A 111,813-nucleotide genomic window follows, 5' to 3' on the forward strand; every position below is an offset into this window, starting at 1 on the left:
GAAAGCTAAATTAAAACCAATAGAATATGATTAACTAAAGTTTTTCACTCAAATTGATTGAAAATATGAGAACATTGACAGCAATGGTACCACACTTAACATTGAAACCTAAATTGAAATAAATAGGATATGATTAAGTAGGGTTTTTTACTCAAATTGATTCAGAATATGAGAACATTCAAAGCAATCACAGCAAAATCAACATTGAAACTTAAATTGAAAGGAAGAGAACATGATTAATTGGGGTTTTTCATTTAATTTCAGTAAGAATCTGAGAACATTAATAGCAATGGTAGCCAAATCAACATTGAATCCTAAATTAAAAGTAAGAGAAGATGATTAATTAGGGTTTTTCACTCAAATTCAATATGAATCTGAAAACATTAACAGCAGTGGTACTAAAATCAACATTGAAAACTAAATTGAAAGTAAGAGAAAATGATTAACTAGGATTTTTCACTCAAATTCACTAAGAATCTGAGAATATTAACAGTAATCGCACCAAAATCAACATTGAAACTTAAATAGAAAGCAAGAGAACATGATTAACTAAAGTTTTTCACTCAAATTCACTAAGAATCTGAGAATATTAACAGTAATCGCACCAAAATCAACATTGAAACTTAAATAGAAAGCAAGAGAACATGATTAACTAGGGTTTGTAACTCAAATTCACTAAGAATTAGAGAATATTTACAACAATCGCACTAAAATCAACAATGAAACCTAAATAGAAAGCAAGGGAACATGATTAACTAGGGTTTTTCACTCAAATTCACTACGAATCTGAGAATATTCACAGCAATCGTACCAAAATCAACAATGAAACCTAAACTGAAAGAATAAGAACATGATTTTTGTGGCATTACAATGAATGCTCTCAGATTCACAAACAAAAACAAAAACAAAAGTTTCGAACTCAACATTCAAGCTGAAATGGAAATCAAAAACAAAAGGTTCAAAAATGAAAGTTTCGAACTCAACATTCAAGCTGAAATGGAAATCAAAAACAAAAGTTTTGAAAATGAAAGATTTCGCAAAAACTAGGGTTTAAGATACTTGAATCTTACTTGTTTTCACCATTTTTGGTTGTTCGGATGTTTGTGAATGTTTGATGATTTAGTTTGTTTTTGTGAAATCTGAGACGAGATTGATGAAGGAAGACGAAATGTGAGGCGAAATTAATGAAGGTGAGAATGAAATCTGCAAGGGTGAGAAATGGCGGGATGAACTGTGAATGAAATCGTGAATCTGTGATTTTTGTTTTGTGTTTTGATTTGGTAAGGGTAGTTTTGTCATTTCAATGGATTATGGGACTTACTGGTTAAAAGTTTTTGAACTAAGACTTAATGTACCATTATTTGCTAAAACGAGACTTACCTGTAAATCACCCTATTTATTAAATTAATATTTATGAGTAGTCTCTAAAATACTAATGTTTGCCTTTTTAATTAAAGGGAGATTTATGTGTAGGTCCTAATCGATGATATTATATGCACTAATTAATATATTAACTAGTATACCAACATTAGTTATGATATTATTATTGATCACACTCATTAATCACATTATAAATAACAAAAACCTTTTAAATTATGTCACATCATTAATTAGTATACTAATTAGTGCATATAGTATTATTCAGTCCTAATAGGTGAATTTATTATTCAATAAGTAATGTTAGGAATTATGAAAAAAAATATTATGAAAATGATCATGAAAGATTCTTCACCGTTAGATTACACATACAAGAAAATATCACACACTAATCAAATTATGAAAAATCTTCATAAAGTATTTCATAATATTCTTGTTGGGAAAAACTACTCACATTACATAATTTCACATTGCATATCGCAAAATTATGAGATGAACAAAACAAACCTTCAATCCCAAGAAAAATAACATGCTGAATAAAATACAGATAAAATATAAAATGGTTAAAGGAAGCAAACCGAAGCCTGTGTGATACCACAGTCTCCTTAAAATAGATTCGTTGCCTCACCGTTGGGTGCTGGAGGTACGCCGGCATCTACTTTCCAGGATACGACGGTTTTTACCAGCTACAACAGAAGCACCTTTTGATTAGCTTAGCGAATGGACAACGGCAGCACTCTCTCTCAGGAAGAAAATTATAGGAGAAGTAGACTGACAGTGTATGGATGTCAAGGAAAAATTCTATATCTCTTTTCAAGGAATAGGGCCTCCTTTTATACACCATGGGGGAGAGGGGAGGAGCCTCTAGCCATCAAGGCTGGCAACTAATGCTAGCAAAACTGCCCAATCAATTTTGTAAAACTGATGAGCCTTAAATGTGTGAGTTATATACGCATTTATGAGGCAATTTCTTATTCAACCATTTTTCTCCAACAATCCCCCACATGAATAAAAATTGACCGAATACAGCAAACGCTCAACGTTTATCAACAAAGACTTGGAAAGAGAGAGAGCACATAGACTAACCCCGCATCAGAAAAGGTAGCTGTTGGCCTTGAACTTTTCGTAGTGAAAGCCTATCGGATTTACTGGCTGACCAGTGAACGTGATGTCTTGAACTATTCTGCCGTTTATGTAAACCGAGACAATAGACCTCACACAGGAGTTAGTCCAACCATTGTTCTTGTTCTCACTGGTGTGTCCGGTATGGCCCTGGAACACTAGCCTGGTTCTGTGAGTATTTTTAAAGAATTCGGCCTTGGCAATTCTTAAAGAAGTGGCCCCACTTCGCACTCACATAGGTGACCTAGATACGGTATTTCATTATACCACATCACTAAGGTCATTAAAAGCATTAGCTTAACCTTCCACCCCCACAGAGCATCACTGTATAAAGGAATGGGCAAGAGGATTTACCTCTTCAGTGACTCACCCGTTACACGAAGTTAGGTTGTCCCTTTGAACCTAGATCTTGGGATCTCCAGTCAACTAGGTTGGGTTTTCCGTTCCGATAACCTTTACTAAAGGCCTTAACCCCATTCCTCTTGACGACTTTTCTACTAACTCTTGAGTTAACCCTTTGGTTAGCGGATCCGCAATGTTGTCCTTAGACTTGACATAGTCTAGAGAGACAACTCCATTTGAGAGTAGTTGTCTATGGAATTATGTCTACGACGGATATGTCTAGACTTTCCATTATACATATTACTCTGTGCTCGACCAATCGCTGATTGGCTATCGCAATGAATACTGATAGCTGGTACAGGTTTCGGCCAACGTGGAATATCCTCAACAAACTAGCGAAGCCATTCAGCTTCTTCAGTTGCTTTATCTAAAGCAATAAACTCAGATTCCATCGTTGATTATACGTTTGCTTGGCAGATTTCCAAGACACGACTACCCCTCCGAGGGTAAACACATAACTACTAGTGGATTTGGAATCTTTTATATCATATCCAATTTGCGTCACTATACCCTTCTAGTACCGCTGGGTATCTGGTATAATGCAGCCCATAATCCAAGGTGTAACGGATATACCCCAACACATGCATAATGCCCTTCCAATGAGTAGCATTAGGATTACTCGTGTATCTACTCAGCCTACTAACAGCATAGGCGATATCCGGCCTTGTACAACTCATCAGATACATCAAACTCCCAATGACCCTAGAATATTCTAGTTGAGAGACACTCTCACCATTATTCTTGGTCAAATATAGACTTAAGTCTACCGGTGTCCTAAACATACTTGTATCTGACTTTCTAAATTTCTCAAGTATCTTATTAACATAATGAGCTTGAGAAAGTACAATACCACCAAATGTTCTGGTGATCTTAACACCCAAAACGACATCTGCAAGGCCCATATCCTTCATGTCAAACTTAGAGTTTAACAATCTTTTGGTAGCTTTAATCATTTCATCATTGCTACCAACAATGAGTATGTCATCAACGTATAGACACAAAATGACATAACCTTTGTCAGTGTCTTTAACATATATGCACTTATCACACTCATTGATTCGAAACCCATTTGACAACATAGCATTGTCAAACTTCTCATGCCATTGTTTGGGAGTTTGCTTCAAACCATACAATGACTTGACAAGCTTACAGACTTTCTTACTTTTTCCTGGAGCTGAAAACCCCTCGGGTTGCTCCATGTAGATTTCTTCATCTAAATCTCCATTTAAGAAAGTTATTTTTACATCCATCTGATGTATTTCTAAACCACATAAAGCTGCTATTGCAATCACCATGCGAATGGATGTAATCCTTGTCATAGGTGAATACGTATCAAAGTAATCCGGGCCTTCTCGCTGTCTGTATCCTTTGATAACTAGTCGAGCTTTATATTTGTCAATTGACCCATCCACTTTCATCTTTCTTCGAAAGATCCACTTACTTCCCAAGGCCTTACTGCCTAGGGGTAAATCAACCAACTCCCAAGTATGGTTCTGTAAGATGGAGTCAATCTCACTCTTAATTGCTTCTTTCCATAAAGGACTTTCAGGTGAAGTCACAGCTTCATGGAACGTTCGAGGTTCTCCCTCTAACATATAAGACAAGAAGTCTGGACCAAAAGACTTTGTGGTTCTAGCCCTTTTGCTCCTTCTTGGCTCATCTACTTCATCAGCTTGATCATCTACTTGATTAGTTATTTGATCAGCTGTTTGATCATCCATGTGATCATCTATGTGATCGTCTTCGTGATCATCTATTTCTTTCATGGAACTCAGAGCCCTGTCTTGGGGACGACACGGAAATACATCTTCAAAGAAAGATGCACTTCTAGATTCCATGATAGTATTCTTGTGTATATCTGAAATATCAGACTTGTGCACAAGAAATCTATATGCACTACTATTTTGTGCATAACCAATGAAAATACAGTCCATGGTTTTCGGACCTATCCTAACCTGCTTGGGTGTAGGTACCGCCACTTTTGCAAGACACCCCCACATTCGTAGGTATTTATATGAAGGCTTGTGACCTTTCTACAACTCATATGGAGTCTTGTCCACTTTCTTCCGTGGTATTCTATTAAGAATATAATTCGCGGAGAGAATTGCCTCCCCCCATAAGTTCTGTGGCAACCCAGAACTTATCAACATTGCATTCATCATCTCTTTCAGCGTCCTGTTCTTCCGCTCAGCAACACCATTTGACTGAGGCGAATAAGGCGCTGTGGTTTGGTGAATAATCCCAAATTGAGCACAAGTCTCGATAAACAGGGATTCATACTCACCACCACGATCACTTCTCAATGCCTTGATTTTCCGGCTTAATTGATTCTCAACTTCATTCTTAAAAAGAATAAATTTATCAATAGCCTCGTCTTTGCTTTTAAGCAAATACACATAATAGTATTTAGTGCAATCATCAACAAAAGTGATGAAGTACTTGTTGCCACCACGTGATTGTACAACTTTCAAGTCACACACATCACTATGCACTAAACCCAAAGGCTGGGTACTTCTTTCAATAGAATGAAAAGAAGACCTTGTCAATTTTGCTTCTACACAAGTTTCACACTTGTGTTGTGGATTAATCTTGAAAGATAGTATGTGATTTAACTTGATTAATCTACGTAAAGAGTCAAAATTTACATGACCCAATCTACCATGCCATAAATTAGGGGACTCAAGCATATAAGCAGAAGAATAAGCTTTCTTATTAATCTTAGGGATAAGTGTCATTACATTCAATTTAAACATACCACCTGATATATATCCCTTCTCCACATAGACCCCGCCCTTGGTCAACACGACTTTGTCTGATTCAAACACCATGCGGAAGCCATGCTTGCTTAGCAGAGTCCCCAAGACAAGGTTCTTACGAATGTCCGGCACAAAAAGGACATCGTTCAAAGTCAGTTCTTTTCCTGAAGTCATCTTCAGGATCACCTTGCCTTTACCCTCAACAGCTGAGGTTGCAGAGTTTCCCATAAACAACTTCTCCCCGTTTGAAATCGGTTCGAAAGTTGTGAACATTCTCTTCTCTGCACAAATATGGCGAGTGGCCCCAGTGTCCACCCACCACTCCCTCGGGTTTGACCCCACCATGTTCACTTCTGACACGACGGCTGACAGATGCATGTCATCCACATCGTGTGACAATTCCTCCATTTCAGCCATATGTGCCCGGTTTTTGTGTTGGGGAGGGTTTTTCCTGTAGGGCTTCTTCTTCAGACAATCAACTGCCCGATGCCCGTCACTTCCACAGTTGAAGCATTTGTCATCGAACCTAAAAGTAGGCTCCTTTGGCTTGTAGGCTGGCCTTTTGGAGATTCCTCCTCTAGCCCCCAACTTTGAGCTTTTGCCTGTCAGTGGTTTTTTCTTCGCCCCCGATGACTCGCCATGCTCAACCATGTTGGCTTTGACAGTGGAGGTACTCCCTCCTTTCTTCCTGTTGTCCTCTTCAATCCGGAGCCTGACAACGAGCTCTTCGACTGTCATCTCCTTTCGTTTGTGCTTCAAGTAGTTCTTGAAGTCTTTCCAGCCGTTAGGCAGCTTCTCAATCAAAGCAGCTACCTGGAATGACTCACTTAGGACCATCCCTTCTGCATGTATCTCGTGCAGAATCACTTGGAACTCTTGGACTTGACTCAAGACAGTTTTAGAGTCCACCATCTTGAAGTCCAGGAACCGGCCGACGATAAATTTCTTTACCCCCGCATCCTCGGTCTTGTACTTTTTGTCCAAGGCATCCCACAACTCCTTAGCCGATTTCTTGGCATAAAACACGTTGAAAAGCGAATACGCCAAGCCGTTCAGAATGTAATTCCGGCATAAGAAGTCTGCTTGTTTCCAAGCGTCCAGAGCCACGAGCTTTTGTTTATCTTGCTCATTCTCCTCTACGGCTGGTACATCTTCACTCAGAAACCTCGCAAGGCTTAGAGTAGTCAAATAAAACAGCATCTTCTGCTGCCATCTCTTGAAATTCACTCCCGTGAACTTCTCCAGGTGCTCGTGATGATTGAGCAGTCCTCCCGGAACAGCCAGAGTAACAACAGGAGGATTGACCACAGAGGTCACAGCAGGGGTTGGCAAGCCAGTCGCCCCGGGGTTCGGATCCCCACCAACATTAGCAGCAGCAACATCAGAGACAGTTGCCATTTCTGAAAAATTACAGTAGAATTTTCACTATTTTGTATTTCCAGAAATCAAACTTAACACTAGAAAATCCCACAATTGGAAATTTAATTCAAAACTAGTCTCACCACGCAACCTAGAATCGAACATGGTCAGGAAAGTTTCCAGGAAGACTGGAGGGGTCACATCGGTCCCACTTAAAACCCAGTTAACCTTAGACAAAACTTTCAAGAGCATGTTGACTTCTAGTCCATGGGAAACAACTTTAAGAATTAAATTTTTCAATGGATGAATTAGGTTAAACACACCAAGTTCCAAACTGTACAAGCAATTACAACAAAATTGCTACAATAATTACAGGCAAATAAAACGGGCTTTACATATTGGTGAATAACCACAAATGAACACTCAAGCAAACAATTGCTTCAAATATTTAGTCCAAATTAATCCTTTTTCCCATTTCCATAGGTATTCCTACAATAAAGAGTTAGCAGCAAAATACAACAAAACCTCCCTCAGCTTTTCTTTGCTTTTGGCAAAGTAGTGATTGAAGGGGAGGGTACTAGCAAACAAACTAATAAATAACTGTAAGTAAAGATTAAAACCAACCCTTAAGTTACACATCTAGAATTTAAACTAAAAAAAAACTGTAAAAAATTAATTACATAATAAATATGTAATTAACTATATAAGTTACAGACCTAAATTAAATATAATTAAACCATATATATTTTAAATTGGTAAAGGTTACATATGAACTTATGTTACACTAAACATGTTATAGCGATCCCGGTTTTACCCTTGTTGTACAGTGATCCGGACATGTGTCTGTGGATGATAGTAATTGATTATTGTCTTGTTTACATCTGTTACTACTTTGTATATTGAGTTATAGGATGTGTTGGGCAGGTTTGTTACAGGTTGGTTGTGTTTGGGAGCCTAGTGCTGCTGCCCAGATTTTTGGACCTTCGCTTGAGCGAAGAGTTGGTCGCTCGAGCGAGAGTTGAGTTCGTGTCTGGTGGATCGAGCCAGAGTGGCTTCGCTCGAGCGAGCGATTGCGTCTGGTTCTGGACCTGAGAGCTGCATTTCTTGGCTCGAGCGAGTTTTCTTCGCTCGAGCGGTCTGGTTTGTTCTTCGCTCGAGCGAGAAGTCTGTCGCTCGAGCGTGCTTCTGGTTGCAGACCTGAGGGTTTGAGTTGTTCGCTCGAGCGAGCATTCTTTCGCTGGAGCGCACTTCTAACTTTTCGGCTCGAGCAAGAACTTCTTGGCTCGAGCGAGAGTTTTCTGTGTCTGGTCGCTCGAGCGAGCGTGTTTTATATCAGCGGTCAGTAGCGTTTTTGAACATCAGTTTTTCACTTTCTTTTTCTTTCAAACCCTAGATCCGAGACTCTCTCTCTCTAAACCTACACTCTCTCTAAGATTTGATCTCCCTAGAGTGTGAATCTAGCCTAGGGCCTTTGTTAAAAAGATAGAGGGCGTTGAGAGCTTCGACTTAATCTGAAAAAAGTTTGGATTTGGAGCACGTTGATCTTCGAGTCTTCATCTCCTTTTTGGCTCAAACTTCGAGGTAGGGATATCCTACTCCTCTCTATGGATTTTGTCTTTAAATTTTAGTATTTTGAGATGTTGGGGTTGATCTGGTAATTTGGTGAAAGTTTGGGGCTTTTGTGTTATTTTACAAAAGTTGGGGTTTTATTCATAATAAACCTAGATGCATGTTTGGCATAGAGAAATGGAATAAATGTTGAATCATTGATGAAAATGGGACCTAAGGGTTGAAATGTTAATTATGGAAAATGACTTAATTACATTGTTTGATTAATTGGGATAATTAATTGTGAGAAATGAGGAAATGAAATGGAATTGTTGAGAGTGGGAATGTATGGGGTTAAAGGGTGTAGTTGAATTATTTGTCACTCACCGGAATGAAATGTTGATTGAATATCCATTGTGCATTTATTTTCTGTTTAGAGATAACTGCTTTGGGCTATCGGTGGAGGATAGTCGTGATTGTTGTAGACAATGCATGATGATTAGGCAAACGGAAACTAATCAATGGAATGTGTCATGGAATTTGACGGTTGATAGAATACATTAACTGTATGTATTGAGTGATTGTATATAGAACCAATGTGTTTGTATACGTTATGTGTAGAGGAGGAGATGGGGGATGTACTCCGCGGTTTAGGGGAAGATGGGGGATGTACCTCTAAACCGGATAGCGTTGGGAGGAGATAGGGGATGAACTCCGTAGATACAGCTCATATGCTTGTCTAGAGAAGTGAAAATAGAGCTCATATGCTTATCTTTGTGAAATGTGGATACAGCTTATATGCTTATCTGTGAATATGGGATATAGTTTTTTATACATATCTGTTGAAATGATGACGGAGCTAATATGCTTATCTGTTGAAAAAGGGAAAATGAAAAGTAACTTGGACTCATAAGTCGTATGACATAAAATGTGATTTATGTGGATGTATCAGTGTTGGCCATCTATCAATTGCTAATCTTTTAGTCATTGTTCATGGTTGGTTTAGTGTATTTCTACTGGGCTGTGGCTTACCCTATATGGGAATATCATTTTCAGGTACAGGTAGCATGCCACCTCCAAGGACCTAGCTTGGGAGGCTAGAGACGGACATACTTTTGTCGTTTTATTTTTGATGTATTACATATAAATTCAAGCCAAGGGCTTAACGTGTAAATGAGTTAGTACTCTTTTGTTATAACCAAGTGTTAACTTGGAAAGCTGTAAGCCCATAGGGCATTTGCTTTTGTTGTTAACATGTAATACTTTTTGTAATGAAACTCTGATAAATGGAAGAATGTGGAACTTTTACATATCAATGCATATCTTTATTGATGGGTTTAATGTTGTTATTTTGAGGGCGTTACACATGTAATTAATTGAGGCAAGTTACAAACATTTTATAACTCCTAAATACTTAAATCACATTACTAGGCAAGAATTGCAAATGACATGATTAACATGCAAATAATTCTAGAGAAATTAACATGAATTTAAATATAGGCAAGTTATAAACTTTACAACTCCACACCTAAATTAAAGATTAATAGGTACAAGTTACATGAAAATTTACTACCTAATAAACATGCTAGAAATATAAATTACACTAAAAATTAAACTCGAATGAACATGTAATTTATATTGTAAACTAGAAGCATGTAAATCTAGAAATACAAGGCATGAACCGGTACACCATAAATTAATAAATTAATTAGAAAATACAGTGAATTAACGTTGCACCAATGGAACTCTTCTTCGCTATTAATAACAGTGGCCTATTCCATGCCATGGGAAGACCAAACAGTAGCATGCACAAAATGGCAAAATCAAAAGCTTAACCCTGTGTACATGCATCTAATAAACCAATTAACTCGCTAGTACTACCAGTGGCCAATTACATGCAAAATTATTACACACACCTATGAATCTATTAATCTAATTCTATGATAAACGTCGAATCTATTTTAAGCTTGTTGGGAAAAACTACTCACATTACATAATTTCACATTGCATATCGCAAAATTATGAGATGAACAAAACAAACCTTCAATCCCAGGAAAAATAACATGCTGAATAAAATACAGATAAAATATAAAATGGTTAAAGGAAGCAAACCGAAACCTGTGTGATACCACAGTCTCCTTAAAATAGATTCGTCGCCTCACCGTTGGGTATTGGAGGTACGCCAGCGTCTACTTCCCAAGATACGACGGTTTTTACCAGCTATAACAGAAGCACCTTCTGATTAGCTTAGCGAACAGACAAGGGCAGCACTCTCTCTCAGGAAGAAAATTATAGGAGAAGTAGACTGACAGTGTATGAATGTCAAGGAAAAATTCTATATCTCTTTTCAAGGAATAGGGCCTCCTTTTATACACCATGGAGGAGAGGGGAGGAGCCTCTAGCCATCAAGGCTGGCAACTAATGCTAGCAAAACTGCTCAATCAATTTTGTAAAACTGATGAGCCTTAAATGTGTGAGTTATATACACATTTATAAGGTAATTTCTTATTCAACCATTTTTCTCCAACAATTTTTTCATGATCCCTAATATTATTCTTATTCAATAGATCCTATAATAATTAGTATTATTTTTCATTAAACACCATTAAAAAACGTCACTAATTGTTAATTTTTAACGACGGTTTAAAAATTTTCTCACAAAAAATATTATTAATTATAAGTTTTAGCAAAAGTTTAAAAAATCGTCACAAAAAAAATTTCACTAATTTTTAACTTTCAGCGACATTTGAAAAATTTGTCACAGAAAAATATCATTAATTATAAGTTTTAACAACAATTTATAAAAATCGTGATTAAAAAAAGTCACTAATTATCGATTTTTAGTGATATATGTAAAAAATCATCACAAAAATTATTTTTAGCGACGATTTTATTAAGATTTATTTTTAATATGACTTGATAAGAATTAAATCTAACTATTAAAACCTATTGATAATTTATTCTTAATTAAACTCTTCATAAGGAGAGTTGAATCAATAATTTCCCCAATAGATTAGGAAAGTTATGACAGTCATCTTGAATTTTAAATTTGTGGACACATTTGTAGAAAGGAGATAAAAGAAAGGAGAAAATATAAAGTATTTTATATATATATATATAACAAATTTAAATTTTAAAAACAAATATAAATATAATTTTTTTTTTCAAATAACAGGTGGCAATTTAAAAAAAAAATGTACTGTTTCGGTCAATCGGGAGACGTTGAAGAGGATATCCGGACGGACGACCGGGTAGACTCAAAAATTTAAAAACTCTACTATTACCAAACATATTTTCAAATATATTTTGAAATGTGATTTGAAATCTTATTTTAAAAAGTATAACCAAACAAATGATTGAAATATGAGAATGAAATCATGATTTGCAAGTGAAACCTGAAATCATGATTTGCAAGTGAAACCAGCCAGAGCCATAAATTTTTTGATAATTATTTTGAAGTCCCCACCTTTTTTTTTCTTTTTTTTTTCTTTTTTTTTTAAGAGAATATTATATGTAACACAGTTTGGTAAGGTGGAGATGTTGGACTTTGTGTTCATTTATGGCTGATTGAACTTTGTCAATAAAAATCCCATTTATTAAATATTAATGTTCCACTTAATGAAAGAATATAACTGCAGACTTAAAATAAAGGTCGTTCACCAAAAAAAAAAAATAAAGCTCAGCCGAACAGCTAATGGACTTGTTAGAGAACATAGAATAGAAAATTGTGGGAAATATTTTCTCACTCAAGGCATGAGGGAATGTCTTTCCCTTCCATCTTCCTCTTTAATAATTAAAGTTGGCAGGGAAAAAGAATAATGATTATATTTATATATTATACTTTACTTAAGATTCGTTTGAAATATAGATTAATTTTTTTGACTTTTTAGCCTGAGTTAAAAGTTTTATTTGAAATGAATTTTTTAATTTTTTAAACTTTTATAAGAGAAAAAAATAAAATAATTATTGTTTGAATATGACATTTCTTTAGAGTCTACTAATGATTGTTTATTAAGTGTTATTAAAATAAAAAATAAATACAAAAATTCGTTTAAAAAATTACACCTTTAATTTCTAAAATATGTGATAAAAATCATTAGCGTAAAAACTCACTTTAAAAAAATATTTATAAACTAAAAATATGTAATTTTTATCATTTTGATATTCAAAAATATACATTTTCTTCTAATTTTAACTACGTCTATTGGCTTATGAATTGTTTGAGAACTTGGTTTGGGGTTAAAATAGTTATAAAAAATAAAATAGGCTATTTTAACCACAACAAACAAAACATCACATCCAACCTATAATCATTACACTCTTCTCTCACAAAAAAAATCAAAAAAGCCAAAAAGTTCTTCCTAAACTAAGTTTTTTAACCCAGGCTAAAATAGTTAAAAAAATCAAAAAACTAAAAAGCCAAGTCACTTCCTGTACGGGGAGCAAATATTCCAGCGTGCCCGTATTCCTTTCTTCCGGGCTCCGTCGATATCCGATCACCTGCGAGCAAATAACGGTGAGCTACCCGGCGGTGTGTGGCCGGAAAAACCCTCCGACGGTCAAGTTAGCACACACCTTAGATGGAATAGAGAGAAGGGAGAGAGTGTTTGAGTGTAAGGATTTCTTACAGAGATGTTCGTGTATCGCGTATGGGGGGCGCAGACATGCCTATATACCTTCTGAGCCCCTTACCCACTCCCAGTCATCTCCTGACACGTGGCTCTGCTATCCCATCTGTCAGCATAGACCTTGCTGAACATCACCTAATCTCAACTGCCTGACTTCACAGCTGGAGCTCGGCAGCCTAGCTGCTCTACCACGGCCATGCCATGCTTCATACCCATGCGCCTAACCAGACAAACACATGGAGGACCGGGCTAGGCGGCATCTCGGCAAAGCCTAGCCCGGGTACCTCCTTTGGTCGGCCTTCCTGCCGGTCAATCAACTACCTCGGCTGACCACGCCTTTCCGGGCGCCGGTCACTCGGTCTGTCTGGCTTCGACCATCCTCGGACCGAGCATCCTGGTCCGACCGGTCACTTCCTGGCCGAGCAGTTTCTGTTCGGTCCGGGGTGGCACACACTCAGTCCAAACTCTGCCCGGCCCAAATCTGTCCGGCCCAAATCTGTCCGGCACAACTCTGCCCGGCCCAAATCTGTCCGACACAACTCTGTCCGGCCCAAATCTGTCCCAAATCTGTCCGGCACAACTCTGCCCGGCCCAAATCTGTCCGGTATAACTCTGTCCGGCCCAAATCTGTCCGGCACAAAGTCCATATCATTAATCTCCCTCTCAATTGCCCCTTAATTCCGTCCGCTGAAGCGTGACTGGGATTACCTATCCTGATCGGGGTAATACTTCCTCGGTCCTCAATATGCAAGATGGTGACCGCGCTAAGAAAGCGAGCAAGGTCCGCTCCACGACTTCCTTCTTGGCGAGCAACATCAGCTCGGTCAAGGAACTTCCAAGGTCAGCGAGCAAGGTCCGCTCCGCGACTTGCTTCTTGGCGAGCAACATCAGCTCGGTCAAGGAACTTCCAAGGTCGGCGAGCAAGGTCCGCTCCGCGACTTGCTTCTTGGCGAGCAACAACAGCTCGGTCAAGGAACTTCCAAGGTCAGCGAGCAAGGTCCGCTCCGCGACTTGCTTCTTGGCGAGCAACATCAGCTCGGTCAAGGAACTCCGAGAAAGGCGAGCAAGGTCCGCTCCGCGACTTCCTTCTTGGCGAGCAAAAACAGCTCGGCAAGGAACTCCGAGGAAGGAGAGCAAGGTCCGCTCTGCGACTTCCTTCTTGGCGAGCAAAAACAGCTCGGCAAGGAACTTCCAAGGTCAGCGAGCAAGGTCCGCTCCGCGACTTGCTTCTTGGCGAGCAACAACAGCTCGGTCAAGGAACTTCCAAGGTCGGCGAGCTAGGTCCGCTCCGCGACTTCCTTCTTGGTGGACAAGATCAGCTCGGCCAAGGAACTCCAAAGAAGGCGAGCTAGGTCCGCTCCGCGACTTCCTTCTTGGCGGACAAGATCAGCTTGGCCAAGGAACTCCAAAGAATGGGAGCAAGGTCCGCTCCGCGACTTCCTTCTTGGCGGACAAGATCAGCTCGGCTAAGGAACTCCAAAGAATGGGAGCAAGGTCCGCTCCGCCACTTCTTTCCTGGCGGACAAGAACAGCTCGACTGGACCCTCGGAGTTGAGCAAATCATCAACTCACCAGCCGGAGTAAAACATCTCGGCTGGAACCTCGCAGTTGAGCAAATCATCAACTCTTCAGCCGGAGTAAAACATCTCAGCTGGAAATTCGCAGTTGAACAAATCATCAACTCTTCAGCCGGAGTAAATCATCTCGGCTGGAACCTCGCAGTTGAGCAAATCATCAACTCTTCAGCCGGAGTAAATCATCTCGGCTGGAACCTCGCAGTTGAGCAAATCATCAACTCTTCAGCCGGAGTAAATCATCTCGGCTGGAACCTCGCAGTTGAGCAAATCATCAACTCTTCAGCCGGAGTAAATCATCTCGGCTGGAACCTCGCAGTTGAACAAATCAGCAACTCTTCAGCCGGAGTAAAACATCTCGGCTGGAAATTCGCAGTTGAACAAATCATCAACTCTTCAGCCGGAGTAAATCATCTCGGCTGGAACCTCGCAGTTGAGCAAATCATCAACTCTTCAGCCGGAGTAAATCATCTCGGCTGGAACCTCGCAGTTGAACAAATCATCAACTCTTCAGCCGGAGTAAATCATCTCGGCTGGAACCTCGCAGTTGAGCAAATCATCAACTCTTCAGCCGGAGTAAAACATCTCGGCTGGAAATTCGCAGTTGAACAAATCATCAACTCTTCAGCCGGAGTAAATCATCTCGGCTGGAACCTCGCAGTTGAACAAATCATCAACTCTTCAGCCGGAGTAAATCATCTCGGCTGGAACCTCGCAGTTGAGCAAATCATCAACTCTTCAGCCAGAGTAAAACATCTCGGCTGGAAATTCGCAGTTGAACAAATCATCAACTCTTCAGCCGGAGTAAATCATCTCGGCTGGAACCTCGCAGTTGAGCAAATCATCAACTCTTCAGCCGGAGTAAATCATCTCGGCTGGAACCTCGCAGTTGAACAAATCATCAACTCTTCAGCCGGAGTAAATCATCTCGGCTGGAACCTCGCAGTTGAGCAAATCATCAACTCTTCAGCCGGAGTAAAACATCTCGGCTGGAACCTCGCAGTTGAGCAAATCATCAACTCTTCAGCCGGAGTAAAACATCTCAGCTGGAACAGAAGAGTAGGCCCCTTATCCACTATTATTTCGGACACAACAAAGCTCTTCAGCAAAAGTAATTCACTTCTATTACATTGACAAAAAGAGTATTTGCATTCAGAAGTGTAGGGGAAACAAGTCCCTCAAAAAATTACATAAGGCCGCATTCCATGGCCGGGGTACGCCTTTGCCATCCAAATCTTCTAAGTTGTATGCCCCCTTGCCCGGTTATCTTATAAGGCTCCTCCTAGTTTGCCCCTAGCTTGCCTTCACCCGGCACTAGTGCGTTGCCCATGACCTTCCTTAAAACCCAGTCGCCCACTTGCTCGTTGCCATCGAGGTTGTCTCCGCGGTGGACGTCGCCGCATCATCCTCTACTCGGATGTGCTCATTGATGCGCTGCATTAGGTGCCACATGGATGTCTGCTGGTTCATTGTAAGCGAATCCCTCAGCCTATGTCCGAGCGGGAGACCGCGCTTGTATTGCGTGATTGCAAGGTTGACCGGGCAATCCAAGATCTCGTTGAAGGTTTCCCAATACCTCGAGTTGTATGCCTTTAGTGTGTCGCTCGGTTCCATTTTGACACTAAGTAAATGATCGACTTCCTTTGGTGTTTTTGTGTTGGTTTTGAAGCGCGTCACAAAGGCTTCGGCCAACTGATGCCATCGTTGTATGCTCCCTTCCGGCAACCTCTCGAACCACTTCAAGCCCAGCTCGCCTAAACTTGACGGGAAGATCAGGCACATAAGTCCGTCATTTCGCCTATGTCCGGCCATAACTTGTCGGAAGTGGCTCACATGCAGGTAAGGATCGGTTTTCCCGTCGTAAAGCGCGAACTTTGGCTGGTGGAAGCCTGCCAGAAGCGGTGTAGTTTCTATTTCCAGGGAGAAAGGGGTGGCACTCAACCTGGCCAGATCTGAATCCACTAGGAGTGGCGCTGCTTGGCGGGGTGGAGGCATTCCGACCTCCTCGCTGGCGTGAACCCCGTAGGATAGCCGCTGGAACGCCGGTATCCTCTGAGCTTCGCGCCGACGAACCCGCTCCTTTAAGACCGCCCGCAAATCCTCTGAATGAGCGGAGTAAGAGTACCTCGAAGTCGTCACCGGACGTGAGGGCCGGTAGGTGCTGTCTTGCGCGCTAGACTTCTCTGCATGCACGTCGGAATCACCAACCTGGTAACTTCTGGTAATAGAAATGGATGGAATGCGTCGCTGACTCTGACCGCCTGAACGGCGGGATGGGGTGCGCTCACTGTGGTCACCCACTCTAGCTCCACCTTTCCCTTTGACATGCCGCTTCAGATCCTCCATCTCCGCCGCCATTCGCCGGATGACAGCGTCTTGGTCCCTCAACTTATTTTCCAGACGTCTGGCGTGTGAGTCTCTCCTCCGCCGGTGACCGTTTGGACTCCGTGAATGACCATGACTTCTTCCGCGCTTATCCCGCGCATCTCCCGACTGTCCGCCAGTGGGCGTTCCCAAGTCAGCCATTGGGTGGACAGCAGGAGGTCCCTCTCTCCTTCGGGTATACTCCGGGGTGGCTCCGTCGATGGCGGACAACGGAAACTCGTCGTTGTTCGCCATGGACGGCGATCAGATGAACCTGGAAGACAAGGTTTTGTCTGTCAAGCTTCCCACAGACGGCGCCAATTGTACGGGGAGCAAATATTCCGGCGTGCCCGTATTCATTTCTTCCGGGCTCCGTCAATATCCGATCACCTGCGAGCAAATAACGGTGAGCTACCCGGCGGTGTGTGGCCGGAAAAACCCTCCGACGGTCAAGTTAGCACACACCTTAGATGGAATAGAGAGAAGGGAGAGAGTGTTTGAGTGTAAGGATTTCTTACAGAGATGTTCGTGTATCGCGTATGGGGGGCGCAGACATGCCTATATACCTTCTGAGCCCCTTACCCACTCCCAGTCATCTCCTGACACGTGGCTCTGCTATCCCATCTGTCAGCATAGACCTTGCTGAACATCACCTAATCTCAACTGCCTGACTTCACAGCTGGAGCTCGGCAGCCTAGCTGCTCTACCACGGCCATGCCATGCTTCATACCCATGCGCCTAACCAGACAAACACATGGAGGACCGGGCTAGGCGGCATCCCGGCAAAGCCTAGCCCGGGTACCTCCTTTGGTCGGCCTTCCTGCCGGTCAATCAACTACCTCGGCTGACCACGCCTTTCCGGGCGCCGGTCACTCGGTCTGTCTAGCTTCGACCATCCTCGGACCGAGCATCCTGGTCCGACCGGTCACTTCCTGGCCGAGCAGTTTCTGTTCGGTCCGGGGTGGCACACGCTCAGTCCAAACTCTGCCCGGCCCAAATCTGTCCGGCACAACTCTGCCCGGCCCAAATCTGTCCGGCACAACTCTGTCCGGCCCAAATCTGTCCGACACAACTCTGCCCGGCCCAAATCTGTCCGGCACAAAGTCCATATCATTAATCTCCCTCTCACTTCCCAAACGACACCTTAGTTAGGTTAGGAGGGCACATCAAAATACATTTACACATTGAGACTAATAAATTGATATAATTTAAATATCAAAAATTAAAATAACACAAATTGTATATTTGAGAACTAAAAATGTAATCACATTTTTCATATTTCAAAATATTTTTACACGTATAATGTGTGTTTCACCACTCATATTTATAATTAGGACAAATTATATATACCTCCCTCGAGATTTAGTTAAATTACAGATACTCCCTAAGGTTTTGGAAATTATAGATACCCCTGAGGTTTATATTTTCATAAAAAATTGCTCCCTGAGGTTTATATTTTCATAACAATTTGCTCCCTAATTTGTTATGCAAATAGTACCTTCAGAGGGGGTATCTGTAATTTCTAAAACCTCAATGGGGTATCTGTAATTTTGTTAAACCTCGAGGGGGTATATGTAATTTTCCCTTATAATTAATATAGCAATGACATATTAAGTGATAAATAAAATATAATAAGAAATATAATCATAAATTATCATTGAAAATTTGAAATTTGGGGGAAAAAATACATATCTTTGAATAATTCTAAGCCTCCGTTTGGAAAGTGGGTTGGTTTTTTAATTTTTTAGCTTTTTTGGCTATTTTAGTCTGAGTTAAAAAGTTTAGTTTGGGAAGGACTTTTTGACTTTTTTTACTTTTTTTGTGAGAAAAGAGTGTAATGACTATGGGTTGAATGTGATGCTTTGTTTGTTGTGGCTAAAATAGCCTATTTTATCTTTTGTAAGCTATTTTAGCCCTAAAAACACTTGCCAAAAAAGGATTGCAATTACTGCAAATGGTATAAAAAAATAAAAGAATAAACAAAGAAAAATATATATTTTAATATAAAAGTGATCATAACATTATTTTTAGCCACAATAAAAGAATAATTAAAGAAATTTAAAAATATTTAAATAAAAATTAAAATATTTGCAAAATAAAATAAAATATTTAAAATAAAAATTATATATTTAAAATAAAAAATAAAATTTTCTTAAAAAATACAACTCAAAACTCTTTTTGAAAATTATTTTCAAATTTCAATTTTTTTTTTTCAAAACTCATAATCAAATAAATTTTTTCTTTTCAAAACATAATTTACAATTTTACACTTAAATCACAACTACATATTGAAATCATAATTCAAAAATTAAACTTACCGTTTGGGAAGAGCTAAAGTAGATTTTTTTGACTATTTTAGTCACAAAAGACAAAATAGGTTATTTTAGCCACAAAAAATAAAATATTACATCCAACCGATAATCATTACACTCTTCTCTCACAAAAAAATTAAAGAAATCAAAAAGTCAAAAAGCTCTTCCCAAATCAAGCTTTTTAACCAAGGCTAAAATAGCTAAAAAAATCAAAAAGTCAACCCACTTCCCAAACCAACCCTAAACGGAGCCTTGATTTTTTATTATATATTTTTTTTCTAAAAATTAATTACACATGAAACTAATGGTGAGAGAGAGGGTTTTTAATTTAATTAATAAATAAAGGAATAATCCAATATTGAGGGGTTGTTTGAAAAGTGTTAGATTAATATATTTTTTGATTTTTTATAAAAAAAATATGAAATATAAATTAAGCTTGAAGTAATGTGACAAAATAGTGATATAATTCAAATAAAATAATTATAACTCAAATAAAATAATATATTAAAATAATATGTGTTATTTTAACACGGGTCAAACAAGCACTAAAGGTTAAAGCAATTATTAAAAAAAAAAAAAAAAAAGAGAAAAGCGTATGTATTTGTTGGTGAATTATAAAATTGTTAGGAGAGTACAGCTGGCGTTGACAGAAAGTGGGGTTGATAGTAGATGCAGAAGAGGACGCGCAAACACCGTCGTCCATTCGTTGTTTTGGGGGTGAACTGTGATTGGGGCCCACTTCCAACGCCTACGCGCACGTTAGTCAGGTCGGCGCGCTCGCTCACTTTCCTGCCTAACGTCGTTCTGCTCCTCACGTCCTACCAAACAAATCAAATTCCAAAGGATAAATTACAATAAACCCCCCAAACTATGAATCATTTGCACTTTTAAGCTTTGTCTCTAAATTAATCATTTGCACTTTTAAACCTTATCTCAAAATTTTTAAAAAACTCCACAAATAGTCACTTCGAATTATTATCCTTTTACCCCGTAACATTTTTCGTTAGAATGTATAAAAGATAAGACACATTTATTGATTTTTTAATAGGATAATGTTTGGGGGCCCGAATCCGCTTGCCCCGAATGGCCCGAATGCCCAAAACGACGTCGTTTTGGGCATTCCGTTTTTTTTTTTTTTTTTTTTTTTTTCCTTTTTTCCGCCATTTTCAACCTCTGGTGCAGAGGAAGAGGGAGAGAAAGAGAGGGAGAGGGAGAGGGAGAGAAAGAGAGAGAGAGGTCGCGTCGCCTGCGCCGTGCGCCGATCGCGGCCGATCGCGTCGCCTCCGCCGATCGCGTCGCCTCCGCCGATCGCGTCGCCTGCTCCGATCGCGTCGGCCACCGTCGATCGCGTCTGCCTCGCCTCAGCCCCTCCTCCTCCATTTGTTAGGCCCCCTCCATTCCATCCTCCCCCTCCCCCTCCCCCTCCTTCCCTTCTTCGTCTTCCTCCTCCTTTCCCCTGCTGAAAAGAAAAAAAAAAAAAAAAAAATTAGAATTTTTTTTTTTGAGCCATTCGAGCCGCGCGCATTCGGGCTCTGTAGCATCACCGTTTTTAATATAATAATACTAATTATTAATTTTTTTAAGATAATAATATTTTTATCTGATAATTTTATTCATACTTTGTTTAACTTATCTTAGTGACAAAGTGCAAATTGAATCAATAGATTAGGATAATATTATCCTAAAAATTCATTAAATATGTCATTTGCTTTGCACATTATTTGATTTTCTATATATCCCTAATAAAATCCTAACAAAAATATCAACTGTAACGAAATTATATTTAAAGTGATTAGCAGTTAAGTTTTAAAGTTGAGAAACAAAATGAAAATTAATTATGATTTAAAGAGATTTATGATAATTTATCCAATTTGAAATTCCAAACAAATCAAACATGAAAAAACTTGTCGTTTTTAACCCTTACCGTCTCCGATTTGAAATGTTGTGGCGCATCTGGTTTGATTTTTAAAAATAATTTTTTAAATTTTATTTTTTTCTTTTCAAAAATGATTTTTGAATTTTTTATTTTTCATGTTTTGTTGCATTTAGTGAATTCTTTTGCATTTTAGTTAAATAAATTATTTTTTAGATAGGAGTACATTTAATCGAAATATACGTTAAAAAAAATCATTTTTTAGATGTATTTAATCTAAATATACAAATATTTGTAATTTTTTTAAAAAAAAGTCAACAAATATAAAAATCAATATTTTTTTTTTGTATTTACGATTTAGGGGATTTAATAAGTAAAAAAATAAATAATGACTAAAATACAAAAAATAAAAAAATACCAAAAATTAAAAAAAAAATACGAATTACAAAATTTATTTTTAAATACTCCAAAACCAAATAGAGTAATAAAAGATAATTGGGGTAAATTACAGATACACCCTTAAGGTTTGTTTAAAGTATAGATTGATCCCTATAATTTGAAAAAATATAAATATCCTATTGTCATAATTTTTTATTTAACATAATTAACTAAAAAAATGAAATTCATAATTATTCTTCTATACAATAATAAAATTACTTAAATTATTACTTGAAATATATTTCTAATATCATTAAAAATTATTAATTGATTTGATGATTTATTTATAAAATGAACGATTTGTTATGAAATTAAAAATTTCAGGAGGGATGTTTTCAGAATCACAGGAAACAATTCGTATTTTAATCAAATATAAAGGGATGTATTTATAATTTATCTAAAATAATTTCACAAATATAAATATAAAAATACTAAAAATGTTGGGTACTTTTGTCTCTCTCACTTGTAGTTGTTGCCTACTTATTATGGATTTTTTTTAGGGCAATTTGTTTTAAGGTCGCTGATATTAAGATTTTATAAGATAAATTTTATAATAGTTAAGGTTCCTTAACATTTTTACAGAGAAAATTTAATTCGGAAAAATTTTGCCCGACGTGGAAAAATTTTCTTTATGAAAATTGAAATTTCTCTAAATCATGGTTGAAATTTCTCTTAGTCGAATTTTTTCTATGATTAAAATTTCTCTAAATCAAGGTTGAAATTTCTCTTAATCAAACTTTTTCTATAAAAATATTGAAAGACTTTAACTAATAAAAAAATAGTTTTGACCTCTCATACTAGTTGAGAATATTTCACTAATTTTTTTATTTTTTTATTTATCTTTAAACTAGTGATGCACACACTCACCAAAGAGATAAAGAATAATGTATTGCATACTTGTAATATGAGGCTTCATCAACACTGAAATATTATTCACCTTGTTTGATTTCACTTTTTAAAAAATATTTTTTAGAAAAATTTTATTTTCTTATTTTTTATATTTTTTTATTTTTATTGAATGTTTTTAATATTTTAAATAATTTTTTTTTACTTTTTAGACACACCTAACATAAATACAACTAAAAAATAAAAAAATTATAAAAAAAAATCTTTTAAAAATTCACTAAATACCAAAAATACAAAAAAAAATACAAGAATTCAATACTTTTTTTGTATTTTTATGTATTTATTAATTTTTTTAAATATTTTTTCATAAATTTTTTACTTTTTAAATATATCTAAGTAAGGTGCATCTAAAAAAGTAAAAAAAATATTTAAAATTTAAAAAATATTCACTAAAAACAAAAAAATACAAAAACAAAAAAAGGAAATTTTCAAAAAATTTAATTTAGAAAACTCAAATCAAACACTAATTATTATTATTATTATTATTTTGGGCACTGTTTTCACTGCGAAAAAATTCGAGCAATACTTGAAAAGAGACTGATTCACTAAAAATAGAAATGATATATTCCTCTATATTGAAAACTCTAAAAGAGCACTAATGATGTGGAAAAAGGAAAAAATAAAAAATAAAAGAAACCAAAGTCAAAACATCACATCACATAAGACCTACACATTAATTAAAATTATTAGAACTCTTAATTTAGAGCTCTCAATTTTTTTCCACTAAAAATGCAGTGAATGATTGAAATCAAATCAAATTATAATAAGGTATACCTTTAAAATAAATCTCAATTTAGCATATTATGAGCGTGTTATTTTAATATTTTTTTTAATTTTTTTTAAAAGCTAAGTAAAAAAATATAAAAAATGATATGATAATTTGTAATAATTTTTTAATTTTTTTGACTAAAATATTTAATTTTCAAAAGAGGGCTATAATTGTTAATTCATTTTTTTTTACTTTATATTCTTAGGTTTTTTTTGTGCAAAAATTATAAATAAAAAAACAAAGTTTGATTTTTATAACAAAATAAATCTTAAATTTTTAATTTTATCAATTTAAATTTTGTTCTTTTAATTTGTTTTTAATATTGAATAATTTGTATATTTCTGTGAAGTAAAATTAATAAAAAATATATTTTAATCATTAAACTTAATCTAAATATACATAAAAAGTCTAAATAATTTTTTCTCGTTGAACTTAATAATTAAAATATATATTTTTAATTAATTTAATTAATAAAAATTGATAAATAATTTATATTAAAAAATTAATATTTTAATTGATAAAATTTGAAATTAAAATTTTATTTTATTATAAAAGTTATTTTTTCCAATATAAATTTTAATTTTTTTTTAGGGTCTTCTCTGGACTTCCAGCCGTCATTCACTAAAGGCAGCAATCTCTTCTTCTTACGCTGTATTAACGATAGACAGCTCAGTCAGGGTCTCTATTGTAGACCAATCAATTAGTGCGTCACTTTTATTCTAATTACGACGTTGCCCTCATTTCTCTTAGGAAAATATTTGCGATTGTAAAAAAATTCACACTTTTACCTACAATTTATTTATATATTATATAAGAAAAATAAAATTTTTAATGCGAAGATTTGTGAGGGTTTTAAAATCTTATTTCATAATTGTTAATTTTTGTGATTTTAATGATATTTAAAAATAATTTTATTGATTAACAATGTAATTATAGGTTAAAAAAATAAAAAAAATTATCTAAAATTTTGAATTATAAATTTCTAAAACCTCTCCTCTCATATTTCTCTCTTTCCTAAATTTCATCTCATGACATATACATTAAAAAAACATGAGTTGTAATAAAAAAAACTTAAAATTAAAATATATTCAGTTTAAGAAGTTCATGGACGGCAAAATAACTTCACATTGAAAAAAAAAATTATGCATTAAATTATTTTTAATTCATATATATAATTTAGGAGGTGTGCCTAGAAATACTATTTAAAAAAAAGGGGGGACAAAAGTGATTCTCTATTTAAAAAGACAAGTAAATTGAGTGGCAATTATGTGAATAACAAGTAAAACACGGCCATTTAATCATTCTCATCAACTATTTACATACACCAAGAGAGAGAGAAAGACAGAAAGATAGACTCCCACAGCACACTTCACATAGAGAGAGAAACTCAGAAACAACAAACCGAGAGAGAGAGAGGGAGAGTAAGATCACAAGTTGCTTCATCTTCATCTTCATCTTAACGTCTTCTCAAAGCTTCACAACAATGGCAACCACTTCATCTCTCTCCAACACCTTCACACTCTTCTTCATCATCATCACCTCTCTCATCATCATCCTCTCATCGTCACGCGCCGTCGCAGCGAGCGGGGACCTGATGGGGTGGGCAGCACCAACCGCGAGATCCGGATGCCGGGGAACCATCGCCGAGTGCCTCTCCACCGATGAGGAGTTCGATCTCGATTCCGAGGCCACCCGGCGCATCCTAGCCACCACCCGTTACATCAGCTACGGTGCGCTGCAGAGGAACACTGTTCCCTGCTCCCGACGTGGCGCCTCCTACTACAACTGCCGATCCGGTGCACAGGCCAATCCGTACTCCCGTGGGTGCAGTGCCATTACTCGCTGCAGGCGTTAGTTTTCCCCTCATCTTTCATTTCCAAAAATTCTAATTTTTCTTTTATTTTTTATTTTTTGTTTTTGGGATTGTTTGTTATACAATGGAAAAGAGGAAGATTGCTGATGTTTTTCTTTTGGCTATGATGAAAATATTGTTGTTATTAATTTTAATATTTTGTGTTGTCTCTGTATAAGATCATTCATTACGTTATTATTAATAATTCTTTGATCCTAATTTTCTGGGTTTCTGTTTGTTTGACAAGAAAACAACTTTTTCCATGTGGGTTTGTGTATAATTTTCTGGGTTTTTTTTATTTTTATTTTTTTGTGATAATAATTAATAAATTTATACACATATAGACTTGAAATTTGGAATGTAATAATTTTAATGTAGTCATATTTATTTAGATGAACAGTGTAATTTGTTAAAAAAAATTTGTTTTTATTTTTTATATATCTTTTCTTTTGTGTCCTTTCCAAGTTTCATATTTTCTGTAAATTTCTTCGAATTTTGAATTGTCTTTTATTTAAATCTTTCTTTCAATTTTAGCATCTAGGACCTCTTTCCTTTTCCCAATTCATGAAGGAAAAGGGGAACAAGATATAGAATGCGAAATGGAAGGAATAATTGAAAGGAAAGTGAACCCTTTTTTTTTTTTTTGGGGGGGGGGGGGGGGGGTGTGTTTAAAGAGATTTAGAAAAGAAAAAAAAATTGTGAAATTAAGAGATTTATTTTTACTCTTTTCTTTTTTAAATTTCTTCCAAAATTCTTAAATCAAGAACAGTCTTATGAATCTAAATTTGGGTCAATGTAAAATTGAGTGATCATCATAAATAATAATAATAATAAATGCATTGTAAACAGAATTGTTATTTACCGTTAAGATAGAATCACCATTCTATGAACAAATTACGGAATGACTCTTTCTTTTCATTTAACCTCATTTTAGACCCTATTTAAGAGTTTTTAACAAAGCCTCCGTTTGGGATGGGGGTTAGTTTTTTGGTTTTTTTTTTTTGATTATTTTAATCTGGGTTTGGAAAGTATTTTTTGATTTTTTTAATTTTTTTTTGTGAGAAAAGAGTATAATGATTATGGGTTGAATGTGATGTTTTGTTTATTGTTATTAAAATAATTTATTTTGTCTTTTGTGATCAGAATAGCCCCAAATCTCCCTGCGAAAGGAAGCCAAAATGTCCTTGATTTTATTTGAATTTTGAATTTGTGTGGAAATGAGGAAATGAATTTTTTTTCGTTTCCTTGTATTTCATTTACTTTATTTTGTTAATTTTTTTCTTTCCGCAAATACAGCCTAAATTACAAAGAGACAAAAATTGATGAAATCAGGCGGCATGTTTTACAAATTTAAAAGATATATATTTTATTTTCAATTTTTTGCAAAGTTGATGGCCTAGTTGTGTCCATTCATAGTGGAAAAACAAGGGAGCATATGTTTCTTTCCTTTCCATTCCCAGAAGGTGAGAAAATCATTATAGGAACATGAAGGGTGTAGAATCTGATCCCTCTCATCTCCACCACATGACTCATGATAAAGGAGTAATTACACTAGGCTCCTCAGCTATTAGTAAAATATTACTTAATTTTTTTATTTATAAATCTTAATATTTTAACTCCCTTAATTATGAAAATAGTACAATAAATCTCTTTTAGAGGTGGTGAAAGTGAAACAAATAACTGGTCAAGTTTTTTCAGTTTCGAATACCAATTCTTCTTGATTCTAAATTTAATTATTTTAATAATATAATTTCATATTTGATGTTAATCTTTATAGTTTTAATGTATTTATTCATATATTTAACTCTATCTTGTCCTGTTGATATTCTCTCAATTTTTTTTTTTTATTATTGACAAATATAAATGGATTGGGTAATTTTGCCATTACCTTTTAAATGGGGTTTAAAGGGAATGAAAGTGATAGAGATCAAAATATATGAATTTGTAAATAAAATAATATTCATAAATAATTAAAGAGTGTCGATAACTTATAATAAAATCACAATCACAATAGCTGGAAATTGGAATAAGATGTTGGTTTGGACCTTCCTTCATTCCTTTTCAATTTGAAAATGGCCGTGTGTCCTATTAGAGAGCTTTCACATGGGGTACGTGATTTGAGGCAATCGCCAAATGAATCTCACAAACACACAAGAAGATGTTATTAAGTTTGTTTGGGGTCCGAGCTGATTTTTTAATTATTTTAATTTGAGATTAAAAAGTTTTTTTGATTTTTTAATTTTTTAATTTTTGTAAGAAAAAAAATAAAATAATTATGAAATGAATATAATATTTTATTTTATTTAACTAAAATAATTTATTTTATTTTATATAATTATTTTAATACAAGTAAACGAACCCCTTGTCAATCATGCCCCCTCCATTTATTTCTTTTCATGGTAATGTTGGGTTGTCAATGGCCCACAACACTCCATTCACAAAATCAAATTCAAAAACGCAGAATGTGGGAAATTTTGCCAAAGAATATTAATGCAGTGTTTTGGAGGAAAGGGTTAAAAATTGATTCTTTTTAATTTTTAGACTTTTTTCTTTCAAAAAAAAAAGTAAATTAAAAGTTAAACTTTTAATCAACTTTTTAAAATAAGTCATAATCTACTTTTTCACTTGTCTAGAAAAGATCTTCATCATCTTCTCTTCTTTTCTAAAAATTGAAAAGGTTTTCACATCTACATATAGAGTTCATACTTGTCGGGCTAATGTACTGTCGTGGGATTTGAGATGGGTCTGGAGTTTATTCGTATGATTTGTATTATTTATATTAAAAAAATAGAGATATTGTTATTGTTGTATTTTTTTTAATGTGGATTGATATTGATTTTATTTTGATAATTTAAATGGTTTACAATGTAAAAATAAGGATACTATTGCATGTTGTGCTTCCCAATGGGGGCTCATACTTACCATATTTTGATGTTTCAAACAATTAATATTGTAGTGTTCGTCAAATAGAGTATCTATATAAAAAATCAAATTAATCGATATTAGTAATCACATGTTCATGGCCTAAAAAATAAATAATTTATTATCAATATCATACTTACTATTAATTTTTTTAAAAATAAATGTAATATTGTTATGTGCTTGCAAATGTCCAACGACGGGCAAGGATGACATTGCTATGCCTAGCATCGACCCCCATGAGGGCCATAGCAACATCTTGTGTGGCCTTTTGTCTTCGTATTATAGGGTTTGTCAAACATATCATCTATAAATAAATAAATAAAAGGTAAATTAGACGTACGTAATTCCATGATCAAGCCTTAACTGTTTTCTAAAAAATATCAAAATTATATCAACTGTTTATTTTTTTAAAATATAAATGTGATCTTGTTATATGGTTACAAAAATTACAAATATCCAATTAATCAATTTTTTAAATTTTTTTTTTTTATGAATAATCAACTCAATGAATCCTAACATAGATATGAGACGATATGGAATCTTAGTTTGAAAATTACAAATTAACAAGATTATTGAAAGACATTTTGTAGGTTGTGCTTCAATGAGGCTTTTAAGCCTTTGAGTCCAATGTGTTAGATTTGAAAGAGTTTAAAAAACATATGAGTTGGGTTGAAAAATAAAGTGGCTTGGATTGGTCAATACAAGCCCAAATGGTGTTAGCATAAACTAAGTTGGGCCTCACTGTGTGTAGCCAACTTCATGAGTTGTTTCCAGAGGCCCAAAGGTTTGGGTCTCTTTCTTATCACATTTTGCAATTACGGTGGGCCTAACCAAAGTAACTCAAGTCTATATGGTAAAATTTTGGGGGAGCTACGGGCCGGTCCTTTAAACCTGATTTAATTCCTATGAAATCCTGATCCAAAATAATTTAACACATCTTCTTATTTTATCCTTGATATTTAGCCCACACGTAGAAATTGCTCAACCGTTCTACACTCTCTTTCTCTCAATCGGCCACCGAAGACCACTTTCGACCTTTAACAATATTTTTTTTTTGGCCAATACCGCCATGCTGGAAACAAGAAAAAAAAAAGAGAAAAATATGAATGAAGAAAGTGAAGTAGGGGAATAATATTCAATGATAAATTTAGTCTTTATAATCACAAATCACAAATCAACATAAGATTTAAAGACATACTCAGTGATAAATTTATCACTATTAGACACATTCAGTGATAAATTTATCGCTGACTGTTTGTTAAAAAAATTACAAAAAGAAAATCTCATTATTATCATTACAAATTAGCACAAGATTCAAAGACATATTCAGCAATAATTTAGCAGTGATAAACACATCAATTAATAAATTTCTCACTAGTTGTTTGTTAAAAGATTACCAAAAAAAAAAAATCGCGTCATCATCGTCACAAATTAACACAAGATTCAAATAAATATATTAGTAATACATTTATTACTGATACAGCTGATTTGGTTTAAGAGATATAAAAAGAGAGAGAGGGAGTAAGGAAGAGAAGGGTGAGATCTGGATAATCAATGTTGCTTGTAGTCGTTTGAAGTTGATTTCACCGTAAAAACAACTAAGTCGATGTAAATCTAGGACGTTGGAGTGTAGATTAGAGATTGCATAGTGTAGATCGGCGATGACGGAGGTGATTAGTAAACAGTGGCAGTTGATCGAAGATGGTGAAGTATAGATTGGCGACGGTGGAGATGGTTGGTGAACAATGGTAATGGTAGTGGTAGTGGTCGGCGAAGGTGGTAGTGGTTACCGGTAGAGGTAGTGGTGGTTAGTGACGGACGATGATGGTGGTTGCGGGTGGATGGCTATGGCCATAGCTACAATGGTGGTATTTTCTAGAGAAAGAGAGAGATGAGAAAGAAGAAGAGTTTTGAAAAAATGATCAAGAGAGAAGTTAATACAAATTAAAAAAATTAATGAGTAATAAATATTATAATCAATTAAAGATTTAGAAAGTGTTTGGGATGATTTAAATAGGGATTTTTACCAGCTAGTAGTAGGGGTAAAATCAGGATAAAAAAATATAACAGGACTTCTTGGTGCATCAAATATAAACTTAGGACCTAATGGGTTATAGATTCAATTATTAGGAGCAGTTGGTAAAAATTCTTAAAATTTTAAGGTTATAAATAATACTAAAATTTTAAAATTTTGTTTATGTCTATGCAAAGGGTCTCACAACTTGAGCAACTTGGGAAATCATAATTCTATTGTTAATAATATATATAAATCATATATAATAAATATGATATATACGTGATCTTGAATATTTTTTCACTGTTGGATTAAATCATATTATAATGCAATAAATTTGATTGGTTATATTGATAACTCAAACCAAACCAAATTTCTTATTAAATTCCATCTTTATAATTTTTTGAGATATTTTTTCTTTTTATTTTCAAAAAGTGTAATACATTAGTTTAGAACAACCAAATATTCAATATTATTTTTTGTTTAATTTGGGCAACCAAGCAAATTTCAAAATCTTTGCGATAATTTTGGCTCAGGCTTGGATAAACATTTGAGTTAGAGGTAAGAGTTATATTTCGAAATGAACTTAGACAGACACTCAACTCAATTGAACCACCAATAGGGGGTTGGTTCAGTGGATAAGACCTTCGAATCCCTCGCTCAAGGCTTGGGTTCGAGTCTCCATAGCCCCTTGTTGGGGTTAAACATACTTTTTAGCATCTAGAGCACGCATCGAGTCTCCATAGCCCCTTGTTGGGGTTAAACATACTCTTTAACGCCTAGAGCACGCGGAGGGCCTAAGCTTCGGCATATTTCTTAACGCCTAGAGCACGCGGGGGGCCTAAGCTTCGGCCCCGACGTTGGTGCCGTGGGGTTCCCTGCAGATATGTTGTAGGTGCTAAGAGGCAATACTCCTTAGCGGATATGTTGTAATAGCCTATCTGCATATCCATTTTTTGAATCAAAAAAAAAAAAAAACTCAATTGAACCAACTTGAAATTGCAGCCCAATAATTATACAAGCAAGCATATGACAGTATTGCTCAAGACACAATTGGAGAGTGAATAAATGAGTGCATAAAAGCATATGAATTCGAAGGGTTGATTCCACCATAAGACAAAAAGTGAAGAGAATTCGAATACCATTATATATGGTATAATGTAATTTTAGCTTATTATGCCAACCATATGTGAAGAGCCACAAATGTCTTCATTGTAGTATATAACATGTTTTGTGAGTGTCCCAAATTCAATATGAATTATGGTTATTATTTGTTGGTTACTCGACTCCACAAATTTGGCCCGACTTAGTATTTGATTTTACTGTTCTACAATTATTTAAACCTTTCATATTTTGTGTAATTTTGGAGTTATCATATGATTTTGAGAGGTAGATAGACCACTGCTATTCTCTGCATTCATGTTAATTCTTCACTCATAAGCATTTTAAATTAAATCATATACTAATCTTTTATGTACCTGTGTGCTTATTAAGAGCTCGTTTGGCATTGGTTAATATAATCAATTTTTTTGTGTTAGGATTTTTTTTGCTTGCCTTTTTTAGTCTCGTTTGGTTTTTGTTTTTGAATTTTTTTGACTTTTGTAAGAAAAAAAATGTAAGGATTATGGGTAAAAATTAATATTTTGTCTTATTGATTTTTGTAGTCAATTTTGTCTTTTTGTGATTATTTAGCCCGAACATGTATGCCAAACTGGGGCTAAGTTGTTTATTATTTTTCAATTTCTAATTCCCTTACAACAAAATGGAAGGACATTTCATTGACTCTATAAATTGGGAAATTATTCAATAATTCTTGAACACCATGTGGCTATATTCCAAGCTAATAACCAATTATTTAGTTCCATGTTGTTCCCCTATCTCCAACATAAATCGTGGGCTCCTACCCCTTTCTACCAATCAAAACCTTATGGAGTATCACGTGTTTATACTTCGGGAACACTGAATAATCATCCCTATAAATCAGAACTCGTTTGGCATCAGCTAAACGGGGGCTTTTTGGCTAAAATAGTCACAAAAAGACAAAATAGACTTTTTAGTCCAATAAGACAAAATGTCACATTCAAACCATAATCATTTCATTTTTTTCTCATAAAAGTCAAAAACATATCCCAAACGAGACTTTTTAACCACAGGTTAAAAGGGTCTTTTAGGAAGTGAGTTATGATCCACTTCCTAGATTATAACCCACTTCGCTCTCTCACAAAAAGTTGATTATAATCAGTTTTTAATCAAAAAATTGATTATAACCATCTTTTCAAAATAGCCCAAAATAGCCAAAAACCCAACCCACATCCCAAACGAACCCTTAGTGAATTTTGGAATCGATAGAAATTACCTTGAGGGCTTTTGTTTCTTTTAAACAGAGTAGTTTACAATTTAAGTGGTTTAAATTTATTTTACAAATCAAAGTAAATTCTTTCAATTATTTTTTCAAACCAAAGTAAATTGTTGAATGGAAAATGATCTATAAATAATATTTTTATAGAATAATGATGTGGCAATAAATTATTTGAATTTATGAGTACAATGTTTGGGGGTATCATTTGATTCAAAGTCCCACGACACAAGCTCATATTGGGTTGGTCTAGTCCAAATAAGACTTGGGCCTAATGCTTGAAACTCATTCTGCTGGTTTACTTGTGCAATACGATCCACCCATCACTTCATTTTTGTGAGCTCGACAAGGGGCCCGTTTGGGAACAAATTAAAAAAAATTAAAAGTCAATTTTTAATTTATTTTAGGTCACATCAATTTTCATATAAAAAATTTTAAAAATTTAAAAAGTCAAAAAATTAATTTTTAACTAACTTCCCAAATCACCCCAAAATATATATAAATTTTAAAAATTAAAAAAGAAAATAAAAACTTATAGGAATGAGATGAGAGACAACTTACTAGTCCGCTCATGAGCTCGTTTGGCCACAGGCTTGGGTTTAAGATTTTTGGCCAACGAATCGATGTGTTAAAAAAATCAACCGAGCAAGTTTAAACATTATTGGGAGAGTTACGGGCCGTTTCTTTGGACCAGACTTAATTCCTAAGAAGTCTTGACCCAAAATAATTTAGTTCATCTTCCATTTTTACCCTTTACATTCAGTTTAGTAGTTTTATCCTAAATCCAAACACATCTTCTCTCTCTCTCTCTCTCTCTCTCTCTCTCTCTCCTATTTCTGTCATTGGCACACCATCTCCTCTTCCTCCTCTACCATATATGTCACTCGGCTCAACCACCATCTCCTTCTCCCTTGTTGCCATCACCGTTGTTCCTCCCCCATCATTCATTTGCTAGCTTCAACACCGCAATCCTCCATCATCGATCTACTATCTTCGACATTGTCGTTGCCACCATCTTCCTCTATCACCAATCTACCGTATTCGACATCGTCGTTGCCACCATCTTCCTCCATCACCAGTTTGGAATGCAAAGTATCCAATTAGTGCATTGAAAGGTGTTTTTGATCTTCTACAGATGTGACACTCCAAATATTTAATTAACACAACACTATTCAAAAAATTAAAAAAATAATAATAATAAATAAATAAATAAAATAATAACAATAAGGGTAATAATAATAATGATAACAAGAAAATAAATAAATATATATATAATTACATAGTTATACGTGCTAAGATATAATCTAATTTGTTAAAAACGCGATTAATATATTCTTTAGGGGCCAAAAACCACGCAATTACGGAATTATGACCCAAAAAAAGGGGGCAAAAAGGAGAATATAGTGAAAGGTGGCCAAGTTTGCTAGCAAATTAGGGGATTCACCTCCTCTCCAGCGCTTTACCGTCCGGCTTCCTCCAGCCATTCCATCAGATGGAGACGCGTGGCGACAACGGATCTGACGGGCGAAAATGGAGCCACGTTTGTGAAGCTCAAGAGACAAACAAAACGACGCCAAATTCTATCGTTTTGGCCAAATAGAGGTACGTAATGAAAAGTTTATTTTTTGTTTTTTTATTATTTTGAATTACATATCCAGATTCAGATCCCTTCTCCCGTATTTTTCATAAATTCAGAACCCAATCCCTTTTTCTTTCTCTCTCTTTCTCAGAACCCATTCCCCTATCCATGATTCAGTTTTTTTTTCCATTTATAATTGATCGACGGTGGAAGACTTTGACATCCTCGGACTCCATCATTTGAAAATCTTTATTTACCCAAACAATTGTAGACACCAAAGGTCAGATTTGTAGTATTTTATTTTTTGTTTTCTTTTTTCTTTTGTTCAAATCTATTCCAAGTGTGTGATGAAATGCCTCAATGAATCATGGGCTTGCAAACATGGGTGTAAATCATGGTGAAAATTTGGAAGTTAGATGCTCATTTATACATGTTTGCTAGTCTGTTTGAGAACCCACCTAAAATCTGGAAGCAATAGTTTTCATGCTCATTTATATATGCTCATTTATAAAAGCTATGTGATTATGAAACAAGCTGTTTGGTGGGTAGGCATTTCAATCTTTTTTTTTTTCTTTTTTTTTAAACTATCTGTTTACGTTTAATCTCTATGAAGATATCTGTGTGATTATGAAACAAATTATTTGGTGGGTAGGCATTTCAATAAAAAAAAAAAAATTTTGGTGTGTTATAACTCTCCACGCCATGATGAAAACTATGAAACAAGCTATTTGGTGGTAGGCATTTCAATAGGTTTATTTATTTTTTATTTTTATAAACCCTCTCCATTTAATCCCCATGATAAAAACCTGTGTGATTATGAAAATAGACTTGTTGAAATGTGTTGTAATTTTGAAAAATGTTGTTTGAATTGAAAATATGTGATTCTCTCTATACTTACATTTTGCATTACAAGTGTATGATAAAATGCCTCAATAAAATACTTTGTGATTTTGAAAAATGAATTATGTGTGATGAAATGCCTGTGGACTAGGAAACTTATTACTTATGGCTCTGTGAAATGCTTATGACTGAATATTAGAGTCCTCCATTTTCTATTTTCTTGGTTTCTTTTTCATTCTATAGGCAATTTGACATTATTAATAGAGAGAGATTCCCCATCATTTTGTGAGTCCTCCCTTTCTAAGTAGAGCATTAATTTACACATTGACATTGGTTTTTTTTTTTTTTGGTCTTAATAATGTACTAATTATTTGGTAAAATGCTACAATTAGGAATAACGTGTCAACGGCTTACACCTCCACTAGTTCGATGTTTGCCTTTTCGAAAATCGAAGTTGCAAATGTGGCCAAAAAACGTGCGAATAGCCTCTGTGATTACTTTGCATGTTTAGCGCCTGCTAGCCAACATGACAATGCATCAAATATCCAATGGAGGCCTAATAATATTCATAGGAAGAATGAAGATAGGGGGAGGAATGATTTTGAAAGAAACAAGGAAGCTTTGGACAAATTGGAGTGAAGGTTAGAGCAGCTTGAGGCAAACCAAGGAGTTATGAAATTGCTTTCAATGACAAGCATAGTGTGTATTGGTTTTAGCATGCTAATGGTGTTAATTTGTTTAATGTTCAAGTGAATGTTGTAAATTTATACATTTGGTTTTGGAATGGACAGATGGTTTTGTAGAATGGTTGACAAATGAATGAAAGAACCACTGTTATTAGTCATTATATGTGTGATTATATGTGTGTTTAGGTGATTGATGTGAAAATCCATATTTTAATGTGTGAATTACATGTTTATAACATTATATCTGTCGGTTATGAGAAAATCTGTTGAAATTACAACAGTTGGATTGAAAATTGAAGGCCTTAGAGGCGCGATAATTAGAAGTTGACTTTTCAGTTATGATTATCATGATTTTTAGGACATAATACGAAATTTTGTAAAAATTTAATTCGTAATGAATTAATTGACTTTATTGGCTAAATTCTTATTTAAGCTCACTTAAATTGATGGCTTTAGAGACGCAATAATCAGAAATTGACTTTATAGTTATGATTATCATGATTTTTAGGACATAATATGAAATTTTGTAAAAATTTGATTCGTAATGAATTAATTGGCTTTATTAGCTAAATTCTTATTTAAGCTCACTTAAATTCAAGGCCTTAGAGGTGCGACAACCAGAAATTGACTTTACAGTTATGATTATCATAATTTTTAGGACAAAATATGAAATTTTGTAAAATTTGATTCGTAATAAAATAATTAGCTTTATTGGCTAAATTCTTATTTAAACTCACTAAGATGCCTGGGATGAAATTATACAGAAATCTGGAAGCCATATAAACAACACATCAATACATTCACATTCTTAAAATCTGTAAGTTATATGCTCCCCAACACATCAACATATCAATCTGAAATCTGTAAGTTAGATGCTCCTTTGGAAGCCATATAAACAACACATCAATACATCCCCATTTCTTAAAATCTGTAAGTTAGATGCTCCTTTGGAAGCCATATAAACAACACATCAATACATCCTTGTAAACAACACATCCCTGTAAACAATCCCTATAAACAGTCTCATACCCATCTCATCAAATATGCTTATCAAGAATAATATCTACAAAATCAACTCTTGCAAGATATTCTTCATTGTCCCAAAAATAAAATTCCATACCCAAAAAAAATCACTTCTACGATTCAATGGACCATATAGCAATAGAAATATTCACAATCCAAATTTAATGTTCACAATAAACATTCCCAAATTTAATGTTAACAAAAAACTTTCACTTGCAACAATCTTCATCGGTCTCCAAGAATTTCTGGATATATTGGTGTAGGGGAATTCCGAATAATGTTTAGATCGGGAACCTATGAAGTAAAAAAACATAATCAGAATGAGTTCAAAGCATAGAATTTAAGGATATCCACCATAATTCATGTTACATACCTGATTGTAATGTGTGCTAGTTAGAGCATTGTGATAACTTAAGCAAAGTAGGTCCTTGAAGTAAGGCTCGAAAGTTGGCATATTAAGGCTCTCCATTCCATGTCCAAGACATTGAATTTGGTACTTTGGCTAATGGCTGCCTCATATGTGGGAGTATATTCGAAGATATATGTACATTCTAGAAATTGAAATTTCTTGAAAAGAACTTGAATAAATTTAAAAATGCAAATATAAGAACACAAAAAATTAAGTATTACCTGCATTGAAGTTGGTACTTGAACATATGGTGGCATCATATGTGGGAGCATATTTGAAGATTTTAAAGAATGTAAAGATCATATTGAAAATTTTAGATGAAACCAAGTAGCATAAATTGAAAATTTTAAAGAATGTAAAGATCATAAAATATATATATATATATATTAAATTATACCTGAATGCGTTGCTTTTTCTTTCTTGAAGTCTCCAATGCCTTTTCCAAGCTACTTTTAATCCGTCGCCTTCCACGAATGGGGTCAATCATTTTCTTCAGTCCCTTCGCTTACATGACATTTTCACTGCCCTCATTCATTCTCATTATAGAGCTAGCATCATTTAAGTTTAATGATCCATTGGTGATACGTATACGCAACTTATTTTGAACAAGTGTAAGCAATTTTTCCCTTCTTGAACACAATCTTCATATGTTTCTTCCAATTCAGATGCCTGGGATGAAATCATAGTAAAGAGGGAGCACAATGACTTGTATCTGCTACTCTGTTCCAACTTAGGGTTAGCTTGAATGTCACACCCTTTGTAATCTTGGACAATTTCAGCTCTTGCTAATTTGGTCCACCTTTTAAGGATATATTGGATTGGAATTTCCGTTATGATCATTTTATCTTTAAGAACCTTAATAACATGACTGCACAATATTCCTTCCATCTCAAACAACCTACAAGAACAAGACAAATTATCATCTTTGTCTTTCTTCACTTCATGCATTGTAGATTGTTGATATGCTTTGACAATATAAACCAAACAATTATCCTTGTGAACAAAATTTGCTACGTATAACTCAAGTGAACCCACATATTCATCTTGAAATTCTTCAAAGATAGTCTTTGTGTAAACTTCTCTTGCCTGAATCAACATTAGAACTTGGACTTTTATCCTGGGCAACTTGTATGACAATGCATACTCAGTTTCATATTCCTTATATCGCTTCTCATTAAGCACCCTTTCGAAATGAGTGAAAAATTGAATCAAATGGTAATTTGATCTCAAGTACTCTTTCAAATCAGCATTTAAGCTTTCACTAAGTTGTGTGCTCTTCATCCCTGCTGACCACGTCCACCTAACATATGCCCTAACCCATTTTTTCCTTAAATGGAAAATGCTTTGCAGCCATAAATTATCATGAACATCAAACTCATCTAACATAGTATTCTAAGCTGCAAAAAATTCCTCTTCATCCTCATACTCATCTATAAACTTTCCCAAAACACTTTTTACCCCACCAGGACCGCTAAAAATGCCACTCATATGTTTTACAGCATTTTGCATCATATGCCATGTGCATAGCCTATGATATGTGTTAGGCATCACATATGAAATAGCCTTAACCATTGCTGCATCCTGATTTGTGAAAATAGTTTTTGGATGTTTATTTGACATTGCCTCTAAAAAAGTTTTAAACAACCATATAAACGAATCGGTTGTTTCATCATACATCAATGCAGCTCTAAAAACAATGGTCTCTCGGTGGTTATTGAAGCCAACGAAAATAGCAAAAGGTCAGCTCTCTTTATTAATCTTGTATGTTGTGTCAAATGTTACAATATTCCCAAATTGACCGTAGTCAATTATCATTCTAGCATCTGCCCAAAAAATATTTGTTATTTGCTCTTCAGTATCCAACTGCACAGAATGAAAGAATGAAGGATTTTGTACTGTCTGATCTTGAAAATACTTCAATATGCTCCCTACTTCACCGAATTCCAACATTCTTTGTCTTTTTGTTCTTAAATCATTCTCTTGATCTTTTTTTAAAAACCCAACATATTCCCTTCCACCTGCCTCTCTACCCATTAACTCATAGGATGACCTAAAAGGTATCCCACAGTCATCTGCCAAATCTATTTCAATATATTGAGAGGTGGAAATTTTTCTTTGAGAATGAAGCATATGAGCACATGTACTTACTATAAGGGGATGGTTGTGTGTTTCTACAAAGTTGATAACTCTATACTTCCAAATTTGCCTGATTAATTTAATGCTCATCAAAGCACCACAACCGGTCCTTGTCTCCGCCCTAGGAATCCTTACAGCAAAATCTCTTTTATCAGATTTTCTAAGACCCTCTTTAGAACAAACAAATGTCATTGAAGTAATTTCACCGGCCTTACTTTTGTGAGCATATCCTTTTCTAATACTAAATCCAACTCTTCCTTCATAAGAATTATAAAATTCATAAGCTAATTGTTCAGAGTCAAATTCCATACCTAAAATGGATTTACATTGTGTATCATCCTCGCCATGAACATCTATTTGGGCAGCAATTGTTAAATCATCCATCTTCAATATATTCAATACCTAAAATGCAAAAAAGTAAACGTGATTTTTTATCTAAGAAATATGTGAAAGCAATACATGGCTTAATGTTCTTAAATGATATTGAGGCTCTGTTTTACACATTAATGTTCTGTTTCATACTATCTACAAAATCGATATTTTCTTTTTCTAAATATTTGATTTGTGGAAAAATGATTGTCTTCTCCTAAATCAATAGAAAAACTTTACAGAAGTGTCTAAAAGCCTAACCTTAATTGATATGACAAATCTATTTCTGCTTGAGAGTGAAAAAAATCTGTTAAGTGAAATATGAGCATCATATACGCACCAGATTTTAGGTGGGTTCTCTAAAATTACCAAATTTGTGAGCATCATATATAAATGAGCATATATAAATGAGTTCTCAAACATACATACTATTGCTAATCTATTCAATGAAATATGTGAAATATATAAATGAGCATGAAAACTATTGCTTCCAAATTTTAGGTGGGTTCTCAAACAGATTAGCAAACATATATAAATGAGCATCTAACTTATAAATAAGCATATTGTAAAACATGTATAACGCAGCGGGTAAAAATTACCAGATCATACTTTAGGTGATAGAACCTGAAGCAAAGAATCTTGTGGGTAAATCGCGTGCTTTAAAAATGCGAACAACGAACACCCAGCAGTGGAGTGATACCACAATATGAGTATCACCCACACAAGTCATAGTGCAAAAAGCTCGATCGTTATTTTAATGGGCGAGAGTCAGTATGGGAAAAAACATACGTTATTTGATTCATCTCATATCCCATATATCGTATCAGATATATAGGCTCAGTATATCATCTATCCATATCAGTTGATATGATAGATATAAATATCATGAGTGGGTTATCCAAATAGGTTTTAAATTCAAATTCCAACTTACATGGATAAGGTTCAAAAGAGTCATGGATCATGCCACATGAGCGCCCAATTTCTAACATCTCTAACTCACACATGAGTTGGTATGACAATCCCACATCTCTATCTCAATCTCCCCCAAAAATGAACAATCTCATACTAGCCAATGCACCGTGCGACCGCTGAGAACATCTGCATGTGGGAGCTCTATACTAGAAACTCAAAAATGAGCCAGCATAGAGACAGCAACCCAAAAATAAAAATAATGTCTCATATACCCCATACCAATCTAATCACACTGGTCCAAAAAACATCTCTAATCCCTCAAAAGAGCATGTTTGACCTTCTCAATTCTTACAATATATTCACAGTCAATCCGCCTCTCATACAAAGCGGTGTGAGTTGCCGGCAGTGAATATACAACAGTGGTGTAATACTAGATGGTCTTCTATTGGCCCTCATGCCATTTAGTTTAGGATTGACTGTTTTCCCAGTGATGTCCCTTAAAGCCGAAACATACATGACCACAGGCAACATACCAAAGTAACAGAACATTAACCCCTTACCTTATAACATAATCAAAGGTCACAAAAGAGTACATAAATGAAAGTCATGTCAACAATGACATGTAAGACTCACACAGTGAGGAAACAAGGATCCATTTTCTCACCTCATTACATGTTACGGTGGAGTAACTCTTCCAAAAGAGTGACGTCATACTCGATACAACGTACAGATCTTAGTCTAGTCGCGTTCTAGCGCCTAACTCGAATTCTCTATTTGCGTGCTTTCTAGGCGCCAAATGAGATCTTGCATCTGGCTAATCATAACAAGCACAACATGAAAAGTGGGTACTAACATCCATGTTCGGTCCTTAACACGACATCATCTTGGTTGTAACCAAGGCGACATATATAGTGGATAATTTAAGCCTCTCTTGGCTCCAAATAAAACTAAACCACTAGTCTCATCCTTGCTCGCTCTCAAGCGCCAAGGACGATTGCTTGTATGAGTGAGCCAATCTTGCCTGCTAACATCGTCATCTGCTAATCATTATGACACAAACCATAACAGTGTCAACATCTCATCATCTCACAACAAATAAGTGATCGATTTTAAAAAACGCGACCACAATCTGCGTAATTCTAGATTCCAAACATAAGCTTTATCATCACCTCTTGCGATAAGTATATACAACAGAATCCACCATGTGTGCCTCACACGAAGTGATTCAAGATCACTACTCCTTGCGCAATAACCTCTCTAAGGATATTTTGGTGACCAATCTGTGTTCATTCAAGATGCGCCCAACTAGCGTATTGAATCTTACAAAGAGCAAATTAATATACTACTAGTAAAGCATTCTATCCATAGTCTAATGAGCAAGGTCAATGTTTAAACAACTCAGTTGACCATTTACCAAAGATAACACTTATCATGCCGAACACGCCCATATAGTGTACTTCAGGCTCCCACAACAAAAAAAAATAAGGAATATAGGTCATCTGTTTCTCCCAAAGACAATTCGAGGATTCACTCAATAGCTAAGGCTTTGGCTTTTACCGATAAGTAAGTTTATGGGTTTGTAATTTTGTATCTAGAATCATTTTAGGATATTCCTTATGTAAGTCGTCAAAGACAAACCGGGAATTCGCCTAAAACAATTCCTAAGGATCGTACATCCGAGCATATAAATTACATCACTCATGTCCATCATATCTAAAACAGAGGACCGCTCAGCCTACGTAGTGACAACCTTATAAATTCCTGGCTCATAATGACTAAGTAAGGAAAAACTTTTTTTGGACCATTAATCATGCCTTAGTGGTCTTTATCGATCATCGTTGGCCTATTATGGCTTGACGAAATCTAAGAACCACTATTTGGATAACTGTTTTAGGCTGTAAAAGATTTATTAGAACTAGCAACCTTTTTGCGCTCCTAACTTTTCACCATAAAAGCATAAGGTAAATCCCTATGGATTTACTTATCCAATTCTCCAACGAGAAGTTAGGTCACAACGTCCACAAATCATTGTTCCGAACTTATGTCAATCATAGCCTAAGTTGAAATAACCTCACTCCCCAAGAGGAAGTCATCTCATGGTCTACACTTTTTTTCAATGGTGCGACTTTTTGGTATCTAGCGAGCCTTATACATCAACAATGACTATCCAAATTGCGCATAACTTTAGAACAGTTTCGCGTCATAATAGAAAGTCAACCAAATTATAGAAATGGTTAATCCTCAAAGACTTTGTCTTAGACTGCGCAACGTTGATCCACTTTCTAAAAATAGGGGACTAGAGCCTTTGGCATTATCCTAGGCTCTTTATCATCTTGCGGAGCAATCATGAATGTTTCCCTCTCAATCACCCAGTGATAACGTAGAAAATTTTCACATTCGCTGCCACGCAACAAAGAATGTACAGTATTCTTCTCTAATGAAGTAATCCACTAGTAGGCACATCACTCCCACTGTCCCTAGGATATTGAAAATTTCTCTCCATTCTCAACTAGGCTACATAAAGCGCTATGCTTAAAATTCTCTATCTTATAGAGTTCCAAAACTCTATTCACGTCACCTTTACTAAGAAAACTTTATATGACTTAGTTACACTACCACAAAGCTGCTTACCTATATGCACATGACCCGGAGGGTTTACATGACAGCATACAATAATGCACCACATGACCCTATATGTTTACAAGACAGCATACAATAATGCGCTATAGAACCCTAGGTCTTAACTTCGCAACCTTATAAGAAGTAAAATAAAGATAAGATGCTTAACGTTTACAGATTGCCCATAGATGGCTCTCCACTAACCCATTACTCAAATAGAGTGTAAAATTTGATATGGAGGGCATTTAGTCAGGGATATAGGCAACAAACTAAAGTGCAATTCTCAATTAGGAAACATTTTGCGCCATCATCCACCTAACATTAACAATACTTAATTCATTATCTCTACTACACTCTTGTGTTGCTGAGTACTAGGAATAATCAATTTTCTAAGCATCCATTTCTCTTCACAGAGCTTTCTCAAAAATAACTCAAATAGATACTCGCCACCTTGGTCAAAACTAAAAGTACAAAAGCTCTTATCTAATTAATCTCGATCTCATTTGTGCAATGTCAAAAATCATTTCAAAACTTTTTGACTTATGGGAGATCAAATAGTCTTGACTAAGATACGTATCGTAATCTATACATGTGTCGAGATTTGGGGCTAGCTATCATACCCTTACACATATCCAGTCACAAATATCATAGTGGACTAAATGCGCCAATACAAATGCCCTTCTGCGACTTTCCTACTTACTTTGTGCGCAACCATTGCGAACAAAGTTACATATTCACATGAGAGCAGAATGTCACAAGCGAGTGGGCCCGAGAGAGCCTACTCAAACCATTCATGTCATCTTCTCATTAATGTGATTAAGTATAATAAGCCACCGGTTCATGACCAGTGTCATAAACTAATTCCAATCATCCTAATGTGTGAGTTCTTGAAGACAAGCTTTAAAGGTTTAAGCTCAACTAGGTAATGACTCAAGACTAATTCATATTCACTAAATCATAAAAGGATGTCATGGAGATATCAAGTGCACCTAAGTCGCAAATTTAACTAGTAAGTGCTAATCCCCTACACCTTCAAGTCAATTTTATTCTCCATACACTTTACTACATCTAGTTGAAAGATGACGATACTCCTCTTACTATCTCTGTTTCTCACTTCATAGTTACTTGCAATTAATTCTACTATCCACAAGAATGAGAGAATAAGCTATCAATCTATGACAGCTCCCGAAGTAACTTAAGTGCAAATTATGCTAAAGAGTCTAATTCAACACAATGCTCTCACGAGCCATGCGCCAAATTCTTAGAGTCATAACAACCTTATCGGCCTTGGCGTTTTCATTACTATGCTACAACGTTTGCGCTTAGTAGTAAACGTTATTCAAAAAACATTAGCCTAGCTAAGGAACCATAAAAAGAAGCATCTCATCATGTCTCACACTTAACTGGGAAAACAGTAAGTGTCCAGACTTAGACAAGTTGGCAATGCTAATAGATTTTGCAGCCATTTGGCATTAATCTTTTCACTTAGTGTTAATAGATTTTGCTGCTACTAAGCGCTAATCTTTTAACTTCAAGTGATACTTTAATGCACACTATTATAATGCGTGAAATTTTGCTCCATCCAACACCAATAGTTGGGTAGAGAGAAAAACACTTCTCATACTAGCTACTCGTCTTACATTTAATGACTAACTCATTTAAGCTCGCATTTCTTAGATGACGTGACTCTTGAATGTTACTTCAGCCAATGATGCAACATCATTATAAGTCAAATTACAAAGTCAATCCGCGCAACTCAATAGTCAAGATCATATACAGATCTATTGAGAGCTTACTAATTTCACAACTCCAAAACTCACCAATCAAAACTACGTAGCGTGCCGCTAACCATAACGCCCACATCAATTTTTATTATGCTAGACAAGGTAACAAAACTACAGCGACGTTGAGTCATGTTTTCTTAGTTTGGCTTAATTAAGGTCTGACCTAAAGTCTCAAAGACTTTTGCTCATCTAAAGAAAATGATTATATTGTTGACATTTGAACATCTCTACTAAGTTTAGGTCAACCAAATTAACCTCCATAAACTAAATCAATTTAGAGAGAAATTTGCATTGGGATTAATTTCATTAGCATAATATAATTTTGTTGTAAAAAATCTAAATTAAATAGTGACAATATTACACAAGTCGCAAGATCGAAAATCCGCTATGCTCGTAATCATCTCTTACGTTATAGGTGACAATTATCCAAAAATTTAATTTAATTCATGCGCAAAATATTAGTTTTTGGGAGTAAATCTACAAACATTTCTCTCAACTGAACAACCTCCCACTGACTATGACATGTCTAAAAGTATGATAAAATATTCTAATTCCACATAATAGCATCTTAATGTAGATTCACAATCAACTCATGCTATGTTACATTTAATAATGGAATTTAAATAAAAAACAATTAATCATGCTATTCTAATTACAACATGTTAGAAACTCTAGGAAAAAAATAACAATGTGTTGTGTTTAATATTCAGATTATGCCATAATAGAAAGTATATCACTTCTGAATTTTTTTTAGAATTTTCTGGTATTTTCTAGAATTTTAAATAATTAATAAACACACATAAAATCATAAATAAACATTCCAGAATCTGGGAAAATGCAACAACCATACCAGCAAATATTAAACCATTACAATGGTCTATAGTAAAAATTTCAGCTCCAGAAGCTTAATCATGCAACATTAGATGCATTTTAAAGTAGAAATAATGAATTATTATTTTAGGAAAAATATTTTTATTTTCATAAAATTTTAAAAATTTTACAGAAGATAGAAAATTTAATTATGAGTTTAACAGTACCAACCACGCTTAAAACAAAGCTATAACGAATTACTTATGACCATTTAAAGCAATTCTGAATTTTTAAAACAAACAAACAGAACCTTATACCCAGCCGCCAAACCAGCCAAGCCGGCGCGGAAAACGGCACGGCTCGGCTCGATGGGCGGCTCAACGCAGGGCGCGTGCGTGGACAGTGCAAGACGCGCGCATAGACAACGCGGCTGATGCGCGCGTGATGGCGCGTGGGAAGCGCGCCTGACACGTGATGACGCGTGGCGCGCGCGTGGCGGTGTTGACGTCGTCAGATGGCGCGTGCGGCTCAGGCGCCGCCTTCCAAAGTATTTTCTGGTCCGATTTTGGTACTGCCGGACTCCATTTTTCAAAATAAAATCAATGGTGGTCTCAAAAATTACATTTAACAAACCCAAATAATAGAATGTATTACACTCTCTCTCAAATGAGAGTGTAAGTGCAGAAACTCTGCACTTCATCTTCTTCCTTAAGCCACCAAAAAATAAAACGAACCCAAATTAGGGTTTGATGTATCTCATCAACCGTAAATCCAAATCTGACAAATAATATATGGTTTCGAAGGTCTCGAAATAAAGATTCTAAATATGTAGGATTTGCAGACTGAAATTAAAACATGTAAAACCATCATGCATGTAAAGTTTCGAAAATATAAAATGGGTCTCCATTTTTTTTGAAATCTAACCGTTGGATTTTCATGAAACTTTGTAGAACTACAATATATATAAATTTTAGGTCGATTGAAGATATTTCGAAAAATTATTAATTTTTATGCATATATCGTGCATATATTTATATAAAATTATACACCTATTTTAATGCATAAAAATAAGTACGAAAATACCCATTAAAGCTCTGATACCAATGTAAAACATGTATAACACAACGGGTAAAAATTATTAGATCATACCTTAGGTGATAGAACCTGAAGCGAAGAATCTTGTGGGTAAATCACGTGCTTTAAAAATGCGAACAACGAACACCCAACAGTAGAGTGATACCACAATATGAGTATCACCCACACAAGTCACGGTGCAAAAAGCTTGATTGTTATTTTAATGGAAGAGAGTCAGTATGGAAAAAAACATACGTTATTTGATTCATCCCATATCCTATATATCGTATCAGATATATAGGCTAAGTATATCATCTATCCATATCAGTTGATATGATAGATATAGATATCATGAGTGGGTTATCCAAATAGGTTTTGAATTCAAATTCAAACTTATATGGATAAGGTTCAAAAGGGTCAAGGGTCATGCCACATGGGCGCCCAATTTCTAATACATATAAATGAGCATTTAACTTCTAGATTTTCACCATGATTCACGCCCATGTTTGCAAGTCCATGATGCATTGAGGCATTTCATCATACACTTGAAATGGATTTGAACCAAATAAAATAATACAAATCTGACCTTTGGTGTCTACAATTGTTTGGGTAAACAAAGATTTTCAAACAATGAAGTCCCAGGGATGTCGAAGCCTTCCACCGTTGATCGATTATAAATGGAGAAAAAAACTTAATCGTAAATAGGGGAATGGGTTCTAAGAAAGAGAAAGAGGGAGAGAGGGATTGGGTTCTGAATTTATGAAAAAGGTAGGAGAAGGGATCTGAATCTGAATATGTAATTCAAAATAAAAAATAAAAAAATAACTTTCCGTTACGTACCTTTATTTGGCCAAAATAATAGAATTTGGTGTCGTTTTGTTTGTCTCTTGAGCTTCATAAGCGTGGCTCCCTTCTCGCCCATCAGATCCGTTGTCGTCACGCGTCTCCATCTGGTGGAATGGCTAGAGGAAGCTGGACAATAAAACGCTGGAGAGGAGGTGAATCCCAAATTAGGAGGTGAACCACCTCTTAGGCCTAAGTAGTATAGGTAGTGAATCATCATGTAGGAACATAATTACAGGGTGAGTCACCTGCTTAGAGCTCGGGTATAAAAAGGAGTTGCGGGTAGCCAACAGAAACAAAAGAAAAATAAAATAAAAAAGGGAAAAACAAAGTAAGAAAAGGCTGAGAATCAATATTAAGGTGAGTTATATTATACCTTAAGTTACCATAACATATTTTACGTATGTTTTAAATTATCATAATTTATTTTATAAAGTTATATTTTATAACTTATATTTATATTTCAATTACGTTAATTATTTTCTAAACTCCATTTGCTTAAACTGAAACCTATGGATATGTTTGTTTAAATTTTAGAAATTATTTGACAATAATTTTATAAACAATTATATTTTGTAAGTACCACCACGGGAGTCTCATGCCTTAGGGGACTTAAATAACCATTGGCCTCTGTTTGGCCACTTTGTGATCCTCTATTTGTCATGGATCCATTGACCTCAGTTCTGACTGTTACTCATGTGACATTTGTGTTTGTTCTGTTCTGTACCGTGATTATAGTTATTTATATAATTTCTATATTTCAGTTTCTGCCACTTTAAATGATTTGTTTTATCGTTTTAGCTTGAATAACCATTCATGATTATTTTGTGTCCCCTATACTATTAGCATAATATTTCTTACTCTGCTGTGTACTTATAGTTGTTACTTTTTCAGGTGATGAAATGTAAGAAAGACCAGTAACCTCATATAGTAGAACTCGCATAAGAATTTGATACTGATCCGTTATTTTGTCTTTCTTTTATTTTCTTCCTTTTGTTTTTTTTTTTTTTTTTTTTTTTTTTTGATAGTCGGTCACATAATACTAATAAAAGCTCTGTAGATGTATTTTTTTTATTAAAATAGTAGAATGAAATTAATTTTCTGTTTAATTATTTCCTACTTCCTTTTTACCTTCGTCTGCGTCATTTAATATACGATTAAAATTATTTAGTAAGCTGCGATTCCAGTCCTAAGCTCCTGGGATTGGGTCGTGACAACAAACGTGTAACTGACCTAATAAATTTGTTATTTAATTTATGAATGATAAATTTGTTACTTAATTCAGTGATAAATTTATTGTGATGCCCCTCTCTTTCTCTTTCAAATCAAGTCTGCTATTTGTAAATTTTTTAACAAATTCAACAGTGATAAATTTATTACTACGGTTTAAACAAATTTATCACTGGTTTAAACAAATTTATCACTAATTTTAACAAGTTTACTGATAAATTTATCATTGGTTTAAACAAGATAGGGGTTCTGATTGGCATTGAAAATACATAGATAAACACTTCACCGTTTTGATCTAACACCCTGAACACCTCTCTCATGTCTTCTTTTTCGTCTCGTTCATCCATTATTAATTGGTGCATAGCTCCGAACTCGTCAATGTCAACACACCCATCTCCATTTATGCCGATTTTATTGATCTCTCACAAATTTAACACCATCTCTATCAAATCCAAGGGCCACAGAGGTTGTTCCCATGTTCACCAACACCAACAGTTCGATTGCCGAATCTTCGGCGCAAACTTCCTCACTGCCGTGACCCCCCCCACAACATTACAGTGGCACAATCAATGGCTCTTGTAGTATAATAGTATGGGCAAAATCGAGATAAAAACTTAAAACCTAATGGGTAATAGATTCAATTATTGGGACCGACAGGTAAAAAACCCAACATTATTTTCACTATTTGATGGGTTCATTTAGCACGAAGGTTTGGGTTGGGTTGGGATTATTTTAGCCACAAAAAGATAAAATAGATTTTTTTAACCTAATAAGACGAAATGTTACATCCAAATCATAATCATTTCATTTTTTCTCTGACAAAAGTCAAAAAACTCATCCCAAATAATGCTTTTTTGCCCAGGCTAAAATAGTCAAAAAGCCAAATAGCCAACCTACATCCCAAACGAAGGTATAGTCTCATGCCGACTCATAAAAACACATTTAGTATGTTTGGTTTCAGTTTTCTGAAAATTGTATTTTTTGTTTTTCGTGCTTTTTTATTTTTAGTAAATATTTTTTAAATTTTAAACAATTTTTTTTTTACCTTTTTAGATGCACCTTACTTAGATGTATGTAAATAGCAAAATATTTGTGAAAAAATATTTTAAATAATTAATAAACATACAAAAATATGAAAAATGTACTAATTTTTCATATTTTTTTTGTATTTAGTGTATTTTTTAAAGATTTTTTCATAAATATTATACTTTTTATGTGTATTTATGTTAAGTGTGTCTAAAAATTAAAAAAAAAATTGCTTAAAATATTAAAAAAATCATTAAAAACATTAAAATACGAAAAATAAAAAAATAAATTTTTTAAAAACTATATTTTGAAAATCAGAATCAAACAAGCTGATTACTATTATATAAAAATTATGAATATATAATTATCTTTTAAAAAATTATATTATAAAAGTACAACTTGATGTCATTTTCAAAACACAATCCCCACAAAACCGTATACTCTCTTTGCTTTCAGTTTTCATAATTCAATTTTTAAAAAAATTTACTTTTTTTTTCTGTATTTTTTTTTGTTTACACTCAATTTTTAAAAACATTTTAAGTATTTTTTTTAAAAAAAATTAGACATACCGAACATAAACACATTTAAAAAGTATAATATTTATAAAATAAATGTTAAAAAAATTCACTAAATACAAAAATAATAATAATAATACATTTTTCATATTTTTGTATATTTATTAAAATTTTAAAATATTTTATTATTTAGATACATCTAAATAAGGTGTATCTAAAAAAATTATTTAATATTTTAAAAATATTTACTAAAAATTAAAAAAAAATTATGAAAAATAAAAAAATTAAATTTAAAAAAATTAAATTCAGAAATAAGCTGAAAACAACGCATATTTGAGAGAAATAGTAACATCCTTAACCATTAAGAGTTGGTCAACAGCTTGTTTACTAGAATAGAATAGAAGTAGCTTAACTTCGAAGTATTCAGCGACTCTAAAATCGGCACCGCCAAAATCGTCGGATTTGTCACACGCTTTCTCACCACAGCCGCTCCTTCTCCTCGTCCCGATCCTCGCCGAGTATCTACGCCAAACCTATATATACCCCCACACATCTCTACATTCCCATCATAACAACCAAGCAAGCATTTTCTACAACTTTCGTATACGCATTATTATCAAGTTTTCAAAATCTTCCCAAAAACTACGATCATGGCCGAATCAAACCCAAAAATTCAACCCCAAGTGGTACGAACCTCTCAATTTCAACTTCCCATCATTTGATTTGGAAGGCTCACATTCGTCTTCTCTCCAATTAATCGAATCAAGTTTTGATTTTTTGCTGATTTTTTTTTTTTTTCCCTCTTTGATTACTGATGTGGTTATTATTTGTTTGAAGGCTGAGATTGAGGAAGTAGAGAGGCTCAAGTACCTGGAGTTCGTGCAAGTGGCGGCGCTGCACGCGGTGGTGTGTTTCGCGAGGCTCTACGGCTACGCCAAGGACAACTCCGGCCGTCTCAAGCCATCGGTCGACACCGTCGAAGGCACCGTCAAGACGGTTGTCGGCCCAGTCTACGATAAGTTCCATGACGTCCCCATTCAAGTTCTCAAGTTCGTCGATCGCAAGGTTCGTTATAACTCTCTTTTAGATCTAATAACATCTAGTTTGGTTTGGGAATTTTATCGAACAATTGGCGTGTTACATTAAGAAGGACCGGAATTTAGTAGAATTGAAATTGAATAATAAATTTGTTTATCTGACTGTTTTGGAAACAGTTTTGGAGATTTTTTTTTTCTTTGAAAAATCAATTTATAAGTTGTTTTTGAATTTTGAAAAACAAGTGCGTTTTGTTTGAGTTTTTTGGATTAAATTTTTTGAAAATTGCGTTTTTTGTTTTTTCTATTTTTTTTGTTTTTAGTGAATATTTTTAAAATTTTAAATATTTTTTTTAGTTTTTTAGATGCACCTTACTTAGATGTATCTAAAAAGTAAAAAATTTGTGAAAAAATATTTTAAAAAACTATTAAATACATAAAAATATAGAAAATGTACTGAATTCTCGTATTTTTTTGTATTTTTGGTATTTAGTGAATTTTTAAAAAGTTTTTTTCACAAATTTTTTACTTTTTAGGTATATTTATGGTAGGTATATCTAAAAATTAAAAAAATTACTTAAAATATTAAAAAAATTATTAAAAACAAAAAAATACATAAAATAAGAAAGTAGAATTTTCTGAAAATTGTTTTCAGAAAAATGAAACGAAACAAAATTGTTTACAGAAATGAAAAAGACTAGGGGTAATTTGAATTTTTGGTTGTTTTTGTTTATGAAGAACCTAAAAAGAAAAAAACGATGGGTGTTTTGTTTTTGTTTGTGCAATTGGTCTCCGCGTGGCTTCGCTACTGACCATTTGTTAGTTTGATCTTTTGCTAAATTTCCTATATCATTGTTTCGTGTTTCTTGTTTTCGTATCATATGGCAAAGCTTTTTTTTTAATTTTAAATCAATATATTGATTCGAATTACAACCTGTGGTTCTAGCCAATAAACATCTAATTTGGTTTCGGAATTTTATCGAACAATTAGCGTAAAAAATAATAGAATTGTAAGAACACACCACTATAATATGAGGCGGACCTATGTGATAATTGTTCATGTTCCATGCTTTGTAATAGTTCACCCTTCTCTGTAATGTTTTGAGGGGCAGATAGTTTCTGGGGTAGAGAAGGACCAGAGTTTAGGAATGGATTTTTGGCCACAGTAGAAATAAATAATAAATTTTGTTTTGCAAACTGCTTTCGAAAGCCATTTAAAAAAAAAAAAAAAGTATGAAAAAATTCACTTTTTAAATTGTTTTTTAATTTTTAAAAGCTACTTTCAAATAAGAAAAATAATGTATATTTTTTTACTTTTAATTGTTCTTTGTTTTTAGAAACATGAAAAATAAAAAGACAATGTGTGTTTTCGTTTTAGTTTCTGCAACTGGTCTCAACGTGGCTCGGCCACTAGCCAGTATTAGGGTTGGACCTGTTGTTAAATTCCATGTATCATTATTGCAGGTTGATGTCTCTGTAAATGAGTTAGACCGTCGTGTGCCACCAGTCATGAAAAAGGCATCAACCCAAGCCTTTTCAGCTGCTCAAAACGCTCCAACAGCTGTTCGGTCTGTGGCAGCACAAGTCCGGCATGTCAATGTGGTCGACACTGCCTCAGGACTCGCAAAGAACGCATACACAAAGTGCGAGCCAGCTGCGAAGGGGCTTTACTCCAAGTACGAGCCAGTGGCTGAGCAGTATGCTGCGTCAACTTGGCGCTCCCTCAATCGACTCCCACTGTTCCCTCGGGTGGCCCAAGTTGTGGTGCCAACAGCTGCCTACTGTTCTGAAAAGTACAACCTGACAGTATGTTCTACGGCTGAGAAGGGATATAGAGTCGCATCGTATCTGCCATTGGTGCCCACAGAGAAGATTGCCAAGATTTTCAGTGTAAATGATGAGGCTATGACTGAACCATTGGTCAGCAGCCAGGAAGAGAGAGCTGTCTCAGCTCATTGATCAATATCGGTTATGTTGATGCCATATAAAAACACTTTTATGTATGTGGGAACATGAATATGACATCATCAAAGAAATTGATGAATATAAGTTGCTAGATTTTTTATTTTTTTTTTTATTATGTGTTTTATTGAATAATGTTAGCACTGCGCTGTCTCTTTTGAGTTCATCGATTATAAATGAAATATTTTTGTTCTTATGATGTTCTATGTTTTCGTGCTCACCCTTGAGATTGCGTAATAGTGGTGATTTTGGGAGTAAGTATCTTTGAATGCTCAATGCTATTATGCTGATATTGCAGTTTTGGTGCTCCAAGCTGGATTTTCTAGTTGTCAATATGCTTTTGTAATATAATTCAAGGTTGTAATAGAGTTTGCTTGCTCATTGTGTTGCTAATCATGCTCTTTACTCTCCATGATGATATCATTCTCTTTACATTGGAAAATAGATAGTTATAAACAAAAACAAAAAATATTGTGATGGTTGCATTGCATGTTCTGTTGGAGGGCAATAAAAGATGTCTTTATCTTTCTTCTTTCTGTCATACTTGGATTTTGTGGAATAAATGGAGAAGGAAAATGAAATGCAAAATATATGGGAAAATGAAGAGAGGATTTAAAAAAATTTCTCCTCTTATTTGGTTAGGTAAAGACAAGTAGGAAACAAATGAATATTGGTATAGGGATTGCAATGGGTTGATATGGGTTAAGGGGACACTGCTCCATCTTTGCCTCTGTTTAGCTAACAAGTCTTCCAACACAACCCTTCCCCATCTATGCTTGGTGTAATTCAATCCCCTACTTGATTTGTACCTTTTAATTCTACAACTTGTATTTTCAATATTGAATTGGGTATTAATTTGTAGTGAAGTTATAGAGATGAGGAAGAGAAAAAAAAGGTATAATATGTAGAGTACTTTGAATAGAAAAAAAATTCACATAGATGATTTTTAATGATGAAACAATAATAAAACTATAATTAACATATATGTACAATTTTAATACATAATCAGGTGTGGTGGGGTGGAATTACTCATCCCAACCTAAAATCTATTTCATTTATATTCTAATCTTGATCTTACTCAATTAAGAAACTACTATTCTATTAGACTGAAGCATGCAATTTTATATTAAAAAATACTAATTTTTATAAATTTTTATCTTAAAAATTATCTCAAAAGCATAAAATTAAAATAAGTGAAATGTGGATCACACTCATCGGAATATATAAATGTGTTTTTATGAATATATTTTGTTAGTAGAAATATTATGGTGCACACCTTCAAAAAGTGTACTTTATAACTAAAAAAAACAAGGACAAATTATACAAATAGTCCCTATAGTTTGGAGTTTGTGTCACTTTGGTTCCTGACTTTTCAATTGTGACACATTTGACCATGAATTTTGAATCTTGTTTCAAATAAGGACAATTGAATATATAATTAGATTTTTCAAGGGTAAAATTGTCAATTTGATAAAATATAAACTAATTTGACAAAAATAAATGTCAAACAAATATTTTTGAATTTTTAAAAATTATTTCTACCTACTAAAAATAAAATTATGTAAAATTGATAAATCTTTTAGACATTTTTTTTTTACCAAATTAATTTTTATTATGTGTTTGGATGATAATCATGTAAAATTAATTTAAAAAAATTAATCATGTAATTTTTATTAATTTTACATAATTTTATCATTGGTGGATAAAAATAATTTTAAAAAAAATTTAAAATATTTTTTAGATATTTATTTTTGTCAAATTAGTTTATATTTTATCAAATTGACGATTTTACCCTTGAAAAACCTAATGATATTTTCAGTTGTCCTTATTTGGAACAAAATTCAAAATTCAAGGTCAAATGTGTCACAATTGAAAAGTCAGGGACCAAAGTGACACAAGTCTCAAACTATAGGGACTATTAGTGTAATTAACCCAAAAAACAATAATGTTTGGAATATCAGATCTGTTTGGTAACCATTTCGTTTTCAGTTTTCAGTTTATATTTACAAAAAATTTAAAACTTGTCATAAAAACTTGTTTGATATTTTTTTTGGTTTATTCAGTTTATAAATTTGAGGAAAAAACGTAAACTCAAAAAATGAGTTTACGTTTTCAGTTTTCAATTTTTTTTTCAAATAATTTTTTTTTCAATTATTTTTTTTAAATAATTTTTTTTTTCAAATAATTTTTTTTCATTAATTTTTTTTCCCAAATAACTTTTTTTTCAATTAAATTTTTTAATTAATTTTTTTAATTAATCTTTTTTTCAATTAATTTTTTTTCCCAATTAATTTTTTTTTTCAATTATTTTTTTAATTAATTTTTTTTCAATTAATTTTTTTTTTCAAATATTTTTTTTCCAATTAATTTTTTTTAATTATAATGTGTGTGATCCCATTGTCACAAATAATAAAAATAAATATAAATATTTTAGGCCTGAATAAACATATTTTTTTGTTTATGTTTTTAAATTTTTTTAAACATTTTGTTCAAACAAAAAACGTTTGTAATTTATATTTTTCTAAAAATAAATAAAACCCAGTGTATAAAATTTTTGTAAACATAAACAAAAAACGTAAACGTTACCAAACGCTACCTTACAATCTTACTAACACACTCACAAGTTTTGATAAGATTAACTATCACTTGGTATGGGACCCACATCAACTTGTGAATGTGTCAATAAGATTGTTAGTATCTCTAGTATTTTTTCTAAAAAAAAATGATATAACTTTAATTTTTTGAGTCATAACTTTAAAAAAAAATTGTCATAACTAAACACAATATGAAATATAACTAAAGAACTCATATGTTATAACTAAAGAACAAAATTAATCATAATTAAAGAAAAAATCGCATAATCAAGAATATATATGGTATACCCTTTTTAAAGGGGTATATTAAAATTTCCCATTTTGTAAATATTAATATCCATGGGCTGGGCTTTCAAGCCTCATAAAAACAAGCCACCCGGGTCACACCCGCACCGACCCACCCGTCGCACATCTCATTTTTCCAGAGACCACTACACACACCATCCGATTCCCAAACAATCTCTCTCTCTCTCTCTCTCTCTTCAGAAAAGATGGCGACCTCACTGCGAGCTCCGATGGCTACTTCAGTTCCTTCTTCGTCTTCGTCACGGTCCTTGAAACGTCGTTCAATTCAGACCCTATGTGCCATAAATAGCAGAAACGGAGCTAAAATTCCGATGCCTCCAGTGAACCCTAAGGACCCATTTCTCACGAAGCTCGCCTCCGTCGCCGCAACGTCGCCGGAGAAGCTCCTGAACCGAGCTTCCAACTCTGATAATCTTCCTTACTTGGACCTCTTTGAATCTCCCACGCTCATGGCTACTCCTGCACAAGTACTTTCACTTTCCACTCTTCTTCACTTGTGTGTGTGTGTGTGTGTGTATATATATATATGCAAATCTTGAATTTGAAACTTGTTCGAAATGTAAATCACCCAAATCTTTAATTTTAAGCTCCGCTCGATATATAGATGTTACTTTTTTTGAGCTCGGCTTGATATATATATATTCATGATAAATCTGTATAATTAAAACTCGTTTGAGATCTGTTCGTAAGATAAATAACTGGAGCTTGAATACAAAATTTTGAAGCTTGTTAAGTTTTTTATTTACATCAAGCTTGAATTATATACATATTGATTTTTGAATTTGTATATTTGTTAGTTCAAATTTGCATAGATGCTGAACAAAACCAAATTTGAAAATTTCAATTTTAGAGTAGGTAATTCTGTTTTTTTTTTTTTTTAATAAAAAAGACAATTTTTGTATATTCGTGAAGAAAATAAATATTGAAAAATTTTAAGTTGTTTCATTGTTACAACAGCCTATTGATGGACCTGAGTATCTATTTTGTAATACCAAAATGAACCTAATTGTTTCTCTATTTCCTTTCGTGGGTTCAAATGAATCAAGAGTTGTCAAAGAGTTTTTGTATGTATTTGTACTTGGTATTATAGCATGCTTATCTGATGATGACCTTTTTTCTTTCTTTCCTTCCCTTTCTCCTAAAACTTGAATAAGGTGGAAAGATCTGTTTCGTACAATGAGCACAGGCCGAGGAGACCTCCACCAGACTTGCCATCTTTACTTCTCCATGGTAGAATAGTCTACATTGGCATGCCGGTAGGTGCTTTGATCTGCTATTTATCTCAGGTTGTGTTTGGATAAGGGTCCTTATGTATACAATAAATTGAATCCTAATATTTTCAATAACAACAAAAAAGGCATTTGCCTTTAGATACAAAGCCCAAATGGTCTATTCAATTTCAATGTACTATAGAACAACTTTATTTGATAATATTAGCAGTTATATTTAACCTATGCCTTTGGGCTGTAAGGGACTTCCCAATTTGTCTTGACTCTTGATTGTATAGACTCCTCTTCACACAGAATTGTAGGACCATGAAACGAGATAGAAGACTATATCATTGTGGATTTAATATCTGTAAACTGTACAAGTATTCTTTTCACTTTCAAAAGATTTTTATCATCTTCAAATACGAACCTACCATTTGAAAGAACAGCACATCTGATCCCTGTAACACAGTGCGGCCTGCGCTCCCCATGCACAAACAACCTAATCTTTAACTGGTTTGAATGTACTAACATACTTTTTTCGTGTTACTTTGTATGGGGAAATATTAAAGGAGAAATAAGAATATGCGCGCAGGAGATGAATATATTTAGAATTCTGAACAAATTAAAGAACAATATTTTTTTTTTTTTCAGTTGGTGCCAGCGGTCACAGAGCTTGTGATTGCAGAATTAATGTACCTGCAATGGATGGATCCTAAAGAGCCAATATATATTTATATAAATTCTACTGGAACAACTCGTGATGATGGTGAAACTGTGAGTCTTCCATTGATTTCCATCAATTGTGCTAGCTCATCCCTCTTTTCTATATGATGTCATACATACTGAAATGTTGTTGAAAAATAGTTTGCAATATGATTGTAGTTGCAAGTCTTCTCTGGTTGGATGAAATCATGGAATTATGTTGTTATCTACATGAGGCTATCTAAACTTAATACTTGTTCCACATATTCTGGCATTCTGGCTACATGGGATGAACAAATAAACAATCTGTCTCAGCAGAAGCACGTGCATGACATTCTCAATGCAATGAAAACTAGATATTTGTTGGTGTTTGTTCTATTTAAACATATTTTAGTTAAATAACCACCTAAAGGAATTTAATTGAACGCTACCTTGTCTGAATTCGAAGTGAGGAATTGTATTTTTTGATTTACAATCTGTTTAATGTTCCAGAAATTTCCTTCCGTCCACGTCATTAGTGCTTGTGATGATTAAAACTTTGATGTATTAAATAGGCCTAGTTATCCCCAAGGGGTTGGCTTGGTGGTAAGGTCTTGGATCTTGGGGGTGTGCTCCCTCTAAGGTTTAGGAATCGAAACTTCTTAGGTGCTAACAATTCTTTGGGGTCATCAGGCTGGGGAAAAACCCTTGAATTAACCATGGTGCACTTGCGAGAAACTCCTTGCCGAGGGCCTGTGCATCCTTGGGGTTTAGTCAGGTTTTGATCCAGACACCCCAGTGCCAATGGGGAGAAAAAAAATTAAATAGGCCTAGTTAACCCCACAAAAAGAACATTAAATATGCATACGTGAAAAGCAATACGATAATCAGTTTCTATACTCATTTTCTGCGGTTTGCTTTAAGGGTCACCTTTTTCTTTATTCCCTTTTTTCGTCTTGCGTTATTGGTTACAGTCTGGGAAGCATAAAATTATTTATAGAATGTTTCAGAGAAGTTGCAGAGTAAAAAAGGAGAAAATCATGGAATGCATCATTTAATCTTGGTACAAAATTCTTATGATGGATTATGCTTTTGTTGTATACTATTTGCTGGTGTTTCCCCTTAACTATAATTTATGTGGTTCTTCAATTTATATTGTCATGAGCTTGTCACATCCAAACAAGAACAACAGTTGGATCAATATCTATAATCAAAGCGCTTGTGTGCACATACCATATACAAATCGCTCCCTTATCTGGATTTTATTAGCTTGCTCTTCCAAAATTGTTTCTGTGTCAAAATCAGACAGCTGTTTCCGTTATTGCACTTGCATTTGTACCCACGGATTGTAGACTACATTACAGTATATGTTGTAATTATTATGGTGGTTGTGAAATCATGGGGTTTAGTTCCAAAAGTTGGTTTATAAAGATTTGTTTTAGATTGATATTTTTTTGGTAAGTAATTTGTTTAAAAAATCTATAAAAATTGTATTCTTGCGATTATCTTTGTGGCTATGATTTTATTGTGTTACAGAAGAAAGATGAATATATTGAAGAACAAAAAACAGTTGAAGAAATAGCCAACTATTTGTTTTGAGTGGCTCTAATCAAATTGATCATCCTTCCTGCTCATTGTTTGCATCTCATTGTGTTTAATAAAAAAAATCCACGTCGTCCCACACACACACATACACGTCGTTATAATTTCATAGCCTAATGAGGCTACATGAACTTCTTTATGTTTATAAAACAAACTCTGAAACCTAGGATTTTCATTGCAGTGGTGGTGTTTTTAATTACTAGAAGAGAGTTCCCCTAATCTAATATGGAAAGCATTTTGTTGCCTTTAGTATCATACAATTACAAACTATGCTTACATTCATTGCTTAGATGTATCTGTGTCTTGAGTTATTCATTAATTTTCTCAAATTTCAGTATTCCCTATATTGATTCTTATGGTTGTTATTTCGTGGCTTCACATTCTTATTATTTTAGGTTGGGATGGAGAGTGAGGGTTTTGCAATTTATGATGCTATGATGCAATTAAAGAATGAGGTATATTTCTACTCTGGGAAATCTGAATTTCTCCAAACCTTTTGTTCTAATTGTAGAAATATGGTGTCCCGCTTTCATACTGTTAATCTGATAAGAACACATGCATGTTTCACATTGCACCCAAACTGGATGCATGTGAATTTGAATCCAGACTTGAATACTTCCAGTTGCCATGTCTATGCTTAATACAAGATGCATCACCGATGTATACTATATTTTTGCCTGATCTTCATAGAATTCTATAATAAAGCAAGCTCCATTGTGGAGATGATGGCCCAACAATGAATTTGTGACTGTATCCAAACTGAATGCATGATGGAATCATGACTTGAATATGGCTATTTTTCAGCTCTGTTTTGCATAAATGTGTTTTGCATGATCGCCAATGATTTTTATGATCAAGCAAGTTCTATTCGATAAATAATTGCTTCATTGTTGGAATAATCTAGAATGTATATTTGTTTATTCCCTGCTTTATTTTGCTCGTTTTATTTCTGTATGCAGATACATACTGTTGCCGTTGGGGCTGCTATAGGTCATGCATGCCTCTTGCTTGCTGCAGGAACCAAGGGCAAACGGTTTATGATGCCGCATGCCAAAGGTATGATGTACTTGTTTGTTTGCCTTGCTGAGTGTACTGTAAATTTTGCAACTGTTCCATATTATCTTGCATCCAAACTTACTTGAAAGTTCATGAGGGCTCACTTGAGTTATGTTCCAGCCATGATCCAACAGCCTCGTGTCCCATCATCTGGGTTAATGCCCGCCAGTGATGTTCTCATCCGTGCAAAGGAGGTTAGTCAAAATCATTTGGTTGCTTTCTGGTTTTCAAATGTGAACTGCAGTGAAAGTTTTATGGCAAATTTAGCCCATTGCCTAAAGGAGTTTATTCTTATGATCTGTTTAAAAGAGGTGTTCCTACCTACATGTCCAAACCAAAACCAAAGTATTGTGTACCAATCAATTGGGGTTGGCGACATGAATTTCGCCATTTGCTCCCTTGAAGTCTATATGCTTAGTTAAATTAAATAAATTCATCTCCTCTCTTACTACAACATTCCATGTCAGTTTTGGTCTTCCCCTCTTGCAAATATTTCCATTAAGAGTGACCATATCACAAAAACTTATGTGAGGCACCTAAACCCTAAACTTCTAGGCAAGGTCACAGATGAACAACATGCTATAGTGAAGCATTAAGGAAAAAAGTATCTAGAAAGTACTCTTGCAACTATTACTTTTAAACGAATAGGCACAACTCTTCGGCTTATAAGTGACCAATCAATAGGCTAGAAGCAAGATAGTATAATCTAATATATATTGATTGCTCTTCAAGGGTAGTGGTTCTGTACTTTAAATAACAAGACATGGCCTATGTGCACAACCGAAGGACGGCAAGAACTCTACGAGGGGGATTGCTGTATGCAGGGTGGGTTCCAAAGCTTTGCCTCTCTCACTCTGCATTCATTCACCATTGTTTGATTATTCCCTTCTTTTCATTCAGCTTGGATGCAGTTTTGTAGGGAAACTTCATAATGTTGATATTGTGTTGTGGTGAATGTTGACGTGTGTTATGCTGTGATCTTGCTGATTTGTTTTCCCATGCTAATGATTTATGAACAAATTTTATGCTTTTCCAATGTTAAGGAAAAAGAAAATGTCCAGTTCAAAGACTAATTTGAAAGCATTTGAAAACCCACATCTTACAAATATATACACAGTATGAGCACTTATCCATATGTTTACAGACTTGCATTTTATGGGATCTTCTGTTGAACTTAATTGCTTTTGCAGGTAATAATAAACAGGGATGTTCTTGTAGGACTCCTGGCTAAGCACACGGGAAATGTGAGTATCAATGCATCAGTAGCATTTCTTGTTCAGCTATTTATTTATTTATAATAAAGCAGGTATTTGAAGAAGCACTAATCATATGAATTGATAAACTCACTAGTCAGAAGAGACTGTTGCTAATGTGATGCGAAGACCATTTTATATGGATTCCACAAGAGCTAAGGATTTTGGCGTCATTGATAAGGTAAGTTGTTCATGTTTGCCACGTTTTTGTGAGGCTGTTCTTATATATCCCTTGTTCTTCATTTTATGAATTATATACTTGACTGAGCTATTTCGGGATTCTTGGGATTCAGATACTTTGGCGTGGTCAGGAAAAGATAATGGCAGATGCTGCCACACCAGAGGAATGGGACAAGAATGCTGGCATCAAAGTCCTTGAGGCAATATAAATTTTGTTCTTGTGGATCCTGCTCATACTGTAAGTAAATTCATCTTCTATTGTACCCATAGAATCATTTATTGTTCAGAAGTGGCCATGCTTGAGAAAAACTAGAAATGCATTTGAAAGTCTTGTTTGGATTACATTTATAGAAAAGTCTACATTTTGCAACAAAGGCTCCGAGTTGAAGCTTTCAGAAAGAGGACTTTGAACTCGGAATTGTTATCCCCAGGAGGAAAAAAAAAGTGTATTCTGTAGGCATTGTACCATGAAGATAATTCTAATGCTGATTTTTGGTTTAGGATATCAGGCTTTGCAGCTTAAGTGGAAGCCGAATTTAGTGGGACATGTGCTGCGATTCTGCAATCAAGGAATGTGTTTCAATTTTTTGAGGATCAACGTCCATACAGAGCATTTAATGTGCAGAACATGAAAGGTACTGTTGTAATCATAGGTTCTTAGTAGACTTCTCAGCTGGAACTGATTCAAGATTGTTTCCTATAGCACTGGTCTTAAAACACATACGCACTGTATAGATCGGCCCATGTCATAGACCCAGATACTAGTATCATGTGCAATTATGTGGAATATTTTTCGTTCTTGCTAAAGAAAATTACTTATCAGAAGGGAAAGGGAAAAAAAAAATTATAGTGAAGAAATTGACACTTTCCTCACCCTGAGATTAGCCCTTGGTGGTGTTTTGGTATCAAGTCCATGTTTGGTTTGATTCCTTGTGCAGAGAATTCATGCCTCGTATCGATATCTTTTTCATGCCTCATATCAATATCTTTTTTGGGTTTAGTTGATTGTTAGCTTAGACGGGCAAGCTGAATATGGTCTCCTTCAAACCAAATGCTGGTCCTACCCGGACAATCACTGGCTAGAATATCAGTGGAATTTTGATTGATTCTATTTGTATGTACTGTTACGTTGAAACCAACCCAAGGTGAGCATTTGTTTTTGTAGAAATATACAACAGGGAGAGAAGGTTGCATTTTGGATTCCCAATTGGCCTGGTTCGAACTTGGGTACAGGCAAGAGATTAACTCATTTCCATTAACAGCTGGATTCAAGAGGGTTTGATGGTCCTGGAAACATATATTGTCGATTTTTGAATTCAGATTGATAGGGATAATCTCAGGAATGTCACATTTTGAATATGAGAAGTTCCTGTATAAGAAAATGGTGAAAGCACGCTACTAATATATGTAAGCTCAAAATCGATTTTCTGGTTAAATACGGAAGATGTTTTGCTGTGAAAGGATGAGGAATAGAAGGAAAGCAGTTGGGAATGATTATCTGGCAGATTTGGCGTTGTCAAAGCTTATGGTATAGCATGCCACTAGAGGCCTGTGTGTTTTCCAACTCTTGGCGAATTTTAGCTATGGCAAATCCAATGGTGACGGAGTTGCTCTTAGTGATCTATATCTTGCCACATTAAGAGGCAATTGGCTAAAAAAATCAGTAGGTTAAAAAATTAATATACAAAGAGTCAACTCATTCTCTTTGCTTTTTTGGTATATTTTTTCATAAAAAATCAAAATATTATTAAAAAAAATCTATTCTCAAACGACATTAAGCCCAGACAGAAACCTATTTATAGCAGATTTTAGCACATTATCAATGTATCAAATCAAAAAATAAGAAGACGTTATTTTTGTAATATTTAGCTTTAATTTTGAATTTACATAATTGAATTATGTCTTTTGTTAGCATTGTTAAAAAAAATCATCCAAATTCCTAGAGCGTGAGGTTTGGTGTTTGATTTTTTATTGTAGATTTTTATGCGTCTTTAGTGATGTTTTTTTAAATTTTCAAAAAAATTTACACTTTTGGATTTTACTTTACTAAAAGGACCGAAAAAAAAAAAAAAAAATTGAAAAACAAAGACAAAAGTTTGAAAATAATAATTTTTTAACTTAATGCCAAAACTCTGTTTACTGAAAAGCCATCTAGTTACATTTGAGAAATTCTTCACAATTTTTTTTTTTTTTTCCCCTGTTGAATTTAAAGTATTCAAAATTATGTTGGTATAAGTATTTATTAGCGGAAAATTTACTCATAAATTATATTGAGAGTGTTGATTCATTTAGTTTTAAGAATTTTTTTATGAATCAATTAGCCCTTATTTGGTAAATATTTTGGGGTTAAAAAAGTATAAAAAGACAAAATATGCTATATAAGCCAATAAGGCAAAATGTTACATTTAAATTATTATCATTACATTTTTTTCTCTCACAAAAGTTAAAAAATTCAAAATAATTAGGCTAAAAAAGTTGTAACACGAAAAAGTTGGTTAGCGTAGTTAATGCTTAATGAAGCTCCATTTTGTTTTGAAAAATTATATTTATTTAATTTAGTGTCATTTGAGTTTAAATGAATGTCTTTTGCTGATTCATTTTCTTAATTTTTTTATTCGTTTTTTGGATGGGAATAGAAATGTAATGTATGGAATATTCTTTTTGGGAGAATGGGTGGTTGAAGTGTTAGTTGTCAAACGTGAGTATCTACATTTTTGTTAGTGTGATTTTTTAATGTTACATTAAAGTGTTATATTAGAGTGCAACATTTGAAAAAAGTACATTAATAAATTTTTGTGTGTTACATTGATTGGAATGTTTCGTTTGGAAAAAAAAAAAAAATACAGCTAATGAGTTTTTTTATAATGTTATGTTGTTACGTTTGAGAAAAATTTACTAAAGAGTTTTTTAATATGCTACATTGGAGTGTTATGCTTGGAACAAAAAAAATATACTAAAAAGTTTTTTTTTGTAATATTACGTTGTTATATTTGAGAAAAATATATTAAAGAATTTTTTAGAATGCTATATTGTTACATTTGAGAAAATATACTAAGGAATTTTTTAGTATGTTGCATTGGAGTATTACCTTTGGAAAAAACACTAAAGAGTTTTTGTGTGTTACATTGATTAGAGTGTTACGCTTGGAAAAAATACATTAAAAAGTTTTTTTGAAATGTTACGTTGTTACGTTTGAGAAAAGTACATTGAGGACTTTTTTAATGTGTGACATTGAAGTGTTACGTTTGGAAAAAAAAACACACTAAGTACTTTTATGTATTACATTGAGGTGTTACGTTTAAAAAAAGTACATTAAGGAGTTTTTTTTAATGTTACGTTGTTATATTTGAGAAAAATATATTAAAATTTTTTTTAATGTATTATATTAGAGTGTTACGTTTTTAGAATATTTTGAAAAAAATATATTAAGAAATTTTTTTGAAGTATTATGGTTAACAATTTTAATATTATGAGAAAATTAATTTTTCTATCACCACATAATACACGTGTTTTTATGCTTTGGCCTTTATGTAATTCACCAAAACGAAACTTTGGCCTTTATTGGTACTTCACCTTTTATTCAATTAAGGGAGAAATTTTGTTTTCACTAAATTGATAATTTATTAAATTTAAAAGTATTAAAAATATATATTTTTAATTTAAATTTAATGAAAAAATTAAATAAAAGAGAAATTCAACAAAAAAAAAAATTTATTTGACCATCTCCGACGTTGCATCAGATTGAGCATCAGATTTGAATTTGATGAAAAAAGTCACTTTTTCTCTCTCCAATGGTTTCACCAAACTGATATCAAACTGAGAACGGAGCAAAAGTTTTATCAAACTGAGGACCTGCATGAAATTTCACCATTTCATTGTGCGTTAACGTTGGAGGTGGGGCCACCGGTCAACCGGCCGGACGTCTGGCCGGTTGACCCACCGGTCGACCGACGTCTACATACCTACTTCAATCTGCTACAATTTTTGGTTGGCCTGTGAATTAGTTCAAATAGGTAGGTTACTTTTGTGGCACTACGAATAAATTGAAGGTTGATATAAATTTAAATTTCCATCAAAATGGAATATGGAAAAGTTACATCGTATATACATATAAATTTTGAGTTGAGAAGTAGCCGTTCTGCACCAGCACTTCCAATAACTTACCATTGGTGTGACAGAGTATTTTGAAAACTTACTGTTGCTGTTGTGCTCTATAAAATATACCAATCTTTTTATTTCATTATCTCATTACAATTCTTATTTTCTTTGGGAGCTTCAATTTGATAATATCATTACAATTTCTATTTTGTTTGTGAGCTTCAGTGTGTATTATCTGTTTGTCAGGTTCAATTTCTTTGTAAGTTATAATTTGATAACAGCATTACAATTTTTATAGAGCGAATATTATCTGTTTCTCAGGTTCAATTTCTTTGTGAGTTTCAGTTTAATAATATCAGTATAATTTCTATTTTCTTTGTGAGTTTCAGTGTATATTATCTGATTTTGAGGTTTAGTGTATATTATTACAATATATTTCACTGTCTGAGTTATATATTGTATCCTACTGAATTTGCTTTAAACTATGAAAGATTTTAAAATGTTTGAGGAATCAAAAACTTCAGAGCACAACACTGAGATTAATTTTATTTCGGAAACTTCACTAGAGCACAACACTGCTATTCATTTTATTTCAGAAACTCTAGTGTTTCTCGTGGTAAAGCGTTTATAATTATAAAAGATGAAACTTTATGTAAATCTTGATTGACAGTCTCTCAATATCCCATTACTAGTAATAATCAGACCATGGTTATATTTTGGGAACGAGTACTCGTTTATTTTAATTCACAATTGAGCGGTGAATCAAATCGAAACCATATTTCTTTGTCTCATCGTTGGTCTGTCATGCAAAAGGCAATTAATAAATTATGTGGTTTTCTTAAGCAAATTCAATTGAGGCAACAAAGTGGAATAATTGAGGCAGACATGATAAAATTTCTTTTTGTTATTAAATATCAATTTTCTTTTGTAATATATACTTGTTATTGAAATTTTTGTATTTTTTTTTTTGTAGGTCGCTGAAGCAAAACGGATGTATCATGCAATACAAAAAAAACACTTCACATTTAATACATGTTGGGATATTTTGCGCCGAAGTTGTAAGTGAGATGAATTTAGAACACAACCCAAAAAAACCACACGATGTATGTACTTATGGTCTACAACATAACCACCTCTTTTCTTTGATCTATCACTTGATTGTAGAATTTGAATCATACTAGTATTATTCATCTCATAAACCCCTAAAAGTGTGACCATTTTTTCATCATCAGACTCATCATTGGAGGATGACGTAGAAGAAGAATGAAAATGAAGGGAGGATGAGGTAGAAGAAGAATGAAAATGAAGTTAACATCATGGAATTTAAGATACTCATTATGCTCTGCTTTTTTTCAATTATGGTGTCTTTCAAATATAACGTACCAGTTGTCTGGTATATGGTATATAAATAATGTGTTTTATATTAGGTTTTGAAAGGAAATCATTATTGGAGGCAATCAAAAATGGAAAATATATAATGGAGGAAAAAAGAAATAATAAATGAATTGGGAACAGAAAGGGAAAGAAAAAAAAAATTGAGTTGCCTAGACGATCAAGAGGCCGGTCGACCTATCAGACGTCCCTTTTGTTTTGATGTACGCTCTAGCTGCTCGTAGCAGATTGAGAAAATTATTATCTATTACTCAAATTTGATAAAAAATTTACTGAACCGTTGAAAATCGTTTTTGAAATTTTATTTAAAAGTTAAAACGGTTCCTATCAAATTAAATAGACAAATAATAAATAGTGAAATGTTGGAGATACTGTTAGATTCCAGTTTTTACCAGAGTTTGCATAGTCAACCACATGAACGAAAGGGAGCGTGTGGAGGAGAGATAGTGAGAGAGAGAGATGAGCAGTCCATCTCTCTCCATAAGGTTCGCCTTCGTTGTCTCACTCTCTCTCGCAGCTTCTTACACTTCCTCTTCTTCTTCTTCTTCATTCCCACCATTTTCGACCTTCCTCAAGCTCAATCCATCTCCACCAAACAACCCTTCCACTCCCAAAGCCACACCCTCCGATTTGCTCTCTCTCCTCGGCACCCCAAGCCAGGCCTCTTCAATCGACCCCAACTTGGCCAAAGAGCTCAGGTCCTGTCTCAAATTCCTCGTCCCCTTCTCTCCTATTCCCCGATCGCGTCCCCTGCTTCGCGGACTGGCCGATTCGATCAGTAATCGGAAATGGAACGAAGAGAACGAACTCGTTTGGTGGCCGCCCGCGCCGGTGATGGAGCTCGCTCGCCTCGCCGTGGACTCCGGCGGCGATCCGGACGCCATTTATCGTGCACTTGATCCAACAATTATCCCTGTGAGTTTTCATCTCCTACTTTATTTATTTTTTATTTTTTATTTTAATTTTGTTGCATATGTTCCACTGAATGAATGTGACAAACTCAGATTTAAGCACAGTAATGGTAGAGGTGTAAATTTCAAAATGTTACAAAACGTTCTTGAAGTTTTTTAGTAAAATTAAGGGTATGTTTGGTTTGGTTTGGTTTTGCTAGAGTAGTTTTTAAAAATTGTTTTGGGAAGGGAATTTAGAAAATTTTTTGTTTTGTTTGGTTGTGTATTTTGAGAGTAGTTTTGGAGTTTGGAATGATTTGATATTTTGTTATAATTGAGGAGATGTGCGTGAGTGTGAGAGAAAAAATGATTGAGAATGAGGGAAGAGAGAGAAAAAGTGATTGATCGGTAGGTAAGAGAGAGAGTGATTTTGAAAATTATTTTGAAAAATTTACAAACTAAACAAATTTTTAATTTTTAATTTTTTCAAAATCACTCTAGAAATCCAAACCAAACATACTCTGTAAGTCTCTCTTCATTTTTAGGTAAATGGTAACAAGTGCCATAGACATGGACATAGACATTCTTGTGCTTAATGTTGGAAGTGTGTAAAAAATATCTGGAAAATTCGTAAAAGTGTTTGGAGATATATTAATTTCAATAAAAGTGCATTAAATTAAGGTTTCATTTGTTTTGACGTAAAATATTTTATACAAAAAATAATTTTTCTTGTAAATTGATTTTACATAAAAAAAATATATTTTTGTTTTTATTTTTCGGCGTTTAGTTGACACTTTGAAACAAAAATATTTTATTACGTAAAAGAGAAATTTTGAATCAATAAAGTATTATTTATGACTTTTTGGTGAGCTAAAATACTTATTACATATTTATGATAAACTTTACAAGCTTTAATGATGCAAAAATAATTTTCTTAAAAAATGTGTTAATTACTTTTTGTTCAACCAAATAACGGAAAATGAATAAAATATTTTTGACAAAAACATTTTACATCAAAACAAACAGAGCCGAAGTGAAAAATTTGTTGTGTTTTTCAGATTTTTTGTCTTTTACTTGTGCTACAGGGACATTTGTTAGCAAGGAAAAAGAAGAAGAAAGGAAAATAACAAATTAGTGATAATTTTGAAAAATAATTACATATTTATGATAAACTTTACAAACTTTAATGATTAAATCAATAAACTTTTTCATGAATATGTAATTTTGGGAAAGTAACACTGACTTGTAATTTCCCCTAAAAAGAGGGTAAAACTCAATTTGATATAATTTTAACTCAAGGGTCGGAGAGGTTTTTGATTGATTTTTACCCAAATTAAATTTGATAAATGTTTGAGTCAGGGTTTGAGATGCCCTGAAATGGAGTTTTTAACCACTTGAAAGTTGTGTTATAAAAAAAACACCAATTGGAGGTTGTTTTGAAACAGAATTCCTAAACCAAGCAGTTTTAAACTTATTTCTCAAACTCGGTTGTTTGATGAGGACGTGTTTTGTATTTTAAATATTTTCTTTATACTAAATCGGTTGTAGTCATGTTTTCAAACCACAATTGTGTTCCAATACATACAAACCTTAAAACAACTGGGTTCGGGAAAGTTTAAAACTAATCGGATTTGGACATTTTGATTTAAAACTCCCTGCATATGGTAAAAAAAAAACTTATATGAAATGTATAAATATCAGTTTGTATCTGGGTAAACATTTAATCAGTGGATATTTTGATGCATTGACCTCTCATCTGTAACTTCTGTGGCTACTACAAGAGTAATGAGTTTTAACTGCTTTCATATGTGTAAACAGTAATAGAAATGTTGGAATTGGCTGCCATGCCTACCTATGAAGTTTTACTTTTATATTGCTTTCACAGTGTATTTTAATTATAATATATTTATGATGCAAGAAATTTCTTTTTTTTTTCCCCCCCTTGAATTTTATTAAATGAAAACATTGGTCTTGTTTAATCTGCCCATTGTTGGCTTGATATAGCTAACTGAGTATTTGTCTTTTTTGGTGCTTACAAGAGAAGGAAAATTTTAGTATTATGCACAGCACATCTCCTAAGAAGAGAAGAAAAATCATAGTGAAGAATGATTAATAGCATAATTAGAATTCTTAAGTTAATTCCTGCCACAGATTATTTTCAGGTTCCCTGAGCCCCACTCTTCAAACAGATGTGGATTCTTAGTTTTAATAGCTGCTAGACATTAGTTTCAAGGTTCGCTCTGGCAGAGGAGGGGGGTGGAGGATGTACAGGGGAGAGTGTTTCAAAAAGGTTTTTCTATCAAAAAAATTTTTTAAAAAATGGAGATCGTTTTTCAGTCCAAATATGTGAGTTTTTTTTTTAAAAAAAAAAATTAATTTTTTTTTTTTATCAGCATCCAGATGTGTATGTGGGCATACAAAATGTATGCATGGGGGCATGAATGAAGATATATATGGATGACCATATGGAAGAATAACTTTTCTATTCAAGCTTATATTGCTTGCTGGTTCGGTTACAAACTTATAATTGTAGTACTATATGATTACATGTAGTGTGATTTTAGTTTCATTTTGAGATTGCTAGTATTGATGTAACAGGTACCTGATGTTGAGAAATCAAAGGAGAATCGATGTGAGCTTACCAGAACCCCGTTTGGTAGACACTTTATAAATGAGGTTTGCATCAATATAATGGATATTAACAAATTTTCTTCTTTTTTCTTTTATTTTTTATTTTTTTATTTTTTCTCATGGTTAATATTGGCTTGGCTTTCCTTTTGTAGGAGTTGAATTCATACATAAAATTTTTATTTGAAATTATTGCCGCTCGGGGTCCCAGTATAGGCTTAAATGTATCGTTAAGTCGCTTTGACTTATTTCATGGTCACATTTTTCTTGCTACAGATTCTGGAAGGCTTGGTATCTTGTAAGCTGATTTACTTCATAATACCTTCTCTTTTTGCATCAAATATGGCTTTCTGTTGCTGAAATTTTTGTAGAAATAACTTTTATCTTTTATTTTATTTTTTTGAAGTTCATTTTCCCTAATGATGGTGAATGGAGGGAACTAGCCATAGGTGATTATCCACTTAAGTTATCAACCATTCCAAAGTTGATTTAAGTATTTGATGAAATCATCTGTGATGTCAATCTCATCTGTTCCTTCAGGTCATGGATTTGATTTGAAACCATTGCACCAACTGGTAAGAGCAATTGCAAAATCGTTGGGATCTGTATGTAAATGGAGGAACCAAACAATGGTGTGTCGTTATCTACAAGAATTGGACTATTTCTTGAATTCACAATGAGGCCCCAAGGGTGGGTGCTTTTTTGGCAGTATTAATGATGTGTCAGTATCAACTGGGGCTAAAAAACAGTTGCTGGAAAAATTCAATCCATTTAGCTAGGGTGGAAATTGAGGATGAGGTATCTTTTCTAGAAGTACCTGAGGCTTCATAGTCCAGTATACTATACAGTGTGCATACATTCGTGCAGCCTGCAATTTTTTCTTTTTGTTTGCTACTGTCTACAAGTTCCGATGGAACAATGTATTTTTATTTGAAAAGTATGTCTCATAATTTCTGTAAGTACACTATGCAGCACAATTAGTTTAAGGAGAATAGTTTTGACTTGATGGTTAGTTCAAGCATGGAAATTTTTTTTTCTACCATCTTTGCTGCTTCTGACCCTAACTAGAAAAATACGTCTTCTTTCCAAGAACTGCTCATTAGGTTATGGTATAAAATTTGGCAGGTTCCATGCGAAAGAGTACCCAATGTATGATAAGAAAATGTTCCCTTACAATATGGGATACTGCCAAATAGGTATGATTGCTCAATTGTGTCCTCAACTTAACCTAATTAGAATGCTTTACTATTTTTAGTATTGTCATCCCTCAGAAATCACCTTACTGAATCACCTTATATTTTTGATTGGGTCAGTTCAGAAAGTTTTAATTCTTATTAATCATTTCTATCCTTACATTTTTGTCTGTCTTGGAGGAAATTTGTAGGGAAACTAATATATCAGTGTCAGAATTGAAGTTTTGCTATGTAGCTCAGACACACCTATAGAGCATAGAGCAGCCTGTGTCTCTGTTAAACACCACAACTTCTTGTACATGCATAGAAACATGTCAGACTCTTCTTAAGCATTGTCATTTTAAATAAATTTCACAACTTCAGATCCTTGGCTGACACCATCTTGCCATATCTGTTTCCAACATTATTTGGATTTGTTGTGTTTGTCATCATGTCGTGCCTGTATTTTTGCCTGCTGCTAATTTTTCTTATTATTTTCCGCCATTTGAATCAGTGAGTTTTAATTGGTGAAATGGAAATATTGGTTTATATTTAAAAACAAACAAAAAAGAACTGTGGAGATTGTATCCATTTTGATGTGCTGTCTTTATGATGATGGCATGCTTCTCACATTTGTTTTTCAGGGTCTAACGTGGTATATGATGATTCAATGAATTTTCGAAACATTCTCTGGCTGGCTCCATTGCCTAGTGATTCCACCAAAGCTTGGTTGGCACCTGGTACCTCTCCTGATCTTTACCAGACTGGTACCATAATGCTATGTCAATATTAACATGATGAAAGGTTGTCTAGATCTCAATACACACACAACTACACAGTTTTCTCACCAATGACTAAACGCTCATCATGGTTGGTTTAAATTTTATTCAGTGAATTTGTTTGATTGCCGTGGCTCTCATCTGATCCAATTGAATTGTGAATTGTTTTACTAAAATACTGAATCTTGAATTATAAGACTCACTTTGTTGAATAAAATATATAACTTCATATATGTATATACATTTAAAAATACATAGTGTTTAAAATGTAGTAAATACCAATATAACTATGTTGTATATATATGTGTATACATATAAAACCACTCATATTAATATAGTTAATTGATCTCTTTTTTATTTCTTGATAAAAAGACAAAAATAACGTCATTTCATGCATTATGACAACAAAAACATATCTAAATCGCAATGAGTTGTGAATCGCATGTCGTACTCAATTTTCAATCTAACAACACAATTCAAATTGTTTTGGTTGAAACTTGTATCAAACTGTGAATAGCACAATTCTAATAACCATGCATCTTGGTAACCTACAAGCACATGATGCATGTACTTGACATCCTACAGGAAATTGTAATAGCTATGATCTACCCTCATGTTGGACAACTAAATTCAATGCCGCAGATCAGTTCACAGTGAATATATGTATAGGCACACATAAGTGTGTTGCTTAGATGCTTCTTTAAACTACATTATTTAATTGTTTGTCAGTGGAAATCATGTTTGTATTTGTAGCTGCTTGGAATAATTACATTTGCATTCAAAATTGTGCCAAACCTTCAATGAATTGTGTGGGTCATGGTTTCATCACTACTTTCAGGAGATGAACACTTGTTGGACTCTCTCTCTCTCTCAATTTTTACATTTTTGATCAAAACGTATAGGCAGAAAGTGTATCTTGAATGGTGGATGCATTGGACAAATTGGATATTTTTATGGTATGATGCATCATAAAATTTATATTGCCATTTCATTAGGTTTTTGGGATATTCATTGCGTTATTATAAATGCATACTTTGGTTTGATTATCTGGCTCGATGCAAGTGAATGTACTTTTTGGCATAGTTCTCAAGCTAATAAATAATTAAAAAGAAAAAGAAAGAAAGAAAGAAGGAAAAAGAAAAGGAAAGAATCTGAACTGTAACCTCTTCCCATTGTCAGAAAATTGCGTGGTTACATATGTTTTAAAAGTGTGAACTTAGTACTCTTTCCTTGTGATTGTAATGAACTAGAACCTCAAAACCTTGGCTTTTAAAATAATTCCAAAACATGTTGTAGACCTTGAGGAAATTTTTTTTGTATTGATTTAGAACTAAAGTTAGAGATCATTTCTTCTTTTATACGGGATATATGACTGTCTATCTTCTTGTTGACAGGAGTTATCGTGATCTTGGATGCAAATCCAAAGGGAATCATATATAGAGATCTCATACCAGAATACGTAAATTATGCTAGGACTATATACGAAGGTTTTGAGTTTCTTACCATTCCATCCATCATTATAGCAACAATTTTGAATATGTAAGAATGCAAATTTATCTATATTGCACAGATGATCTTGGGGATGTCGTAGCTGATGTCAACTACCTGAATATAGGAGGTGCAGTGCTTAATTATCAGCTCTTCATCTGTTAACAGCTCCTGAAGGTAAGCGGCAATTTTTTTAGTGACATGTCCGATTTTATTTTATTTTTTCAAAATTGATTATAGTTCTAATGCAGGCTGGCAGCCAAAAGAAAACAAAAGTAAAAAAATAGTAAAGAGCTAAACCCTAACAAGATCAATATCCTCAATATCAAGTGTCTTCCAATAACAATAAGCGCCGAAAGGGACGAAATAAATAAATTCCAAAATAATCGAAATTGCATAATAACTCCTTAAATTAAGGCTCTATTTGGCAACAACTAAAAAATCACCCTTTTTCTGAATTTTTTTTGGTCTTATGATGAATTGTTTTTAGAAATTATATCATTTTTACAAATATTTTTAGAGCTTTCTAGTCTTTAGCTTTTTTAAATCACCTTTTAGCTTTTTTTTTTTTTTATTTTGTATTTAGTTAAAAATTATTTATTTATTTATTTTTAAGGAAAGTGAGTTTTTATTTGTACTTTTAAATTTCACTAAGGACAAAAAACAGTTACTAAAATAGCAATTTTCAAACTCACTCTAAAATGTCCTATCCTAAAATAAAGCTTGAATTACCTTGAATAAATCATTTTCGATGCCCCACCTCACATCAGTGGGATGAATTGTTGGCCTGGTGTGATCTATATCAAGTTTTTGCCAAACTGATGACCGTATGTTGAATTTCTGTTTATCATTTTTCTCGTGTGACATTTACAAGTTTTATTTATTTTTTTTGTCTAGAGTGTGATAACTGTCTGACATTTCAATTTCAAGGAGGATGTTTGAGATCGGCCCGTCGGCTCTCTCCCTGATTGATGAGAATATCGTGTTTTTTCTTTTCAAATAACCACCAGTTCATGGCACGAAACATGAGCAAAGTGAGAGTATGCGTCGTTACTGAAGAATGTGACCATGCTAGATTTCTCTACCACAATTTTTTTGTTTTTTATTTTTTATTTGTGTGTGGGTGTTAAAAGCTCAAATGTGTTGAATTTATTCAAGTTTATTAAGGATGTTGCTAGTCTCATTTGGTGATTGTATATATTACTATAATACACCATTTATTTGGACAATTTCATTTTATTGAGCTAATTTCACAATTCCATTGAATAAATCTTTCCTACAATTTACAGAGAGTTTTTTTTTTTTTTTTTTTCTAGAATAAGGTTCTTTAGGCCGAAAATAATTTTTTTACATTTGATACAATAAAAATTTGAAAGTCAACAAAAAAAAAAAAAATTTCTTCATGATCAATGAAAAAATATATATATATATATATATATTTATTTTTATTTAATTTTTTTGTTCATTTTTTAAATATATTTTTCTAACCCTGTGAGAAGAAAATCTTACTTACGTCAACCTCATTAAAGTTGAATTTGTAAATAAATTTTTGTTCACTTTCTAAAATCTGCAAGTTGAAGAAAAAAAGTTCCGTTGCCGGGAATCGAACCCGGGTCTCCTGGGTGAAAGCCAGATATCCTAACCGCTGGACGACAACGGATGGTTGATGCTGGCTTGCGAAATTAAATATATAACATATATATTACTCAAACATGCAAATAATGAAAAATAATATATAGTTCCTATTTAATCCCTTAAAAAGTACAATTTTGTACCAAAATTACATATAGTAGGTGTTTGGGTAGTGGGTTTTTTTTGTAGGTTTTTTTAGTTGTAGGATATTATTGGAGAAATTTTTTTTGGTATTTGGGAAGATAGTTGGATTTTTTTGTAGTTGGATGTAATGTTTGTAAGAGAAAGAGTAAAATGATTATGAGGTTTGATATGATATTTTGTTTGGATTTATTTATTTTTGGGTTTTATAACTAATTTATCTTTTAGTGAAAAAAAATAAAATAAAAACCTAAAAACTAACTTTCCAAACACCCCCATAAAGACAAAAGTAAAGTTATTAACACTGAATTACATACTCCCTTTCGTCCTAAAATATTAGTCATTTATTTCATTTTTTATTGTCTCAAAATATTAGTCCATTTTCAAAAATCAATACAAAAATAATATAAATTTCCTATTTTGCCCTTCTTTTAAATTCATTAACAATATAAAAAGTACAATTACAACACTGATATTCCCCAAAAAATGTATTATCAAAGGATAATTTTGAAAAATCAATTTTTTTAAAATGCAGTAATTATACTACCAAAAAAAGTTAGATTCTCCAAAAGAGACCATTATTTTAGGATGAAAGGAGTATTATTTCACATAAAAAATAACTTACATTTTGTGTGAGAAAAGTGTGTAATTATATTAAATTTTGTGTAACCTGAATACTATTAAAGGGGAAAATATGGAATGTATTTTGTGAAGTGTCTTATTTAAGGGTGGACAAATATCGGTCGAGTCAGGTTGGGTTTGGGTCGGGCGAACACTACAAAATAATAGATTTTGTGTTTATCCAAATCAAAACCGACTCTAATATAAAGCCTATATATCTTCTCAAACCAAGTCCAAAAAATAATTATAAATCCCAAGCTCTCTCATCGGGTTATATGTTAAAAAAAAATAAAACATTCCATAATTAAATTCAATCACACATTATATGTGACACCTCAATTATTTAATTAATTAAATTAAAAATAAACGAGTAAATGAATAGAAAGTAAAATAAAATAATAGAAATATATTTAATTTCATAATTACATGTGCTAAAATGTAATCTAATTTGAATTAAGAGACATTAGTTTTACCAAAACATAACCATGTAATTAATATATTAATTGGGTCAAATCAAAAGCCTAAAAATGGGATTATTATGTTATTAAGGGCCAAAGTAGAATTAAGAAAAATGTGGCAAATGACTTGGAAATCATCTAATGCAGGTAGAAAGAAATGGCTTGGTTGGAGGCATCTCAGTACGCCACCTGTGGATGCAATGGTTAAGGAGAAAATTAGGATAGGGAGGGAGTGAGGCTGTAGCAATGAAGCAAAAACAAAACGAGGAAGTAAAAGAAATAATAAGCAAAAAGAGTGAGTCGACAATTAAAGGTAAAATTAATATCAACAATGATTCATTCCCTTTTCCCCTCACCTCCTTTGACCCCCTCTCTCTCTCATTGGTTACATTTTTTTTTTCCTGCTTCTCCAATCACCACCCGCCACGTTGGTGAGGGGGTGACTCCCAAAAGGGGGTCCCAAGCATTATTCAATTAATATTGAGGTGAGTTATATTATATATTGAGTAGTTATAAATTATTTTATTATTTTAAAAATTATTTTATACAAATTAATTTTTTAAATAATTATATTATTTATTTTATAAGCTCCGCTTATTTAAAATTGAAACTTATGGATATGATTAATTAAATTTTAAAATTTATTTGATAATGAGTATATAAGTATTTATTTTTATAAGTGCTACCACGGAGTTTCCATGCCTTGGGGACTTAAATAACTATTGCCCTCTGGATTGTGATCCTCTGACGGTCCCATGTCTTGAAAGACTTAAATAAACATTGACCCTCTAATTAGTCACTTCGTGATTCTTTGTCTGTCATAGATCTATTGACCATCTGTTCTGTTCTGTATCGTGGTTATGATTGTTTTGCATATACGATTTTTGTATTATATGTTTGTTATTTAAAATAATTTATTCAAATCAAACTATTCATTGTTTAGTCTAAATAATTATTCATGGTGATTTATATACCCTTATACTCTTAGTATAATATTTATCACTCTGTCATATGCTTATAGCTGTTAAAATCCTTTCAGGTGAAGAAACTTAAGGAATAATGGTTTTACCCATTAATCAGGACCTAGACTTGAGATGCACACCGCGTTTTCTTCTTCTTTGTTTTCTCTTGTGTTTATTTGCAATTATTACGTGACTTTTGTTACGTAAATAATTATTCACATGTACGCTCCAAATATTTATATACATCTTTTAGTTCATTTCACTGCATTATTTAATTTAGTTGCTTTGAACTATTTAATTAGTTGCGAATCCAACCCTAGGCACTGGGATGGGTCGTGACATTATATTTCTTAAATAAATATATTGACATCATTTTAAATTGAAAGATTTTTTTGTACAAATTGAAAGACTTCTTAAATAAATTCATTATACATCATTATAAATGTGAGTTTCAATAAAATTTAATGTATTATAAATAAATAATTATTTAATTAACTTAATAACGGGTCGTGTTAGTCTGAGTTGGAAGTATAAATTCCAAAACTAACCCATTAATACTTCGGATTAAAAGTATTGGCCCAACTCATATAGACTAACATAACCTTCTTAAATCTTAAAAAAATAAGATTAGATCGGGTGGATTAACGGACCAATCATCTTATTTCTCTCTAAGTCTAATTCAAGTTGATAGGTAAAATCTTACAATGATTAAGTCATTTTTGGGTGATATGAGTAATGTATCTTATATGCTTTGTTCATTTATTTAACCTTTAAATTGATCTACCAATTATGAACACATATATTTATTATAAAAAAAATGATAAATATAATTTTAAAATAAAACAATCATTTTTAATCCATTTGCGTAAAAGGCGGAGGAAAAAGTATCATTATCAACTTGTTTGGTTTCATTTTTCTGAAAACAGTTTTTAGAAAATTTTATTTTTTTATTTTTTATATTTTTTTGTTTTTATTGAATTTTTTAATATTTTAAATAATTTTTTTTTTAATTTTTAGACATACTTAACATAAATAGACATAAAAAATATAATTTTTATGAATAAAATCTTTTAAAAATTCAATAAACACCAAAAATATAAAAAATATATATATGAAAATTTAGTATGTTTTTCATATTTTTATGTATTTGTTAATTTTTTAAAAATATTTTTTCATAAATTTTTTATTTTTTAGACACATATAAGTAAGGTACATTTAAAAAAGTAAAAAAAATACTTAAAATTTTAAAAATAAACACTAAAAATAAAAAATAAAAACGAAAAATAAAAAACTCCGTTTGGTTTGATTTTCTGAAAAAAATTTGGGAAATTTTCTCTACAAATAAGTTTTCAAAAATAATCAAACCAAACAAATTTTCTCAAAAAAATTTCTCAAAACTTGTAAACCAAACAAGTTTTCCAAACAAATATCTCTCTCACACATATCAAATCAATCACTTTTTCCAAAACTCTATCTCAAAATAATTTTCCAAAACATCTTTTAAAAAAAACCAAACCAAACATGTTTTCGTACTTTTTATCTCTAAAACACATCTCTCAAACACAAACCAAACATACCCTATTTTCAAAAAATTTAATCCAAAAACTCAAACCCGCTGTATTTTTTAGAAAATTATGGGCGGCGTAGTAGAAATTTAGCAAATTACAATTTCTCACTAAAACCTCTAAAACCTCCACCTACTTTCTTTCAGTTAGCCACTCGCGATCGAGATCGCGGTCGACCCCTTAGCTCTCTCCATTATCGATAAAAAGGTTTTCTTCAATGAATTCTAGGGTTTGAAAAGTTATCGATAAAAATGTTTTCTTCAATGAATTCTAGGGTTTGAAAAGTTTATTGCTTCGAGTCTCATGAAAACCTGACATTTTTTTTCTTTTTATTTACCTTTAACAAACAAATCTCTGTTTGTTTGCCCAGAAAGGTGAGGAAAAAGAAAAAAGAAGCAATTTTGAAATGTTGTGCTTTATCTTGCTTTATAGATTTCTGCGAAATTGAAATTTTTACTTCAAATAAGCTGATACAGTTGTATTAGGCACAGTATATGGTAGACGCTTTTGTTTTAAGCTTCAAATTTTGAGATAATTTTATATTTCATACAGTAGCTCACCTACTAGGTAGAGCAATTTATTTGATTTTGATGCTTTAATATAGCGTTGCTTCTGGGTTTGTTTGCAGGTAGATTGTTTTTTGGATTTGACGTATTGTGTATCAGAAAGATGGTATGTTGCCTGCTGGTTTGAATTTAGGGTTAGGGTTAGGGTTGGGGTATGTTTTGGTGTACTTTGGAGATCTGTGGTATCATTTTTTAATGATTTGGTTGTTTCTATTTCAGCTACCACTTTCTCTTCTCAAGACTGCACAGGGGCATCCTATGGTGAGAGTCCTGTCTTTTGAGATCATTTTTGTACTTATGTAGTCTTTGTTTGGTTGCTGAGAAAATGTAGATGTAAAGAAACTAGGGTTGAATTTAAATTGTTGCTTTGCTTTGTTAGAAGGAAATATAGGAAAGGAAATTTATTAAAATATGATGTTAGGTTTCTCACGATTTTGGCTCCCAAATAGCCAAGAATCTAGCACGCAGCAAGTTTTGGCTGATTAGAAATTAGTTTATTATTATTTTTTAAACCATGGAGTTTTTTTGCTTGTAGAAACAAAAAGAACATGAATTGTAGGAGTTAAGAGTTGAAATTTTATTTACTATTTTCCTAGGAATTTCTAGTAAACGCATGGAGGGTCAGGTTTTTGAGAGTTTAAGTTTGTCAAATTAGGTTTTAGTAAGGGGTGGGGCTTGAGAAGCAAAGCGAACTTACAGTAACGGCATATTATATTTTTTTAAGCCCCCTAATTAATGCTATGATTTTGACAGTTGGTGGAACTTAAAAATGGGGAAACATACAATGGGCATTTGGTGAATTGTGATACTTGGATGAATATCCATCTTCGTGAAGTCATATGTACCTCAAAGGTATTTTATATTTTTTAATCAATTTTTGTCCCTTTGCTTAGAACTCTGATATTTGCGAGTCTTTGTTGAACCTAAAACTAAAAATTCAATGCAGGATGGAGATAGGTTTTGGAGAATGCCAGAATGCTACATTCGGGGGAATACCATTAAGTATCTTCGAGTTCCAGATGAGGTTTGTCAAGTTTTGAACATTTTTTAATATCTGAAGTTCTGAGCTTACATTCCTATTTTATCTACTTCAGATCTTCTTCCTTTGGTGCCTATTTGTCTATGTACATTGATCACGTAGCAAGTCTTTAAATATCAGCTTAACAACTCAATTCAGCTGAACAAAACTCTAGTCCCAATCCAATTATGAGTGGTAAACCATGAATTACCTTTAGTTTGTTTGACTTATCCATTATTGTTTGCTTGGGGATTTGGTCCCGAATTACAATTTACAGCCAACACCAACACCAACACCAGTCAAACTCAAATCATGGATTTGCTTAATCAAACTCTTGAGTGGTGAAAATTGTTGTTAAAAATGTACAATAAACAAAATAAATAGATTCATGATTTGTTAAGTTAAATAATAGAACAACGAATAAATCCATATTACATTGTAGAGCATAATACAGAAATATATATCATATAATATACTGTAAGACGAGGAATCAAACCAAATTCTGTGTGATACCACAGTATTCTTAAAACAGATTAGTCGCCTCACTGTGGGTGCTAGAGGAACGTCGACTTCTGTCTCTCAGGATAAGATGGCTTAAATCGTCTAACGCAGAAGCACCTTCTGTTAGCTTGGCGAACTGACAAGGCGAACTGACAATGGCAGCACTCTCTCTCACACAAGAAGGGTTATTATACTAGTAAACAAACTGACTATATGATTGAAAGGCAAAAATTTCTATATCAAACCAAAGGAGATGGGTCTCTTCTTATACACAATGGGGGAGAGAGAAGGAGTCTCCAGCCATTAAGGCTGGCCACTAATGGAGGCCATTACTCCTACCAAACTGATGGAAATTCAAAGAGTGAGTTACACGCAATATACACATGTGTATATACATTTCTGCAACAGACTTGGGCCTGCAATAGACCTGGCCCAAAAAAAATAAGTTGGTGGACCACCAATCGAGTTCAGCCCAAACCTAACCCAAGCCTCAAGCTCAAGCCCAAGTCCAAGGTCCATGGCCCTCGGATCTGGACCGGTCCAGGCGGGCCGGCGCACGCGTGTCGCAATTTTGCCATAACCAACTTAGACCATAGTCTTGGCCCAAGCTCATCCTTGAAGCATCCATGACTCTCTTCTTTCGAAAAATTTGGATACCCCAAAGGGCTCATGCCCTTCTCATAATCTTGAGACTTAAATACTCATCAAAGTTTTCTTTCACAATCAATGTGGGATTGGTAGTTATACACAATTCCCAATACCTCATTTATGAGGCCAACTTTATGAGACAATTTTTCATTCAATTCTTAATGGTTTTTGGTAATTTTTTTTGTGGTGTAAAGACCTTATTACAAAGAATTTAAACCCATTTAATCCTACCTCAACCAATGGTTGGGACCTACTTTAATTTCACATTAAAGTCACCAAAAAACCGTTTTTTCCAACAAAAATTAGTTACTTTTGAGTTTTTGTATTTTGTTTATTTATTTTTGACTTTTTAAATTTTTTGGTGGTCATGGTTGTGTGTAGCATTTATGACACATTTAGAGATGTTGCAGAAGCAGTGAGAATAGGAAGCACTTTGGGCATTGTTTTAAATTTTTTCAAATGATTCGTTAGTATGCCACAAATATGACATACTACAGAGTCAGACCTCCAGTTCTGAACTGCTGCCTTTTATGTCTTCTCTCTCTGTCTCTCTCTCTCTCTGGAATGATGCATCTTAGCCAAAGCAGACAATGATGTGCTCCTTGAGGTATCTTCTTTTAAGCTTGTAATAATTGCTACTGTGGAGGCACTCGGTGATCTTCCTATGCAGTTGATCAAGCTTTAAGCTAGGTACCTTTTGTAGAAGCGCATCTCTCTGGTGATAACACAGAGATTGGTTTCTTGTCTGACCAGACTTCCTCCATGTGATTTTCTTCTCAAATGGCCAGTTTGGAGAACTTGCAATTTTGCATATTCTGTAATTCTTTGTTTGATGGTGTTATTAGATGTTCTTTATGTATCCTTAGTGTCTTATTTGAATGCTTTAGGTTCAAATCCTTATTTGCAATACAATTTTTCAAAATATGTATGTAAGTTGATTCTAGTGTTATTTTTCCATTGGTTTTCTCTCTTAGTAAATGCTTGATTACGTTTCTTATTTGTTGTAAAATAAATAAATAAAGCTTTTATTATCACTTTATCAGTGAACTGGAGAGGTTTATTTCATGCCATTTCTTGAAGTGGTTACTTTGAAGATTGTTTTTGTCATAGCCAAACATCCCTTTTTGTCAGGGTGGAATGTCTTTCTAAAGAAGCCCCTTTTAAGTTTCTTTTCGTAATTTCACAGAATGGTTGTGGCATTTGCTGTTTATTGGTTTTTTCTGCAAATGATATAGGCACAATTTTATTTAATGGAAAAAGAACAATGATGTCAGGCCTTATACTGCAAATTATGAGATGAGTCACTACTATGCTCTTGCAAATGGAAACTGGCTGGCAGTGCCCTTTTTTATTTTTTTTTGCCCACATGAAATTTGGCTCTCAATTATCCAGTCACATTTGATTTTCCCTGTAAATTAACCATATCTGAATTTTAAAATCATGTCATGTTTTATTTTTAATTTTCAATTATGCCTAATTTTCTTTGTACAGTGGGGAACTTTTGGTGTCATGTCTAACTTCTGTTGTAATTTTGGCTTTGTTTTTACAGGTAATTGATAAAGTTCAGGAGGAGACTAAAAGTCGTGCAGGTATGGTTTGTCAAGTTTACTTTGAATTTGAAGACTCCAAACAGACCAACTGAAAGAAGATACTGTCTTTGCTTTTAAGAAATAAAAGAATGAAATACAAACACAAACACCGAGACTATTTTTAAGACTGAAAATCAATTTAGAATAACTCAATGATAAGTAATTAGAATATTGTAGTCACTTGTGCCTTTTAATCTCTCCACTTTTGGACAATTTTTTGGTTGAACTCATCCACTATCTCAAGGGAAGTAATATCTCTCTTCTTTTAATACGTTAGACTTGTTTAGGCATATTAAAGTTGATCTTGTGTCAGCATACATGTAAGAGCTTTATTATTGACTCTAAAAACACATTTTTAAGTCAGGCTATTATGCAACTTGATCGCTTTTGTTCATCATGATCCTTGTTTCTTAATCAGAAAGCTTGTTTTATAATTGATGAATTTCATATATTTTTTTTCAGATAGAAAACCACCTGGGGTAGGACGTGGAAGGGGCAGAGGTAGAGAGGATGGTCCTGGCGGGAGGCCGGCAAAAGGTGTTGGGCGTGGCATAGATGATGGAGGTGCCAAAGGCATGGGTGGAGGCCGGGGCAAGGGTGGGTCCAGTAGCAAGCCTGCTGGTAATAGAGGTACAAATCAATTTATTTCATCCTATTCTTGTATTATTTGTCTAGTTTCTTCTGTTTGTGTGTTGTTCAACTTGTAGCTATTTGTGAATTTGTCATCACAAAAACCAAAACCCGGTAATGTAACTAAAAATAAATGTTTCGTCATCAAATGGCTTCATCACCAAATGGTTTTCTTTTGAGCAAGATCTTCATGTGAAATTTAAGAAAGGAATTTTTGTGTTGCATGTTAGTTATGGCCCATGCATATAATAAATGCAATTCTCAAGCTTGCATAATCCTATTATTGACTATGTAATTTAGAAGATCATTGGCACATTTTGAGAAGCCGTGTGAATTGTGAAACAATATTGCTTCATTTGTCCGAAAGTGATTGTCTCTTGTACATGTTGCACATGCACATTTTCCAGAAAGTTATTTTCTTCCATATTAAGAGAATTGAGTTCACTTTTGGGTATAGGTGGAGGACGTGGTCGTGGCTGATATAATTGACACCGCCATAAAAGCATATTGGAGCAGATTTGCACTGTTAGAGGCACTCTGTGCTTCTGTGGGCCAGAATGTGTTGTGTGAAGAAAAAGGTTGTTCTTGAGGAGTATATTATTGTTCTTCTCTCTCCTTGCGTGATTCGTATCTGTTCTTAGTTATCTCATTACTGGTTTATTCGTGTCTTCTTTTCTGTCTTTGATGATTGTGAAAGTTTCCGTTTTGTGTAATTTGTAGATCCATCTTTCTATTTGTACTTGTGCAATGTCATCAGAGGACTTCTGAATGATTATCTTTCATTTGTTTATCATTTTGACATCTAAATCCCAATTAAATATCCATTTATCAACTTCAGTATCTTTGCCATGGAAATAGATATATTCTTAAAGTGTTTGAAATGCTAGGGTTTTGTTTCGTTCCTTTCGTTTCAATACTATGTGAATTTCCAGATCAATTGACAATTGTTTTGATTTTCAAATGAAACTACAAGGAAGTTTCTTCTATATCCAAGTCCAGGACAAGTACCATATGTGGATGTGATAGAGAACCTGTGTTTTTGTTTTTGGGAGACAAAAACACACCCAAATTGACTTAGTAAGGTAGAAGATGCTACAAATTCAGTGCAAAACCTCACCTAGTTCCTTTGAGTGTTATTCTGAGGTTATGCTTGCATTTTGGATTTCTTATGGGAAAAAAGATTAATTGTACACATTTAATTTTTATGGGTAATTAGTACTTATTTATTTTGATCTCAAATCTTCTTTTTCTTCACCTCATTTGTTTTCCTATTTTTCTTTTTATTTTCTTCTTGAATGCAAGCTTAATTATCAATTTTATTTTTAAAATTTGCAATATGTCATCCTTCTTGAAGTTTTGTTTATGAAAAAATGCTTGGGAGCACTAAAAATGGAGCACTAGAAGGAGCACTAATGATGTGGCAGTGGGTTCCGTTCACTTTCTATACCTTGTTCTTTTTTTTTTTACCATTCCCAATGCATTAGTGCTATCAGTGGTATATTTTTTAATGGTCTAAATCATTGTTGTTTATTTATTTATTTATTTAAGTTGGGCTACCTTTCTTGAAGTTTGGTCTAATCAGACTAAGGATGCCCATTTTTGTCACTTCCTTGGCAATTACTAGTATTTAGGGTAAATTATAGTAAAATCTCTTGAATTATAATTATTCTGCATTTTATCTTGATATTTGGTGCTTACTTAAAACCCCTTTTAAGAAGCGTTGAGATCCTCTGGAGTATTAATGATAGAGTGATCTCCTAGAGTGAAGTATGAGGGCGCGACACCTGTTCCACTAATGGAATCAAGGGTTGAGATCAATCCCTCATCAAAACGACGTCGTTTTGGTGGAGAAATTGAAAAAAAAAAAAAAAAAAACAGTGAAATGAGAAACGAAGAAGAGAGAGAGGGGACACAGTCGCCGGAGTTTTTCTCTATCTCCGGCGCACTCTCCTTCCCTCCCGGCGACCCCACCGCACCCCTCCCCTCTCCTCCTCCTCTCTTCTTCTTCTCCTTCTTCTGCTGGAGAGAGAGAAGCAGGGTGCCTAGTCAAACATTATTTTGGCACAGCAGCATTCATGATCCATCACAAGCACAACCAAAATTCATCCTCTTCTTTTTTTCTTTTTTTTTTTCTTTTTTAATGTAGAGAAACAAAATTCAATCATGAACCTAATTTCAGCATCGAAGTTGATATTAAAAATAAAAAAAATAAAAAATCCCCACCAAAAAAGTTGGGCAATTTTAGCAAACCCATTCAATAACATTACTAGTATATAATTCTTCAGAGAGGTGGCGTGAGAAATATATATATATATATATACATAATATATATATACATATTATATATATATATATATATATATATATATATAATTTAAAAAAAGAAAAAAAGAATGAACGGACCTGAAAGATCCATTTGTTCATGATAATAACAATAACATTGAAGCCCCACCACTGAAGGATGGCGAGAATGGATCGAAAGACGGTCCATTGACAGAATCGATCCTCCTCCATCTGAGATAGTCTGCAGCCAAAGTTGAAGATCAACGCACTTGAAATCTAAAGAGAGCTAATTAGAGAAGATGAGAGAAGCCCTAATTGAGGCGACTCTTCTTCTCCCATCCCATGTGGTGTCGTAGACGATAATGATCCAAGGAGAGTGCGCCGGAGATAGAGAAAAACTCCAGCGGCTGTGTCCCCTCTCTCTCTTCTTCGTTTCTCATTTCACTCAGTTTTTTTTTTTTTTTTTTTTAATTTTCCCGCCAAAACGACATCGTTTTGGTGAGGGATTAATTTCAACCCTTAGTTTCATTAATGGGACAAGTGTCACGCCCTCATAATTCACTATAAGAGATCACTCTACCCTTAACACTCTAGAGGATCTCAACGCTTTTAAGAAGTATAAGAAAGGTTAATAGGATGGTTTGGTGTTCATTTACTAGGCATGATATTTGAGGTCAAGTCTCGTTGACATGAATGCGATTTTTTCTCCCCAATTTATTAAAAAACAATGCAAGAATTGCAATTGTTGATACGAGTGCGGTTTTTTTTTCCCTATTTATTAAAAACTCCCTATTTGTTATAAAAATATAAGAATTGCAAATGTAAAATAAGTATATTTTTTATTTTATTTTTTAGAGAAAGTTGTGCAGAAAGTAGAGAGTTGATGTATAAGCGCATTTATTTAAATAAGTATTTTAATCACATCAACTCTCTACTTTCTGCACAACTTTCTCTAAAAAATAAAATAAAAAATATACTTATTTTACATTTGCAATTCTTATATTTTTATAACAAATAGGGAGTTTTTAATAAATAGGGAAAAAAAAACCGCACTCGTATCATGCTAAACAATACCTTCGATGCAAACTCTCTGATACACAAAAAAGTTCACAGTTGGTTTATTTATTTATTTATTTATTTTGATGAATTCTTTTTATTTTTTTATTTTTTTAATCCTTCTATATGAGGCACATTTAAAATGTAAAAAAATTGATACAGATTTAAAAATCACTACAGACAAGTTTAAAAATATATTTTTTAGTTTGATTCCAAACTCACCCTTAATAAATATGTTTTTGTTTATTATATGTGAGATTTATTATGTATAATATTTATATTTTGTCTTACATTATATTTTATTACGTAAAAATCTTTGGCCTCCACAGCATATCTTATAATTGAAACAAAGGCTGAATGGACCACATCTGCACCACATCGTCCGATTATGCGAAAAGTCTTTGTAATTTTGGTAGGCGACATTTGTTTTAGTTTTTCCTTATCATCCAATTATCACAAAATTCTAAAGATTCTTTCAATCACGTCACCAACCTATAATAATTCAATAAGAGCATCTTTGATTTTTTTATCAATTATTTAAGAAAAAAAAAGGGAACTTTTTTGATAAATTCATTTTCTAAGAGTTTTATTCCATCCAACCCATATTCTTTTTGACCATTCCATTAGGTCCAATTTGAGATAAGAAGACCAAAATACCCTTTTCATCTACTTATGTTCCATTTAGTTCACATTATTTTCTTATGTTTCAATAAGTCCTATGGGTGACATAATTATCAAAATACCCTTAACGTGAATGTTCACACCGTCAATGTAAATGTTTATATCGTTAATGTGTAGGGGCCCGGCCCATGTCGATCCTCGTGGGTGCCCGGAAAAATTCGAGTCGGGCCGAGCTGGCACACAAGCCAAAAAAATAGGCCCGACCCGGCCCGTTGATAATATGAATATTCACATTGACAAGTTAACATTTCACATTGATAGGAGTGTAAAATTGGCCCGCAGCCCGTGGGCGGCCCGAACCCCGATCGCAGCCCGAGGCGGGCTTGGCCCGACCCGTGACAATGTGAATATTCACATTGACATATTAACATTAACATTGACAAGAGTGTAAAATTGGCCCGTGACCCGTGGGCAGCCCGAAGCCCGGGCCTGGGTCGAGGCGGGCCAGGCCCAGCCCAGCCCGTTGACAATGTGAATATTCACATTGACATGTTAACATTCACATTGATAGGAGTGTAAAATTAGCCCGCGGCCTGTGGCCGGCCCGAAACCTGCCCGCGGCTCTTGGGCTGCCTTGGGCGGGCCCGGCCCGACCCGTTGATAATGTGAATATTCACATTAACATGTTAACATTCACATTGATAAGAGTATAAAATTAGCCCACGCCCCGTGGCTGCCCGAAACTAGCCCACGGCCCGTGGGCTGCCCGGGCCAGGCCCGGCCCAGCTTGTTGACAATGTGAATATTCACATTGACATGTTAACATTCACATTGATAAAAGTGCAAAATTGACTTGCGTCCCATGGGCGGCCCGGGGAGAGCCCGGTCCAGCCCGTTGACAATGTGAATATTCACATTGACATATTAACATTCACATTGACAGGAGTGTAAAATTGGCCCGTGGCCCGTGGCCCGTGGGCGGCCCGAAGCCAGCCCGCTGCCCAGGGCGGGCCCAGCCCCGCTCGTTCACAATGTGAATATTCACATTGACATATTAACATTAACATTGATAAGAGTGTAAAATTAGCCCGTGACCCGTGGGCAACCCGAAGCCCAGTCCCGGGCCGACGCGGGCCCGGCCCGTTGACAACGTGAATATTCACATTGACATGTTAACGTTCACATTGATAAGAGTGTAATATTAGCCCGTGCCCCGTGGCTGCCCGAGACACGCCCACGGCTCGTGGGCGGCCCGAGGCGGGCCCGGCCCTGCCTGTTGACAATGTGAATATTCACATTGACATGTTAACATTCACATTGATAAGAGTGCAAAATTGACTCGCGTCCCATGGGCGGCCCGAAGCTCGTGGACGGCCCGGGGTAGCCCGGGTTTGGGTCCGGGCCTACCCCGGGCGGCGGGCGAGCTTCGAGCAGCGGACAAGTTTTACACTCCTATCAATGTTAATGTTAACATATCAATGTGAATATTCACATTGTCACGGGTCGGGCCAAGCCCGCCTCGGGCTGCGATCGGGGTTCGGGCCGCCCACGGGCTGCGGGCCAATTTTACACTCCTATTAATGTGAATGTTAACATGTCAATGTGAATATTCACATTGCCAACGAGCCGGGCCCGCCCCGGCCCGAGGTCAGGCTTCGGGCTGCACACGGGTCACGGGCCAATTGTACACACTTATCAATGTGAATGTTAACATGTCAATGTGAATATTCACATTGTCAACAGGCCGGGCCGGGCCCGCCCCGGGCCACCCACGGGCCGTGGGCGGGTTTCGGGCAGCCACAGGGTGCGGGCTAATTTTACACTCCTATCAATGTGCATGTTAACATGTCAATATGAATATTCACATTGTCACGGGTCCGGCCAAGCCCGTCTCGGGCTTCGGGCCGCCCACGGGCTGCGGGCCAATTTTACACTCTTATCAATGTGAATGTTAGCATGTCAATGTGAATATTCACATTGTCAACGGGCCGGGCCCGTCCCGAGCCGCGGGCGGGCTTTTGGCCGTCCATGGGCCGCGAGCCAATTTTATACTCTTATCAATATGAATGTTAACATGTCAATGTGAATATTCGCATTGTCAACGGGCCGGACTGGGCCCGCCCCGGGCCGCCCATGGGCCGCCGGCGGGTTTCGCGCCGCCACGGGACGGGGGCCAATTTTACGCTCCTATTAATGTGAATGTTAACATGTCAATGTGTATATTCATATTGTCAACGGGCCGGGCCGAGTCGGGCCCGTCCTAGGCTGCTGTCTAGTTTTATAATCTTATCAATGTGAATGTTAACATGTCAATGTGAACATTCACATTGTCAACAGGCGGGGCCGGGCCCGCCAACGGGCCGTGGGCGGGTTTTGGGCAGCTACGAGGCGCGGGCTAATTTTACACTCCTATCAATGTGAATGTTAACATGTTAATGTGAATATTCACATTGTCAACGGGCCGGGCCGGGCCCGCCCCGGGCTGCGGGCAGGCTTTTGGTCGCTCATGGGCCGCGGCCCAATTTTATACTCTTATCAATGTGAATGTTAACATGTCAATGTGAATATTCACATTGTCAACGGGCCGGACCGGGCCCGTCTCGGGCCGCCCATGGGCCGCGGGTGGGTTTCGCGTCGCCACGGGACGGGGGCCAATTTTACACTTCTATTAATGTGAATTTAACATGTCAATATGAATATTCACATTGTCAACGGGCCGGGCCCGCCCTGGTTCACGGACGGGTTTCGGGCCGCCCACGGGCCAATTTACATTCCTACAATTGTGAATTTTAAAATATGAATGTTCACATCGTTAAATTGCTAATCGTTGAAAAAATATTTATAAGGGTATCAAAATTAAATATAAGGGCATAAGTGTCCAAGAAAATATTGTAAAGCAAGAAAATGGACTTTATGGAATAAAACTATACATACATGGGACTAAATGGGTTAAAAAATTCCTTCATGGACTTCTTGGGTTAAAACACTTCTAAATTGGACTTATCAATAAAAATCCCAAAAAAAAATTATGTTAATTCTTTTGTCAATTTTTTATTAATTTTTTAAAAAATATCCTATTTTTATTTTAATTTTTTTTATTCATCAGACTTAATGAAAAAAAAAAATCATCTTCAATGTTTCATTATTTTAAGTAGTTATCAAATTTAAATTTAATGAAAAAATTAGATTCCTTTAATTTGATGAACATTTATTAAAAAAAAATTAGAGATAAATTTTTAGTATTTTTTTTTAAATTTAAATTTGATAAAAAAGAGAGAGAAAATATTGGAGATTTGATTACACCAATCTTTTCATCTTTTTTGATTCTAAATTTAAGTAAAAGATTTGATTTAATATGAACAATTTAATTATTTTATCAAATTTTTAATTACAGCGGAATCTTATTAAAAAAAATATGTCTTATCCTAAATTCATCTTTCAATCAAATTTGATACAATTTTTTTAAATATATCTCATGCTTTATTTTTATTTTTTTAAAATTCTGAATTTGACAAAAGATTTGGTGAATTTTTAATTTGATAAAAAAAAAATTACTCTCTCTTAATTCAATAAATAATTTGTAAGTATATTTTTGGGTTTTTTTTTTAAGATCCCTGTTATTAAGATTTTATAGCATAAAGTACATCTAATATTTTCGTGATGTCTATGGTCCCTCAATCTGATCTAGAGAAATTTCATCCAGAGAATTTCTCTGGACTTGCCAGAGAAATTCTATCCAACCTAGATAAATTTCTCTGACCTTCCCTTCTTTTCAGAGAAATTTTTCTTCTTTGGTCTTCAGAGAAATTTCACTCCAGAGAAATTTGAAATTTCTCTGGCTTTCCTTTCTCTCCAGAGAAATTTCCTCTCACAATCTGTTCTGGTTGAGCAATCAATAACGATCTATCAAATAAGGAAAAGATTATGAAACCCTTACCTTAGCCAAGAGTGAACTTAAACGGTGTTCCCCTATCACGGCTCGAATCGAACTGAGTACCATCAAGTAAAGCCTTAGTGTAATTTTCTCTAGTGTGTTTACTTTTATTTGTCATGTATAATTTTCTCTGGCATGTATAATTTTCTCTAGCATGTTATTCCTTTATTTTCTCTGGCTAGTTGTGTGATTTTCTCTGCCAGGTTACTTCTTTGATTTTTTCTGTCATGTTGCTTCTTTAATTTTCTTTGCCATGCTACTTCTTTGATTTTCTCTGCCATGTTGCTTCTTTAATTTATCTACTAGGTTGCTTCATTGATTTTCTCTGCCATGTTACTTCTTTAATTTTCTCTGTCAGGTTGTTTCTCTGATTTTTTTTGCCATGTTGTTTCCTTAATTTTCTCTGCCATGTTGTTTTTTTAATTTTCTCTGCTGGGTTGCTTCTCTGATTTTCTCTGCCATATTGCTTCTTTAATTTTCTCTGCCATGTTGCTTCTTTAATTTTCTCTGCCATGTTGCTTATTTGATTTTCTCTGCCATGTTGCTCTTTAATTTTCTCTGCCAAGTTGCTTCTTTGATTTTTTCTACCATGCTGCTTCTTTAATTTGCTCTACCAGGTTGTTTATTTGATTTTCCCTGCCATGTTACTTCTTTAATTTTCTCTACCAGGTTGCTTATTTGATTTTCTCTGCCATGTTGCTTCTTTGATTTTCTCTGTCATGTTGCTTTGCTTCTTTGATTTTCTCTGCCATGGTGCTTCTTTAATTTTCTCTGCTAGGTTGTTTCTTTAATTTTCTCTACCATGTTTCTTTTTTAATTTTCTCTGCTAGGTTGCTTCTTTGATTTTCTCTACCATGCTGCTTCTTTAATTTTCTCTGTCAGTTTGCTTCTTTGCTGCTTCTTTAATTTTCTCTGCCAGGTTGCTTCTTTGATTTTTTCTGCCAGGTTGCTTCTTTAATTTTCTCTGCCATGCTGCTTCTTTGATTTTCTTTGGAGGTACATTTGATCCAGAACAAGCATACACAAACACACATCATAATTGCACATGGCAGAGAAACATAATCACAGAGATACACAAGGATGTTTTCAAATTCAACATCTACACCACCCATTAAGCTCATCACTTGCTTTCCTGAACCATGATGCACAAGTGGTTGACTCATTTATTTGGCCAAACACAGCAAAACAAACAATAGAGTGACCAAGATAAGCGTAGAATTGATGGGGAAAAAATATTTATTATTTTCAAATAAGCATAGTAGCTTAAGTTCAAATTAGAAAAATTCAACTTATGTGTATCATTTTCGATTATGTGTTTGTGAATATGCCTTAATTGAGTCCTTCAAAATGACATCCTTCACAAACCCTCCAAAAAGCTACCTTTCTATATCAATAATTTAATGAAACAACTCAAGATGAACAAACAAGCAAAAAGAAGAGAAAAATAGCTCATTCAATGTTTCAATTTCAACACAAACATTGTTATGCCTAAAAAGAAATCGATCAATCTAGAAAAACACAGGAATAGAAATAGAAATAGAAAGAGAATTGGAAAAAGTAACCGTGAGAACTGGAGTGAGCACCGGATCTACAATAACCGCAAGAGCTTCTACGACGGCCAACATCAACAGCAAAGCTTTCGCTCTCTGTTGGTTCCACTATTACTGCTGCTGCTGCTGCTAGCCTCGGTTCTGTATCGATCGATCTAGAGAATTTCTTTGGATTTCTCTAGACTTCCCAGAGAATATTTATACTTGAATCTGAGTTTTTCACTGAAGTAGTCCATAACAAAGCAAATAAAGTTTTTAATCAAATTTGAGTCAACTTTCAGGTTCTCACACTTTTTGAGTGTGTGTTTTCCAAGACAACCTTTCGATTCATTTCAAATTGGTATAGTCAGAGTGATAATTAAAAAATTTGTTGCTGATTTTGATTCATATAACTACTACAGTACCTAAGCTTTGATTTCTAATCAACTCTTTGAAGCTCCACTATGATAACCAACACCTTGTCTCCCTCTCTCTATATCTATATATACATGTATATATCTTCGTGAATTTCTAGGGCTTGTTTGACTACTGGTGTTGCTAATGGAAATTGTTACTCAAAGCCTTTTGGATTTCGATCTCAACTCCAAACCATCATTCACAAACGGCTCTGTTTCTGAGAAATGGTATCGTCATTCACTTCCACCATTGGGTTGTCTTTTCGTCGTGGTACGCTTCGATTTCGATATCGGTGAAATCGTACATGGACAAGGATGCTTTGAGCTTCGCTTGACAGAGGAGAGAGAGTTGGAGAAGACAACGACGATGATGAATTCCAGCGGAATCTAGAGCGGCCATTGAAAGGAGTGAAGTGGGGTTTGGATTTAGAGAGAGAGAGAGAGAGAGAGAGAGAGAGAGAGAGAGAGAGAGAGTTGAAATACAGAAGACAGAGAGAAAGAAAAAGGTTTGATTTGAGAATGTCAAATTGAGGGACCTTATATATCATAAAATAATATTGTGGATCTTATACATTACTAAAAGTGAGAGATGGACCTTAGATTAATTTTCCCTATATTTTTATCAAATTTAAAATAGAAAAACGTGAAGACCGCATGGAAAATTACGTAAGTAATCTCATATTACATGTGTTCATACTTTTTCACTAATAATTATTTATGGGGTGTTTGAGAAGAGAATTAAGTTAAAATAGTCAATTAAAAGATAAAATAGACTAAAATATCAAATAAGACAAAATATCATATTTAATTCATAACCATTTTTGTGACGCCCCAATTTTATTTTGGACATCATAATAAGATTTAGAACTTAAAATCAATGTTGCCACCAAACATCACTAATATCCATTAATTTACAACCCAAAAATTTAAAGTTTTCAAATTAAAATTCTAATAAAACTTAAAACTTAGTCTCGGTACACAAAAAGAAATTAGAACAGCTGTGAAAGAAAAGCTAGAGAAAGCTAGGAAATATAGGAAATGGTTTGTGGAATTTGGGGACTCTTCAAGCTAACCAAGGCTGAATGTCACCTTGCAAGGCCTCGGTGTTTCCTTCGTTTCTTCGGTATCTGGCATAAAACGCCAGGGCAACGAGAATGCCAATGAGCGACGAGCTCAGTAATATACTACAACCCGAAAATACCCACCCCGATAATACTCATAAATAAAAAATATTGTGTAATAACAGAATAATAAGCAGCAGTTAATAAGCATAACAGAAATGCTAACAGTTAAAATAATAACAATAGATAAATAAATAAATAAATAAAATGGCAAACGGAAATAGTGATTCATCATAAGGAAAATGCATGCTTTTCTTTTTAAATTCTCATAGATTCAGTTTATCAGATAAATTTAAGTAACTCCCCGTGGAGCACTATTTCCACTCAACCGCTAAGCAATGGCCACGGGCAATTCTGACTCCCCCTTGGTCAAATATTCAAATGTTACTTGCTGTAACTACCAATGATGCCCACGCACTAGGGTTACGTACCCGAGTCGTGACATCACGGTCTGCCCCAAGGGAACAGTCTATGTTGTGACACCCGCACCACCAACCTTATATCGCCTACACCGATAAGAACCGAAATACCTTCCGGTGCCATGTTAGGGTTCGCAAATCATCGCGCAAGATTCTAAACCGGGTTCGCCCCATCATTTTTAAATTTTTAATGTATCACCGGTTCAATTTCGTGTTCCTTTATTTCGTTGAATTCACATTTTTATGCATGTGTGAGTTTTAGTTCGAGAATCACAGTGATATAATGTTTATATAGCACAACACAATCATATATGGCAACCAAAATAAATGTGATAGAGTTTCTTAGGAGTCATCACAAAATTTCTTAAGAATTCACATACTTCTCCTTTCAGCACTGTATGGTCAAACAAAAAAAATATGAAACCCATACCAAACGATGTTCAACCATTATAATATTTTAACTGGTGCTAGTTCATCGAGTTAGGAAAATATTTTGAGAAGAATACCAGGGCTAAAAACGATTTTAAAATGGAGGAATAATTTTTGGAAGAAAACTGGTTTGCTGGGACAGTGAGTTACATTCACCTCCAGCACAGGTGATCTGGGTTTGAAAAACAGAAAGGGGCCTCAAACGATGTCAAAAATAGGCATGATCAGAAGAGTTTGCTAAATTTTTGAGTTTAGAACATATTTCCAGAAGAGTGTGAGGGCTGAAAACCAACCGAAGATGGTCAAATGATTTTTATAAGAAAACTGGACAGATTCTGTCACCTTTTGGAAAAATTGGTGTTTCTCTCTCAATACTTAGTAAAAAATTATGAAACCAGCGGCGTTTGAAAGGTAACTTAAAAATATAACTTTTACAATTGAAAATTCATTCTATGGAATAAACGGTGACCTGGTAAAGTCAGCTTTGCTGCTGTCTCCAAATAGCAATGAAGTTAAAAATATATTGAGGCCATGAAGATGTTGTCAAATAATTTTCTTCAATATTCTAGTGTCATGAAAACATGTTAAACTAACTCCAGTAGTTTCGAATTTTATGAAAGTGTTCTCATGAGTTTGTTTAGGGTTTATTCAAAACAGATTAAAATCTGTTTTTGCTGGAAGATTATTAGTTTTGCAAAAAACACACTTTGTATCTACCATGAATCGCATGCAAGACAAGGAAAATGTTTCTTAATATTATTCCCATGTGAAACTCTAATCCTTCCTACTTACCTTCATTAGTGATAACAGAAAATATCATTGATGAAGAGTAAACCTAAATTCGCCAACATGCGAGATTGATTCATCAATGGAAAAAAATACTTGATCACATAAAGAGCAAAATCATTAGCTAAACCACCTAACCCATATTTGTAAAAAGAACAGAAATTACATAATCATAAGATTATCATTCTATCCAAATGTAACATGCATTGAGCATTTGTGTATTATCAATACACACTCTTGCATATTTTTATTATGTAGGTGTAAATTAAAACATATTAAAATATGCAGCGGATAAAATAATCAGATCATACCTTTCAATGATAGAACCTCTTAGATAAATCACGTGCTTCAGAAAACTGATAAACCAACCCAGCAGTGGAGTGATATCACAGATTGAATATCACCCACACAAATCACAGTGCAAAAACTTGATCGTTGTTTTGTGGGAGAGAGTCAGTATATGGGTAGAAACAGACCATACGTTGTTTCTCACTTGATTACCCATAACCATATATCAGATATATAATATATTATAATATCTATCCATATCAGTTAAAACTGATAATATCTGTATCTTGAGTGGTTATCCTAAATAGGTTTGAATTCAAATTCAAAACCTATTTGGATAAGGATCAAATTCAAATTTAAATGGTCATGCCACATGGGCGCCCATTACTAACATCTCCCACTCGCACATGAGTTGGCTTGACATTGCCACATCTCTATCTCAATCTCCCCAAAAAAGAACAATCTCATACTAGCCAATGCAACGTGCGACCGCTAAGAACACCTGCAAGTGGGAGCTTTATACTAGAAACTCAATATGAGTCAGCATAGAGACATCAACCCAAAAAGAACAGAAATAGTGTCTCATGTACCCAGACCCATCTAGCTACATCAGTCCAAAAACATCTCTAATCCCTCAAAGAGCATGTTTGACTCTCCTAGGTCCCGCATTATATTCACACCCAATCAGCATCCTATAAAGAGCGATGCGAGTTGTCGACAGTGAATATAGAGCAGAGATGTAGAACTAGATGATCTTCCCTTCACCCTCATATCATTCAATTTGAAATTGACCGCTTTCCCAGTAATGTCCCTTAAAGCCGAATCATACATGACCGCAGGCAACATACCAAAGTAGCTGAACATCAACTCCTCATCTTATGACATAGTCAAAGGTCACAAAAGGCACAAAGTGAAGTCATTTAGGGAAAAATGACTTTTAGGACTCACGCGGTGAAGAAGCAGGGATCCATTCTTTCACCTCGCTAACGGGTCGATAAGCACATGCAGTATGAATGCATGTTATAGTGGAGTTACTCTTCCAAAGAGTGATGTTAAACTCACACACCATACAGATCTTAGTCTAGTCGCTCTTAAGTGCACGAGTCGCTTCCTAGCGTCTAACTGGAATTCTCTATTTGCTCGCCTCTCAGGCATCAAATGAGATCTCGCATCTGGCTATCCATAACAGACATATCATGGAAAAATGGGTACTCTCATATCCATGGTCGGTCTCTAACAAGACCTCATCTTGGCTCCAACCAAGGCGACATAGCTAGTGGATAATTTTAGCTTCTAGTCTCATCCTTACTCGCTACCCAGCGCTAAGGGCGATTGCTTGTGTGAGTGAGCCAATCTTGCCTGCTAACATCAATTTAATTATTTTGTGTATGCTAATTCACAAACCATTACTAAAAGTAGTAAACATAAATGTGTGATAGAAACAAGTATGAATACTAATGGCATAAATATCCCAAAAAAAATGAGTTCAACTGGATACACATAACAAATATCACCACCTACGTAGTCCTAAAGCCCTAACATGAGTAAGATAAACATCTCTAGCAATGGGCTTAGTCCAAGGGTCCGTAACCATGCGACTCGTAGGGATGTGCTCCAGGATCACTTCTTTCTGCGCCAAAATATCTCTGATAAAATTGAACCTCACATCAATGTGTTTGGTTCTGCCATGGTATTTAGGATCCTTAGCGTAAGCGAGTGCAGCCATGCTGTCACAATGGATAGTCACAGGGTCTGAAGTGTGTGTGACAACATCCAAATGCTGAAGGAATCTCCTCAACCACACGGCTTCCTGAACGGCAGATGAACAAGCCACAAACTCAGCCTCCATAGTCGATAAGGCGATACAGGATTGCTTCTTACTGCTCCAAGAAATAGCACCATCGCTAAGCATGAAAGCATATCCTGAAGTAGACTTACGCTCATCTAGGTCTCCTCCCCAGTCAGCATCACAATAGCCAACTAGATGTAGATCTGAACTCTGGTAGCAAAGTGTGTAATCTGCAGTCCCTCTAAGATATCGTAATATCCTCTTAACTGCTTTCCAATGAGCTGGTCCTGGGTTGGATTGGTAACGACTCACCAATCCGACTGCATAACAAATGTCAGGACGTGTACACATCATAGCATACATCAAGCTTCCAACAGCATTTGCATAGGGAACACGGGCCATCTTTTCATTTTCTTCTTAAGTCTTAGGACCCATATCAAGGCTTAGGCTCTCGCCTTTTGCAACAGGAGTGTCAATGGGTTTGCAGCTCTGCATCTGGAACCGCTCTAGAATAGTCTTAATGTAAGTCTCTTGAGACAAACCAAGAAGTCTCCTAGAGCGATCCCTAAGGATCTTAACACCGAGCACATAGCTCGCCTCACCCATGTCCTTCATTTCAAATGTAGAGAGCAACCACATTTTAGTGGCGACAATCATCTCCTTGTCATTTCCAGCCAATAATATGTCATCTACATATAATGACAATATCAGAAAAATGTCCTTGGACCGCTTAACGTACACACAGTGATCTTCATCAATCATCGTAAACCCATTTGAAATAATGGCTCGATGAAATCTCAGATTCCACTGTCTGGATGATTGCTTTAAGCCATAAATAGATCGTTGAAGCTTGCAAACTTTGCGCTCCTGACCTACTGCCACAAAGCCTTCTGGTTGATCCATATAGATCTCTTCATCCAGTTCTCCATTGAGAAATGCAGTTTTAACGTCCATCTGATATAGCTCTAAGTCCAACTGAGCTACTATGGCCAGGATTAGGCGAATAGAGGCAAACCTTACAACTGGTGAAAAAGTTTCCTCATAGTCCACACCCTCTCGTTGGGTGTAACCTTTCGCCACTAGGCGAGCCTTATACCTTTCTATGGAACCATCCACCTTGCGCTTGATTTTGAGAACCCATTTGTTCCCAATAGTCTTGCGCCCTAGCGGCAAATCAACCAAGTCCCAGACATGATTTTTCTTCATAGACTCTATTTCTTCTTCCATTGCAGTACTCCATTCTTTACTAGCAGGGGACGAGAGAGCCTCTTTGAGATTCTTAGGCTCCATCTCATCACTCGGAGCAATCATGAATGCTTCCCCTTCAATCTCAAAACGACGACGGGGTATAGCTCCACGTTTGCTTCTACGTAGTTGAGAATCCTGAGAATCCTCATCCATTGGATCTAATCCATGGGTAGGTAGATCGCTCCCACTGTCCGTAGGAGCTTGAGGAATTATTTTCTCATTCTCTACTAAGCTACTAGGTGCGCCTTCAAGTAGATCCTCCATCTCGTAGAATTCTACTTCTCTAGTTACCTCACCTCTGCTAGGGAAATCCTCCTCTAGGAAATCCACATCTCGCGACTCAATTTCAGTCACACTTCCATCCGGATGCTCCCCAACAAACACATAGCCCTTAGAATGCTCACTATAGCGAATGAAGATACACTTCTTTCCTCTAGGGCCCAACTTCCCAAACTTATGAGAAGCGTTGTGTATGTAAGCTGCCGAACCCCAAGGCCGCAAATTGCCCAAATCAGGCTTTTTGCCAGTCTACATCTCATATGGGGTGGAAGGAACTGATTTGGAGGGCACACGGTTAAGGACGTAGGCAGCAGTCAACAAAGCATCTACCCAATAAGAAATTGGAAGATTAGCTTGCGCCATCATTGATCTAACCATGCCAAGCAATGTGCGATTCCTTCTCTCCGCTATACCATTTTGTTGCGGAGTCCTAGGAATTGTCAATTGCCTGATAACTCCTTTTTCCTCACAGAGCACTTTAAATTGCTCAGATAGATACTCACGTCCTCGGTCAGTCCTTAGAGCTTTAATGCTCTTGTCTAATTGATTCTCAACCTCATTAACATACCGTCTAAAGCAATCCAATGCTTCTGACTTGTGAGAAATCAGATAGACATGACCAAAACGTGTGCAATCATCTATAAATGTGATGAAATAAAGGGCTCCATGCCTTGCCCTCACATTCATTGGTCCACATATATCAGAATGAATAAGTTGCAATGGGATAGATGCCCTTATGGCATTCCCAAATGGTTTTCTTGTTGCCTTTCCAGCAAGACAGTGCTCACAAGTAGGCAAAGTGACTCTAGCGAGTGGGCCTAAAAGACCTTCTCTAGCCAATCTAGTCATCCTGTCTTGCCCTATGTGGCCTAATCTAGCATGCCATCTCATAGAATCATTATCACAAAAAGATGCAATATTAGAAATAGAGCCATTGACATTTTTATTAATACTAGAATCATCCACATCCAAAACTAAAAAACCATCTGAAAGATAACCAAAACCATAAAAAATTGTTCCCAAATAAATGCTAACACCATTATTCTCAAAACAAAAACTAAAACCAAGGCTCATCATGCTAATAACTGAAACTAAGTTTCGCTGAATATCCGGAGCATAAAGAACATCATGAAGATACAAGGTGCGCCCTCGTCGCATTTCCAGCTTGAATGTGCCAATGCCAAGCACCTCCACACTGGACTCGTTCCCCATGTAAACTTTTCTGCTCCCAGCAGGTACTCGGCGATACTCAACGAACCCTACTCTGTCCCTCGCGATGTGGTCTGTTGCTCCGGAGTCTACAACCCAAAAATGAGGAGAATGAGCAATTAATGCTTGACTAGACACAAAGCATTGAATGCGAGAAATTAAGTAAGGGAGTACCTTCTTTTGCTCAGGGCAATCCCGAGCGAAGTGTCCTTCTTTGTTACAGTTAAAGCATGTCATCTTAGCCTTTGCCTTCTTACCACCTCTCTTGCCCCTACGCTTGAAATTTCTAGCGCCATTGGGCTTAAGCGCAGCCACTGCTTGCTTCTTAGGGGCACCTTTTGCTTTTCCACGTTTGAACTGAGAAGTCCTACGTGAGCTTGACTCAACCACCATAGCAGAACCATCAGACTTAGTCGCCTCAAGGCGCTCAGCCTCTGGCTCTAAATGACGCGATATGTCTTCGAATGTTTTCACACTCTCATTATGCATCATGTTCTGCTTCATCTGCTCCCAAGAATTTGGCAGAGAGCGTATCACAGCCTGTACTTGCTACTCTTGAGTCAAATTATGCCCAGCAGCCGCAAGCTCACGTATCATGGCTGACATGACTCTCAAATGCTGCTTCATCGAGTGATGCGCCCTTTTCTGATATGAGTCAAACTTCATAGTCAGCCCACGTAGCTTTGCCAAAGAGGTAATACCAAACTTTTGCTTGAGAGCTTCCCACATCTCAAATGCAGTCGGGCAATGCTCAAACTCACTAATCAAGTCGTTGTGCATGCTGCTCAACATAGTAAAGCGCGCACACCGATCTTTGTTACGCCAAGTCTGAAAGGCTTCAAGATCACGACGATGTTGAGCTGTATTGCCCTGCTCTGGCTCAACCATCATTTGTTCAAGTGTGGTCAACACTTCTTGCTCATTGAGGAGGTATTGGATCTTACGGCGCCATATATCATAATTGTCGCCATCCAATTTCTCTCCCTTAGTTAAGTCTGCCACCACTGTCTTAGCAGCCATTTCTACATACAGAGTAAATAAATGCGCAGGGGATATTAATGATAGCAACACAAAACAAAATATTTTGCAGCAAAAAAAGAATCTAAATTAAATGATGATAATTTTACACATGTCTCAAAATCGAAAATTTGCTATGCTCGTAATCATCTCTTGCGCCTCTAGTGATAATTATCAAAATTTAATTTCATTCCATGCGCAAAAAACAATCAAACAATCTCCTACTATTTATGGCATATACAAAGCATGATAAATTTCATACAATAGCATCTCAATATAAATTTACAAACAACTCATGCTATATTTATTTAATGATGGAATTCAAATAAATAAATAAATAAATAATCATGCTTCTTTAATTGCAACATATTAAAAACCCAAAAATATGTTGTATTCAATATTCAGATTATGCCATAATTAAAGTATACACCATTTTTGAAATTTTCTGGAATTTTCTGAAATTTTCTGGAATTTTAAATAACTAATAAACACGCATAAAATTAGAAATAAAAAATCCAGAAGCTGATAAATAGAAACAATATTCAGATTATGCCATAATTAAAATGTACATCATTATGAAATATTCTGAAATTTTTCTGAAATATTCTGGAATTTTAAATGACTAATAAATACACATAAAATTAGAAATAAAAAATCCAGAAACTGATAAAATGAGACAATATTACCAGTAAATAATAAAACCTTTCAGAAGTCTACAATAAATATTTCAACCCCAGAAAATTATTTTTGCAATACCAGAAGCAGTTTAAAGCATAAAACATGAATTATTAACACAGGAAAAATAATTTTTATTTTCTGAAAATTTTCAAAATTTTACAGAATGTAGAAAAATTAATTCTGAGTCTAACAGTACAAGCCACGCATAAAACAAATATGTAATGAATTAATTATGACCATTTAACGCGATTCAGAATTAAAAACAAAACAAACAGTGCCTAATACGCCAACAGCCAAGCCAGCCGAGCCGGTGGAGGAAAACGGCGCGGCTCAGCACGCGGCTCGGCGCGCGGCCAAGATCGCGGCTCGGCGCGCGGTTCGGCTCGGCGCACGGCTCGGCTCGCGGCTCAGCGCGCGGCTCGGCTCACGGCTCAGCGCGCGGCTCGGCGCGCAGCTCGGCTCGCGGCTTAGCCTGCGGCTCAGAGCACGGCGCGCGTGCGTGGCACAGAGGGCGCGCGCGTGGACAGCGCCGCTGACGCGCGCGTGAGGGCGCGTGCAAACGCGTCGGTAGAGCAGCTGGCGAGTGGCAGCGCGTGGGGGCGCGTGGGGCGCGTGGACACGGCTCACGGCGTCAGGTGGCGCGTGCAGACCACGCGCCGCCTTCCAGGGTGTTTTCTGGTCCGATTTTTGTACTGCCGGACTCCTTTTTTCAAAATAAAACTATTTATTGTATGAAAAATGACATTAATGAACATAAAAAAAAAAATTATGCTCTTAATCTGAAATTTTTTTTTCTTCCTCTACAAATATTCATGTGTATAATATATACATATACATGTAAAAGTATACACATGATTAAAGGAAACACAAAAATATCCATTAACATGCTCTGATACCAATGTAAATTAAAACATATTAAAATATGCAGCGGATAAAATAATCAGATCATACCTTTCAATGATAGAACCTCTTGGATAAATCACGTGCTTCAGAAAACTGATAAACCAACCCAGCAGTGGAGTGATATCATAGATTGAATATCACCCACACAAATCACAGTGCAAAAACTTGATCGTTGTTTTGTGGGAGAGAGTCAGTATATGGGTAGAAACAGACCATACGTTGTTTCTCACTTGATTACCCATAACCATATATCAGATATATAATATATTATAATATCTATCCATATCAGTTAAAACTGATAATATCTGTATCTTGAGTGGTTATCCTAAATAGGTTTGAATTCAAATTCAAAACCTATTTGGATAAGGATCAAATTCAAATTTAAATGGTCATGCCACATGGGCGCCCATTACTAACAGTAGGTTTAAGAAAAACATCTAAGGAATGGTAGGAGTTGAGTATTTCTTTACCTTAATGAAGTAAAAAAAAATTCTCTCCCTCTCTTCTCTCCTTCCTGTCTTGCTTTCTCTCCCTCTCTCCCTCTTGTTGCTTGGTTACGTATGTGTGCAAGGGACTGCTGAGGAAGGCTCCTAAATGTAGGAGTTTGAGGCCAAATTTTATTTATTTATTATTATTATCACTTTAGTTTACTTTATTTCTCTTTTGGGCTTAGGAAACACAACCTAATGGATAGCTTGCAGCTGCTGCTTTGGCAAGGTCTTGAGATTGGTCATCTATGCATGTGAGCATAGAGTGGCAGCAAACAAGCAAGGCGTGCCTGGCATGCTTGGCTGACCTTCTCTTCCCAAAATAAATTTTTGATTTGATTTGATTTGATTTGAATTTTTTTTTAAAAATAAATATATATAACCTAGTCACTAGATATTTGCTCCCCACTATCCTCTGATTAATTCAGTTACTATTTATTTAACTCCTTTAGTTTCCACACTGTATTTTGATACAGAAATTTAATTATAGCAAGACAAAAAAAAATTTATTTAAACGAATTTAATATTAGTATTAATTATGGTGCTATTAATATTATAACAATATAATTTAATAGTTTAATAATCACTATTAATATTATTTTTAATAAACTAATTAGTTGTCTAAAAATTCAGGTTCTTACAACCTATCCCCCTTAAATAATTTCGTCCTCGAAATTTTAACACGTACCTTTACCTTCAAACAACTGAGGGTAATTGACTCGTATTGCATCCTCTCTTTCCCAAGTAGACTTTTCCACTCCTCGATGTTGCCACAACACTCACACCAAGTGGATGACTTTGCCTCTTAAGTTCTTTTCTCGTCGGTCCATAATCTTTACTGGCCTTTCCTCAAAATTTGCATCGTCATTGAGATCAATCTCTTTCCAATTGATAACATGTGAAGGGTGTGACTCATATTTCCGTAACATTGAGATATGAAAGACATTGTGCACTGCTGTGAGCTGTGGTGGTAGTGCTTGACGGTATGCTACCTCTCCTACCTTGCTTAGAACTTCAAAGGGTCCCACATAACGAGGTGCAAGTTTTTCTTTCTTTTCGAATCGCGTAATACCTCGACGAGGTCGAACTTTGAGAAAAACATGATTGCCTATCTCAAAAGTTAAGGGCCACCTCCTTTGATCCGCATAACTCTTTTGGCGACTTTGGGCTGTGATTAGTTGTTGTCTGATCAGTTTTATCTTCTTAGTGGTCTCTTGAACCAGGTCGGGTCCTAGCATGGTTTCTTCCCCTACTTCTGTCCAACAGACTGGTGATCGACAAGGTCGCCTAAAAAGTGCTTCATACGGTGCCATTCCAATACTGGCCTGGAAACTATTATTATAAGCAAACTCAACGAGAGGTAAGTGTTTCTCCCAACTTCCATTAAAATCCATAACGCAAGCTCGAAGCATATCCTCCAAGGTTTGTATCGTCCTTTCAGACTGTCCATCTGTTTGTGGGTGAAATGCCGTGCTAAAACATAAGTTCGTTCCCATTGCCTTCTGCAAGCTCTGCCAAAATTGAGAAGTGAATCGAGGGTCATGATCAGACACGATACTCACTGGTACTCCGTGTAATCTGATCACTTATTTGATGAACAATTTACTGAGTGAGTCTAATGTATCTGATGACCCGACAGGTAAGAATCAAGCTGTCTTAGTTAGTCGATCTACCACTACCCATACGCCGTCATGTCTCTGTGGTGATCGAAGCAAACCCGTCACAAAATCCATGGTTGTGTTCCCATTTCCACTCCGGGATCGGTAAAGGTTGAAGTGTTCCTGCCGGTGTTTGGTGTTCAGCCTTTACTTGTTGACATGTCAGGCACTGAGACACAAACTTGGCTACATCCTTTTTCATTCCGTCCCACCAATATTGACATTTTAAGTCTTGGTACATCTTAGTACCTCCAGGATATACTGCGAATATGAATGGTGAAATTCCTTAAGTACCTTTTCTCTTAGTGAGTCGTCACTCAGCACGAACACTCGACCTTGATATTTCAAACTCCCATCTGTGTGAATTTCCCAACTAGGCATGGTTTCACTAGATTCCATTCGTGCCTTGATGAATACCACCTCCTGATCGTACTGTTGTGATTCTAATATCTCGCTCAAAATTTTAGGCGTAGCAATTTGAGCACCAAGGTAAGCCTTTTCATCTTGAACCTCCATCTGTACCCAAAATTCATTGAGCGTTCCAATCATATTCCATTCTTTAAGGGCTAAACTAGCAACAATCCCTCTATTTTTGCGGCTTAAGGCATTTGCTACAACATTAGCCTTGCCGGGATGATAAGAAAGGGTAAATTGGTAATCCTCGAGGTACTCCATCCAACGTCTCTAACGCATGTTCAGGTCCTTTTGGATGAACAGATACTTCAAGCTTTTGTGGTCGGTGAATATCTCAAACTTTTCACCATATAGGTAGTGTCTCCAAATTTGAAGTGCATGAACTATGGCTGCTAACTCCAAGTCATGAGTGGGATAATTCTTCTCATGGTTCTTTAATTGCCTTGATCCATATGCCATCACCTTGCCATTTTGCATCAACACGCACCCTAGACCTTCTTTGGAAGCGTCACAATACACATTGTACCCAACGTCACGCTCTGGTACTATGAGAATATGGGCACTCGTCAATCTTTTCTTAAGTTCTTGGAATGAATTTTCACAAGACTCGTTCCATTCAAACTTAACTCCTTTTTGAGTCAAGGGTGTCATTGGTTTGGCCAATCTTGAGAAATCCTGAATGAATCTTTGATAGTAACCGGCCAACCCTAAGAAACTACAAATCTCGAATGTGTTCTTAGGTTGCTTCCATTCTGTCACTGCCCCTACTTTAGTTGGGTCCACCGATACTCCCTTTTCAGACACCACGTGACCCAAAAACTTTACTTCCTCCATTCAGAATTCACACTTACTATCTTTAGCATACAATTGGTCCTCCCTCAAGGTTTGAAGTATTATTCTCAAATGTTGTTCATGGTTTCCTTCAGACTTGGAATACACAAAAATATCATCAATGAAAACTACCACAAATTGATCTAAGTAAGGTGTGAATATTTTGTTCATTAAGCTCATGAGCACACCTGGTGCATTGGTTAGGCCGAATGGCATCACTACGAACTCATAATGGCCGTAACGGGTTCGAAATGCAGTGTTAGGAATATCTTCTTCCTGAATACGCAACTGGTGATACCCAGATCTGAGGTCTATCTTTGAGAAACACTTTGTCCCTCTAAGATGATCGAAGAGGTCATCAATCCTAGGTAGTGGATACCGATTCTTAATGGTGACTCTATTGAGTTGGCGATAATCAATGCACAACCTAAGTGTCCCATCTTTTTTCTTAGCGAATAAGGCTGGTGCTCCCCATGGGGACGTGCTTGCCCATATAAATTCCTTGTCCAACAATTCTTGCAACTGTGTCTTTAGCTCTCTCAGTTCAGCTGGTGCCATACGATGTGGTGCCATTGAGATCGGTGATGTTCCAGATTGTAGTTCGATGGAAAAGTCTACTTCTCGCTTTGGGGGTAGTCCTGGTAATTCCTCCGAAAATACATCAGTGTACTCGTGTACCACACGAGGTAGCCCTAGTTCCATACGATCTCTGTCTTCCAGAACTAAGCTGGCTAACCATCTAGCTAGGTGGTCATGCCACTTTGATTTTCGAAGCGTTGGTGATAAGGAATCTTGTCTATCCCCCTTAAATTGGAATCACGTTTCGTCCTGAGAGTAAGCAGTCACCGTCTTTTGATAGCAATCAATGGTGGCTCTATGGGCTGATAACCAGTCCATTCCTAGGATAACGTCAAAGGCTGACATTTCCATGACCCGTAGGTCACAAGTCAAACGCAAGCTGGAGACTCCTAGTTCACATGATTTGCATACAAGATCTACTCGAGTTTGACCTCCTAGCGGTGAGGCTACACTCATAGGCGTTTCTAATCGTTTAGGTTCTAATCCCAAAGTTGTAACACATTTAACAGATATGAAAGAGTGTGATGCTCTAGAATCAAACAAGACTTGTACACACAAGTTCATAAGGATGAGTATACCTTGGATCATTGAAGGATTTCCATTGTCTTCTTCTTCTTGGAGTGCAAAGACTCTCCCGGGGGCACCCTGATTTGGCACCCAAGGTTTCCTTGTATTGTCATCTCCTGGTTGTTGAGTTCTCGATTGTCCCACATTCCGATTAGCTGGCGGTTGACCTTTGCCGGATTGGGAATTTTGCATAGCTCATGTTCCCTGAGTTGGCGCGCATTTGTTCCGTTGAGCAGCTCCTCCTTGATTGATATAGTAGCCTGACCTTTGAGGGCAGTTGTTCCTGAAGTGACCTTCTTCGCAACACTCATAGCACCTTCTAGTCCTTTCCCCATTACGCTGCTCAGTATTGTACCTTTGTTGTTGTTGTGGCCCCCTAGTATAAGGTACCGAAGTGGCAAGGGTCCTATTGTTCCTTGACGGTCCTCTGCTTCTTTGCTGATTGGCTCTAGACTGCTGACCTTGAGTCTTTGCAGTGTCCATCTTCTCTCTTTCTAGAGCAAGAGCCCTATCTACTACCTGTGCATAAGTAGATAGCTGCACTGCGACCAGCTTGTCTCGGAGTCCCGAGTTGAGTCCCCATTCAAAGCGCCTTACCTTATCTGTTTCATTTGCCACTATAGCTGTGGCATGGCGAGAAAGGGCCTCAAACCAATTGGCATACTGTGTCACAGTCATGCCCCCTTGTTTCAATTGGAGGAATTCTTGGATCATCTCTTGCCTCACCAAGTTTGGGAAGTACTTTTCCATAAACAATTCCTCAAACTGTCTCCAAGATAGTTCTGCCACTTGACGCCTTTCCTTGATCATTGTCTACCAGAAATCGGCCTCCCCCTCGAAGAGAAATGAGGCGAGGGACACTTGGTCTTGCTCATTCTGAATTTCTAGCGTCTCCAATATTTTATTCACTTGCCTTATCCATGCCTCCGCCGAGTAGGGATTGGGTTCTCCGTAAAATTTCTGGGGCTTGAGTTTTTGAAATTTCGCTATTAATTCTACCTTGTTGTTTTCACGTCTGGGTTGGTTTCTTAGTTCATTAGTAATTGCCCGAACGAAATTCATGACGTCGCTGTTGGTGTTGTTGTCGTTGTTGTTGTCATTGAATCCATGTCCCCTAGTTCTTCCTGCCATTTTCTGCATAAAAGATATTAATTGTTTACTATCTGCACGATGTAAGTGCTTATTTAATTATTTAATTTATGTGAACAAACATTCACTAAGTTTAACTAGAACTGAAGCTTTTCATTGTAACAAAGGATCGATTACATGACCAAAAATTACATTTATTACCAAACCGAGGGGATTATTTCACCCAATTTCATAACCACTATTAGACTAGGCTTTTACAATGAAATTCCAACAACATTGTTTATCCGCCTAGTCTACCCTCTTCAGTCTCTCCTCTCCTAAAAAAAAAAGCCATGGGTAGTGCTGATGCATTTGCCAGGCATACTCCCAACTCTCATCATACAGCCCGCAGCACTTCCAACGAACTAGCAGCTTGAGCCCTCCCATTCCCGCATGATGGCCCAAGATCCTTATAGGGACTTCTTCGTAGGTGAGTGGGTCGGAGAGGTCGATTGTCCCATTCGTGGGTATGAGCTTTCCAACTGGTGGGGCTGCCAGGAAGATGTCTCGTTGGTGGAAGAAATTGATGTAATTGTCTTCCAGGACTGGTGGTAGCGGTCCTACTTCATACATGGCCATTGCCAACTCCTGGATAACTTGCACATGCCCCAAATATTTGTCATACCCCCTTCGGTGTTTCCATTCGCAAGGTATTAGGGGTTCTAGCTTAACATATGCCTCTAGCCCTATCGGGAATGCCCCCATCTGCACTACGTTCCCCGAGTCCGCTTTACCTTCTTCGAAGGCATATTCAATTGAGGAGATTGGGTCGGACTCAGTGTCACTTCCCGCCCAATCAAAATCTTCCAGCGGAATGGCGGCCAAGGGTTCCACAACTTCCACTTCCGCGTCTACCTCTACGTTTTCTTCGTCTAGCGGTTCTTCTTTTGGATATTCCTCCGGATCTTTTTCCTCAGGCTCGGGCTCCTCTTCATCCTCTTCATCCATCATTTCCTCTTCCGGATCCTCATCCAGGTCCTCCTCCTCAGTTTCCACTCCTACTTCTGGGTCTGTTAATAAGGGTTCTTCTTCAGGTTCGGGATCTGAGAGCCAGTCCTC

General features: G+C 35.1%; 7 protein-coding genes, 1 long non-coding RNA gene and 2 other non-coding genes across 14 annotated transcripts; 6 read left to right on the forward strand and 4 right to left on the reverse strand.

Annotated features, from left to right (window-relative positions):
- The first annotated feature begins 34,184 nt into the window (after window positions 1-34,184).
- On the forward strand, window positions 34,185-35,835 carry LOC145790923 (uncharacterized). The gene is made up of 2 exons (XR_014330328.1): window positions 34,185-34,431; window positions 35,384-35,835. It is a non-coding gene; the product is annotated as an uncharacterized LOC145790923 (long non-coding RNA).
- A 1,838-nt stretch (window positions 35,836-37,673) lies between these two features.
- LOC114270751 (protein FAR1-RELATED SEQUENCE 1-like) lies at window positions 37,674-38,495 on the reverse strand. Its single transcript, XM_028212335.2, has one exon. The coding sequence runs from the start codon at window positions 38,493-38,495 to the stop codon at window positions 37,674-37,676; it is 822 nt and encodes a 273-aa protein (XP_028068136.2).
- Window positions 38,496-38,849: 354 nt separating this feature from the next.
- Window positions 38,850-39,629, reverse strand: LOC114270750 (protein FAR1-RELATED SEQUENCE 5-like). The gene has a single exon (XM_028212334.2). It carries the CDS (start codon window positions 39,627-39,629, stop codon window positions 38,850-38,852), a length of 780 nt encoding a protein of 259 aa, XP_028068135.2.
- Window positions 39,630-50,756: 11,127 nt separating this feature from the next.
- LOC114270744 (REF/SRPP-like protein At3g05500) lies at window positions 50,757-53,622 on the forward strand. The gene is made up of 3 exons (XM_028212326.2): window positions 50,757-51,113; window positions 51,265-51,492; window positions 52,926-53,622. Exons 1-3 carry the CDS (start codon window positions 51,078-51,080, stop codon window positions 53,418-53,420), a joined length of 759 nt encoding a protein of 252 aa, XP_028068127.2. The 5' UTR covers window positions 50,757-51,077; the 3' UTR covers window positions 53,421-53,622.
- A 2,749-nt stretch (window positions 53,623-56,371) lies between these two features.
- Window positions 56,372-63,445, forward strand: LOC114270743 (ATP-dependent caseinolytic (Clp) protease/crotonase family protein). 4 transcript variants are annotated; one of them, XM_028212322.2, is made up of 10 exons: window positions 56,372-56,790; window positions 57,478-57,579; window positions 58,186-58,308; window positions 60,213-60,272; window positions 60,777-60,873; window positions 60,994-61,067; window positions 62,064-62,117; window positions 62,224-62,307; window positions 62,420-62,544; window positions 62,808-63,445. In XM_028212322.2, exons 1-9 carry the CDS (start codon window positions 56,509-56,511, stop codon window positions 62,513-62,515), a joined length of 972 nt encoding a protein of 323 aa, XP_028068123.1. In that variant the 5' UTR covers window positions 56,372-56,508; the 3' UTR covers window positions 62,516-62,544; window positions 62,808-63,445. The 4 variants fall into 4 exon arrangements, with proteins under 4 accessions (XP_028068123.1, XP_028068124.1, XP_028068125.1 ...); XM_028212323.2 differs by having other exon boundaries at window positions 56,393-56,790; window positions 62,816-63,445; XM_028212324.2 differs by lacking the exon at window positions 58,186-58,308 and having other exon boundaries at window positions 56,424-56,790; window positions 62,816-63,445.
- Window positions 63,446-67,377: 3,932 nt separating this feature from the next.
- LOC114270742 (T-box protein) lies at window positions 67,378-76,023 on the forward strand. Its single transcript, XM_028212320.2, has 8 exons — window positions 67,378-68,711; window positions 71,285-71,362; window positions 71,470-71,612; window positions 72,440-72,510; window positions 73,131-73,226; window positions 74,660-74,752; window positions 74,836-74,930; window positions 75,651-76,023. Exons 1-7 carry the CDS (start codon window positions 68,256-68,258, stop codon window positions 74,916-74,918), a joined length of 1,020 nt encoding a protein of 339 aa, XP_028068121.2. The 5' UTR covers window positions 67,378-68,255; the 3' UTR covers window positions 74,919-74,930; window positions 75,651-76,023.
- Window positions 76,024-76,341: 318 nt separating this feature from the next.
- TRNAE-UUC (transfer RNA glutamic acid (anticodon UUC)) lies at window positions 76,342-76,413 on the reverse strand. Its single transcript has one exon. It is a non-coding gene; the product is annotated as a tRNA-Glu (tRNA).
- Window positions 76,414-80,096: 3,683 nt separating this feature from the next.
- Window positions 80,097-85,916, forward strand: EMB1644 (Small nuclear ribonucleoprotein family protein). 2 transcript variants are annotated; one of them, XM_028212317.2, is made up of 8 exons: window positions 80,097-80,339; window positions 80,761-80,804; window positions 80,918-80,959; window positions 81,452-81,550; window positions 81,645-81,722; window positions 84,415-84,454; window positions 84,917-85,084; window positions 85,542-85,916. In XM_028212317.2, exons 2-8 carry the CDS (start codon window positions 80,802-80,804, stop codon window positions 85,562-85,564), a joined length of 453 nt encoding a protein of 150 aa, XP_028068118.1. In that variant the 5' UTR covers window positions 80,097-80,339; window positions 80,761-80,801; the 3' UTR covers window positions 85,565-85,916. The 2 variants fall into 2 exon arrangements, with proteins under 2 accessions (XP_028068118.1, XP_028068119.1); XM_028212318.2 differs by having other exon boundaries at window positions 80,224-80,506.
- Window positions 83,425-83,619, forward strand: LOC114270754 (small nucleolar RNA snoR127). The gene has a single exon (XR_003632030.1). It is a non-coding gene; the product is annotated as a small nucleolar RNA snoR127 (small nucleolar RNA).
- Window positions 85,917-109,821: 23,905 nt separating the features above from the next.
- On the reverse strand, window positions 109,822-110,436 carry LOC145791791 (uncharacterized). Its single transcript, XM_082872231.1, has one exon. The coding sequence runs from the start codon at window positions 110,434-110,436 to the stop codon at window positions 109,822-109,824; it is 615 nt and encodes a 204-aa protein (XP_082728357.1).
- Window positions 110,437-111,813: the final 1,377 nt, after the last annotated feature.

Source organism: Camellia sinensis, chromosome 5, assembly GCF_055761805.1.
Source record: "Camellia sinensis isolate YWXY chromosome 5, ASM5576180v1, whole genome shotgun sequence".
Lineage (NCBI taxonomy): Eukaryota > Viridiplantae > Streptophyta > Magnoliopsida > Ericales > Theaceae > Camellia > Camellia sinensis.

What these genes read in the sequence shown, in the direction of transcription:
- LOC114270751 (XM_028212335.2), bottom strand. Translation starts at nt 38,495, where the DNA reads ATGTTAGATGAGTTTGATGTTCATGATAATTTATGGCTGCAAAGCATT.
- LOC114270750 (XM_028212334.2), bottom strand. Translation starts at nt 39,629, where the DNA reads ATGGATGATTTAACAATTGCTGCCCAAATAGATGTTCATGGCGAGGAT.
- LOC114270744 (XM_028212326.2), top strand. Translation starts at nt 51,078, where the DNA reads ATGGCCGAATCAAACCCAAAAATTCAACCCCAAGTG. An exon ending in CAAAAATTCAACCCCAAGTG is followed by an intron (nt 51,114 to 51,264) that starts GTACGAACCTCT and finishes ATTTGTTTGAAG; the next exon opens with GCTGAGATTGAGGAAGTAGA. An exon ending in TCAAGTTCGTCGATCGCAAG is followed by an intron (nt 51,493 to 52,925) that starts GTTCGTTATAAC and finishes TCATTATTGCAG; the next exon opens with GTTGATGTCTCTGTAAATGA.
- LOC114270743 (XM_028212322.2), top strand. Translation starts at nt 56,509, where the DNA reads ATGGCGACCTCACTGCGAGCTCCGATGGCTACTTCAGTTCCTTCTTCG. An exon ending in TGATGCAATTAAAGAATGAG is followed by an intron (nt 60,273 to 60,776) that starts GTATATTTCTAC and finishes TTCTGTATGCAG; the next exon opens with ATACATACTGTTGCCGTTGG. An exon ending in TATGATGCCGCATGCCAAAG is followed by an intron (nt 60,874 to 60,993) that starts GTATGATGTACT and finishes GTTATGTTCCAG; the next exon opens with CCATGATCCAACAGCCTCGT.
- LOC114270742 (XM_028212320.2), top strand. Translation starts at nt 68,256, where the DNA reads ATGAGCAGTCCATCTCTCTCCATAAGGTTCGCCTTCGTTGTCTCACTC. An exon ending in GTAGACACTTTATAAATGAG is followed by an intron (nt 71,363 to 71,469) that starts GTTTGCATCAAT and finishes TTCCTTTTGTAG; the next exon opens with GAGTTGAATTCATACATAAA. An exon ending in TGCTAGGACTATATACGAAG is followed by an intron (nt 74,753 to 74,835) that starts GTTTTGAGTTTC and finishes TATATTGCACAG; the next exon opens with ATGATCTTGGGGATGTCGTA.
- EMB1644 (XM_028212317.2), top strand. An exon ending in ATCTTCGAGTTCCAGATGAG is followed by an intron (nt 81,723 to 84,414) that starts GTTTGTCAAGTT and finishes TTGTTTTTACAG; the next exon opens with GTAATTGATAAAGTTCAGGA. An exon ending in GGAGACTAAAAGTCGTGCAG is followed by an intron (nt 84,455 to 84,916) that starts GTATGGTTTGTC and finishes ATTTTTTTTCAG; the next exon opens with ATAGAAAACCACCTGGGGTA.
- LOC145791791 (XM_082872231.1), bottom strand. Translation starts at nt 110,436, where the DNA reads ATGATCAAGGAAAGGCGTCAAGTGGCAGAACTATCTTGGAGACAGTTT.